Source organism: Kogia breviceps, chromosome 14 (genome assembly GCF_026419965.1).
Source record: "Kogia breviceps isolate mKogBre1 chromosome 14, mKogBre1 haplotype 1, whole genome shotgun sequence".
Lineage (NCBI taxonomy): Eukaryota > Metazoa > Chordata > Mammalia > Artiodactyla > Physeteridae > Kogia > Kogia breviceps.
In genome coordinates, this window is record NC_081323.1 from 23,398,734 (window position 1) to 23,520,833 (window position 122,100).

Genomic DNA, 122,100 nt, shown 5'->3' on the forward strand with positions numbered 1-122,100 from the left:
CACCCCCCAACAACAAATCAGGTCCCAGACTAGACACAAAGGTTGCTTTAAAAATACCCCAAGGACTTAACTGAAAAGCCCCTCTCCTCATGCTTCTGGGGCTTAAGATCCTTGAGTTCATTCCTCAGCATCTCTCCTCAGGATGGTGGGGTGGGCTGCCCCGTGATGTGGAGGTAAAGATCCGTGAGTCTGCTCCGTGGGACTAAGAGGCACCCCCCCCCCGAAGCCTAGAAGCCCCCCTCGGGGCTGTGTGCCAAGAGCCCCCATGAGCCATGGCCTCAGAGGGCAGCGGTGATTTTTTTCACATAAATATATCGCACTTAAATGAGTTTAGACAGCATGACATCAGAGAGTAATTAAATTGGTTTGGGTTGGAATTCCGTTTCCAATTCCTGAGTTCAGGTTTGTAAAAGATTTTTCTGAGCACCTGCAGGCATGTGTGTGTGTGTGTGTGTGTGTGTGTGTGTGTGTGTGTGTGTGTGTAAGTATTTTCACTGGAAAGGATTCAAAACTTAAAAAAAAAAAAAAAAAAAAAGAACTGGAGCACACAGGCAGCATTACGCCATTCTTCCTTCTTGGAAAAATCCCTCAGCCTTATACAAGCCTCCTTCAAGCCCTCAGTCAGTTGTGCAGGAGAAAGGGGGCGGTCGGCTTTCTCCTTTCAAGAACGAGTTATTTTCAGCTGCTGACTGGAGACGGTGCACGTCTGGATACGAGAGCATTTCCACTATGGGACTGGATACAGACACACGCCCGGCAGACTTCAAGAGCCTCAGACTGAGGAGGAAGCCTTTCCTTCTGCTGCTGCCGCTGCTTTTGAGGGTCCACTCTTTTCATGGTTCTTCCTGCCAAACCAGAGGCACCTCCGCTGCTGCCACTGTTCTCTTTGGTGTCATTCAGCGGCTGGCCAGAGGATGAGACTCCCCAAAGTCCTCATTTTCTTGCTTTGGCACCTGGCTTGGCTGGACCTGGAATTCATCTGCACTGTGTTGGGTGCCCCTGACTTGGGCCAGAGACCCCAGGGGCCCAGGCCAGGATTGGCCAAAGCAGAAGCCAAGGAGAGGGCCCCTCTGGCCCAGAACATCTTCAGGCCGGGGGGTCACAGCTACGGTGGGGGGGCCACCAATGCCAGGGCAAAGGGGGGCACCGGGCAGACAGGAGCCCCGACACAGCCCAAGAAGGATGAACCCAAAAAGCTGCCCCCCAGATCGGGTGGTCCTGAACCCAAGCCAGGACACCCTCCCCAGACAAGGCAGGCTGCAACGCGGACTGTGACCCCAAAAGGACAGCTTCCTGGGGGTAAGGCACCACCAAAGGCAGGATCTGTCCCCAGCCCCTTCCTGCCGAAGAAGGCCAGGGAGCCTGGGTCCCCTCGAGAGCCCAAGGAGCCATTCCGCCCGCCCCCCATCACGCCCCACGAATACATGCTCTCGCTGTACAGGACGCTGTCCGAGGCTGACAGAAAGGGAGGCAACAGCAGCGTGAAGTTGGAGGCTGGCCTGGCCAACACCATCACCAGCTTTATTGACAAAGGGCAAGGTGAGGGGGCGGGGGGGGGCAGGGGCACGGCTCAGAGGGAGGGGCATCTGCATGCATGGAGGGGGCTCTCAGAGCCCCGCCACTACACTGGTGGGAGACGGTGTGTGCATCTGGCCTGGGTGGTATCTGGGACTTACCTCATACACTCCAGGTCCCAGGCTGCTGGCATGTCAGAGCTGGAGGGCACCTGGGGATCACCAAGTGCCATTCCTGCAAGGTGCAGAGGGGGTTACTGAAGCCTGGGAAGGAGACAAGACCTGCCTGTTGGTGGCAGAACTGGGGACCAGCCTCTAAGACTCTTGATTACCAGGCCATGCTCTATGCTTATGTGAATTGGCCAGACTTTCCAGGCTGCAGGGGGTTGTAGGCTTTCTCACATGGCAGAGAGACAAATTAATCTCAGATAGCCATGGTTCTCCCACTTTGCCTTTGGGCTGGGGGGCAGAGGGGACAGGATTGGTGATGACAGTACATGAGGCGTACTGGAGTTCTGGAACAACCTCTAGATATACGAGGTGGGGCAGGGTGGACAGCAGACCTAGGGTCTAACTCACCGTGTGACCTTTGGAAAGCCCCTTCTCCCTTTGGGGTCTCAGTTTCCCCATCAGTACAATCCTATGGAGGTTGGATTGGGTGATTTTTGAGAGCCCTTCAAATATGAAAACTTAAAAAAATTTTTTTTTTTTTTTGCGGTACGCAGGCCTCTCACTGTTGTGGCCTCTCCCCTTGTGGAGCACAGGCTGCGGACGCGCAGGCTCAGCGGCCATGGCTCACGGGCCCAGCCCCTCCGCGGCATGTGGGGTCTTCCCACACCGGGGCATGAACCCGTGTCCCCTGCCTCGGCAGGCAGACTCTCAACCACTGCGCCACCAGGGAAGCCCTGAAAACTTTTTGTCCTGTCCTAAACACACATCATTTTTATCATGAACCCAGGAGACGATCTGCTCCCCTCACTTCTCTCTCTGCCCACCCCACATCACTGTCTTGGCTTTTCCTCTCAACTTGCTGTGTGATCTCAGCAAGTGATCCCTTCCCCTCTTAGGGCCTCAGTTTCTCCGTAAGTGTGAAGAGGGAGGTGGACCTGATTGCTAGAGTTGCTGGCAGCTCATATGTTCTGGTTCTGGGAGTCTTGGGACTTTGGCTAGCAGGGTGGGGGAAGGGTCAGAGAGAGGAAGAGGCTCCTCATTAGAGCTGGCCAGTGGGGGGATGACAGAGGGTGGGGGAGGCACAGAGGCAGCAGGTCTGGCTGAGGTTGGGGGAGGTGGCCTGGCTGCCTGCCCAGCCAGAGCAAGCTGTGACCCCTTGGGGAATCATAAAATAAGTCCTTGTGCCCCCCAGCTCTAAGGGAGCTTGGAGGGGGGAGATGGGGAGTTTAAAGTCCTAATTAGTCACCTTCTAGAGCAATATTATGAATGTTTCCCAATGGCAAATTGGTATTTAGGAAGGAGGGCGTGCTGATTCGGACATACTACCTACCGAGCTTCTTATACACACACAGCCTTATATTTATACGTACATGCTGAATCACACACACACATACACATGTGCACACACACCTTACATATATACAAGGAATCTTCTTACATATATACAGACACATATACATACCTACCCTTCAAATATTCACACAAGCCCAATCATACATGCATATAACATGTCACTCACATATGCATTACTTTTCATACTCACATGTGAACTGAACCATGCATACACACACACACCAACTGTCATTCACACACACACACACACATTCACCTACCCAGCAGGGTAAGAAACATACACAACAGAATCATTAGACTGGGAAGCCAGGAAAATTGGCTTATAGACTGGCTTTTTTGTTAACTTGCTGTGTAACTTTAGGCAAGTCACTCCCCCTCTCTGTCCCTCATCCGTCAAACAAGAACATAAGATCTTCTTTAAGGCATGGTATAGTAGAAGCAGCTCAGGATTGGTTGTAAAAAGTTCTAGGCTGCAGTTCCAGCTCTGCTTTTTCCCAGATGGGTGACCGTGAGCAAGTTACTAACTTCTCTGAGCCTCAGGTTCCTCCCCTGGAAAAACAGGGTCATTATAATGCCCATTTCACCTGTCTTACCAAAGAGAAACCATATTGGATAACAGATGGGAGAGGGGCAGGTAGAAGGCAGTTCTAAGGCTGATGGACCTCTGCTATGCATCTCATTGACACAAACACCTAGAATCACTCAAATCAGCTACAGCCACATCTACAGATCAACAACCCTACTTGGTTGACTGTGTAGGAAGCTCCCTTATTTTGAAAAAGGCTCCCAGTGATTTGGGTCTTGCCCTCTGTCAGAGTGGGGAAGAGGTTAAAGAACGTTCTCTCGAGGGGAGAAGAGCTGTGGTCCTCCCCTGAGGCCTTGAGGTGACCAGCTCCCTTCGTGAGGTTGCAGGGAATGACTTATGGGTGTTCTCTCTAGATGACCGAAGTCCTGCGGTCAGGAAGCAAAGGTACGTGTTTGACATTAGCGCCCTGGAGAAGGATGGGCTACTAGGGGCCGAGCTGCGGATCTTGCGGAAGAAGTCCTCGGACACAGCTAAGCCAGTGGCCCCCGGCAGTGGGCGAGCTGCCCAGCTGAAGCTGTCCAGCTGCCCCAGCGGCCGACAGCCGGCAGCCTTGCTGGATGTGCGTTCCATGCCAGGCCTGGATGGATCTGGCTGGGAGGTGTTCGACATCTGGAAGCTCTTCCGAAACTTTAAGAACTCGGCCCAGCTGTGCCTGGAGCTGGAGGCCTGGGAACGGGGCCGGGCCGTGGACCTCCGTGGCCTGGGCTTTGACCGGGCTGCCCGGCAGGTCCATGAGAAGGCCCTGTTCCTGGTGTTTGGCCGCACCAAGAAACGGGACCTGTTCTTTAATGAGATTAAGGCCCGCTCTGGCCAAGATGATAAGACCGTCTACGAGTACCTGTTCAGCCAGCGACGAAAGCGGCGGGCCCCACTGGCCACGCGTCAGGGCAAGCGGCCCAGCAAGAACCCCAAGGCCCGCTGCAGTCGGAAGGCGCTGCATGTCAACTTCAAGGACATGGGCTGGGATGACTGGATTATCGCGCCCCTGGAGTACGAGGCCTTCCACTGCGAGGGGCTATGCGAGTTCCCCCTGCGCTCCCACCTGGAGCCCACGAACCATGCAGTCATCCAGACCCTGATGAACTCCATGGACCCCGAGTCCACGCCACCCACCTGCTGTGTGCCCACGCGGCTGAGTCCCATCAGCATCCTCTTCATTGATTCCGCCAACAATGTGGTCTATAAGCAGTATGAGGACATGGTCGTGGAGTCTTGCGGCTGCAGGTAGCAGCACTGGCCTCTGTCTTCCTGGGTGGTACATCCCAGGATGCTGGTCACAAGAGCCCCTCCACGCATTCCCGGCATCACAGAGGGGTTGGGAAGCTACAGCCAGGAGCATCTACACAGCCTGCGTGAAAGGGGATTTCAACAGCCGTGTTCACTCTCAGAGTGGGAATTGGGCTGAAGGTCTCTTTCTATCCACAAGTCCCCCTGTCTGAGGATGTCTGCCCTTCTGTTGCTCTGACTGGCAGGGACAGGCCCAGGGAGACAGACTCTGAATGGAACTGAGACCCAGGAGGCCTTGTTTTCCAATGAGACTCAGCCCACCACCTCTCCTTACCTGGACCTTCTTGACCTCTGGACTCTCCAGGGAGGGCTCTCCTTGGGAGAGGCACAGGTGCCACCTCCTCCTTGAATTACCATTGTGCTTGGTGACTTTCTGCCCCTGGTGCAGATGGATGCTGATTGGGCAGGGGTGGGAAAGAGGGGGAGCGGGTTTGGCAGGGGTGAGGAGTGTGAGGCTCTTAGACTGTTAGATTAAAATGTACATTGATGAGATAAAAAACAAAACCATGCCTAAAACCGTGGCAGATTTCTTATTTACCCCAGGGGACCCAGTGACCCTTCAAAGAATGACTGACCCAGAGAGGGGAGGCGGGCTGCCCGAAGCAGAATGCGACAGAGAGCACAGGCTGAGCAGGGCCAGTGCTACCTCTAACCCCATTCCTGGTTTTCTTCCAGAGCTCCATCTATTCCACTGAGGCATAGCAACAGAGTTAGGTTTCCTTTCTGACATTCCTTAGTCAAGTTTGTTGTCTCCAAAATAGATCCCTTAAATGGGAGGGAAATTGGGGATTTCATTTCCTCTAAAGTCATCGCCATTTGATTCACCAGTGTCTGCTCTGTCCCCTCTCATCCTCATATCATACTCACAGAATCAACTGGTCACCATTTAAAGGGCCCTCCACCTCTCACTGGGGAACGTGGGCTGCCATGATCTCCTCTTTCCCTATTGGGGCATCTCTGTTCTGTCACTGACCACTGTTCCTCACATGATCTTACCTGTGATCTTATCTTACCTGCTAGCCTCCAGTCTGGCACACATTCCACCCCTTCACCGCAGCTCTAGAAACAACTGGAGCGCCTCCCCTTTATATTATACCGTATATAAATACATAATTATACATTAGTAACCTCCCCACTGACCTTACTGACCTTAGACGGACCAATGCCAGACACATTCCTGCTTGGGGCTTGGCCCAGACTAAATGCCCACTTCCCTTTTCCACTAGAACCTATGGGGAAGAGAGAGGCATGAACTCTTGGGAGGGGAATACAGCCTTCTGGTAAGGAAATTTGGGCACCTGAGTCCTTGTTCCAAGGGCTCAGGACCAGGTTCTGCCTGGCTGAAGAAAGGGAGGGCCAGCAGAAGAGAGCCTAGGCCTCAGCTTCCTACCCAGGGGGCCTCAAAATTTTCCCCATCTCTCTCCAGCTGGGTCTTCGATTCCCAGGGCTCCTAGCCAAAGCTGTTTCAACAGTAATGATTCTTGCCCAGCTCTGGGCAGATCCTGTGTTTCTTCCCTCTAGGCCCGAAACCTGGGTTGTCAGGACCTGAAGCAAGAGCCCAGGGTGGGGGGCAGCATACCTTCGAGCTACCTCCCTGGCTTGGAGACCATTCCCTCTCCCTGAGGGGCGAGCCTGAGCCTGGAGCCTAGCCCTCCCTGGCCGAGTTTCGTTGTGTTTGGCTGGGGGCAGGCCCACAAGCTCTGGAAGTAAACAAAGGAGCTGCACGGCAGACAGAGTTCTGGTGTATGTGAGAGGAGAGTGAGCCTGGAAGGGAGGTGCCCGGGGAGGCCAAGCAGTGGGCTGTGGACACAGGGAGAGCAGTGTAGAAGCAGGGTGGCTGGAGACCCAAGGGCAGAGAGGCAGGGGAACAAGGGGTCACAGGTGGGGCGGGCTCCTACATGCACTGATTTCCTGGGCTGTACGTCCCTAGTTTCTTGGAAAGTCTGATAGATTGGAGCTCTCCCTGCCTTATCCCTATCACAGAGCTTCAAGGACTCTCAGCCACGGTGCTCTTCCTGCTGAGGCCCAGGCATTGAATTGAATGTTGTGGCTCCAGCTTGATACCCAAGGAGCTTCCTCTCCCACCTCCACCTGTCCTAGAACACCCTTTCGCGAGAGAACCACTCAGACTCCGTACCTGACCCCCTTTCCCACCCAGGCTGTGGGGAGCCAATCAGATCGTTGTGGGTGGGAACAGCCCTTCCATCCTAACCATCTGATCTGTTCAGCTGCCTCCTTGGAAAATTATCCCCACCAGGCACCCACCTCCAGTCCCAATCATAACAGGCTGCATACTTGTACAGGGCATTCTTGCGCCAAAGGGTTCAAGGCTTATATCGTTCTTTAGAGTTCACAAACACTCTCTCAGCTGTGGTTTCACAGCTCTGCTGGGCTCAAAAGGCAGCCCAGTTTCAAATTTCAAGATTTGTCACTTAAAGTTAGAGGCCTTGGGCAAGTCGCCTAATTCCATGAACCTTGATTTCCTCATTTGTGAAAAAAAAAAGGAGGGGGGGAAGGGTAAATGATGTACCTATTTCATAAGGCTAACTGTGAGGATACGAAAGACACTCAGCACAGTAGCTGGCACAGAGGTGGCACTCAACAAATGCTAGCTGTTATCATTATTGTGCCTCAAACAGTCTTGTGAAGCAGGCAGGGCAAGGAATATTACCCTCTGCTCCCCTATTTTTACAGATGAGAAGCTAACAATCCAGAGAGGTAACTGCAGGTCTCCTGCAGGTCTCTGTATTCTTTGTACTATTCTTGCCACTTTTCTGGAACCCCAATTCCACTGACCCCAGTCTTGGCAAGTAGTAGAATTATCTTCCCGGGTCTTGGCGCCCTGGTCTTAAAGTATCTCCTTGGGGACACAGAATATTGTTAGTTCCTAGGGAGAAACAGCTAAGCATATAGTTTAGGGCAGGGAAAATGGGAGGTCCACAGGAGAGGAAAGAAGTGAGGCCCTCAAAGCTCTGATGCCATCTCTTGGCCTCTTCCACATCCCTGTGTCCCAGGGCCACAAGCTGGAGAATCAGCTGTTCTAGGGCTTGGAACACACACCCTTGGGAAGCCTCTGACTTCACTATTAGTTCTTTTGATCTGAATATAATGTGAGGAAGCAGAGTCAAGCAGAATAGTCATATATGCTTAGGAGTCAAGCAGATCTGGGTTCCAGTTCTAGTTCCACGACTTTCCAGCTGAGTGACTGAGCAAGTTACTTAACCTTTCTAGTTTCTCTAACTGTAAAAGAGGGATAATAATATCAAATTTAATGGACCTGGGATGCAGGAAAGGGGATATTCATTCATTCCATCCATCTTTGATCCATCTATTCATTTATTAACCAGTAAATATTTATTGAGGGTCTTCTATGGCCCAATACTGTTTTGAATGTTGGGGTAATAATAAAAACTACAGTGTTTATTGAGGGCTTATTATGTGCCAGGTACTGTGCTTAGCACTTTACATGAAGTCTCTTATCTTGCAATGATCATGCCTTCAAGTTACATGCATGAATGAAAGAGAAAATAAAGATCCCAAAGGATACCAAGATGGTAAGATAATAGACTGAATCAAAGGAAATGAAATAAAACAGGGGGGAAAGTCATCAGAATGCATGAAACCAACCATACAAGTACAAGATATGAAGTGTGATTTCACAACTTCAGATGGGAAAGAGATAGTGTTGTCAGCAGCTGCGAACTCAGTAGAATCAACTGAATATAATGTGGGTGCCTAAGTGCAAATACAAGTGTGGGCTTTATTAATAGACATATACTGTACAAACCCAAAGAAACTGTGGTTCTGCTCTCTTAGCAGGACTTGGGGAGTGTTGGGATGGAGAGAATAAGGGAGAAGTAGAGTCAAGGGTGAATCCTGTGGCTTTTTTGCTTGAGCAACTGTGTGGACGGTGTGCCATTCAACAACAATGAAAAGAGAGAACACAGAAGGAGGACAGATTTTGAGAGGAAGATGATGATGTCAGTTTTGGACATGTCAAGTTTAAAGAACTCTTACAAGATTAGTTTTAACTAAGAAAAACGGCAATTCTTCCATTGAAATGATATAAAGAAGAAAGGATACATGCATGCTATACAAGCAGGTTTGTTAGTTTGGTGGTGGGAAGTTGAGTTTCCTTCTGATGGCTTCTAATTTCTTTTTTCTCTGTGAAGCAGGAGGTGAGGCTATCTGTTCAGAGACAGTAAGAAGGGGTCAGAGTCAAGGAATGTGGAACAGGTTCCTGTTATGGGTTGAATTGTGTTCCTCAAAAGAATATGTTAAAGTCCAACCCCCCTGCCCCTAACCTATAAATATAACCTTATCTGGAAAAAGGATCTTCACAGATGTAATCAAGTTAAGATAAGGTCGTCAGGGTGGGCCCTAATCCAGTATGAGTGGAGTCTTTATAAGATGAGAAGAGACACAGAGACAGGCACAAAAGGAGAAGTCCATGTGATGACAGAGGCAGAGACTGGAGTTTAAAAAATCAAGAAACAGCAAGGATTCCTGGCAATGACCAGAAGCTAGGAAGAGACAAGGAAAGATCCTCCTCCCCTAGAGCCTTCAGATAGAGCCTGATCCTTGTCAACACCTTGATTTTGGACTTCTTATCTCCAGAACTGTGAGACAATACATTTCCATTGTTTTACGCCACCTGGCTTTTTTGTTGTTGTTGTTGTTATGGAAGTCCTAGGAATCTAATACAGTTATAAACAGTAGTTTTGGAGAAGGGGGGCAGAGTTGAGCGTAATAAAGGTTGGTATCCATATTTGATGGTACCAATATGTTCCTTGCATGATTTTCTCCAATAGTACTCAATAACCTAGATGCAGGCATGGTGTCTCTCTAGGTGGGGGGGCGGGGATAGAAAGACATTTGAGCAAGGGAGTTATATTGCAAGAGATAAGCAATTAAAGTGACAGACTGTATGATCTGAGCTAGATAGGAGAGAGATGAGAAGGTTGACAGACTACTGTGTAAAGAGAAGAGATAAAAAGCCTGGAGGTCTCAATGGGGTAGCAATGACAAGAGTACTAGGAATGAATGGACACTTAAAGAGTAGGATGGTGAGGGAATTCCCTGGCTGTCCAGTGGTTAGGGCTCCGTGCTTCCACCGCATGGGGCACAGGTTCGATCCTTGGTCGGGGAACTAAGATCCTGCAAGCCGCATGGGTGTGGCAAAAAAAAAAAAAAAAAAGGACGGTGAGAGCCCAGAATGGCATAAATTAAAATTTTCATAATTAAAACAATTCTGGTGATGAGGTTCAGGAATTGGCCATGGGAATGGGCAGCTGGACACTTCATAGAAATGGAATCATACTCATAGTGTATGTAGCCTTTTGCGATTGACTTCTTTCACTTAGCATAATGTTTTCAAGGGTCAGCCATATTGTAGTGTATCAGTAGTTCATTCCTTGTTATTACTGAGAAATAATCTGTTTTCTGGATATATCATTTTATTTATCCATTTCATCAGTTGAAGGATATTTAGGTTGTTTTTGTCTATTATGAATAATGTTGTGATGAACAACCATATACAATTTTTTGTGTGGGCATGTTTTAATTTCTTTTAAATATATACCTAGGAATGGAGTCACTGGGCCATATGGTAACATATGGTAATTATCATTTTTAGGAACAATGAGATTGTTTTCCAAACATCATACATACATCAGTGTATGAGGGATCCAGTTTTTCCACATCCTTGTCAGCACTTTGTATTACATGTCTGCTTGATTATAGCCATCTAGTGGGCATGTGAAGTGGTATCTCATTGTGTGTGTGTATGTGTGAGTGTGTGAGTGTGTGTGTGTGTGTGTGTGTGTGTGTGTGTGTCTTTCCCTAATGACTAATAATGTTGATCATCTTTTCATTAGCTTCTTGACCATTTGTATATCTTCTTTGGAGAGACGTCTATTCAAATCCTTTGCCCACTTTTTTTTTTGTGTGTGTGGTATGCGGGCCTCTCACTGTTGTGGCCTCTCTCGCTGTGCTCCGGACGCGCAGGCTCAGCGGCCATGGCTCACGGGCCCAGCCTCTCCGCGGCATGTGGGGTCTTCCCGGACCGGAGCACAAACCCGTGTCCCCTGCATCGGCAGGCAGACTCTCAACCACTGCGCCACCAGGGAAGCCCCTTTGCCCATTTTTGACCGGGTGTTTATTTTTTAATTACTGAGTTGTAGACTTCTTTGGATACAAGTCCCTTATCAGATATGTGATTTACAAATATTTTCTCCCATTCTAAACCTTTTCACTTTCTTGATGGTATCTTTTGCAACATAAAAGTTTAAATTTTTATGTAGTCCAATTTATCTATTTTTTTCTTTTGTTATTTGTACTTTCAATGTTTTATCTAAGAAGACTTTGCCTAAAACAAGGTCACAAAGATTTACTCTTATGTTTTCTTCTAAGAGCTTTATAGTTTAGCTCTTATATTCAGATCTATGATCCATTTTGAGTTAATTGTCCGTATGGTGCGAAATAGGAGTCCAACTTCATTCTTTTGCATTGTCTTTTAAAATTTTTGTGAATATGTATTATACCTCCACAACTGTAATATGCCTGAGGGCAAGGACCAAGTTCTACTTCTTTGTATTTTCCATAAAACCAATGAGTAAATTTTTTTTTCAGAATAAGGTTTTGAGAGTGATATGGATATTTTTCTTTCAATTTTATTTTATTTTATTATTATTATTTTTTCAGCTGCACTGCACTGCTTGCAAGATCTTAGTTCACTGACCAGGGATCAAACCCGGGCCCCTGGCAGTGGAAGCTCAGAGTCCTAACCATTGGACTACCAGGGAATTCCCTTTTCTTTCAATTTTAAAGGTAATTATATAGATACAGTACAAACTCCAAACAACGCAAAAGGATATACAGTGAAAAAAAATGTCTCCTTTCTAGACCTAACCTCCTAGTCTCCCAGCCCTCTTCTTCAGAATCAACCGCCATAACCACAATTACCAGTTTCTTGTGTTTCCTTTCAGTGATTTTCTACAGCTACACTAGCATGTACTTAGAATAGGATCCAAAGTCTTTACCATGGCCAACAAGCTCCTCCATGATCTGGCCTCTAGTGCCACCTTGTCAACATCATCTCTTACCATACTCTTCCTTATTCATTTGGCTCCAGGCCTTGATAACCTCATTTCTCTTCCTTGGAAACACCAAGCATTCTCTCATGTTGGGATCTTTACACTTGTGTTCTCTCTGCCCAGCATGCTCTTTTCCAAGATATTTACATGGGTCACTCTCATTTCCTTCACTCTTTTTTTTTTTTTTTTTTTGGCTGCACCACACGGCTTGCAGGATCTTAGTTCCCAAACCAGGGATTGAACCCAGACCCCCGGCAGTGAAAGCACCAAGTCCTAACCACTGGACTGCCAGGGAATGCCTTTGAACCTTTTTCTTGACAATATCATCACCCTCTTTGCACTGATGACATCTATTCCATGGCCTGGAAAAACAATCCTTTATTGACTCCCGCTATCAACTCTCTCCTCTGCTAATCCCAAGCTAGCTAATGATTTTGAAGAAAAATCACACAGAAATAGATTGATGCCATTAAAATTTTTGCTCTTAAGTGTATAAGAATATTCATGGAAACACTGGTCATAAGAACAACAAAAAGAAACAAACTATATGCCATATATATCATATGATAGAACAGCTGTTAAAAGGAAATGAACTGGATCTATATAGAGCAACATATATAGAATTTTAAAAAGAAACTAGTAAAAAGAAAGAAGCAGCAAACTAAAACAAACTATGCTGTCGGGCTTCCCTGATGGCCCAGTGGTTAAGAATCCGCCTGCCGAGGCAGGGGACATGGGTTCGTGCCCCGGTCCTGGAGGATCCCACATGCCACGGAGCGGCTGGGCCCGTGAGCCATGGCCGCTGGGCCTGTGCGTCCAGAACCTGTGCTCCGCAACAGGAGAGGCCGCGGCAGTGAGAGGGCTGCGTACCGCAAAAAAACCCAAAAACCAACAAACAAAAAAACACAAAAAAAACTATGCTGTCAATTAAGTTAAAAAAAAAAAAAAGGAAAAAAAAGAAAACCCACACCAACCAGAAAGACATATATTCTAAGGGAACATGTATATGTATGTAAAAGCATTAAAAAAGATCTGAAAGGAAATTCAATTTTAGAGAGGGTGGAAGGTTGGGATTCAAGGTGGTAGTAAAAAGGGACTTTAGCTTTATCTGTAACATGCTAATTTTTAGAAAATACAGTGTAATCATAAATCATTTTAATTTAAAATTAATTAATAAATTAAAATTTATAAAGTGGAGAGTTACCAGCTTCAACTAGATTCTCCATATTTCACTGGCCCCTTTTTCTTTCATTCTCTGTTAAACTTTAAACTTTCTCCTTCTTCTAAACTATAATCTCATACCATCTGCCTTCCTCTGAGTAGAAAAACTTCCCTGCCAAGTTAACAGAGAGAATAGAAGCCACCAGAAAGGAAATTAAATATCAATCTTTTCTCTTGTCCCCAACATCTTAGTTCATCATCTCTTGTGTGAATTACTTACTTGGTCTTAAATTTGCAGTTTTTGTATCACATTTGCTTCTTGAATCTGATTAACAAGAATATTGCTCTTACACCCCCCCGCCCCCCCCCCTTTTTTTTTTGTCAGTACGCGGGCCTCTCACTGTTGTGGCCTCTCCCGTTGTGGAGCACAGGCATCGGACGCGCAGGCTCAGCGGCCGTGGCTCACGGGACTAGCCGCTCCGTGGCATGTGGGATCTTCCCGGACCGGGGCACGAACCCGTATCCCCTGTATCGGCAGGTGGACAATCAACCACTGCGCTACCAGGGAAGCCGTCCCCCTCTTTTTTTATAGATAGGTAGTTAAAAAAAATTATTTATTTATTTTTGGCTGCATTGGGTGTTCATTGCTGCCCGTGGGCTTTCTCCAGTTGTGGTGAGCAGGGGCTACTTTTGGTTGTGGTGCGTGGCCTTCTTGTTGTGGTGGCTTCTCTTGTTGCGGAGCACGGGCTCTGGGCGCACAGGCTTTAGTAGTTGCCGCACGCAGGCTCAGTAGTTGTGGCTCGCGGGCTCTAGAGCACAGGCTCAGTAGCTGTAGGAAGGGAAGTGCCCCCCCCCTTTTTAAAAAAATAAATTTATTTATTTATTTATTTTTGGCTACATTGGGTCTTTGTTGCTGTGCGCGGGCGTTCTCTAGTTGCGGCGAGCGGGGACTACTCTTCGTTGCGGTGCACGGGCTTCTCATTGCAGTGGCTTCTCTTGTTGCAGAGCATGGTCTCTAGGTGTGCAGGCTTCAGTAGTTGCATCTATTTTATTTATTTATTTATTTATTTTTGTGTGGTTCGCGGGCCTCTCACTGTTGTGGCCTCTCCCGTTGCGGAGCACAGGCTCCGGACGCGCAGGCTCAGCGGCCATGGCTCACGGGCCCAGCCGCTCCGTGGCATGTGGGATCTTCCCGGACTGGGGCACGAACCCGTGTCCCCTGCATCGGCAGGCGGATTCTCAACCACTGCGCCACCAGGGAAGTCCCAGTAGTTGCATCTAAAGGGTAGTTTCTAAAGGGTAGTTTCCTTCCCATGTTATTATTATTGTTATTTTTAATTTGGTTGTGCTGGGTCTTAGTTGCTGCAGGCAGGCTCCTTAGTTGTGGCATGTGAACTCTTAGTTGCGGCATGCATGTAGGATCTAGTTCCCTGACCAGGGATCGAACCAGGGCCCCCTGCATTGGGAGGGCAGGGTCCTATCCACTGTGCCACCAGGGAAGTCCCCGCATGTTATTCTCTAGTTTAGTTCTTTGTTCTCTTCATAGCACTTACCACAATTTTTAATTATTTTATTTTATTCATCGGCTTACTAGACTTTTGTGACACAGCACCTCCAGCCTCTCCCCCCCACCCCCAGGTCTATGAGCTCCAGGAAGCCAGTATCCACACCTGTCTTGTGTCCAGCACATAGTGACCATTCAGTGGGTCTATGTTGACTGAATGAAAGGGAAGGGAGTCCTTCAGCACCCTGCCCTTCTGCTCCCCATCACCCCAGGAGCACTGACACCTTCTCTCCTCTACTGTTTTCGGGATACAATGAATGCAAGAGGTCTTCTAGCCAAGGCCATTCTCTCCCAACCTCCTGTGGAAACTCTTTGCGTCCTTGATTCTTTCTTCTGTATCTTCATCTTTATAATAATTTCCTATCAATACTCAAAGATGCTCCCAATCACAACCAACCAACCAGAAACCCCTAAAGTTTCTTCAGCATGTGACCACCCTCTTCCCCTGAATTTCAGGACTCAGACATGCCCTGTGTTGCTACTCCTACTCTTTCTCAGGCTCCTTTTAGAGAGTCCTTTTTTTGTCAGTAATTGGCTGGGTTAGGTCTTCATTGCTGCGCGCGGGCCTTCTCTAGTTGTGGCGAGCAGGGGCTGCTCTTCATTGCGGTGCATGGGCTTCGCATTGCAGTGGCTTCTCTTGTTGCGGAGCACGGGCTCTAGGTGCGTGGGCTCAGTAGTTATGGCTTGCAGGCTCAGTAGTTGTGGCGCACGGGCTTAGTTGTTCCGTGGCATGTGGGATCTTCCGGGACCAGGGCTCGAATTTGCGTCCCCTGCATTGGCAGGCGGGTTCTTAACCACTGCCCCACCAGGGAAGTCCCTTAGGGAGTCCTGAAGTGCTAGGATTCTCCCAGGATTCTGTTCTTTTCAACCATCGGTAAAAAGGGGGGAATCTTTGTGGGGACAGAGTCTGGGAAAGAGGGACTCCGACAAGGTGGTGCTGAAGAGTGAGGGTGGGTGAGGTGGGTTAATGAAAGAGCTATGAAAAGCCCGAGGCAGAGGTCAAAAAGGACAAGTGTTGCGAGGACTTGAGCCTCTGTGACGTGTCTGGCGGAGACTAAGGAGAGCGGGAGGCGCGCGCGCGTCCCGACCGTCCGGCCGCGTCCCAGACCCTGCCTCCTCGCGCACAGCGGCGAAAGCGCGCGCTCGTGTGCGCAGCGACCTCTGTGCGCCTGCGCCGCCGTTGCCGGGCATCCGCCGCTGAAAACACGACCTAGTGGAGGGGTAGTAGCAGCGGGACTCCGGAAGCCCACCTTTCACCCGGAAATGGTTGTTGAAAAACATGGCGTTGCTGGTGCGAGTCCTTGTGAGTGAAGGAGTACTTTTGTGCCGTCGCCCACCGGGCCTGCGGGTTGGAGTCGGAGAGGGCGGGGCGGGAGCAACTGGTCGGAAGTGCAGGAGCGGAGCCTGTGCGGTAGCGAGACTGCGCGGCCGCATCTCTGCGGGGAACTGAGGCAGCTTCCCACCTCCCCCGACCCTCGGTTTGACCGTGGCTTCCCCCTTTGGAGAAGGCGTCAGACTGACGTCAGATATAAATTTGACGAAGCTTGCTTTTCCTTGGTCACCACCTGTGACTCCTTCCCCTCAGGGAGAGAGGCAGCGCGTGGGGTACTGATTGTAGTTTCAGGAGACCCGGGTTCTAGTTCCTGTTCCGTCACTAATGCTCAGGGTGACCTTGGGCAAGTCACTTTTGGACTTCAGAGTCCCCATGGGCAAAGCGAGGACGTAAATCTGCAAGTCTTTGGGATTCTGAGGTTCTTTGGGTTTGTTTTAGAGATAGTAGATCAATTATTAACTCTGTAGTTAAGTGGAATACTCTTATAGGCTATTAGAGTGAAAGCTGTACGAGAACTGGGGTCATATCTGTCGTTTTCACTCTGCCTAGCACAGCGTCTGGCACATCATAGGTGTTCAATAAAGATTTGTTGAAGGAATGAAATAAGTGACGAAGAACCACTCTACTAATTAACACCCATACAGGAAGCTGCTGCACCTCTTGTGATTCAGTCCTGAACTTCTAGCTGACTCTGGCTTATATAAATTAAAGAGAACAAGAGTTAGGAGGATACAGAGCTTGGGTCCTAATCATGGAGGGATAGTAGAGTTTATAATTTTATCAAGTCTTTCAAAAACTGGGTCAAGGAGATTGTTTTTCATAGCAGACACTGTATTCCTGCCTCTAGCTTTCTTTTCAGTTCTGATATTAGAAATGTTTGTGTCTAATCTTTTTATACGTGGCACACACGGGCTGTGATTTTACTTCTTGTATTCCTTGTCAGCCTAGCAAAGGGCAGTGCCCTCTATTGTTGCGTAGTAAAAGTTTTTTTGAAGAGTAGCTCCTGTAACCTACAGAAAGTCACTTGGTGAAGTAATTGTTGATGCCAGGGCAGGAACTGATTCAGATCTGAGGACTGCTGAGGAAATGGCAACTAGGATGTCCTAAGTGGTTTTTTTTTGGCCATGGTGCACGGCTTGTGGGATCTTAGTTCCCTGACCAGGAATCGAACCCAGGCCCCTGGCAGTGAAAGCGCAGAGTCCTAACCACTGGACCAGCAGGGAATTCCCTCCTAAGTGTTTTGTTTTTTAAAAAATATTTATTTATTTTTATTATTTTTTTGGCTGTGTTGGGTCTTAGTTGTGGTGCTGCACAGGCGTCTCTCTAGCTGTGGCTTGCATACTCAGTAGCCGTGGTGCATGGGCTTAGTTGCCCTGCTGCGTGTGGGATCTTAGTTCCTTGACTAGGAATTGAACCTGTGTCCCCTGCGTTGGAAGGTGGATTCTTAACCACTGGACCACCAGGGAAGTCCCCGTCCTAGGTGTATTTTTTTTTTTTTTAATTAATTAATTTATTTTTGGCTGTGTTGGGTCTTTGTTGCTGCATGCGGGCTTTCTCTAGTTGTGAGCGGGAGCTACTCTTCGTTGTGATGCACAGGCTTATCACTACAGTGGCTTCTCTTGTTGCTGAGCACAGGCTCTAGGCGCTCGCGCTTCAGTAGTTGTGGCACGTGGGCTCAGTAGTTGTGGCTCGTGGGCTCTAGAGCACAGGCTCTGTGGTTGTGGTGCGCAGGCTTAGTTGCTCTGTGGCATGTGGGATCTTCCCAGACCAGGGATCGAACCCATGTCCCCTGCATTGGCAGGCAGATTCGTAACCACTGTACTACCAGGGAAGTCCCATCCTAGGTGTTTTTAAGATAGATATTTTTGGGGGGAAAGATGAGAATTTTATTGGGCTGTAGATCTGAAATGAATACCTTGACTTGACTTGGCAGTTAGTGTCTGCCCCAGCTGAGCATGCCGCTGAGCATGTGGATGGTTACAGGATCATTTCTTCTTAGTTGGTAGCATCCAGTGAAACCACCTTTCTAACTGCCTTCTATTAGTTGAATCTTTTTCTACCCCCCATTTATCGCTTTCTATTCATCTTTTTAGGTAAAAAGCAAGATTAGGTAAGGAAAGTCACTTTCACTTTATACTGTATACTGTAATTCTTTGAAGTCTTCTTATCATATGTTGTAATGTGTGACAAAGCAACAGAAATTCCCTTAGGACTAGAGAGTTAGAGTAAACATGAAAGTAGCAGATATTTATTGACCACCTATGCTGAAGAGGCATTAGGGTTAGGCACTGTGAGGAATTCACAAATACAGGAAAATGCACCTGTCTAGGAGTCGGAAGAGCCTTGTTTGAAAGCTTGGCCCCATTACTTACTATGGGTATAGCCTTGAGCAAATCACCTAACTTCTCTGAGCCTCAGATTTTCTTAAGGATAAGTTTGATAGGGTTGATCATAGAATCAGTTGATACAAGTGACATTTTAAATGCTTTTTTTCCCTTTTAATTCGGCGACTATTTTGAGTGTTTACTGCATTCTAGGAACTCTCCAAGGGACCGAGGATGAAAAACATAGAACTTATTTTCATGTTTATAATCTAATAGCAGAGACAGAAAAGAAAACTACTGATAACAATTCTTGAAATGCTGTGATAGAAGTCTTAACTAGGTGCTATGGTAGCAGAGTAGAAAGGCACCTAACCCAGCCTGAGGACAAGCATTGGGAGCATTAGATGGAAATGGAGGAGAAGCATTAGCTTATGCTACTATGCTAGACAACAAAGGCGCTCTAAGTAAATCTCTCTGGCTGGACTCAGGGGCACTTGTGGGGAAATGGCAGTAGAGGAGACGTTGCCTTGCATGTCATAGTTAGGGGTTGGAGATTTATTTTGAGGCAGAGGGCAGCCTTTGAAGTATTTTAAATGAAGGGAAGATTTATTTTTAAAGGTTTTTTTGATGCATTTACTCTTGTTTTCTTATTTAAATTTTTAAAATTGAGGAATAATTGATGTACAGTAACTCACACTTATTTAATTGTATAATTTGATAAGTTTTGTTTTTTTATTTTTTATTTTTTTGCGGTACGCGGGCCTCTCACTCCTGTGGTCTCTCCCGTTGCGGAGCACAGGCTCTGGACGCGCAGGCTCCGCGGCATGTGGGATCTTCCCGGACCGGGACACGAACCCGTGTCCCCTGCATCGGCAGGCGGATTCTCAACCACTGCGCCACCAGGGAAGCCCAAATTTGATAAGTTTTGACACAGGTATACACCCGAAAAATAAAAATAAGGAACATATCCGTCACTCCCTAAAATTTCTTTGCGCCCTTTTGCAATTCTTGTATTGCTCTCCCTGCTTCCAGCCACCATTGATCAGGTAACACTTTGTTCCTTCTCTCATTTTTAAATTGAAATTAAAAATTTTTAATTTGAAAGTATGAAAAAGTAAAAAAAAAGTCAACATAGTAAACAAAAAAACATAGATTTTTGTTTTAATAGATCCCTGTAACAGGGGTGGATGTAACAGATGGATCAGTCAGAGAGGGCTGAGATTAGAGTCCCCAGGGCCAGTCAGAAACTAAAGTAATCCTGGAAGAAGTGATGAAGGCCTGTACTAAGTGGGAGACGGACAGTGTGGTTAAAGAAGAAGGGATGGTTGCAAGAGGTATTGAGGAAATAGTCTACAGAGCTTGATGAGAGATTAGATGTTAAGGATGAGGAAGAGGGAAGAGTCTAACAGCTTGTCCCAGGTCAGCCTAGGATGACTGAGTTAATAGCAGTGTTCTTCACTGAGAAAATCTAGCCAGAGTTTTTGGAGTTTTTTTGTTTGGTGTTTTTTTTTTTGTTGTTGTTGTTTTTTGCAGCTGGATATTTGGTGTTCAGGAGAGAAAGCTGAAATATAAGTTGTAGTTGAAACAAAAATGTTGAGATTTCTCAAGCAATAATATTGATAGGTAACATTTATAGGGCACTTACCATGTGGTAAGCACTCTTAAATACTTTATGTGTGTGAACTTGTGTCCTTACGACAGCCCTTTGAAAAGGTAGGCACTATTATTCCCCCATTTTGCAGACAAGAAAATTGAACCACCGAGAAGTAGTATTCTTGAAACATTGTCATTAGTCTCCCCTTACTTTTTCCTCTTTCTGTCTTTTTGACCAGTTTTTACCCTTCTCCAAGGATGGGTTTGGGAAGGAGGAGTAAACTGAAACACTGCTATTGCTGAGTAGATCTAGCAGAGGAACCGGCCATTTGAGCAGTGCTCTGGGACTTTTTAATGGTTTTATGAGTTATTTTGACATTGGTAATAATTTTTACTTCTCTTTGATAGTAGTATAAGTTGCAGAAAGCCACACTGGAGTTTAAAAAAAATTGTAGTAGAATACGCATAACATAATTTACCATTTCAACCAATTTTAAGTGTACAGTTCAGTGGTATTAAGTACATTCACATTGTTGTGCTGCCATCACCACCATCATCCAAAGAACGCTTTTCATCTTCAAAAATTGAAACTCTGTACCTATTAAAAGATAAATCCCTATGCCCCACTCTACCCAGCCCTGGGCAACCACCATTCTTTCTGTCTTTATGATTTTGACTACTCTATGTACTCATATAAGTGGAATCATACAGTGATTGTTCTTTTGTGACTGGTTTATTTCACTTCACATAATGTCCTCAAAGTTCATCCATGTTGTAGCATGACAGAATTTCCTTTTTTTAAGGCTGAATAATATTCTGTTGTATGCATATACTACATTTCATTTATCCATTCATCTGTTGATGGGCACTTTGGTTGCTTCCACCTTTTGGCTATTGCCAGATAGTGCAGCCATGAACATGCGTGTACAAATATTTGTTCTAGTCCCTGTTGTTACTTCTTTTGAGTATGTGCTCAGAATTAGAATTGTTGGATCATATTGTAATTCTATGTTTAATTTTTTGAGCAATCGCCATTCTGTTTTCCATAGCAGCTGCACCATTTTACATTTCTGCCAGCAAAGAACAAGGATTTCAATTTCTCCACATCTTCTCCAACACTTATTTTCTTTTATTTTTTAATAGTGGCCATCTTTTTTTGTTTTTGTTTTTTTTTTGGTACGCGGGCCTCTCACTGTTGTGGCCTCTCCCGTTGTGGAGCACAGGCTCCGGACGCGCAGGCTCAGCGGCCATGGCTCACGGGCCTAGCCGCTCCGCGGCATGTGGGATCTTCCCGGACCAGGACACAAACCCGTGTCCCCTGCATTGGCAGGTGGACTCCCAACCACTGCTCCACCAGGGAAGCCCAATAGTGGCCATCTTAATGGGTGTGAGAGGATAATCTCATTGTAGTTTTTATTTTTAAAGATTTTTTTTTGATGTGGACCATTTAAAAAGTCTTTTTAAAAAATTAATGTATTTATTTTTGGCTGCATTGGGTCTATGTTGCTGCGCACAGGCTTTTCTCTAGTTGCAGCAAGCAGGGGCTACTCTTTGTTGTGGTGTGCGGGCTTCTCATTGTGGTGGTTTCTCGTTGCAGAGCATGGGCTCTAGGCATGTGGGCTTCAGTAGTTGTGGCATACAGGCTCAATAGTTGTGGTGCATGGGCTTAGTTGCTCTGTGGCATGTGGAGTGTGGGATCTTCCCAGACCAGGGATCGAAACCGTGTCCCCTGCATTGGCAGGTGGATTCTTAACCACTGCACCCCCAGGGAAGTCCCATCTGCAAGTATTTTTTCACATATTTTTTCTGTTTCTTATTTCTCTCCTTTCCGTCTGAAGCTCCTATTATACATATGTTGGTATGTTTGATGGTGTAGATACTGGTTTGCTGGTAGGTCTCTGAGACTCCATTAAATTTTCTTCATTTTTTTTTTTTCTTTCTGTTCATTGGGCTGGATAATCTCAATTGATCTATCTTCAAGGTCACTGATTCTTTCTTTTGCTCAAATCTGCTGTTAAACTTCTCTAGTGAAATGTTAATTTTATTTATTGTTCTTTTTTTAAACATTTTTAAAAAAAATATTTATTTATTTATTTGCTTCCACCGGGTCTTAGTTGTGGCAGATGGGCTCCTTAGTTGCAGCTCACAGGCTCTTTAGTTGCGGCTTGCTGGCTCCTTAGTTGAGACCTGTGGGCTCCTCAGTTGTGGCATGTGTACTCTTACTTGCAGCATGCATGTGGGATCTAGTTCTCAGACCAAGGATCAAACCCAGGCCCCCTGCATTGAGAGTGCAAAGTCCTATCCACTGCACCACCAGGGAAGTCCCTTATTGTTCTTTTCAACTCCAGAATTTTTGTTTGGCTTTTTGTAAAATTTCTTTCTTTATTGATATTATTTATTTGGTGAGATACCATTCTCATACTTTACTTTAGTTCTTTAATCATGGTTTCCTTTAGATCTTAAAATTTTTAAATAGCTGGTTCAAAGTCTTTCGTCTGTCTAATGTCTGGGCTTCCTCAGGGACAGTTTCTATTGATTTTTAAATTTTCCCTTGTATTGACCATGCTTTTTTTGTTTTTTTACATGTTTCATAAGTTTTTGTTGAAAACTAAACATTTTAAATAATATAATGTGGCACCTCTGGAAATCAGGACTTTCTTTTCCCAGAGTTCATTGTTATTTTTCTGTTTAGTGACTATTCTGAATTAATTCTGTAAAGTCTGTATTCTTTGTCGTGTGGTCTCTGCCCAGTTACCTTAGTGGTCAAGTAATGATTGGATGGAGATTTCCTTAAATGCCTGGAACCAATGAATCTCTTAGTATTTGTTGAGGGGCTCTGTGTGCATTTTGGAGCATGCCTTCATCCTTCTACCAGTCATTTGACAGTTCTGCCTTAACCTTCACTTCCTACTTGCGAAGCATCTCACGGTCAACCAGAGATGAGAGCTTAGAGCACTCTCAGGTCTTTCCTGTTTTGGGTATGTTCACACACCTGTGCATCTGCATGGCCTTTAAATTCACAGGAATATGTCATAGCTTTTCAAGGTCCCTATGCATATCTCATTCCTCTGATTTTCCTTTTAAACTTTTTGGTTAGCCTATTGTTTTCCCCAAGTATTATCTGCTGCCTCAGGCAGCCACAAAGTTAAACAATTGCCTCTATTTGTTTTTCACAAACGCTCCTGGGGAGCTCCTGGGGAAAATGGTTTTCATACTGGAGGAGTTCCAAGACGGATGGAGTCTTCCAAGGACTGCTAGACAGATCAAATAATTCCAGACCTTTGTGAATAAGGTTTGAGGAGCTTCAACCCCATTCAGGGGTCAACTTTTCTCCAGAGAAGACTAGTTCCTTTCAGTGAATACTACTATTTAGAAACCAAGTTTGGATGCTACATGTTGTCATTGCAACTGGGGTGTCATTGCTTCCAGGCCCTATCAGTACAGGAGTAGGAAGTATATGTATGTGTATACATATACATAAACACACATATGTTGATTTCTCTATTTATCTCTGTATATTAAAAACTTATACCAGTTACTCTAAATCCATCCCAATAGCACAGGGTTTATTCTATCCTTTTGCCTTTTCATATTTGTTAACTCCTTTCTCTGAGAGAAACCTCATCCCTCATCCTTAATATATTTACTGATTTGCTCAAATCCTTCTTGTATTTGTGAATTCACATACTTGCTAAAATTTATTTGTAACCTGAATCAATACTCGTGGTGCTTTTGCAGTAATTTGTGGACATGTGCAGAGGGGTGAAAAATTTGAACTGCAACATGCATATTTCTGGCTGAGGTGATACTCTGACTTCTTGTTTCAGCTATTATGCTGTAAACAAGTATCCTTCTCATGGTCTCTTTAGTGTCATGTTTTTTGCATTTTTGTGCTTTTTTTGGTGATTTCCCTGTTTAAAATGGCCCCCAGGTGTAATGCTGAAGTGCTGTCTAGCGCTGCTAAGTGCAAAAAGGCTGTGATGTTTCTTGTGGAGAAAATTTGTGTGTTACATAAGTTTTGTTCAGGAGCGAGTTAGTGCTATTGGCTGTGAGTTCAGTATTAATGAATCAACAACATATTAAACAGAAACACACAAAACACGGTCATGTATTGTTTGGTTGATGAAAATGTTGTGACCAGAGGCTTGCAGGAACCTAACCCTTTATTTTTCCCCTAGGAGCAATGGTTCAGTGTTTGCTAACTTAGTGTTTGTAGTCACTTTGTAAAACATAACTATGGGGAATAGGAGAATTGACTACCTGTAAAGCCTTTTCCAGCTCATGGGTGAGCAAAGGAAAATACTATGTATCTTAAAAACCACATGAAGAAAGAGTCTGGTCAGTGGACTGATTACAGTGTAGTCACAAAAAGAGCTGATCTGTGAGAATATTTTGAAATACGATGTAAAATCACCTGCAAATCACAATATGCACAGGAAATACAAACATAAAACTTATCTTTAAAATTTTGGTTGAAGTGTTGATGAGGCAAAAGGACGATTGAAAAACCAGTTCCCACTGAGTAATGGTGTTTATACTATCCTAAGTTAAAGCAATGATTTTAACCACTGGAATTTTTCTCTGAACTTGGGAGAACTGAGGTTTGCTAATTGTTATAGACCTAATGTATTAGTACCTATAAGAGGATGATAAGTACTTCCACAGATTTATTGATATATATTTATAAATGAAGTGTTGGGAGAGGTGGAAAGGAAAAAGGACTTAGTAGAATCAGTAGAACCAGAACCTGGAGTCTAGGTTGAAGCAAATGAGCTCATGCTTTGGGTAGGAGAGAAGAAGAGAGTCCCAGAGGAACTCCAAGGGGATTAGCTTGTGTGGAGAGGAGCAGTAATTCTCAAACCAGAGAGTATGAGTCAGGTTTTGGAACTGCTGAGTGGAGAATGCAAGGCAGAGTATGTAAGTATATTGATGGGTCGGAGTCCAGTTGGTAAAGATCAGGTGTTTAAGTTTGATTACAGAGACACTTGGAGGCACTGCAAGCTTTTGAGAAAGGGAATTCCAGGTTCAAAGCAATATTTTAAGAAAATGGTTCTTCCTGCTCTGACAGTTTGCTGGGGAAAGAGGAGTTTACTTACATAATTCAGTAACAGTTGTTAATAGCAATAGTGAAGCCTTTGTGTGTGTGTTTTACTGTTATTGAAGTGCTTTCACAGGTGGTCCTTGGGATGCTCCTGTGAGGTAGCTTTTATTATTCCCACTTTTAGGTAAGGGAAAATGGAGGTCCAGAGTTTTGAGTAACTAGTTCAGGGTCACACAGCTATTTAATGGTAGGCTTGCGATTCAGATACCCTTTCTGCTACACCTCAGTTTCAATTCAGGATTTCGACAAAGAATTGTTGTTGTAGGATTGGAGAAGGAAAGAAAACAGCAGCTTATTACTACTTTCTTCTAATAAGAAGTGATTTAAAGTATTGGCATGAGACCAAGTAGAGTCAGATGTTACAGAGAAAATTTTTATTGACATTGGAAAAAATATGATGAAATTCTTCAGAAAATCTTCCGAAAGTTTGCATTGTTCCTACTTGTAATTTCCTCTTACCTCCCCCCACCCCCAGCTTTGGGCCTGAATCTGCTGCAGTTTCATCTTAGCACGTATTTACATTTTTAGGAAAGGAACATCTGACATGGAATGATTCTGGTAAATGTGTCAGCTGTTAGTAAACAAGAAGCCAGTAATTGTATCTCATTTGAAAACAATCCCAACAGGTCAAACCTCAGCTGAAATAAAATCCTATTTTTAAGCTTTACTTTTAATTTGAAATATAAGTTGCTGTGAGTAGCCTATTAGAAATGGTTACACAACTTTAGAAAGCATCTCTAGGTTTAAAATTCTAATACCTTTCTCCCCCTTACCTCTGGCCCTTCCTGCCTAGTCATGAGGAAATGGAGATTCAGATTCAACTTAATATTTACTGAGTTGGACATACTGCAAAAGACATTTTTTTCCTTAAAATCCTGAGAGGTAGGGATTTTTATTTATTTTATGGAAGAGGCAACAAAGGCTCATAGCTCACTGACAGGGGAGCCAAGAGTCAAATCAGTGCTTTCTGATTCCAAGTACAGGACTCTTCCCATAGTATTATGCTGTATTTTAATTGGTTCAAGACTAGGTCATAGAGTGGTAGAGCTAGAAGGGACTTTGGGGATATTTCCTCTACCCTTTCATCCCATAAATGAGCATGGATCCAGGAGTTGGGCTTTCTGGATTCAAATCTTAACCCCGCCATTTATTAGCCATGTGACCTTGGGAAGTTACTTATCTTATCCATATTTCCATTTCTTTATCCATATACATGGGATACTAACAATATACCTAAGTCATTGGGTGGTGATTATGAGGTTTAAATGAGTTCATATATGTAAAGTACCTGAAAAATACCTGGCACATAGTAAGTGCTTATATTTGTTAAGAGGAAACTGAGTATCATAAAGGTGTAATTACTTCTAAAGATCATATTAAAGTAGCTGAGTTTAAACTAGGATATGGATCTTTTACTCCTACTATTGTAGTTGATGCTTGGCAAAGTGTTTTCAAACAGTTTGGTATATCCAGTCCTCATTATGGCCCTATAAGGTCTACAGGCCAAGTGAAAGAAACCCTTTGATCTCCCAGAGTTGGTTTCTAGAATAGAGATTTCCAGTGCAGTGTATGTGGATGCCATATTTATACAGTGGGTTGTATTTCAGGTTCATAAAGTAAAGCAGGCTTCTCATTTAGCAAGGTAGAGCTCCTCCTTTTTCTAGCCGAACCTTTCACTTTAGTCCAGAGACCTTTTTGAGGTCAATTAATGCCAGAGGGAAAAATTGGGCCTCAGTCATAGCTCTAACACCCACTTAATCTCCCTTTGTCTTGGAAATCAAATTGCCCAAGTGTGTTTTCCCACCCTAAAAATTTCAGCCCTAGTTTCTTCATCCTTTTGGGGATAATGGTAATCCTGGCACTGTTTACTGTAAAGGGATTTTATGAAGAGCTTATAAATCAGTGTTTATGAAGAGGAATTGTAAACTCTGATTTAAATGATAAGCTAACTGTAAAATTCCTGAAGTAGGTTTATTTTGTTACTTTCTGAGAGGGAGCTCATGTCCTCCGGTTTGGGTCAGCTATTACCAGAATTCATCTAGTCCGTGGTAGGCAGGGGTACATTTTATCCTAGGAGAGATGAGCATAGGGAGGCTTGGTCCTAGTCCTGTTTTGGAAATTATCCTTTCATGTGCCCTGTTCTGGCAGGATTTCTAGATTTAGGTACACTCTTTGCCTTCTACACATGGAGTCTGATAGAGATTCCTGACAGACTACTTTTTCTTTCTCTAGAGGAACCGGATTAGCATCTCCCAGTGGGTTCCAGTATGCAGCCGATTGCTACTTGTGTCTCATACACAGGGACAGTACGGCAGGGCTCTGTCTGGTACTTCCCAGGTAAGATTTGTTATTCCTTTGCTTGGTATGAAAAAACCTTAGTGTTTATGTGCAAATGTCATGTATTTATAGATTAGCCAACCAAATTGTGTGATGGAAAAACCTCATGAGACCACTTCTGGGTCTCTGTGGTGCCAGCTCAGGACTGATTCCTACTGTATGGTGTCTAGGGCGTTGCTTCTAAATACCCCAGCAGTGGAACTTAGCCTAGGATACCATGATACAGTCTGATGATTTTTACTGTTGGGAGTGTTTCCAGATATTCATCTCAGAGTTAACTTTTCTTCAATTTTTTCTTTGTAGCCACTTTGTGCCACTTTTATTTGGGGTAAAAAATGTTTCTTTATTTTTTTCCTTTTTATGAACATAAAAATCCAAGGAACAATTATTTCAGGCCTTAGTTTACCACTGATCACATGATTCTTTTTTTTTTTTTTTTTTGCGGTACGGGGGCCTCTCACTGCTGTGGCCCCTCCCGTTGCGGAGCACAGGCTCCGGACGCGCGGGCTCAGCGTCCATGGCTCACGGGCCCAGCTGCTCCGCGGCATGTGGGATCTTCCTGGACCAGGGCACGAACCCATGTCCCCTGCATCGGCAGGCGGACTCTCAAGCACTGTGCCACCAGGGAAGCCTCCACATGATTCTTTATAATGTAGTTTACTTTGGACCCTCCTTGAGAGTTTTTTCTCCTGATTTTTGTTAATTGTACAAATAATTTAGTAATAAAGGAAATAAAAATCACCCATGACTTCAAACCTGAAAACATCTGCTGGTTCTTTTCCAATCCTTAAGTATGTATGTGTGTACTAATTTTTTCCCTAGGTACCTTAACAAATATCCACAGAATTTTATGTTCTGGTGCTTTTTCACTTATTAGAGCAGACATTATTCACGTTGTTAGATCGATTTCATAATTAATTTGTTAAGTGGCTACATGTTATTTATTTAGCCTTTGTTTATATTAAAATTATTTACAGATTTTTTGGTAGACTTTAATGTGGTTACCATTTTATTGTTATATAGTATTTCTTATTTTTAATTATTTATTAAATATAAATTTCTAGTAGGGTGTATCCTAGGTCAAAGGGTATAAGCAGTTTTCCTCTCCAAAAAGTTCTTTTAATTTATACTGCCACCAGCAAGTTTATATAACTAGTTTTTCATCATTACCTCCCCTAAATTGGATGTTTTAAAAAAATTTAAACTAATTGGGTAGAAAATGTTACCTTGTTTTGCTTTGCATTTCTTGATCAGGGTTAAACATTTTTCTGTTTATCAGTTATATTCTGGTTTGTAAAAATTATATACTTACATCATTTCTCTGTTTATCTACTGGGAATTTATTTTCATTACCAATTTATATAAATTCCTTTTGTAGCCATTCACTTCCTTTTTCATATTTAATGCAATGAAAAATTATTTTTGATGTATATAATTATATATTATATAATTTAAATAAATAAATAAAATATATTAAAATACTTAAAATATAGAGTAATTCCCTCCAGCTAGTGTATAAGCCTTGCCCTTCTGAGGACATGTCTTATTTTTACCTGTATTTCCTGGGCTTCTCACTAAGTCTGGCACAGAGAAGGCACTAAATGTATGTTGAATGAATGAAGAATATGCTTGTGCAGAAGAGGCATCTACTTTGGGTAGTCATGTAGCTATTTCTTTTCAGAGTTGGACTAGGTTCTATTTTTATTTTTATTTTCGTGCACTGGAAAATTTTAGTAGAATTTTTCCTATAAGTTCTAAATCATTTGTAAATAATGTGTGCAGAGATGGTGGAAGGAGGAGCTCATTACATCAATTTCAAAAGGCTAGGGACATTGGACTCTAATCTGTCTTTTCTAAGTAACCTCTTAAAGTTCTGTCATACTTTGATGAGTCTACTTAAAAAGTTTTTTTTAACTTCTGAAATAATTTAAACTTACAGAAAAGTTATAAAAATGGTAGTGTTCCCTATACCCTTCATCTAGCTTCCTCTAATGTTATCATCTTATATGACCATAGTGCAGTTATTGAAACCAGGAAGTGAACATTGATGTGATACTTAACTAATCTATACACCTTATTCCAGTTTTACTTTTTTTCCCCATTAATGTCTTTTTTGGGGTCTCTCAATTGGGGTTCGTCTAATATTTTCTTAAAATTAGATTGAGGCTATGCATTTTTGGCAAAAGTGATATTGTTTCCTTCTCAGTGGGTCATATCATGTGATACATGATGCCAGTTATTACTGGTGATGTTGACTTTGATGACTTGGTTATTAAATTGGTGTCTGTCAGCTTCCTCTACTATAAAACACTATTTTCCCCTTTGTAATTAGTAGGTGTCTTGTGAGAAGATACTTTGAGATTATGTAAATATCCTGTTTCTCATCATACTTTCTTTTTTTGAAGTTTTAAAAATAATTTTTATTGAAATATAGCTGATTTACAATGTTGTGGGGGTTTTTTTGGTTTTTTTTGGCTGCATTGGGTCTTTGTGGTGCACGGGCTTCTCACTGTGGTGGCTTCTCTTGTTGTGGAGCACGGGATCTAGGCACAGGCTTCAGTAGTTGTGGCATGTGGGCTCAGTAGTTGTGGCTCACAAGCTCTAGAGCCCAGGCTCAGTAGTTGAGGCTCACAGGCTTAGTTGCTCCGCAGCATGTGGGATCTTCCTGGACCAGGGATCGAACCTGTGTCCCCTGCATTGGCAGGCGGATTCTTAACCACTGTGCCACTAGGGAAGCCCCAGGAGGTAGAGTTTTGATAAAAACTTTTATTTCAACTATTTTGTTCCTTTTTTTGCATAAATATAAAAACGTCCCCAAACTTCCAAGATCTTAGAAGATAGTGACTGAAAGGATCAATCAGTGATGTCCATTTTAAAGGATTAAGAAAAGGTCCAAGAACTACAAAAGATGAAGCAGCCTAAGCTGAATAATTTATTACAACAACTTGTAAATGTTTGTATAAAATGTCTTATAAGGGCTTATTGTTGGGTCCGTGGGCACCCAGGGGTGAGGGGTGGGAGCAGGATTTCTTTCTTTTTAAAGGCTGTATAATATTCCATTTTATCTATCTATCTATATCTATATATCTATATCTATATATATGCCACAGTTTCTTTATCCATTCTGTCAGTGGGCATTTGGGTTACTGCCATATCTTGGCTATTGTGAATAATGCTGCAGTGAACATAAGTGTGCAAGCATCTCTCCAAAATCCTGCTTTGAATTTTTTTGGATATATACCCAGAAGTGGGATTGTGGTATCATGTGGTAATTCTGTTTATGGTTCTTGACTGCAACAGTCATTACTATGGTGTTTGCTTGATGGTCATTTTCTTTTTTAAAAAATTTATTTATTTGTTTTTTTTTGGCTGCACTGCGTCTTCGTGGCTGTGCGTGGGCTTTTTCTAGTTGCGGCGAGCAGGGACTACTCTTGGCTGCAGTGCGTGGGCTTCTCATTGTGGTGGCTTCTCTTGTTGCGGAGCATGGGCTTTAGGCATGCGGGCTTCAGTAGTTGTGGCGTGCGGGCTTCAGTAGTTGTGGCACGTGGGCTCTAGAGCACAGGCTCAGTAGTTGGGGCGCAAGGGCTTAGTTGCTCCGCAGCATGTGGAATCCTCCCGGACCAGGGCTCAAACCTGTGTCTCCTGCATTGGCAGGCGGATTCTTAACCTCTGCACCACCAGGGAAGCCCTATGGTCATTTTCTAATTCCGTCATTGCCTACTACATTTCTTGATTGGAATTCTACTGTAAGGAAGAGCTGTCACTTCCTCTCCATTTATTTATTTATTCAATTATTTTGTTTGTATCAGTATGAGCTAATGCATATTTATTCTGTGAGTTATAATGCGTTATTCTCATTATTTTGTTGATCAAATTGTTCCATGTTTGGCTGTTGAGAACTCCTTCAAGTTCCTTCTACGTGCCTTCATTTTTTGAACACTTCCTTGTTTCTTGGCACCACAAGATGTTTCAGGTTCATGTTGTATTTTCTTTGCTCTAGCCCTAGAGTTAACAGTTTCCTCCCAGGAGCCCTGGATTCTTTTATTGGAGAATGATATTTGGAATATTTAGAAATTAAGATCTGGGTGCTAAGTGTACATGAGCCAGTGTTGTTGAACTCTATGCAGGTTTTTGAAATCAGTTAGATACAGGGGAAAGAAGATAGCTCTGAATACATGTTTTTACCCCTTAATGAACTTTACTTCTTTGAGCCTTAGTGTTCTTATTTCTAAAATGGGAAAAAATAGTATCAACTTTTCAAGGTTGTTGTGAGATAACATAAGTAAAACAGCAAGCATACAGGTGCTGGGCATATGGGAGATCTTCAGTAAATTGTAACTGCTATTTTTGTTGTATTTATGTTCATGCTACTTGGGTAAATTTTCTCCTCACCTTGTAAATTGAAACTTAAAAATTTTTTTTTTAATCCTAAAACTACCTTAAGCAAGTTGCAACCTCTGTGTCTTAGTTTCCTCATCTGTGAAAGGAAAAGGTTGGACTTAGAAGATCTCAGAGATTCCTTCCAGCTCAAGTGTTGTTATTCTAAGTTACTCCTTAGTTCTTCAGTTGCTTTTTCTCCAAGCTAAACAGCTTCAATTTATTTTAACCTTTCCACTAGGACCTTTGATTCATCTCTTTGATCATTCCTGTGGTTCTTTTCTGGACCTTTTCCAGATTGTCCTTCTATTTGGAAAAAAAAAGAAAACCCCACCTAGTTTTTATTGAGTGCCTACTCCATGCCCAGAATGGTGTTGAGCAATGGGACAGAAAATAAAAGAAGTATAAGATAGACTGTCTCCTGGTGGAGCTTATAGCTTTGCTAAAAGGACCAGATACATATAGTGTTGAAGAATTGCTTGAGTCCTGCCCTCCTTTTTCCTTTCCTTTCCTTTCTCTTTTCCTTTCCCCTTTTCCCTTTCTTTCTTTCTTTCTTTCTTTCTTTCTTTCTTTCTTTCTTTCTTTCTTTCTTTCTTTCTTTCTTTCTTTCTTTCTCTTTTCTTTCCTTCCTTCCTTCTCTCTCTCTCTCGTTCTTTCTTTCTCTCTCTGTCTCTCTCTCTCTCCCCCTCTCTCCCTCTCTCTATCAGGGAGGTCTTTTCATTTTTAGAACCTTTTAGGAAGCAAAAAATAAAAGCAAAATCTTAATATGTCTTTTTTTAAAAAATAATTTTATTTATTTATTTTTGGCTGTGTTGGGTCTTCATTGCTGCACACGGGCTTTTCTCTAGTTGTGGCAAGCGGGGGCTACTCTTCGTTGCAGCATGCGGGCTTCTCATTGCAGTGGCTTCTCTTGTTGCAGAGCATGGGCTCTAGGAGCACAGGCTTCAGTAGTTGTGGCATGTGGGCTCAGTGGTTGTGGCTTGTGGACTCTAGAGTGCAGGCTTACTAGTTGTGGCACATGGGCTTAGTTGCTCCGTGGCATTCGGATCTTCCCGGACCAGGGCTTGAACCCGTGTCACCTGCATTGGCAGGCGGATTCTTAACCACTGCGCCACCAGGGAAACCCAAGGGAACCTTCTTGTACTGTTGGTGGGAATGTAAATTGATACAGCCACTATGGAGAAAGTTTGGAGGTTCCTTAAAAAACTAAAAATAGAACTACTGTATGACCCAGCAATCCCACTACTGGGCATATACCCAGAGAAAACCATAATTCAAGAAAACATATGTACCCCAATGTTCATTGCAGCACTCTTTACAATAGCCAGGGCATGGTAGCAACCTAAATGTCCATCAGCAGAGGAATGGATAAAGAAGATGTGGTATATATATATACAACAGAATATTAGTCATAAAAAGGAACTAATTTGGGTCATTTGTAGAGACGTGGGTGAACCTAGAGACTGTCATACAGAGTGAAGTAAGAAAGAGAAAAGCAAATATCATATATTAAGGCATGTATGTGGAATCTAGAAAAATGGTGTAGATGATCTTATTTGCAAAACAAATAGAGACACAGACGTAGAGAACAAACGTATGGACACCAAGGGGGAAGGCGGGTGGGGTGAATTGGGAGATTAGGACTGGCATATATACACTATTGATACTATGTATAAAATAGGTAACTAATGAAAACCTACTGTATAGCTCAGGGAACTCTACTCAGTGCTCTTTAGTTACCTAAATGGGAAGGAAATCTCAAAATGAGGGGATATATGTACATGTATAGCTGATTCACTTTGCCATACAGTAGAAACTAACATGACATTGTAAAGCAACTATATGCCAATAAGAATTAATTTTTTAGAAAAGAAAGAAGTATACAGTATTTAAACGGTTAGTACTCATCTTCATTATCATCATTATATAGTATTTATGAAACTATACAAGTTGAAAGACAACTTTCTAAAAGACTTTTTGTAAGACATTCACTCTAGTGTTCCAAGCTTTTAGAACAGTGCTTTGACATACAGTAGGCATTTAATAAATATCTGTGGCTTGATAGAATGAATAAACCAGTCAGTCAACTATGTGCAATTTTATAGTGCTATGTATTAGTTAGAACATAATTAAATAAATTTTGCTTTTGAGTTTTTTTTGTTTTTGTTTCCATTCTTTTTTTTAAACAACAGAGATGAATTTATAATTTCATACATAAATGCAGATTACATACTATACATCATTTATTCACTTAACAAATGTAACTTGGAAGTAGTTTAATATCTGTACATCTAAAACTCATTTAAGAAATGCTACATCATATTCCATTGCATGGACACATCATACATATTGAAACAGATCTCAATAAATGAACATTTAAGTGGTTTCTAATAATTTGCTGTTATAAACAATGCACTTTTCACATATGTATGATTATACCTGTAAGACTGAGGGTCTAGAAGTGAATACGGTTGCTGGGTTAATGGATATATGAATTTAAAATTTAAAAAAAAATTTTATTTTATATTGGAGTATAGCTGGTTAACAATGTTATGTTAGTTTCAAGTATATAGCAAAGTGATTCAGTTATACATATACATGTATCTGTTCTTTTTCAAGTTTTTTTCCCATTCAGGTTATTACAGAATATTAAGCAGAGTACCCTGTACTATACAGTAGATCTTTGTTGGTTATCTGTTTTAAATACAGCAGTGTGTATAGGTCAATCCAAACCTCTCAGTCTATTCCTCCCCCCTCCTGCCCACTTCTTAAGACTTATCCGTGATCTTTTTTCTGATGACTCCAGATCTTTTCTCACTAAATTTCTAGTGTTTATTGAAGTATAATAAAAATATAAAAAAAGATATGTCGTTAAGTGTATGGCTCAATGAATTATCTCAAAGTGAATATAACCAGCACCCAGAACAAGAAATAGAACCCCAGAAGCTCCTTGGTCCCCTTTTAGTCACTATCCCTAGCCAAGGTTAAAACCACAGTCTTCACTTCGAACATCAGAGAGTATTTGCCTTTTAAACATATGGCATGTATTCTCTTGTGTTTGTCTGCTTTCATTCAACTTTGTTTTAGAAATTCACCTGTTACTCTTTGTAGTAATAGTTTATTCATTCTCATTGTTGTATAGTATTTTATTATATGACTGTACCACAATTCATTCATCCATTTATTTATTTAAATTTATTTTAATAAAAGTTATTTATTTAACTTTTATTGGAGTGTAGTTGCTTTACAATGTTGTGTTAGTTTCTACTGTACGGCAAAGTGAATCAGCTATACATATACATCTATCCCCTCCTTTTTGGATTTCCTTCCTATTTAGGTCACCACAGAGCACTGAGTAGAGTTCCCTGGCTATACAGTAGGTTCTCATTAGTTATCTATTTTATACACAGTATCAGTAGTGTATGTGTATGTGTCAGTCTCAATCTCCCAATTCATCCCCCCCGCCTTAGTGTCCATACGTTTGTTCTCTACATCTGTCTCTATTTCTGTTTTGCAAATAAGATCGTCTATACCATTTTTCTGGATTCTACATATATACATTAATATATGATATTTGTTTTTCTCTTTATGACCTACTTCACTCTATATGACATTTATTTATTGATGGATATTTAGATTGCTTCCAGTTGGGCTTTTATTGATAGTGCTTTTATGAACATTCTTATACATGTTTTTTTGTGAATGTATGTACACATTTCTGTTGGGATATATACTTAGGAATGAATTTGTTGAATCTTACAGAATGTGTATACATTCAGCTTCATAGATACTGCCAAATAATTTTCCAAAGTGATTGTACCATTTTACACTCCCATCAGCAGAGTATGAGAGTTCTAGTTGCTCTGTATCCTTTCTAGTGCTTTGTGTGTGTGTGTGTGTGTGTGTGTGTGTGTGTGTGTGTGTGTGTGTGTGTGTGGTCTTTAAACATATTTTTTTTTTTTTTTTTTTGGTGGTACGCGGGCCTCTCACTGTTGTGGCCTCTCCCGTTGTGGAGCATAGGCTCCGGACGTGCAGGCTCAGCGGCCATGGCTCACGGGCCCAGCCGCTCCGCGGCATGTGGGATCTTCCCAGACCGGGGCACAAACCCATGTCCCCTGCATCGGCAGGCAGACTCTCAATCACTGTGCCAGCAGGGAAGCCCCTTTAAACATTTTTAAATGTGATATTCGGTTCTCTTTCTTGTGTAGTGAGTTTTCTTTCTCTTCACCACAACATTATGAGCTCCATAGGATAGTAATTGTTTTATCTTAAAAACTGGCACAAGGGGTGGCATATTGTGGGTATTTAATAAAGGTTCGATAAATGAAACATGTATGCATGGCATATGTGTAGATAAGAACAAGAAGGATATAATAAGAAATAACCATACAGGTGGTTGGGTTTGTTCATTCAACAAATGTTTGAGGGTTTCCTGTGTATAATACGCTGTACTTGATTTTGGTACTACACCTAGTTCCTACCCTCATGGATATTTTTGGTGGTGGTGATAGAAAATAAGTGTGTGTAATAAATGTATAATTGTACATTGTAATGAGTACTATGAGTAAAGTGAACAGGGTACTGCTGTGATAGGGAATAATGGGATGATAAGAAACTATTTTAGTTAAAGTGATCAGAAAAGGCCTCTTTGAAAAAGTGACATTTGAGTATTTTGAGGTATTTTTTCTCTTTCACAGAAAGTTACTTTATACCTTTTTGGTTTAAACAGAGGAAAAATTAATGTTTTTAAAGGTCAAGGGAATCTTTTGGGGGGGCAAGGGCAAGAGTGGGTAATACAAAAAAGTATATGTGTGTATTTACAGATATGTTTAGGTATGGGGAAACTAGATGTTGTCCTTGGTGCTAGATGCCTAGGTACTTTGGTTGTTCAATATCATGTTCAGTGTTACCCATAAATAGTGAAAGGACAGCAGTTGGTGAGACAGTCACAGAAGGAATCCATTGGTTACTCCTGGAGCTATAGGGGAAGAAAAAGATCATGACATACACCTTGCCCCAAAGCACAGCTTGTTGAAGCTGCTGTTAGTTGTGTTCTTTGAACCTGTTTAAGTGCTTCTTGTTCTAGTGGACCATTACACTGATATATGTGATGTAATGGGAGGTGTTCTTTGTTTAGTTTCTGTGTTACAAAGCCTGCTTGATACCTGTGAATTAAAGCATAAGTGTTCTTGGGACTGACCAGAAGAATCCTGACTAATCTTTTAATATCCTTGTTTGGAAAGAAAAGTAAACAGTAACTCTCCACATTTAGAAATTCTATTTTTTTCCTTCATTAGGATTAAAGAAAAAATCATTTTCATTTCATGTGTCCCATCTCTTGGAAGAAGCCAGAATTGAACCCTCCTGCTGTTCCTTCCCCACCCCTTTATATTGTAAAGGAAATATAACTACTGAGAGTTTGGAAACTAGATTCTTAAACTCTTCCATAATTCTACCAGCATAGCAAAATAACTCTTTCATTTCTGTGTGTTCCTTTTTAGACTTGTCTCTATGCATTCATGTGTTTACCTATAATTTTATACATATTATGTGTATTTTCATGTTGCTAAAAATAATAATCTCTAATGTAAACTGTGGACTTTAGGTGATAATGTGTCAGTGTAGGTTCATCCATTGTAACAAATGTACCACTCTGTTGGGGGATGTTGATAGTGGAGGATGTTGTGGATGTGTGGGATGGGGTATATGGGAGCAGTCTGTACTTTCTGCTCATTTTTGGTGTGAACCTAAAACTGCTTTTAAAAATAAAGCCTATTAAAAATCTGATTATCTGATTTCCCATTGAGTGACTGTACCTTAATTTAATTAACCACCTCCTTTCTTATTGGACTTATTCCCCAGTTTTCACTCTTGTGAACAATGCTACAATGAGGATCTCTTGCATATTGTTTTTTTCCTTAGGAATTTATTTTCAAAACTATGTTTACACGTCTTGATTATAATAATACCAACCTGGTAGGATTGTGGTGAGGATTAGATAAGGTAATATATGTAAGGCAAATACATAGTGCCTGGCATATAATTTTAACTAATGACTATTGTATTGCCAAAGTGCTTTCAAATGCAGTGTGAACATTGGAGGAAGACAGTTCTGATCTGAACAACAATGATTGATAACAATGGTGATGATGAAAACTTCTACTGTTTATTGAGTACCTATGTTGTGAAAGGTACTTTACGTTCTTTTACTTATTCAGATATTCAACAGATGTTTATTGAGCATGTAGTAGACAACATTAGGAATTGAGTTAAGCAAGGCTAGAAAGATTCTGTATTTTTTTACTTTGAAGCAGCTGTGATCACATTAACCCTCTGAAGTGGATGCTCAGTGTTGCTTACCTCTGTTTTTTTGTTTTTTTTAAATCCCCCAGTGGCCCCAGATGAGCCAGGCCCTCGCATGTGGTGGATCAGTAGTAGACATTCAGCTAAGTAGGAAGTATCATACCACAAATAAGGTGAGACTTACAAGTTCTTTCTATGTCTATAGCGTGCTTTCATACAAGTGTTCTTACTTGAAATTCAGCAAAATTGTTAGCTAGATGAGGCAAGAAATTTTATCAAATGCAGAAGGTGAGGCTCAGGGAAGTGAAGTGACTTGCCCAAGGTCACAAGGATGGGAAGAGACAGACCAACTGAATGTTGGAAGCTAAGGTGTCTGATCCCATGTCCTATATTTCTAACATTGTACTCTCTTGCTTGGAAAACACTTTAGAGAAAAAGTGTTGTAGATTTTTTTATATGTTAAAAATAAAGTAATATTTAACTTATGGAGAATTTCTTATTGGATATATAGCCTGCCTTCATTTAGAGAGGCTTAGCATTAGAATAGGTTTTCCTTTGAATTTATTTGCAAACTACAAAACTTATATCTCCTATAGTCATTAATAAAAAATACAAGAGTTTAAAAACATTTATTCAGTGCATGCTTTGATTGATTATGACTTTGAATGACTTTTGACTGCTTTCAGACAGTATTTTTCTTTCCTTTTCCCATAATGTCAATAAACATAGAACACATTTCTCAGAATTGTTCTTTGGGAGGTGGGGGTCAAGATTTCTTTTTTACAGTACTCTTTTCTATAGAACTTTTATTCTGATACCTCAAATCTATCATTTCCTAGACATGGGTTCATAGACATATGATCAGTGAGGTGGGTATGTCTGCTCTGGAATTTAGAGGACACCTATTAGGGTTCCATATGTGTTTGTACTGAGTGATAAGGTACCCAGAAAAATGAGAATTTAAAATTCTAGGTTAAAAAAAAAATCTAAGCAATAAAAAATGCCCTTAGACCCTAGTGAGAAATAAAAGCATTCTTTTAAAAAAACTTTTTTGCAACTAATTTTGGTTTCCTTCTTTTTGAATAAATAGCTTTCTTCTACCAAGGATTCCCCACAGCCTGTTGAGGAGAAGGTTGGTGCCTTCACAAAGATAATAGAAGCCATGGGATTCACAGGACCTTTGAAATACAGTAAATGGGTAAAGTCTTTTTAAGTTTTTTTTCATTTTTCTTCTTGAGCTTTGTGCTTTCTGCTCTTCACAGAAGAATTTTTTAAAGCTTCTGCTTTGCTTTTTGTGAAATGCTTATATTATTTTGAGAGCTTCAAAATATGTTGTTGTCCCCTTGTCCCCCATTCCAAGTCAGTTCTCTACAGCATGTGGGGCTGAAATAGTCCCTCTACTCCCTTAACCTGATTCCTTAGAAGTATCTCAGTAGCAGGCAATCCAATAACACTGGTCTTTCCAGGTCTTTGCTACATGTTATGCCATATAGATGAGTTCTAAGCAGTTAGATGGGCCAAATGTTCTGATGGGCACTGCTCTTAAGGAAACACTCTCTGTGATTCGTAAGTGATTTTCCCTAGGTCATTGTAGTGACTTAAAAATTTTACTAATAAGCATTTTTAAAATTAATCAATTCTATGATTTATTGTAATTCATATTATGAGGGCTGTTTGCTAACTGTGTCATTCCTAATCAGGTCTTGGCCTAGCATGTTATCTGTTTTATGGTACTTGCTATAAATGAATGAATGTCCTCTCTACATCAGGTGCTACTGCCCCTGGACTTTCATAGCAACGCCTCTAACCAATTAAAATAATAAAACACAAGTCATTGGGTTTTTCTCAGCCCAGTTATCTCCTAGTACTACTGTTTCTCTCTGCAGTTATGGCAAAAGTACCCTTTAATACTTTTCAAGGTTGCTAGAATGTTGGATAAGCCTAATCAGTCGTAAGTTATACATTAAAACAAACCAACACAAAGCAGTAGGGAAGACTTTTCTAGAAAACATCATAACTTTGCCCCAAATGACTAAATTATTCCAGTTACACCATTTTAACAAGTTGGAGTAAAATTAGAATTTAAATTTTATTGTGGACTTTACTTTTAGTTTCTTCTTATAATATCTGGCTCTCTTCCTAACAATTCTCACTGTAGCAAATATAGGCTTCTCTCTATAATCTCCATTTTACATAAATTGAATGGTGATTCCACAAGCATTTTGTTTGTAAGGGGCTTTGAAAAGTATAGAAGATAGCCCACACATTACTAGGTTATAATGATGTCCTCGAGACCCTAAGGTTATGAAGTGTCTTCTTAATCATTAATGAAATATTAGCTATGCTCATTAAAGTTATCTTTTTTTTACATCATAATTCTTTGACAAATGATAATCACTGGTATATTTGGTAATATTATTAACCAGGATCTTTTCCTTTATTAAAAAAATATTTGCGATAATACATTTGGATTGAAAAACTTAAAATGTGTGTTTTGTTTGAAAGTAAGAAATTAAAAGAAAAGGGAAATGAGAACAGAAAGAAAGAAAAGAGAAAAAATTTACTGTTTTATTCATTTCTTGACGGTTGAGTTCCACTTGGTTGCTTCCATATGCTTTGTCTCGTCCGTATTTTTATGATTCCAGGGGGAAATTTGGCTACCATTTGGAGGATTACTAAATCATCAGGAAAATTTCTTCACTGTTTAAGTTAGTGTTAGTCTCTGATTTTTCTTGGTTCCCTTGTGATCTCAACTAAGTTCCTAATATTTGCATTTAAAAACTCTTTTGTGATGTGGCAGTGTCTACTTCCTGTAACCTTCATTTTTAAAATTTATAACATCAAAACATTAAAGTATGACATTCTAGTATATTTTGGGTGGGAAGATGTAGGTATAATTTTCCATATTGAAAGATTGAGAGCCCTTTTCAGCAAATGTTGACTCAGAAATCTATGGCAGACACATGTATTGGGTTGCACTGGCGAGAATCTTTGAATTTTGTGTTTTCTCATGTCTTTCATTAGAGAGTAAAATGTCTGCTTTTCTCTGCAATCAGCAGTATCAGCCAGCTTTCCTCCATCTTTTTATGTAATGTTTTCATGTGTAGTTCCATTTTTCTTCTAGATCCATATTTAGGAATTTAAATGAGGCTTTTCCTTACCTATTTGATTATCCTGAAATAACCATTCTTTTTCATTATCTTTATGGAGCAATATCAGATAAGATAAGGATAACATTTAACTGATTGAGCCACATGTCATTGAATAGGCAGTTTTCAGATTAGCATTAAGCCAAAAAGTTATTCCTGTTCTGAAGGACACTGACAAACTGGAATGCATTCAGAAGTGGGAAGTGAGCCTTGTGAAGTCTTCAGAAACTGTTGAATGCAGAGTGGTTGAAGGAAATAGGGATACTTTGCCTGGAAAAGAGAAGACATAATGGTCCTTCTCAGGTGTTTGAGGGGCAAACGTAAAAAAAATGGAGACTTAATCTGAGGTATTCCAGTGTGAAGATAATGTTTACTGAATGTTACATGAAGTAGATTTATGTTCAATATAACAAAACTTTAGCACGAATTGTCCTCCAATGGGATAGGTAGCCTCACAAGGTCATTGGACTTGTTTGAACAGGGGCCCAGATAGTTGACCGTGAATCAAGAATGCTGTAGAAGGAATTCCAGTACAGAATAGAAAGTTCAAATGACTTCAAAGCCCCTTCCAACTCTCACACAGTTGTTTTAGTGTAAGCCTTTTACTAGATTCTTTTTTTATCTTGTAGGATGGTACAAAATGCATCAGTTAGTGGGAGAGCTGATTTTCATTTCCTAAACCTGTTTTAGCTGCTTGTGTTTTAGTCAAGTAGACTGATGAAGTCTTCCAAAGTTAGAATGAAGTCATCTGAGGACCAGAACAATATGTATTGACTGGATGGAAATTTAGTCCAACTACTTCTTTAACTTATATTAATGCATGAATCTTGAAGCGGTTCTTTCCCCGAGTTGTTATTTCCAGTCCCTGTGTGATGGTCTTAAGGGACTTGCTTTAGAGATTTGTCCAGGAAAATGGCTCACCCAGGTATAAAGGTTTGGCCTCGCTGCAGGAAAAGTGAGGAACTATAAAATGCTCCTGATTGCTAGAGTATGAGCACTGTATAAATACACTGGCCAATCTGGTGAGGTCTTCATTATTTGTAATGAATGCTTGCTTCATGAACATGTTGTGGGAAAAACCTCTTTCTTGTGGAATGATTTGGGCCTTGGAGGCAAGTGTGCCTTTCCTTAGGCAGAGTGATTAATTATGAACCAGAAGACTATATATGAGAAACAGAAGGAAACTGCTGAGTTAAAAAAAAAAAATCAAGACATAGGCCATTAGGAATTATACTTAAAATTATAAATATATTGATAGTTGAACTAGGCTTTAAGTTCCATGAAAAGAGTTTTTAACTGCTTTGTTTACTGCTGTATTCCTAGTGTCCAAATCAGTTTTAGGCACTGAGTTAGGTGCTCAATAAATTATTTGTTGACTGAAACAAAAGCTTATAGATGTCCTAAACTCTCTGTTTCAAGGATAGGAATAGGCCTGTCAAGGCCAAAGCATTAGGATAACGATATCATTAGGATATCATTAGTTTGGTGATGGTACAAACCAGTGCTTCCAAAAATGTGTTCTATGTCAAATACTTCCCAGAACCTCAGGTGTTAAAAAGTTACATGCTTCTTTTCTAGACTGCTGATATGGTGAATTATACTTATTGATTTGTGAATGTTGAATCAACTTGGCATTCCTGGGATAAATCCCAGTTGATCATGATATGATCTCCTTTTAAAATATTGATGTTAGTATTTTGTTAAGGAGTTTTGGATCTATGCTTATGAAGGCTATGGTTTTGTAGTTTTGTTTTCTTCTGATGACTTTGGTTTTGACACCAGGGTAATGTTGGCTCATAGAATGAGCTGGGAAGTGTTCTTTCCTCTTTTTTTCTGGAAGAGTTTGTGTAGATTTGGTATCATTTCTTTAGATATTCGATAGAATTCTCTAGTGATGCCATCAAGCCTGGAGTTTTCTTTGGGGAAAGGTTTTTAGCCACAAATCCAATTTTAAAAATAGAGATAGGACTATTCATGTTATTTATTTATTCTAGTGAGCTTTGGTAGTTTGTATCTTTCAATGAATTTGTCCATTTCGTCTGAGTAATCACATTTATTGGCCTAAAATTGTTCAAAATATTCTCTTATTATCCTATTAATATCTTTAGGATATGTAGTGATGTTCCTCTCCTCTCTGATTCCTGATGTTGGTAATTTGTATCTTCTCTATTTTTCCTTCTTTTCCCCCCTAGATCAGTTCTATTAAATTTTTGTCAATTTTATTGATATTTTCAGAGAACCAGCTTTGGCCTCTTTTGATTTTCTGTGTTATTTTTCTGTCTTCAATTTCATTGCTTTCTGCTCTTATCTTTATATATCATTCTTTCTGCTTGCTTTTAGGTTTAATTTGCTCTTTTATTTTTAGTGTCTCACCATGTGTTTAAATGTGGACTTCCAATGCTGACTTACTGCCCATATAAGTATATCTGATTTCCATTTGTTATATGTTCTGTTCACTTTTCCCCCATATGAACTTATGACTAAAATCATTGAAAACTTAACATTAGCAAATGAAAAAATCTTAAGTGCAATCAAAGGCATAATACTTGAATTTATTATAGGTATTTCTGCCCATCCAAAACTGAAATATGAGTATTATATAGTATTGGATATAGTATATCCTTGGTGACTTTGAACCTTAATAACAAAACAGCTCTGCTAAAATTCTAGATTGGTTTTTCTTCAGTTGCCATTCTCTCTGCATATACATAATTTTTAGTTTGTGAATATTTGAGTAATTTTCTCTGTCATTTTAAGGAAAAATAAGCTTCTACGAGCCATTTGTTGATGGACTAATTTAATTGTATCCTTAAGGAAATATTTTGAAAGCCCTTAGAAATTCTTCTTCTTTTAGCACTGAGTTGGTCTTCAGACCTACAGTTCAACCCTTATAAGAATTTATTTTTCATTTTTAGGTTTTTGTGAAGGCATAATGTACATACAATAAAATATACAAATCTTAAGTATATAGCTCAGTGAATAAATTAAAACCACCACCCAGATCAAGATTCTAAGAGAATTCTTAATGCTTTGGGGAATAGTAAAAGGTTGATCCTTTTACTGTATTTTACATTCATTAGAAACTCTTATTTATAAACATAGTATTCTGTTAATCAGCAAACTATAAAACTAGGGAAAACATTTTAAAAAATGACCCCCTCCCTTCAGGGAAAAAAAAGACTTACAGAATAGTTAATAGGGCTTCTGAGGAAAGATCAAAGGATGGAGGGTTTTGTTTGTTTGTTTTTGGTCAGGAGAATGGGTAATTTTTTTAATATAAAGGGTTTCAGATTATAAAGAATTAATGTGGATGGTTCTGAATGATGGCTTAGAGGCTGAAACATGGTGAAATGGGTTTGAATTAAAGGAGAGAGTTCGTCTAAATATTGGAAAAACCTTTTTGACATTTTGATGCCAAAATCGTAAAATTGTGTGAAGTCTGTGAATGGCTAGAGACAGGTTTGGACCCATCCTTCTAGTTGAAAAAAATATAAGATTCTGTGACCTATATCTAATGGCACTAGAACATTCACTTGGTCATGTCTTGAGTTTGGTTTTATTTTCTTTGTCTAGAAGATTAAGATTGCAGCCCTGCGCATGTATACTAGCTGTGTGGAGAAAACTGACTTCGAGGAATTCTTTCTAAGTAAGTTACTATTTTCGATAGTTGTGAAAAGGAAAATGAATCTACTTTTCATTTTTATGATTGTGTCTTGGTAGGATCGGTTTTTTTTTAAGTTACTAGTAAAACAGTTTGTCCTGAACAAAATGTATAATAAAAGCTGCTTATTTTTCTCTTTTAATAGAATAAACAAAGGCCAAAAGAACCCTATAAATAAGACATTTTAACAAGTTTGAAAAAAGACCTAAAAATTTGTCCAGTACTTTGACATCATCATTCCCCCTTGTCTACACATGCATCTTTTTACATAAGAGTGTTCAGAGTAAACACATCCTGTTTTACGTTCTGGATGTTTTACTCAGTATTTTTGACATGAACTTCTGGCCAATCATTCCTCTTTTATTCCTAGTTTATAATTGTTTTAGTTAACCTGGAATATGCCTCATGATTTTTCTTCTTTCTGTAGGGCTGCTGAGTCAAAAGGCACATATAATTTTATTTTTATCCCATTGATAAATTGCTTTCCAAAAGTGTTTTACTGGTTTAGATCATCATCACTAGCAGTTGATTATATCAATACAGTATTCATTTTGTTAATGTAAACTGTTGTAGTTATAAACAAGTCATTTAAAGCAGATACTTATAAAGTCATTGGGAAAGTTTAAGCTGTTTCCAGTTCCACAGATTTTGGAAGGAAATGTGTTCTGTGCACATCTGTGGTAATAGTCATTATCCTCAAAGCAACAAACACTTAACTAAATATACTTGATATTTTTCATGGACAGCCAATAATTATATATAATTATGTTAACAACAAGAAAGAGATGAAGTTTTGATTATTTAATAACTGGTTTTTAAAAATTAAATGCAAGTTTTGTCGATTTTACTATTTCAGCAGATTGATACAATATTTCATTGGAAACTTAAAATACTGTGCTGAGTTGTAATCCTAATTAGTATCCACCTTCCATTTCTTATTTACTCATAGTCAGGAAAGAAAACTTTCCTCCTTTTTTTGTGGTACGCGGGCCTCTCACTGCTGTGGCCTCTCCTGCTGCGGAGCACAGGCTCCGGATGCGCAGGCAAAGTGGCCATGGTTCACGGGCCCAGCCGCTCCGCGGCATGTGGGATCTTCCCGGACTGAGGCACAAACCCGTGTCCCCTGCATCGGCAGGCGGACTCTCAACCACTGCACCACCAGGGAAGCCCTAGGATGAGGTTTTAAAAAGATCTGATGAAAAATACTTGAGCACATGAATTCAAGAAACCACTTAAGAAAAATCCAGTTTCTAATATTAATAGTCTCTTCATCAGGTAGAGAAAGAAAATTTTCTCTTTTCAGACTAATTTCTCCTAAAGTAAGAAATTGTTAGAGATTTACAAACAAGGAGGGGCTTCCCTGGTGGCGCAGTGGTTGAGAGTCCGCCTGCCGATGCAGGGGACATGGGTTTGTGCCCCGGTCCAGGAAGATCCCACATGCCACAGAGTGGCTGGGACCGTGAGCCATAGCCACGGAGCCTGTGCGTCTGGAGCTTGTGCTCCACAACGGGAGAGGCCACAACAGTGAGAGGCCCGCGTACCACACACACACAAAACACCTCATCCTACACATCTATTTAATATTAAATAACTCATAAACTTATTATAATTATTTTGAAAGGATGTTTACTAGCTATCTTTGTTTAGTTAATCCTCATTATTGAAGATTCTTGAATAATGAGACTTATTACATATTTAAGTTAATATATCATTCTTCAATTTATAATCTGTTATAAACTACTTATAAAAATAAAAATTTATTAAAATTATTAACTATTATATTTTAATAATTCACACTTACATGGTATGCTTTTACTTTTGTCTCATTTAGGAATTACAAAACGTTGTGAGACCGGAAGGGCTTGTATTCTTATTTTCATTTTTCTTTTGTTTTCAGAAACAATTGAAACTTATAAAAAGGCTAAGTGATTTGCCCAGGGTTGCTTAGTCAAGCCCTGATCCTGTGTCATCTGGCTTAAAATCCAGGAGTTTTTCTACTGTAACATATTGCCTGTGAATGAAAATAACTGCAAAATAGAAATTGTAATCCATTTTAATATTTTTGTGTTTTATAATTTTTTGTATTTTATAGTTTTTTTTAACTTTTTACTTTTTAAAGTTTTTATTTATTATTTATTTTTATTTTTGGCTGCGTTGGGTCTTCGTTGCTGCGCACGGGCTTTCTCTACCTGCGGCGAGTGGGGGCTAATCTTCATTGCGGTGCGCGGGCTTCTCATTGCGGTGGCTTCTCTTGTTGTGGAGCACGGGCTCTAGGTATGCGGGCTTCGGTAGTTGTGGCACGCAGGCTCAGTAGTTGTGGCACACGAGCTCTAGAGCGCAGGCTCAGTAGTTGTGGCGCATGGGCTTAGTTGCTCCGCGGCATGTGGGATCTTCCCGGACCAGGCCTCGAACCTGTGTCCCCTGCATTGGCAGGTGGATTCTTAACCACTGCGCCACTGGGGAAGCCCTATTTTATAGTTTTAAAATGAGAACTACCTCTGTGAGATGTTCTGTTAGTATTGTGAACTGATGTTTTTGTATATTAGAGTGTGTACATCTCAGTGAGCTTTGTCCTAGCCTTGCCCTTTGAAGTAGTTATCTGATGTCACATTTTTCAGTGACACCACTCTTACTTCAGGTTTTCTAAGACTCACTTTGAGAATTACCTTTTAGACCTATATCATGTTCCTTTGTATTATGCTCCCTTGTGGTCCATCTTTGTCATTTGTGGTTAGATTAAATTTCAGAATCAAACCAAAGTGGTTCCAAACTGTGGCCAGTGAATAAAAAAGGGAGCAAATCTGAAAAGTACCACTTAGAGGCAGATTAAAGAATATCTATAAAATAATGAGACTGACTTTCTTGCATCTTGGATTCTAAAGAGTAGGCCAGACAGGTTTGGGGTAAAAGAAGAGAATGTGTATAGATATATTGCTTTCTAAGATTACATCTTTAAAGTGGCTATTGCTCCCTTGGATTTTTGGTATTTTAGGGCTTGACTTTTAGAGTCCTGAGAATTCAGTAGCTTTTTAAAAGGATAGAGAGTCCCAGGTAGCTGGTCAGTGTCATTCTCACTCTTCCAACAAAAGTGAGACCAGTTACGTTTCATGAAGATTGAGTTCTTTACTCAGTAAACAATATGCCTATTAGCCTCTTGGACAGGCCCTCACAAAATGTCAAAGTTATAGATACTCTGTCATGTCAGAGCCAAAGTGTTCAGACGCCTTGATCCAGAGACCTAGATATTGGGGATTCTGACTGGTGAGATACCTTAAGAGCCAGCTCTTGTTTCCAAGATGTTCTGATGATGTCATTGTGGCATAAATGAGCGTACCCTCTGTGAGCGGGCGGTGTTTGCTAACTGGGCTTTTGGAGATCATTTCTATTATAAAGAGCACTTAGGGGCAGAGTCGTCCAGCCAATGAATAAAGCTTGTGTTTAATACCACACTGTTGTCTGCAGACTGCTTTGTTTTTAGCCCTTAAGAGTTCATACCTTGGAGAGGAGGCTCCTTAGTGAATAAATTTTGAGTTAATAAAATTGAGGTTCTACCTTTCTCTCTTTCTGCTACTAATACTCAGCTATCAAATATATCAATTTTGTGTAAGTGTATGATAAATATATTTTTTAAAACTTGAAAAAAAAAGATTGAAGTTCATCATTTTATTGATGCAGTCTTAAATAGTGAGTTTTTTCAAAGATAATTTAAACCCTAGTGTTTAAACAATTCACTAAAAAACAACAATAGTGAATATTTATTGAGTACCTATTAAATACTAACTACCTTGTTAAACGTTCTACAGGCCTTATCTCGTTTAATCCTCACAAGAATCCTGTAAGGTAGGTTCTCTTGTTTTCCCATTTTTACAGAGAAGAAAACTGAGGCACTGGGAGGTAAAGTAACTTTACCCAGAGTCACATACCAAGAAAGAGGTAGAGTTAAGGTTTTGAATCAGGATATCTGACCCTGGTGTCTGCGTTAAACAAACAACTATGTTAATACTGCTGCCTCATAATAGTAATGAATTATTTAATTTTATCCAACTTGATGTTGAGCAGGAAAGTACCTAGCCTCAGAAAATAGTGCACTGAGTGTGTACTGGAGCAAGAGTGTGCTCATGGCAAGACCCTATAGCAGGTTTTAACTTTGAAGTGTTTAAAGACATTTCATGAAGCTAAAGAGTCTGCTATGTTGTTGAGTTGCTCACAGTCAAACTTTCAGTGGTCTTGTTTTTTAGGGCTTTACCCCGTGGGTTTCTGTTCTGACCCCAGTGGGTACAGGGAGTCAGTCATATGCCAGCTCCTTTCCCATCCTCAGCCCTGAGCTGACCCCCAGCGGGAAAATTGTGACCCAAGTCCAGTTGCTGGCCTGTCTGTGTGTCTGTGCTTTCCAGCCGAAGAACTGATTCCCTCTTTGAGAAAATTGGAAAGGCTCCTGGAGGCTGCTGAGAAGCTTTGATGTAGAGGTAGCAACTGAACAGATTGTCCTTTAGAAGCAGCCAAATTTCATTTTCCAGATTGAAAGACAGACTTCCAAGAAAACTTTTCTTTTTAATGTTTTGTTCGAGCATCCAAAAAAGACCCAACTTTAGATCTGGGCTTGCGAGCTTCTCGTGGCTGTTCCTGTTCTAGGTGGAGGGTGGTTGGCCCACTCTCAGATGGCATGTGTCTTAATAGCTGAATGGCTAGCCAGGCCAGCCTTCACCTCCCTCCTGCTGGGCTCCAAGAGGAAGTCCACTTGACAGCTGCTGGGCACCTCCCAGTAAGCTCACCAGAGTATTTTGGTGTCAGTTTGTGACAGACCTGGACTGAAATCCCAGCCCAGCCACTAGCTTTTTAATATTGTGGCTGCCCGCAAGTTACTTAGCCTTTTCGAGCCCGTTTCCTTATCTCTAGAATGAGGCTTATAATGCCTTCCTTCAGGGTTAAAGTGAGGATTAAGTGAGATAATGTATTGACATAACTAACGGTGGACCTGACAGGAAGTATGGACCCTTAGTGAATGTTAGTTTCTGATACTAGTATTAGAGAGGCAGTTAGCGATTAAGCCAACAGTGTATGGAATCAAGCAGATCTGAATTTGATCCCAGATGTCTCATTTCATAGCTGTGTGACCTTGGGCAATTGTCATGATCTCTCTAAGTCAGTTTTCTCACCTGTCAAATGCGGATAATATCAATACCCACCTCTTAGGAATGTTAGGAGGCGTCATTGAACTAATGCCTGTAAGGTACCCATTATTTTTGACACATAGTAAGCACACAATGAATTATAGCTCTTTATTATTATTGGCGTTGTTAGTGTACCTCACAGGGGTCCTGCTCTGTGTTTTCTATCTTAGTGGCCCTTATTTGTTATCATGTAGTACATTGTATACTTTGGTTGCTGAAGAGCAGAAGATACTACTTCCTTCTTGAGTCATTACTCCAAAGGAGAGATTCTACTCTAAGGGCCCAAGTTTCCCACTGATTCTCTTATTTATTTATTTATTTATATAAATTTATTTGTTTTATTTATTTATTTTTGGCCGTGTTGGGTTTTCATTGCTGCCCGCGGGCTTTCCCTAGTTGCAGTGAGCGGGGGATACTCTTCATTGTGGTGCTCGGGCTTCTCATTGAGGTGGCTTCTCTTGTTGTGGAGCACGGGCTCTAGGCTCGCAGGCTTCAGTAGTTGTGGCACGCGGACTCTAGAGCGCAGGCTCAGTAGTTGTGGTGCCCGGGCTTAGTTGCTCCGCGGCATGTGAGATCTTCCCGGACCAGGGCTCGAACCTGTGTCCCCTGCATTGGCAGGCGGATTCCTAACCACTGCACTACCAGGGAAGCCCTCTCTTTTTTCTTTATCCTCTTGCTCCAGCTTTTCTCCCTGCTGTGTAATAAGGAGGGCATATTCTGTGGGGGACCCCTTATCCAGCCAGAGGCATTTCTTAGAGATCTGAGAATTGAGAGGCTTGGATGTCTAAGCTCTGAGCTGATTGTTGGTTTCTTAAATCAAGGAGAAGCCCTACCAGGTTTGTCATTCCTGGGGGTGATGAACAACCTTTCATTAGATATTATCTGCTTTCTTATTCAACTGTAGCTCCCTAGAGTCCTGCTTCTTCTGATCATTTATTTTGGTTGAGTCATTTAACATACCCATTGGGTCACCTTAGAGAAAGAAAACAGGAAAGGGAGATGGACAAGAAGAACTTACATTTCTCAGCAGGGCTCAAGTGAAAAAAAGCCTCTAGTTAAGTGGGGTAGGTAAGGTGGTGTCTGCCTAGCTTTCCAGAAGAATTGGAGACCAGGAGGGGAAAATAACATTGAATCACAGTTGGAAGGAATTATAAAGATCGTTCAGGCCTCATTATACAAAGTGAGAAAACTGAGGCTCAGAGAAGAGAAGTGACTTTCCCAAGTCCACACAGCAAGGTGGTAACAGGGCTGGAACTAGCAGCCTGTTTCTCTGACTGCATTCAATGCTCTATCAACGCCTGGGCTTGTCTTGTGGTTCCATTGGCCTTCTCTATGATAGCAGAATCAGAGAGCACTGTGACTACCATATATTTTAGTTGAACAAATTCCTACTGATATTTCAAATATAGTCCATATTCCTCTTCTAAACCTTCACATATTTATACTTTATTGTTATTTTCTAGGGTGTCAGATGCCTGATACATTCAATTCATGGTTTCTTATAACTCTACTTCATGTCTGGTAAGTGAGCAATTTAAGTGAAGTCACCAAATGTATTTTTTTTAAAAAAAACACTGTTGACTTGTTAAGGTATAGCCTTCAACAGGGCTGATTATATGAAATCGCAGTTGTTCAGGCATTAAAAGCTGTTCCTTTCATTTTAATAACTGGTGTCTTGTAGCACATTTTTTTATTAAAGGTCAAAGCATAGTCCCAGAAAGAAACTAATATTTGTAGGATTTTCTCAAAGAACACCTAACCCAGTGAACAATGCTATCAGTATCTGTAAGAGACCCTATGAGCTTGGGTGGAAAGTTCTTTCCCTTCGCTGTTTTAGGAAAGTTCACATTTACGTAAAAGTGGTTTGAATTGTGAGCATCCGTGGTCATTTTCATTGCTGGTCATCAGAAACCTATAACAAATTATAGCACTGACATTTACGCCTGTACCTCTAAAATGTGCATACAGGTTAGATTCATGCCAGGTTTGTTGCATGTAAAAATATTTAACACCTTAAACAGTATATTTTTTCTTCAACTGCAAATTAAGTAGCCAAAAAAATCAATTTTTCATCTAATGTTACACAGTATTAAAGGTCAGAAGGATATAGGAGAGACGTTGAAGTGGGGGCTGGGGACTATTTATTGAACTGCCAGATCTTGGGAAAGTAAATTCTGGAGAACTAAGTTTACTACTTTGACCGTAGTGAGTATCTGAGGAACGTGGGGAATGGTTGCCCTGTCAAAAGGACCCTTGTTTGAGACTGCCTTCAGCTGAGGTTTGCATCACAGGACTGACTACTATATAAAGACTTTTTGGTTTTGATCACCTCTGAAATATTTCTTCTGAACTCACATAGTCAGTGAGATTGGCTAAAGGGCCTAAGGTGGCAGTTCATGTTGTTTTTTCCTAAGCCGGTAGTTTGTTGAGTGTACACTGTGTCCTGGGCAGTCAGTAAGCTATGTCAGGAAGCTCACAGTCTAGTGAGGGAGATAAGACATATATAATAGCCAGTTATAAATTGGACTGGCTAAGTTTTGTAATAAATCTGAGTAAGTAGTGCCTGTAGGATCACAGAGGAAGCTGCAACTATCAAAACCCTTGAAATGTGCCATGTCTTTTAGTCAGGCAGCTAAGAAGGCCAACCACCTTCTGTCTGAATGGTGAAGGTTAGAAAAAGGTTCAGGGCGGACAGCTGGATGTACTGAGAGGAAAACTACTTTTTCAAGAGGAGAGGACTGCAGAGGTGGCCCTGTGGAATTACTCACTGGAAAGGTGGGAGGGTTGAGAGGAGGCTAGGCTGTTCCCAGAGGAGCTCAAAGATAATATTCAGAGTCAGAATGAAAGACTCTTTATTGCCCAATAGCCAGAGGTATCAGAGTGTTAGAGGGAGTGGATGGCAAAATAAAAAATATAATCCTTGTGACCACATCCCAAGGTCAATACCTGACTACTAGCAGCTGAGAGAACCTTGAAACTACTTGTAGTTCTTTCCATTTAGCCACCATTTCCAAATGTGCCTGCTGAGCCTTCCTTGCTGAGGTTGGTTTAATTTCTCAGAGGAGTGGGGAGTACCACCACCAGTTAAGTAGGGGGAGGGAGGCCTGTCTATGCTTGGTGTCCCCTCCATCCTTCCTCCTTGGTTCTCATGATCTGCGGGCTTCAGTGGGATGAATCAGCAAACTCTTATTGTGTTAAGGACTGGGGGGCACTGGAGAGTAGGATATGACATGGTGTGCACCTTCAAGAAACTTAGTCCAGTGGAAATCAGGCACAGTACAATTGCCTGTAATGGATGACAAGGAAAGCAGTGCTGTGCCCAAGGCATAAGCAGACACTATGGAAGGACAAGGAGGTGTGACTAAATCCAAATTTGGTGGATGAGGGAGTATGGATAAAGAGTTGCTCTGTGGTAGAGGTGACATTTGAGATGTACCATGAAGGGTGAGTAGAATTTCTGTCAGAGAAAAGGAGGGCATTTGAGTTGAGGGAATTATTAGGAGCAAGACATAGGACATGTACAAGAACATGCAGTATTTGAGGGCAGCCAAGTTGTCTGAAGCACTCAGGGCTGGTTTGTGGAGGAATGTAGTGGAAAGGGTCACCAGAAAGTTACTTTAGTGTCCAACTGTGCTGTGATCCTCCAAGAAGAATTGGGGAAACTCTCTTCTAGGGGATAGGATTCTTAGAGGGAATAAGAGATCCAGCCCAAGTCTGCAGAAAAGCTATGCTCTTCTAAGTCCTGTTTTCTTAGCCCGAAGCTCCAGGAGGGTAAGTGAGGGATCACCAAATCCAGTATTACAAGGCTCAGTGGACTTGCTAGGGATGTGCAGGGTTGAAATACCTCCTGTGGGTGGTAGTGTGAGGAAGAGGTGGGGAGGCTTAGAAAGCAGTCATAAAAATAGAATCCCCCCGCCCCGCCCCGTGGAAAAAAAAACCCCCACAAAACTAGAATACCCTGGCAGTGGACTTTACAGAAAGCTTGCTTAGGTTCCCAAGGGTGATGACTCCCTGTTGGCTCTCAGAATAGAGAGAGGATTTCTCATATCCTGTTAGTTCCCTGGAAGAGGTGTTGATGTTTCCCTTATCCTGTCTGCTTTCTCTGGTTCCCAAGTTTTTATGTGTATTGGGATTTAGGACTGGGACTCCTCCAGTTCCTAGAAGGCCCTTATGAATTGTATATTCTTGTGAGCTTGCAGCTTCGGTGACTATGTGTCCTTTGTCTTTGCTGAACAAGATTAGTATTCACCATGGCTACTGAAAAAATGCTGAGAGAGGTTGCTGTGTGGGGTTTCCAGCATTCCCATGTGGACTTGATAAAAGTCAGCCTCCTACTTTGTTCCCTATCTGGGACAGTGGCATTGTGATCCATTCAGGTACCCATACCAGAAACCTGGGAAGCCTTCTTGACTTTTCCCTCACTCGCTTCATCTGGTCAGGCACCAGTTTCACCATCTGAAACTTTTTTGACCATGACCCATAGTAACAAATGCATTTTACCTTGCAGTCTAGAACACACACATGTATCTGACACAAAAGTTTTATAAAACTTATCCTTACAATGTCAGATAATGTCTGATATTTTCTACTCCATTTGAATTCATTTAAAACAAATTCAAGATGTCACCCACTAAATTTATTTCACTGGGTTACAAGTAACAGTACCTGAAAACTGGTGTTTGGCCTCCATTTCCCTCTTCCTGTGCCATTGGTCTTCTCAATACAAATTGGATTAGTATACACACACACACACTCTCTCTCCTTAATATTCTCCATTGTTCTCAGGATAAAGTATGTTTCCTAGCATGGCATTCATATCCCACCAAATATGCCACCTTTACCACTCTCGTCTGGTGCCGTTCTAGGTACCACTACCACCATCACTCCCTCCCCTGCAAGAAAAAATTAAACTATGTAATAGAAATTTCAGGTCTTCTGCACAAAGCTTTCTTCTGCCTAGAAAGTCCTTCTCCTTCCTCTCTACCTGACAAACTCCTATTTTTTGTTCAATATCCAACTCAGATATCTCTGCTTTGAAGCCTTCCCTTCCCTCTGAAGGCAGAGTTAGTTCCTCTTCTGAGTTCCTTGAATATTTTGGATACCTCTCTTATAGCACTCATCACATAACATTTTTATATTTTATCGTATATGTATCAATCTTCCTTGTGGATGGTGAATTTATTGAGGCCAAGAATTATATTTATTTTCCTTTTGGAGAGATATGAAAATGAGGTATTTCTTCGGCTCGATAAATGTTGATTAAATAATCTATGGCCTCAGATCTGACTTGGCTCCTATGGCAATTGGAAGGGTTGGGGCCACTGCCTGTTAGTGGCAAAAGCTCTGCACCTACTTAAGTTTCCCTGGGGGGTGAGATGTATGTAGGTAGAATTTATGTTGGTGTTCTAAGTATTAATAGATTTGCAGAGACCCCCATTTTAAAATTTGTCATGGAACACTAGTATGTGATAGATGCAGAAATTAATTTTAGAAAATGGAATGGAACAAATAAAATTAGAATATGCCCGGGTTTCCCTGGTGGCACAGTGGTTGAGAATCTGCCTGCCAATGCAGGGGACACGGGTTTGAGCCCTGGTCTGGGAAGATCCCACATGCCGTGGAGCAGCTGGGCCCGTGAGCCACAATTACTGAGCCTGTGCGTCTGGAGCCTGTGCTCCGCAACAAGAGAGGCCACGATAGTGAGAGGCCTGCACACCGCGATGAAGAGTGGCCCCCGCTTGCCACAACTAGAGAAAGCCCTCGCATAGAAACGAAGACCCAGCACAGCCATGAATAAAATAAATAAAATAAATTAGAGTGCATTTCGTTTAAAAAAAAAAATTAGAATATGCCTATGATGGAGGTAGAGTGGAGAGGAAAATGCAGTTTGTATTTTTAAAAATTATTTTAAAGTCAGGTATATCATAAATATAATAACTACTAGGTCCTTTACAGTACTATATTAAAAATTATTTACTTATATTATCTCACACATTCTTATAACTGCTTTATTCCTGTTTACATGAGAGATCAAAGACTGAGAGCACTCAGACAGCTTGGCCACAGAACTAGTTAGTACATGGTAGAGAGGAAATTCAAGTATGGGTCTGGCTAACTTTGAGTTGCTTTAAGTTGCTTTCCTCATTGGTAACTAAAACTACTGAAGTATCTAATTAAATAATTATTAATACGAATAATATTTAATATTAGTAATACTATTTATTACTTAGTTAAGTACCTGCTTATTCTTAAACATAAATCCATAAAATTACAGCATTTGTTTTCTAATTGAACCTACGGTATGCAGCAAATTTGTTCCCTGCCCTCATAGGGCTGAGGTTGTGGGAGAGAAACCTGAAAGAAATCATTAATAAAATACAACTGGGGGCTTCCCTGGTGGTGCAGTGGTTAAGAATCTGCCTGCTAATGCAGGGGACACAGGTTCGAGCCCTGGTCCGGGAAGATCCCACATGCCACAGAACAGCTAAGCCTGTGCACCACAACTACTGAGCCTGTGCTCTAGAGCCCACGAGCCACAACTACTGAGCCCACACGCCTAGAGCCCATGCTCCGCATCAAGAGAAGCCACCACAATGAGAAGCCCGTGCACTGCAACAAAGAGTACCCCCTGCTCACCACAACTAGAGAAAGCCCACGCACAGCAACAAAGACCCAACTCAGCCAAAAATAAATAAATGAATAAATAAATAAATTTATTTTAAAAAATACAACTGGGATGAGTGCTGTGAGAGTAAGTGACAGGGCTCTGTGGGGGAAGAGGGTTACGTAACTTAGTTGAGGGGGTGTGGCTCACTCAGGGAGGGCTTCACTGAAGAGATGACATTTAAACTGACCCCTGAATAATGAGTAGAAGTTAGCAAGTCAAAGAGTGGATGAAAAAGCATTGCAGGCAGTGTGACCTCATGGGTTTCCATCTATTAACCAGCAGAGCCCTTTTTACAGATGAGCTTTTATGCTCAGCCACAGTGTATGAATAGATAAAAGGATTGCTAGTTGGGTTGAAGAAGTGGGAATGACCTCACTTCAGGTCTTCCCAACACGCCCACTGGTAAGGAACCCTTACGTAGCTCCCTGGAAACTCAGAGCACAGTTTAAAAACCGCAGATCTAGTCCAGTTCCCTCATTTTACAAATGGGGAGATGATCTTGGCAATTTTAAAGGATTTTTCACAGGCCTCTTTATCAGTAATGGAGGATCCGAGGCTCAAATCCAAAACTGACTCTGTGAACTGCTCCTTCTGCAACACTTTGCTTCCTGCGTGTGTGTCCCCTTTCGGTGGTTGTGGGATGGGAGTCCGTGGCCCTGAATTTGAACTGCATACCACCGACCAGGAACTGTATGAAACTGTGTTTCTTAGCACTCACTGTCTGTGTCCTGGGAGAGGCAACAAGTAAACCTGAAAATAGTACAGGGTGCCAAGGGCCGTGTTTGATAAGCAGACATACAGATCTAATGGAGCACAGGGAAGGGAGGCAGCCTGGGGATAGTCAAAGAAAGCAGTTGCATTGGCCCTCTGGGGTCTAGAACTAGAGGACATGGGGTCTTGAGGAGTTATTAGGAGAGGAAGAATTAATTGTAAACTACTTTTTAAGATGTCCCAAGTGAGAAAGAAAGATGAGAGGATGATCACTAGAGGGAGAAACAGGATGGAGGGGGGAAGCATATCGTTATTTGTTTTAAGATGGGGAAACACTGGAACATTTTTATAAGCCTAAGGGAAGAAGCCTCTGGGAACGAAGAGAAAGAAGTAAAGTGTGGAGGTAGAAGGGGTTGGAAAACAGACTGGGTCCAGTCTCAGTCCAGCCAGAGAACTGCCCTGGCAGACACTCCTGGCCTTTTCAAGAGGGCTCTTTAACACCACCACAGCAGTTCTGATGTAGCTGTAGGGCTTTCGAGCTCATGCTGGATTCCAGCAGCTCCAGACCTGCTATATATGGTGAGCCCAGGCCATGTGCACATCCTCTCTCTGCCTCCCCCAGCCAGAGTCGCTCTGTTTAAACACACACACACGCACGCACGCACGCACGCACGCATGCGCGCGCGTAGCTTTTTTCCCAAACCAAAGGCCTACGCAGCATCATTTTACCAACATTGCACAACCTAGGAGCATTGGTACCTGCTCCCTAGGAGCTTGCTCGTTATATTGGATCTGACAGGCAGGCCACAGGCCAGGTGTAGCTCTTGGAGGAGGCTCTCTGTCAGGTGAGATGGCTTAAGGAAGTGCCTTGCCCCACTTGTCTGCTTGCCCACAGACTGTCCTGTGGCCCTCATGCTCCCCACATAAAGGGTTGGCTTGGTGGGGAGGGAGTTTAGGAAACCAAGTGGAGATAGCCATGCACACAGCCCCAGGAAAGGGTCAGCGTGCCAGCTCACAAATAAATAAACTCATTCATTAGCAAACTGCTGAGACTTGAGTGTGGCCATGTCAGCTCTGCTTTCTTGGCCCCAGCCGGTGGCGGAGTAAGGGAAACAAGCTACGTGAAAGTCCCTTTGGGATTCCTTCATAGCAGCCAGAGTGACAGACCTGCCCAAGTGCCCACTAGTCTTCATTGAATACAAAGTCAGATCCTCTCTGAGCGGCTTATAAACTACCATGAGGGAGAAACAAGGCCAAAACGCAACTGGCATTGTCAGAAGGCCCAAGCAGAGCAAGTGAGACAGGATGCTGAGAGCTGCCAGGACATGGCAGGAGGTCAGAGTCAGGAATAACAAGAATTCTTCCCTCCCAGATTTAGGCAGAGAGGAGGAAAGCGTGGCTAGGAAACTCTCCTTCCTTTGAACTCTGCAGGCAGTGTTGTTGTCTTCCTCCAAGTCTGACCTAGCAGGAAGAGGCCCTTGGAGCTGTGCTGTCACGGGATGGGGGAGCAGTCAATACTGACACTGCCCTGGGAGGCACTGTGGCTTGAGGGAGAGAGGGAGAGCCCAGGCTTCACTCCAGCTCCCCTGTCCTTCACTGAGCAACCTTTAGGTACTTAACCTCCTCAGAGTGTCAGTTTTCTTTCCTGTGAAATGGGGACAGTTATACTTAGATGGTGATGTACATTGAAAGAGATGGTGAATGAAAATGCATCTTACAGTGACAAGTCTCATATTGGAGGTCTTAATAAATGGTAATAATCATTATTACTATTTGCCATAAGGCAAAATTTAAATCTTAGCCCTTTATATTTTGAGACTCCTAGTGAATGAGTCTTTCTTCCCTTTCCCCCTGTCTTTTAGATATTAGAGAACCATCAGACTAGGGTTTGAACACTCCTTTTTTTCCTTTACTTTGCTAACTGGGTTATTTGCTTTCCTTATATGTAAAAGAGATCAGTATTATTTATGGGGCACTGGAATCACTGAGAGACAAGGATAGTACTGTGAAGCTCAAAACCTCAATAATAAATTGTGGGTTAAGAACATCATCAAACTCGGGAGGGGCGACTGGAATTGCTCCTAAACAGAGAGTAGTTTATGCATAGATTAAGTCTTACTCGGAGTAGGTACTAAGTAGATACTTGTTAAATGAATGATTAAATTAATTATTTAATACAAGAATTTAAAAATTACTAGATTGTCTCTTTCTAAAAAGACTAAAAAATAGACTTTATTTTTTAGAGCAGTTTTAGGTTTGAGTGGAATATTGTCTCTTTTTAAAGTTTCTTTTGCATTCTTAAGGGCAATTTTTATTATGTTTTAACATTGAAGTCTCCCCTCTCCCCCTTCCTCTTCTCCCCCAGAACAGCTCTGAAATTATGAAGTTTAATCAGTGGCAAAATGTAATTTGACCTCTCAACATTTAATTTAAGCATTTATTATGACGAATGCATCCATGATGTAAGTTGAAGTAAAGCCGCAACATTTAATTTAAGCATTTGTTATGAGGAATGCATCCATGATGTAAATTGAAGTAAAGCTGTCCTGATCTTTTATTTAAACCTAGTATTCTCAATTGTGGAATAGTTTACTTAATGACTCAAACATTATTGTATTATGGTCAGAGCCTGTGACACGTGTTGGCTTTGTTTTGTAGTGGGTACCAGGACCATCAAATCTTTTTTGTTTACCATTTTGAACTTGTTTTACTCATTTTCTTTTCACCTTCCAACATACTTTAACCTATTCTGGATCATTCAGGAGGTCCTGGTAACTCTTTTTCTAAAAAAAAAAAAAAAAAAAAAAAAAAAAAAAAAAAAAAAAAAAAAAAAATTATTTATTTATTTGGCTGTGCTGGGTCTTAGTTGCTGCATGCCAGATCTAGTTCCCTGACCAGGGATCGAACCCGGGCCCCATGCATTCGGAGCGTGGAGTCTTAACCACTGGATCACCAGGGAAGTCCCGGTTCTGATAACTCTCAACTGTATTTTGTCAGGCTGCCTTCTTTGAGTTGTACTCGTAGCTATAGCCTCCATGATGAACTGCTGGTGTGTTTGTTTTAAATACATTTTTAGGTTCTTTCCTTTTAGTCTGCCAGCAGTTACTTTTTGCTGTTGTAGGTGTGTTTGCCTCAGGTTAGCCAGTCTTTTCCCTTCTGATATTTTATTTCTAATATGATGCTAGTTTTGAAACTTAAATTATTGCCCTTGTGAGGATTAAATGAAAAACAAAGTAAATGGATTCTGGAAGGTTCGTTCTAGTCATTAAAGAGGCAGAAAAACAGTCTAATTCTGGGATCAGATTATCAGGGTTCAGATCTCAGCTTTGACACTTAACAAGTTTTGTAACTCTGGGCAAGTTACTTCTGTAAGACTCAGTTTCCTCAACTATAAAGTGGGGACAGTAAGAATACCAGCCTCCTGTAGTTGTTGTAAGGATTAAATGAAATAATGTATCTGAATCACTTAGCACAGTGCCTGCCACATAGTTGTGTTAGCTATTCATTACAGCACTTGTCCATTTTTGCTATTAAAGGTTTTTTTTTTTTTCTTTCTTCCTATTTCTTAGTCTTATTAGAATAGGAAAAAATTGCCAGATAAGCTGAATTCAGCCTGGATCAGATGTTACCCTAACAACTGCCAAATAAATTACTACGACTCTATTATCCTAAAAAGGGTTTCACTGGGGTGACTGTAGTATCTGTGGATGAAACACAGAGTTGAAGTTGAGATTTCTTCACCACCATCCTTCTGTAACAGATTGTTTTTTCAACATAAGAAAAGTGTGTGTAGAATGCTACCATTGTGGAAAATGGGGAGAAAAGGGAAGCTACTATTTATGTAAAAAGAGTACATATACACTAAGTTGGTATATATATAGATTACATGTGGAAGGTTTCCTAAGAAGCTGCTAACTGTGGTTGCCTTAGGGAGAGGAACCTGGTGATTGGGAGATGTGGGTAGGAAGGGGACTTAACTTTTTTTTAACATGTGCATGTATTATCTATTCAAAACATTTACTAAACAAAGAAAGGAGTAGACTGAACTTGTAGGCTTCAAGGTTAGGTACCCAAAGAATTGACCTTCAGCTTGATCTGGAAATTCCAGGCAGCTGACTGTCTAAGATGTGGGCCCCAGCCTTCAGCTATGCTTTTTCCTTGAAGAGGACAAACACAAAAGTTCTTCACAACAAGACGACTTTTCTGTCCTTAACTACCTAGAGAATTTGATTCACAAATTCAGGACGAAAATAAGTTGAGCCTTTAGTTAGCTGAGTTTGGTGATGGTGGATGAACAGACAGCCCTGTGGATCAGAATCTTATTTTCCCAGTAGAACTCATGGTTATCTTCAGTACACTTCCTGTTGATGAGAAGACTGATTGTTTTGATTTTATAACTTTAACATGTGAGATGAAATTTACTGTAGAACTTTATATTTGATAGTGTTTTCAAATTGTCATCAATTGTCTACTGAACTAATTAGGTATGGTGTTTTAGGAATAATTAGAATTTGCCCTTCTTTCATTTATCAGGCTTGAATCTATATTTTTTAAACTCTTAGTATCAGCAAAATTAGGTGCAGGTTGCAGCAAACTTTGCTGTTGCATTTCTCTCAAAAGGTAGATGCACACTTAATTTAAATTTCTGGATCAGACAATTGTGAATACCATAGTTCTACTGAAGTAAATATTCACCAAATTTGTCATTTTTCAGCCTTGGAAAGAAAGGGTTTCCAGCTGGGAAGAAAGAAAGGGTTAACTTCTGAGAGACTTATCTGTTCTTAAAGCCAAGGTCTTATTACACCCCTAATCTTATTACACCCCTTCTTCCTGAAAAACATTCAGTGGCTCTCCTTTGTCTACTGAGTGAAGTCCAGACTTTTTAGCATGACATTTAAAAGCCCTTCATGACCTTTCTGGCGTATTTTTTGTTTCCTATACTTCCCTTCCACAAAATCTAGGTATTGTCCCTGTCCATGTGCTGAGCTTTCCGTGGCCCTGTCTTTGCTCATAATGTTCCACCTGCTGGAAATTCTCTTTATCTTTTATTTGTCCAACTGCAGCTCACCTTTCCAAGCCCCAGGTACAATGTTTCATTTTCCATGAAGCTTTCCCTGATCCCACTCAGCCAAGAGTAATCCTCTCAAACTCCATTGCACTTTGTGTTCCTCTCAGGACACTTACTGCATTCTCTCTTAGGGCTCTTGTCTCCCCTAAGGAGACTAACTGCTCCTTGGAAGCTGGGCTCTTGTTAAACATCACTCTGGTCTCCGCACAGTAGGAACTCAGTTTATGTCCATTGAGTGAATTAAGTGTCAGTCAGCATCTTGAAAGTATCTTCAATTTGCTTTACCTTTTCAACCCAGATAACCATTTGACTGTAAGGGCTATAAAACAAACTGCTCTGAAACAAAAAACACTTCACTCCATGTTGATACAGTTAGTAAGTTTATGGTCTGAGAAAATCTGTGCCTTTTAAACCTCAGAGGGCAGGTGTATTAACAAACTACAGAATTTTCATATAAATGAAGAATTCCATTACCTCACTATTGCTGTTGATGAATTGGCCTCTGACGACACTTAAGCATCAAAACACACAGCATCTTTTCAGGTGGAGAGGCTAACTTTGGTTAACTTAAAGAAAAATGTTATGAAAAAGGACTGTTGAACTTTCTCCAGTTTGTTTCTGCCTTGGAATATGCTCTGTATCATATAAAGTGGCCAAGTCTTCTTCCATGACCTGTTTTTATTGTCACAAAGTGTTATTTCTTCGGCACTAACTGGGTTCAGAGGTTACAAATTTAGAATCACAGCATCAGCAAATCCCAAGGTTGGAAGGGACTTTAGAGATCGTGTAGTCGGCCTTCTGGACGGGTACTATCCGACAGAAATATAATGCAAGTTACACATTTAAAAGTTGCTAGTAGCTCCATTTAAAAAAGTGAAAAGAAAAAAAGAAACTAATTTTAATAATAGGTTTTCTTTAACTCAGTATACCTGATAATATTTCAACATGTAAGCAGTGTAAGAAATTTGAGATATTTATATTCTTTTTTCCTGAACTAGATCTTTGACATCTTAAACTTATGCCACATCTCAGTTTGAACTAGCCATATTTAAGGTGTTCAATAGCCACATGTAGCTAGTGGCATCCATAAAAGACAGCTCAGTACTATACCCACCTTTATAGACTGCTCTGTGGTGTTGGGCAAATCATTTTCCTTCTTTAGAACTCCTGTTTTCATCAGTAAAATGAAGGATTCAGACTTAATCTTTAAACAACTAAAAGTGGTCCCTTTCATGTATGAGGGAGCCTTCTGAGGTGCTCTAAATAATCTATGTCTTGATGTGAGTGGTACTTATGTGGGTGTATATTATATGTAAAAATTCATCAAGCTGTACACTTAAGATTTATGTACTTTTCAGTATCTATGTTATAGCTCAATAAAAGATTTTTTAAAATCACTTCTAGTTTTTTGATTCTGTGCCCTTTGCTAAAATCACTCAGATGAGCTGACCTTCAGTGGAAATGAGTGATGTGAAAAATGCAAACAGCCAGTGACTCTTTATGTCTTCTTCCCACCCAGGATGTGTCTAGTCCGAATGAAGCAGGAAGGCCGGAGTGGGAAATACATGTGTCGTATCATAGTTCATTTTATGTGGGAGGATGTTGAGCAGCGTGGCAGAATCATGGGGGTAAGTGAGCGCTATCAGATTCTGGTCCTGGAAAACTCCAATGAGGGATTGCCTGACATGAGTGGAAGTTTTATCTGTTCTAGAATGGCCTGATGTCAAGTGATAATTCACCTAGAGTCACTTCTGCCTCTGTGAAGACTGGCATGCTACAGACACTTTATTTATGTATTTGCACACATTATCATGGTTTGTCAGTGTGAGTACATCGTATGTATGGAGATGGGATTATTAAGTCCAAATCATGGTGATAGGAGGGATGGATTTGGTGAACAGATAAAATCAAATAATAATAATCCAGTTTTAGGACACTTTGCCTTTGATACCAGTTCAGTGTGTCAGTTCACAATTAGTTTGAATGGAAAGACCCTGGCGTGGGGCCTGCACTGTCCTCAGGAACTTAAAAACAAGCTTCTTGATCACTGACAACCTAGAATACTTTGGCAAGTTATCTACTGAAAAGGTACATTAGTATATTTAATAACCTGAGAAAGGAGAATATGTAGTATGTATATAACAGAATATGATGACAATAGAAAACCAAAGCATTAGGATACAATTGGTTATATAAATAGTAATCTCTTCCTTTGTGTGTATTATATATTTTGTGTATCTAGACCGTGTTTTATTAGATTGTAGTTCCTTGTTTTTTCCCATATCATTGCCTCCTAGCTTGGGGGCATCTAAAGCCAAACCATCAGACAGGGTCACAAAATGGGTTAATTTGGTTTTTTCATTACAGCGCAAAGTTCTGTGGTTTTGCATGTATATATTTTATTATATATGATATCATCCTCTATGCACTTAAACGCAACTTTTTTTTTTACTCAACAATATATCTTGGAGATCTTTCCATGCTGCGTGGGAATTAAGTGGGAGATCTCCCATGTCTTACTTTTATCTACTATAATTATTTTCACACACTTCCTATGTTATTGTCTGATGGTATCATGTGCTCACTCTATGTGTGAAATTATAGTCTTTGAGACTAAATCATGGAAATGATGGTTGCCTACTGAGAATCTGGATTGAGGGTATTTTCAGATTCTCATGACTTCGGAGGAAATGTGTGTACAGAAAGCACAGTAGACATGGGTTCATCTTTAGATAGCTTCACTGACATTTACATGCCTTTCTCTGGGACAGCAGACCATTAGTATTTCTGTTCATTCTAAGAAGATGATAGCATATTTCAAAGTTTTAGCTGCTGTCATCATCATCTTCGTCATCATAATCATTATAATCATCTGTTTTGGAGTCAGTATTCACCTGTCTTTGTAATTACGCTCTTTGCTTCCTTCTTCATTTTTTTCACTGTCATACCTTACTGCTGTTTAGCTGCCCAGAGTGGGATCAGCAGTCTTTAAGCTATTCATCCAGCTGAGTGTTCCACATGCTCTCAAGTACTTACTACCCAACTCTGTGGCAGCTCACAGTGGATATACAGTAGTGCTGGCAGTCTCAAATCATCCCATTTAATGATGACCAGTGATACCCCCTGGCCAGCCAAAGCCTCGGCTGTCTGCCATGCAGTTACACAGTAGTTCTTCTATGAGTTAGTCTGTTTTCTTATCACTGTTGATTAAACTCTGCTGGAAGTGGGACCACTAGAGCCATGTGGACCACAGCTGTCCCCAACCTGAATAGCTTAATGAGTCATAGGTTGCCAATTCCTGGACCACAGGAACCTTTTACTCTACCCCACCTCCACCCCCAAATGAATTTCCTTTGGGACCTACATATATATATCTCCATCACAAGGTTCAGCAATTTGAACCTTCTCCCATGTTACTTTATAATGTCCCTTCTACTTGACGGTATGCTTTATAAAGGCAGGAAACCTGTCTTATCCAGTTTTTTGTTTACACAGTAAACATTGGATAAATAAATACTTGTTGAGTGAATGAATAAATTGAACTTCAGCCTCTGAGATTCTGTTTTAAAGCCAACTTATTTGTCAGATAGATCATACTCGGTTTATTAGTCTCTGGTCCAGGTGTACGTCAATGCAGTCCTGCAGGAATTAGCCTTTCTTTTTTTTTCCTCCCATTTTATCCAACCATTTTTTTCTATCTCAATTGTTCTACATATGATGCTGTCCTATAGAGAAGTGTGTTAGACCAGCATTTCTCAAACTTTAATGAGCCTACAGTTCACCTGGGGATCTTGTTAAAATACAAATTCTGATTCAGTAGGTTTTTGGTGAGGCCAGAGAGTCTACATTTCTAAAAAGCTTTGGGTGATGCCAATTCCACTGGTGGGGCTGGGTGGGGGAGGGGCAACCACATGTTGAATAGCAGGGTTTCAGATGATCCATAATGCTCCCCAAGTATAGACTCTTAAATTTGTCTTCATGAACAGAAATGCCAAGCTCAAGTTTAGTTACAAAGACTATAAATAAAAGATGATTTAAAAATAATAGAGGGACTTCCCTGGTGGCGCAGTGGTTAAGAATCTGCCTGCCAATGCAGGGGACACGGGTTCGATCCGTGATCTGGGAAGATCCCACATGCCGTGGAGCAACTAAGCTGGTGCGCCACAACTTCTGAGCCCGCGCGCCTAGAGCCCGTGTTCCGCGAGCAACAAGAGAAGCCCCCACAGTGAGAAGCCCGCGCACCACAATGAAGAGTAGCCTCCGCTCGCCGCAACTAGAGAAACCACGCACACAGCAATGAAGACCCAACACAGCCAATAAATAAATAAATGAATAAATTTATAAAAAATAATAGAGATTTGAAAGAGTTGGGGAATTAATATTATTACATTTCTGTTATAACTGATTTGCTCCTCCCTTTCCAACCTCATGCTATAAACGGACACCCTTTCTACAGGCAAGAAAATTATATATTAGCTACTTCTAAGTTGTGAGTGTGACTGTGTGTGTGTAGAGGGGACCTCAGTCTTTGGCGTTTGTACAACCTAAAGAAATGAGAAGGTTAGGCTGGAGAAGAATGGCATGTGGCTGGAGAAAAGTAGCAGCCAGAGGGAGCCAGTCTGGCCTGGTTCTGACCCTGGCTGGCAAGTCTTTTCTCTTCCCCTTGCTTCAGTTTCTTGGTTAAAAAAAAAAAAAAAAAAAACTTGGGGGGTGGGTGGCTACATTATTTCCAAGTTTCTTTTCAGCTTTGAAAACCTATGATGTGAAGGTGGTAATTTGCAAATCTATTTCTGTGTTATTTGGCATCTTTACGAAAACTCATATAAAAAGTAGAATTTATAAGACTGATCAATGTAGTGGTGATTTTTCTTATGCCAAAGAATTCCTAGAGGCCATTACTTTACTTGAGTGGGTTTGTGTGGGGAAGATTGAGAATGGGAATTAATGACACTTTAGAAATTTGGATCGAGAAATCCTTTGAAATCCAGTCTCATTTGGTGAGAAAATTTTCAGTTTCCAAAAATTTGCTTTTTACCAGCTTTTTAGGAGCCCAACTATTGTGAAAAATATGGCAGCCTCATATATCATCAGTGAAGCTGGTATAAAAACTAAGTGTTAAATTTGAGGTTACAAAAATCACATCAGTAATTTAGAGTGTTCTGACTTTTAAAAAAACATTATTTGGGATTTAAACATATAAATTAGCTGTGGAAATAAAGTTCATTATATCACCTCATCTGGTCTTGTTTTATTTCATTAACTGGTTCTTAAAAACCTTTGTGAGCTGAGTTGCAGCTGAAGAGGTTGGAGACCATTTTTCCTTGGGCCCTTGCCTCACTCCTGAGTGTTGCTAAGAGTAGAGAACTAAGACTTGACACAGCTGTAAAAACAGACAGCGCCTTTGGCCTCAGCACTTTCTCCTGGTGCAGGCAGATTTCAGATGTAAATTTCACTTTCTACCTCTCCTACTAATGAAGTAAGTTTTCTTTTGCTGGGTTTGCAGCCAGGTGTGTCCAGTCTTGTGGCTAACTGGAGCGCTTTACTTAATTTTTCCATTTGTGACATTTCAACCAAACTTAAAAAACAAACATAAAAATTAGCTCAAGGCAGTGGCTCAAAGTGTTAATGGTAACCTTAGGCTGGCTAAATGACTTCCTTTCAGTTCTGTCCTGCCAGACATCTCCACCTTGTGGCTTACAATAAGCAGGTTTAAGCTTTCCAAACTGTGGAGACAAGGTAGGAGTGGGTGGGGATGGGCTTAGTTAAGCAAGTTTATCTCTGTCAGTGGTCCCTGGCATGACAGTTGGCTTCAGCAGGATGTCAGGTGATTTCTTGCTCGCTGCTTTTCTGAGTAAGGATGAACCTCCTGTCAGCTCATGGTCTCCTGCTCTCTCTGTAGCAGAGCTGCTTGATGGAATGGTGCAGAGGGCCTCAAAAGAGGTGGAGGAGCTGTGGGCTAAATTGGACTCCTTTGTAAAATTCTACTTTGCTTTTCAGAACTAGCATTTTGCTTTGTAAAGTCCTCTGATCATACTCCAGACTACCTTTCCAAACTCATTTCCCCAACTTTTCTTGAACCTTAAATATGAGAAACCTCTACACGTGTGTCTGGTACGTAGGAAGCACTCGGTGAACATCACATTCCATCTTTGCCTCATATACTTTTCACTGCAGCCAAGCTGAATATCTTGCTCTTCCTGTCTTGTGTCTTGTTTTGTTTTGTTTTTTGTTTTTGTGGTATGCGGGCCTCTCACTGTTGTGGCCTCTCCCGTTGCGGAGCACAGGCTCCAGACGTGCAGGCTCAGCGGCCATGGCTCACGGGCCCAGCCGCTCCGCGGCACGCGGGATCCTCCCAGACCGGGGCACAAACCCGCGTCCCCTGCATCGGCAAGCGGACTCCCAACCACTGCGCCACCAGGGAAGCCCCTGTCTTGTGTCTTTTCTCGTGTGGTACATATACCTAGATTGCCCTAACATGCCAGCCCCAATTCCTTCGTGTCCCTCCACTTCAAATTGGAAGCCAATCCCAGTTTCCCCTAGCTGTTAGTACCTTAATAATTTATCTTTACCCTTCTTCTGGCTTTTACTGTTTCTGTTTTGCATCAGTGTCATTCATGTATTGACTGCCTTCTGGGTGAATTCCTGGAGAGCGGGATCACATGCATCCCTCTTTTTGTGTGTTTGTTTTTTTGCAGTACGCAGGCCTCTCACTGTTGTGGCCTCTCCCGTTGCGGAGCGCAGGCTCAGTGGCCATGGCTCACCGGCCTAGCCGCTCAGCAGCATGTGGGATCTTCCCGGACCGGGGCGCAAACCCGTGTCCCCTGCATCGGCAGGCGGACTCTCAACCACTGCGCCACCAGGGAAGCCCACACGCATCCCTCTTTGTATTCTCCAAAGTGCCAGTCATTGCTCCTTGGTTGAATGTGTGCCCGGCAAATATCTGATGAAAGGAGATGGTTCTGGAAGCCCACTATAAGTGTTGGAAAAAGTAGGGTGAGGAGGTATCCTTTTTATTCTGAGGACATTTGTTTTCTCATTAGTCTTAAATATTGGAAGAAAAAGAAATGAGAAATTGTCTCCACTCTCAATTTTTCTTTTTCTTTGTCCATGATTTCTCATCTTCTAGTGGAATTATTTGATTAAAAAGAAACAATTTGTAAATAAGGTACTTTATGTTTCTAAACCAGAAAAGCTTTAAATCTATAAAAGGTAGTAGAAAAAAGAATTACATGTACTTTAGTTTTTCTGGAAATTTCCTTCCAAACCTCTGTAATTAACCATTCCCATCTCTTCCTTCCCCCCACAAAAATCTTCAATCAAACTCCTTTGTTTTACCATGAGGTAAAAATTTTGCTATATTTTGCATCTCTAGGTCAGAATTAAAACTCACTGCCAGGGCTTCCCTGGTGGCGCAGTGGTTGGGAGTCCGCCTGCCGATGCAGCGGACACGGGTTCGTACCCCGATCTGGGAGGATCCCACATGCCGCGGAGCGGCTGGGCCCGTGAGCCATGGCCGCTGAGCCTGCGCGTCTGGAGCCTGTGCTCCGCAACGGGAGAGGCCGCAGCAGTGAGAGGCCCGCATACCGCAAAAAAAAAAAAAAAACCTCACTGCCAAAGGTATTGTTTTAAAAGGCAAGGACCACTTTAAGGGTATAGTTTTTGTGGCCAGTAATATGAATGGTGGAGTGTAAATACAGAGCAATCCCATGGGCTCGAAGCTTGTAAAGTAAGAATACATGTTTGTTTTCCAATATCAATTGTTCTTTTGAACATTTTTTAAATGTCCTAAGCTGTTGGAGTGGATACTTATTTATTAGGGGAGAGAAGACTAAATTCTTAGAAGGCAGAGCAATTCCATTTTGGAATTGGCCCATGAATTTGAGCCAGCTGAAGATGTACCTCTAATAGATACATTCCTTTCTCTACACAAGTTTCTTATCCTCAGGCCTTAAGAGGTAGCAAGAGTGCATGGAGTGTATGCTTTAGGTGGTTTTCTAACTGACTGGATGCCTGGGTGCATACAACCAGGATGCCAGTCTGTTGGCTCAGGTCATGTGACCTTCTGAGTGGCGTACTGGATTCACTCCACTTCAGGGAGTGTCCCTAAAAGAGAAGTTATAAACGTTTCTGTATTTGAAATTAAATAAAGCGTGAAACTGCTGTCTATGCACATGGTCATTTATCTCTCTCGTGGCCATTTTTACGTTCCATTATAGATTGTGAGTTTCCTGAGGTCTAATTCTTACTTGTTTGTCTTTGTGTTCCTACGGTGCCTCAGTGGAGCTTTGTGTTTAGTAGGCATTCAGTAAATGTTTCTTGACTGAATAAATAAGTGAATTTCATCCACTTTTTAATCTTCAGTTTACCTCCTGGAATTTCTGTAGGAGAAACAGTGACCTAATTCCATTTTACAAAGCCCTGGCTGACTCAGTGCATGACACAGTCCTGCCTTCCCCTAGTACCTTCTTAAGTACTCCTCATGCTAAGTACTCCCAGTTCAGCTCATCACTGCAGAACTGTTTACCTCTCCAATGCATCACATTTCTTTTGCCTCCAGTCTCTCTGGGTGCCCTGTTCCATTTGGTATCTTTTGTACCATAGTTAGAATACTGCTTAGAGCTGGGTGCATCGGGCACAGCTAAAGCCATTTTCCACACCTCTCTTTCAGGGGTCACTAGTGCTACACCTAAATAAATCTCACTCAGGAGATGAGATAAAGAGCTCCACGAACCTGTTCTTCCTGTGTTTCCTGTCTCACATCTAAGGTCATCACCACCAGTCTAGCCCCCCAAGCTAGAATTCTTATAGTGTCCTCAACTCCTGCCTCATCCTCTGCATCCAGTTGTCTTGTCACTTTTCTGCCCAAAATATCTCTGGATTTTATCCTCTCCTCTGTTCCATTGCTTCATGTCAGTTCCTCATCATCTGTCCTTTATTGGACATGGCCTCCTAACTAGTTCCTGGACTTACCCCCTCTAGTGAACCTGCCACCATATACGCTGCCAGAGGTATTCTTTCTAAATCCCACATCTGATCATATCCCTCCTCTGTCTAGAAATTTCTGAGGGACAAAATTCAAACCTCTTAGCAATGGCATAAAGAACCCTTTGCAGTTATATCAGAGAACCTTCTTGGTTGTAATACAACAACCTTTTGTTGTATTACTCTTACACCTTAAAAAAAAAATAAGTTTTAAGCTTTTCAAAGTGAAAAATTGGGGGAGAGGCCTTCACATTCTGGCCCCAGCCCACCTTTCTACTCTAATTTCCAGCAAACTTCTCCTACATGCAGATGTTCATGCTTGAGCGTGTGCACACACACACTCTAACACATGTTCCACTCATGCCTCGTTTTCACTGGTGCTATAATATTCCATGTTCCTTTATGCTTCTGAGCCTTCGTTCATGCAGTTCCCTCTGTCTGAAGTGGTCTTAACCCTGTCTCCTCTGCTCATGGCACTGTAAGACACAGCTGGATAGTACCTCTTCCAAGGAGCTTTTCCAAGCACCCCCCAGTAATATTAGTATATTTGGCCACTCCCTTGTCTGTATTCCTCCAGCACTTTGCACAAACTTCTGAGATAGGACTTACCATGCTGTACTGTAATTATGGGTTTGTGTAGGTCACGTCCATTAGATGGGATAAGGATCCTAGGATCCCTAGTGCCTAACACAGAATACCTAATGTAGTCGCCCCTCAGATACTTGTTGGGTGTATGTATGTGCTTCTATTATTAATGTCTGCCCAGCACTATCTCCCAAATACTGACTTAATGATCTCTTATGGCACCTGGATTCAATTTCTCTGACCCATCCCCCCACCCCCCCAGAAAAGTGTCATTTTTCTCTCCCTGACCTGCCTCATGGATTCCCTGGCTCTCTCATCATTTATACTTTTAATCCACTTTATAGGATAGATGAACCTTAGAACATTAGACTGGGAGCCTCAGAGATTCTCTGGGTCTGAAGGTGCTCAGGTGTGTGTATTTTGAAAAACTTCCCCAGATTTCTGATGCCCATCTCAGGTTAAGGACTATAGATTTGTTCCCACCCTCTCACTTCTGTGGTGAGGAAATGGAGTCCCAGAGAAGTTAATTGATTTGCCCAAGGTCGTGCAGCTAGAAAACAGCAAAATGAGGACAAAAAACTAGGTATGCTGATTCCCAGTCCAGTGTCTGCTTTACTGTATGATGATACCTCTAGGGGTGAGGGGGAAGTGGAAATCAACTTCATGGCAGGTGCCTTCCCCCCTGTCTTGTTACCAAAGACTTCCAAAGACCAAGAGGACAGCTTTTCTTGAATCTAGAGGTGTTCCATTTCTTCAGCGCAGTCCCAAGCCTGAGGCCCCTTTATTCAGAATTTCTAACCCAATACGGCAGAGGTTTCCTACTCAACAGGACAGATAAGAGATTAAGGGGGGAAAAAAAGATAGACGAGAATGCTAACAATGTTCTGAATTTGTTTCTTTTCCCAGTATTTAGAGTCTGACTATCTCCACATCGTCTGAATTCGCCTTAGTTGATTTTACAATTATTTTTCAGAGACTCCTTGGTTATGTTTTTTCTAGGAGTAGAGGAACACCGAGACTGAACACTGTGCTTGGAGAGGCTGGGCTGGGAGACTAACAAAGGTGGTATTATACTGTGCAAAGCCAATAAATGTATTCAGGAGACACCTAGATGTGTTTCTAGAGGAGGGCATTAGGGGGAGGGGTCTGGTGAAAAGGCAGAATGGTGGGATTAAGGTAAATTAAAATGGGGCCAGCACGTTGGATGAGGGGACAGCTTCTTCCTGTTCCCACCATTGCTTAAGACTTTTCATTCTTCTTCGTTCAAAAGTTAAAAGCAGTCTTTACCATATAACCTCATACCCTCCTGTCCCCCACGGGGAAAAGAACTTAGTTTAAAGACTATTTCAGCCTGATACAGCTGTGTTTATTACTGCAGTGCTACATCTATGGGATGATCCTGGAGAATCTCAGACTTAAAACTGGAAAAGAACCTTGAAATAATCTAATCCAGAGATTCTCAAAGTGGTCCCCACGCCAGCAGCTTCAACATCACTTAGGAACTTGCTGAATGAGAAACTCTGGAGGTGAGGCCCAGCAATCTGTATTTGAACAAACCCTCCAGTTTGAGGGCCACTGCTCTAGTCTGATCCTGTCATTTAAGTGATGGAGAAACTGGCTCTGGGAGAGCTGAGTAAGCTTACATTAGAAACCAACCAAAGAACAGAACTCAGATTTCCTGATGGCCAGCTCTTACTGCTCTCCCTGCTAAGAGGAGCAGGGTCTGGCATGGACTAGTGACATGTGAAAGTTGAGGATTTCAGCATAATACAGAAACAGAGGTCAGCAATAGTAATAGCTAACAATTACTGAGCACTTTCTCTTTGCTGTGCACTTTATAAGCACCATTTCAGTTTTACGTTTTACAACAATCTTACCTATGAAATCCTATCCTCATTTTACAGATGGAGAAACTAAGGATCAGAGAAGTTAGTATATTTAGTTTCCTATAGCTGCTGTAACAACTTACCACAAACTTGGTGACTTAAAACAATAGAACTTTATTCTCATACTTCTGGAGGCTAGAAATCATTTTCACTAGGCTGAAATCAAGATGTTAACAAGGCCATGCTCTAGGGAAGAATCTGTTCTTTGCCCCTTTCTAGCTTTAGGTGGCTGCTGGCATTCCTTGGCTTGTGGCCACATCACTCCAATCTCTGCCTCTGTGGGCACATTGCATTCTCCTCTTCTATCTGGGTCTAAGCACCCTCTTCCTCCCTCTTATAAGGGTGCATGTGATTACAGTTAGGGCCCACCCGGAAATCCAGGATAATCTTCCCATCTGAAGATCCTTAATCTATAGTCCTTTTTTGCTGCATAAGGTAACATTCACAGGTTCCAGGAATTAGGATGTAGCTATCTTTTGGGAGACCGTTATTTAGCTTACCAGTTAGGCAACTGAACAAGACTTAAACAGTAAATATGAGAGCCTGGATTGGAACCCAGACTCCCCAGACTCTAGAGCCCATGCTCTTAATCACTACTCTGTACTGCCTGAAAAGGTCATTGCTAAAAACTGTGGTTCTAGCATTAGCATTAAGATTTTAAAAGTGTTTACTTCTTCCCCAAACTTGCATTGTATTACTGTCATATAACTCAGAACCTGTGAGTCCTTAAGCATCTCTGGTTCTGGCTCCTTCAGTTAAATTACTAGAAGGAAGAGATTGTATTTTTTTTTCCATTAAAAAAAATGGTGATATTATTCATATACCATAAAATTTTGAATGTGCTTTTTTAGTAAATTCACAATGTTATGCAACCATCTCCACTGTCTAAATCCAGGACATTTTCATCACCTCGGAAAGAAAGCCCATGGCCGTTAGCAGTCATTCCCCATTCCCCTTTCCCCCAGCCCTTGTTAACCACTACTCTACTTTCTGTCTCTATGGATTTACTTATTCTGGGCATTCCATATAAATGGAATCCTATAAATATGTGGTCTTTTGTGTCTGGTTTCTTTTACTTAACGTAATGTTTTCAAGGTTCATCCATGTTGTAACATGTTTCAGTACTTCATTACTTTTTATGGATAATCTATTGTATGGATATACCCCATTTTATTATCCATTCATCAGCTGATTGACATTTGGGCTGTTTCCATTTTTGGCTTTTTTGAATAATGCTGCTGTGAACATTCATGTACAAGTTTTTATCTGAACATATGTTTTCAGTTCTCTTGGGTGTATACCTAAGAGTGGAATTGCTGGGTCATATGGTATGCTATGTTTAGCTTTTTGAGCAACTCAGATATTGTATTTTATGTAAAGTTATTTGAATTCCTAGTGTGACATCCATTGTTCATTTGTTTATAATGAAATAACATTCTCATAATTTGTAGTCTTAATCATATTTCTCATCTTATTGCCAAATAAATATTTATACCTGCAATTTTTGACAGTAAAGGGAAAGGATGGTGTGGTATAATGGAAGGAGTTCTGGCCAGCCCGGCCACTCTCTGGGTGAGCTTGAGTAAGTCAAATCACCTCACCTCTCTGGGGAGGAGAGCTTGATGATTTCTAAATTCTCTTCCAGACTTAACATTTGCAACTCTGTGAAAGTCTGAAAAGCTAGCCTTGTGTTAAATCCCAGAGCTTGTGTTCTATTTTTTTAGCAGTTAATCATTCTCTGTCTGATTTCTGTTCCCAGACACAAACAAGGTTTTACCCATCTATCCAACCATTTTATTGTGGTCTGCTAGCTTCCAGGTACTCTGCTAGGCACTGGAGATACAAAGATGACAAAGATATTGTCCCTGACTCCCCAGTCTAGTAGGAGGGGACAAACACATAAACAGGTAATTATAATATTCAGAGATTATGATATTTAAAAATTGCACTGCCCAGAGGAGAAAAGCTTGGGGTAGGTGACATTTGGTTTGTATCTTTTCGGATGAGTGTTTGCTAGACAGGAACATTCTGGGCAGAGGAATGGTGTGGGTAAAGGCAGTGTTCTGTGAGAGGACAAGAGCATGTTTGCCTTTGTTTGGTGGCTTTTTTCCTCTTTCTCCTGCAGTGGTCCAGACTAGACTCTCCAGACCAGCTCCATTTTGAGGTCCTTCTGTGTGTCCAGTATCCACAGACTCATTGACTCAAAGGTCTGCTAAATAACACATTTTGTCAAAGTCCTGGCCACCTATAGGTCTTCTTCCCTGTTTTTTAAGGGCACTTCAGACTCAGTTTCTGAGTCAGGAGATTTACTGAATGGCTAAGGAGCCTTGATCAAGATTTGGGTTTTCTCCATAGTAGCAGCTTAGTTTGGACTCTTGAAAATGCCCTTTTGTCCCCCTAAGGATTTTAGTTACATAAAAATACTAGGAACATGAAATTTTACAATATGATCAGCACAGCACAAACTAAATTTCTAACCTTTGACTAGAAACATATATGGAAGGCTTTGTGTTTTAAACTGCCCCCTTCCCAGCCTCCTAGGCTTCATGAGAGGTCATTGTACAGCTCTTTCCATGGTCCCTGTTCTCTTCCTTTTTACTGGAGGGCAAAACTAGGGCAGAGAAATAATTTTTATTCACTTCTGAAAGGTTACAGTAATAAAGAAACTCTTGTTAACATCAGAGAACGTTGCAGCCAAGAGTTTTCACAGTCTGGCATTGTTTATTTTACATGTAATTTGGAACCTTCTGCACTCTTAAAATATTGGCACAAAAATGTTTTAACTGTTAAAGTGCTTCATTGCATGCAGTGGTAGTGTGGTGTGAGAGAGGCAGCAGGGCTCTGGAGAGCGGCTTGCCCTGTTCCTTGGAAAGAGAAGTGGGGTAAGCGTATGTGTATGTGTGCAGATACACATTCGCTTGTGTATATATGAGTCTCTCTGCACTGAGAATTAAGAACTTTCTCTGCCCTGATGAACTTCTGTGCTTCCCTTGATTTAACAATGAGAATGATGTAACAATCCTGCTTTCCTATTGCCATGCCTGCCAGAAAGTATAGAGCGTCCCTTATGTGGGTATTTTGATATAATTATTCATTATCCCCTTTCTCTCACACACACTTTATTAACACTTTTCTTTTACTTTTATCCATCAAAGGATTTTGGTTGTTGTCTTGTTAGGTCGAAATTAAGATTTGAAAACAATTGCAGAAGGATCACACGTGTTAAATGGGAAGACTGCTAGGCTGGCGACTGGGCTTCCTTAGTTCCAGGCCCAACTTTCCTTCCAGGGTTTGGAGGACCTTCTCCTTCCGCCATCTCTTTCTTGTCCTGGAGCCTTAATATAGAGCTATATATTAACCTGACTCTTGCTAAGACCCAGGGATTCCCTAGGGCTGACTATGCACTCTAGCCTGTCTGGTCTGGGGACAGTAGCCTGTTGCCCCATAAGCTCTTCTTCCTCCAAATCTGGCACTTTGTTCCTTAGCCTCCAAAATGGAGCCTTAGCAAACGAGGCAGAGGTTACCCCCACCAGGTGAGCTCTGCAGAGGTATCTCCAGGCCAGGCCCTTCTCTACGGACCTCCAGCCGGGGGCTCCTTCCCTTGCAGGAGTTCCACTCCAGCTCTGAGAAAAGGATGCTCTGCTGGTATGTATACCATGACCACCATGCCCTGCTCCCACAGGCTGTAGACTTTCTGTCACAGCCAGCCAGGGGATCCCACACCCTCTGACCTGGATCCACTTTCAGTGCCCACCAACAGATGATGAAGTACTCAGGACCTTGCAGTCTTTCTTTGCTCAGAGAGATCTGTGTTCCCTTTTGGAAGACCCTTGACTTTGGCTTCTTGATCCACAAGAGCAGTCCCTGTGGTGGAGGATCCGGATGAGTAAATGCATATGCAATTTGGGGCTGAGGAGACAGGCCTTTCCCCAACAACCTAGTGAGGGCCCATGTGTCCTGCTCTTCACCTCTAAGGTATGGGTACTTTGTGCTAAACTCTCCAAAGACTGTTTTCCCAAGCAGTTACCTCCCGTCACATGGGCTTTGGAGCCAGACAGACCTGGGTGCTAATCCCTGCTTTGCCATAGTGCGCCCTTGAGACCCTGGGCAAGTCTCTTTACCTCGCATTTCTTTCTCTATAAGCCACACATAGTCTGACTTAAACAATATGATAGTAGTGAAGACTTAGCACAGTACTTGGCACATTTTAATGCCACTTGGTAAAGTAAGACTGTATTTGGACCTTTTCTACAGTACCTAGCATAGGCTGCCTTATTTCAAAAGGATTTGTGTACACATCTGTCATGCCCCACTGGATTCTGACTCGCTGGAGGATGGAGATCATACCTTTCGTCTTTGTATCACCCGTTTCCCTGGCATGGGTCATGTGCATAGCAGGCCCTCAGTTGATGTTAGCTGAACCTGTTAGGATGACTTGGACAGATAGGGCAGGCATGAATGTTTTAGTTTCTCCATATGAACCTGGGGAAATAGTAGCCCCTTATTTTGGAGCCTTTGAGGACAATTTAAAACGATATGTGTGAAGTGTTTGGAGTCCTTTGAAAGGAAGGTACTGGGGAAATTAATGGTGTTTTTGCTCTTCTTAGGAAAGCCTTTGTGGTTCCCAGCGAATAAATTACTTGTAGTGAGTTTTCTAACACCTCCTACTCTGCTCTGTTCACTGAGGCTTTAAAAAAAAAATAAATAACTGCTGTAATGCTTCTTTGCTCTGACTTATAAAGAGATATACTTTTGGTTTTGGACTTTTGACCCCTTTCTGCTCCCAGGAGAGAAATTTCTATCAGAATAATAAAAGGTGTAAACTGTGTGTGTTGCCCCTTTTCTGGGCCTTGGGTAGTTCAGCTGCTGGGGTTAAGAATCAACAGGCTTGTGGTTTGTACCTGGTTATGGGGCAAGTAGGAGACGATTCCCATTAAGCACTCCATGGCATTCTCAGTGTCTCCCACACTACTTCTTTTCATCCCTGTCCTATGCCCTTTTGCTAAAATTCTTCAAATTTCACATGAACTCTATTTTCTTTGGTATTTTGAGCATACTTGTTTATGGCTATACCTCTGCTCTTTCAAAGACAGAAGATGTTTATCATCTGCTGTGCTTTAGGTCCCCAGCTGAGTTGCCTGGCAAAGAGGATCCTCCCTCTAGAGGAAACAGGATGGGAAAGTTGAAAAACCACTCACTAGTCTTAGAGCTGGAAGGGCAGGGAATTAAAACTTGGTCCTACCATTTAATCAGCAGGTTCAGATGAAGAACCAGGACCTGGTTATTTCTAAGGGCCCCTTCCAGCTCAGACAAAAATCTGTGAGATAAGAATTTTCCAACCCTGGGGAGAATTTACAAGAGTGAACAGTAGTTTGCCACACTTCCCACTTGTTCTCCAAGCCTCTCTTGCCCTGTAGCCCTGGATGACTGGCCCTGTCCCTAATATCCTCAGCTCAAAGGCCCAAGAGAGACTAGAGTGGTTTGGGGACAGATGTGGGTTCAAACATTAGCTAGAGTAGTCTGGTTTGAAGCAGTGGGTAGATGTGGATGTCAGAAGAATCCCACTTGGTGACGACCCCCAGGGACTGTGTAAAGGAAGTCCAGACTGCTCTGGCTGGTGGCGGGAAGCCCCAGTCAGGGCTAGCCCTAGCTGATCAGATTTGCAAAGCAGTCAGTGTTTATATTTTGTGCCACTTCAGTGGCTGGCAATCTCCTAGAAGCTTGACAGCCACAAGAATAATCCTAATTCAGCCTTTTCCAATTGAGGACACTAAATCCTGGCAAGGAAAGTGGCTTGTTCAGTGTCACATATTAGTAGCAGGGCAGAGAGAAAACTCACCTGCTGGTTCACTTTGTTGCTCTTTTCATTACATCATCCTATCACCTTTGCCATCATCCTGCCACCTTTGCCATTCCCTAGAGCTACCACATACAGCTTCCATTTTGTCTTCCTGTCTTACAGACCTCTTTTGGTCCTTTTAAGGTCAGTGTTCCTGTCTCTAGTGCAGTGCTTTGTACATAGTAGGCCTTTCTCAGATGTTAGTGAACGAGTGAGTGAACTCACAGAGTCTTTTCCTAACTCATTAGAGTCAGCTCCCTATTGCTACCTTTCCTGATAAACTGACACTAGATTGTTGATGGATGTTAACAGGATAACGTTTTAATGGTCCCTGATAACATTTGCATTTGAGTGGGGGGCTTCTTGTAACTAGTGTCTTTGGAAGGAGGAGTGATTGCAGTAGCACTGGGGAGCCCTTGGGGTCAGGGAGGATTGATGATGCCCCCCACTCCATGTCCTACCACAGAGTAGGCAGCTGTCTGCTCTTTTCTCCTGTGGGTTTAACCTGGCACTGGGCACTACCAGAGGGCGATGGTTCTCCTAAGATTGGGATACCTATGTGAAAAAAAGTTCTGGAAGCCAAGATGTCAGACCCAGGATACATTAGAGCTATACATTGATTGCAGCTGCCCTGGATGTGCTGTGAGTATTTCTGGATCGATTGGTGAGACAGCTGCAGCACTCCTTTTCCCGATCATTTTCCTAAATGCTGGCTGAACGATGCTGTGGGGTTGGTTAGAGCTGAAAGGGCCTAGCTGGAAAGCAAGCACTTCTTTTTCCATGTGGATTGCCATCTATTTAGCTGATCTTTTCCGAGTGTCAGCCATATGTGCCGTGAACGTGACATCTCTGATGTTCAGAGGAGCAGGAAGAGCTGCAAGGAGCCCTTCGTTAAAACAACCACTATCAGGACTTCAGTTGTCTTACACTCAGAACAGGTCCTGACCTCTCACCTGAACTCACTGTAGGCTACTTCACTGGTCCCCCTGCCTCTTGACTCTTCATCTCAGTTCCATCCTGCAAATCATGTAACAGCCTGGCTCATCTTCCTGAACACTACTCATGTCAAATACTCATCACACAGAAACCCACAACGGCTCCCTGGTGCCTGCTAGATGTGTGCCATACCCCTTAACCTGTCCTCAAGGCTCCTTGTGGTTCACCGTCATTTTCTTTTCTGCCTACCCCGCTTTTCTTCCAGTCTCTGCCTGTCCATAGTCTACCGTCTCCTCTTGAAATCTTCCCTAACTCATCCAGATTTACGTTTGTGTGTTATTCTACCAGTGTGATTATAAATTTCTCTAGTGCAAGAATCATGGGGCGTCCTTGAGTTGACCTCCTTAGGGCCCAGCACAGAGCAAGGCACATTGTAAGTGCGCAGGAAATGCTTCTTGATGTGATTTAAGAAGTAATTTTGTTGCATTGCAAGGGACTCCAAGGGGAATGGAGCCCTTGAAGTAAATGAAGTAAAGATAATCCTTTCAAAAATTGACACAGGTATCGAGACATCTGTGCTGGGTAAAGTATATTCTGAATGATATTTTTTCTTGATTAATTTTCCTCAACTGTTGCCTTGACCCTTTCTCATCTGGCATGGCGGTGCAGAGCAGAGTGATACATATGGAGGCATGGGGCTTCCCATTTTCCCTTCCTGCAGTCCCCAGATGCCCTGCACCTTCATGAAGTGTTCACTCAGTGCCTGCTATGTGCTGGGGACACAGATGGGACCATGTGGCCTTGTCCTTCAGGAATTTGTAGTAAAGCTTCCATCAAACATCCCTGGTTCTGTCCTTGAGTCATTTCCCTACCTTCACGTCGGTGCTTGCCAAGTATTAGTAGCAGCAGGCTCCCACCCTATCCCCGCATCTGTACACCAGACACAGGCCCTTCCAATCTTAGGGACCTTGAATGACAGGGTTAGGGTAATAACACTAAATTACTATCTAGCATCCTATATATTTTATTTTGCTTATTGTGACCCTCCCTTCCTCCCTAGAATGTAAGCTCTAGGAGTTCAGGAATTATCTCTCATTTATTGCTGTAGCCTCAACTCCCCGAGCAGTGCTTGGTGCATGGTTAGCACGCATATACATTTGTTGAATGATGAAGGCTTTACTGAATTCTTTTTTTCCTCGAGGTCCAGCAGCATTATTAATTTGTGTGGCGCTATTAAGGATTGTTTTCACTCATTTATTTATTCAAGGAACATTTTGGTCTCTCACCACGTGCTAATCCCTAAATGCTGCTGGTAGAGCGTATGCCATAGAGAAATGATCTTACAGGGTTTACACTCTAGTCTTTGCCAAGAAGAGAAATGAAATTGAATCTTTAATAGATTAAGTTCCAAACTAAATAGATGAACAAGTAAGATAGAGTTCACCTGGTTTTTGTTTCATTTTGTTTTGTTTTAGCTGCAGACATCCTAGAGAAGCTGGCCCAGGGCAGGGTTGAGAGTGGTGGCAGGATGGCACAGGGAACTCGGCAGCCCCCAGGTGCTGAAGGGAGGGACGGAGACTGCCAGGCCCTCGTCTCAGGTGAAGGAGTGGGTCAGGTTTCTCACCTCCCTTCCAAGGCAGTGTCACGGTGTTTGAGAGCACGTGGGCACTGAAGCCAGCCTGTTTGGGCTCAGGTCCCACCCCAGCTGGGTGACCCTGGGCAAAGTCTTAATCTCTATGCCTCAGTTTTCTGTCTGTAAAATAGGGATAGCTGTGTTACCTACCTCACCTTACAGCTTTGTGGAGAATAAATGAGCTATCATATGTGAGACTCTCTGAATAGTACCTGGGAACGAGATAGGTGTTTGCTGTATAAACTTTACTACTTATTGTTAAGCATTTTTATCTCATGTGATAATGTAAAAAGAAAAAAGAAAGGCAATTTTGCATAGTTTGAATGGAAAAACTGAGACTCAGAGATTTGTCTTCTGGAGTCACACGGTGGGGAAATGGAGCTGCTTGGGCCCAGAATTTGCTTAGATTTCAGAGTATTTCTTAGGCTGGAGTGGGACTTGAATACAGACCACTAGAGAGAGCATCTCTTTAACAGATACAGCATTCCAGCAGCAGTTTTCTTTTTCCTTTATAAAATGCTTACCCTTTGGGCTTCCCTGGTGGTGCAGTGGTTAAGAATCCGCCTGCCAAAGCAAGGGACATGGGTTTGAGCTGTGATGCGAGAAGAACCCACATGCCACGGAGCAACTAAGCCTGTGTGCCACAACTACTGAGCCTGCACTCTAGAGCCCACGAGCCACAACTACTGAATCCTGTGTGCCTAGAGCCCATGCTCTGCAACAAGAGAAGCCACCGCAGTGAGAAGCCCGTGCACTGCAATGAAGAGTAGCCCCCACTCGCTGCAACTAGAGAAAGCCTGTGTGCAGCAGTGAAGAACCCAACACAGCCAAAAATAAATTTATGTTTTTTGAAAAATGCTTACCCTTTTAAGAACATTGTACAGAAAAAAGAGGACCAAAAAGGATTACCCTATAGAGATGGGGTCACTCTCAGAGCTCATAAGGCCAAGTGTCCACTCCGTTTTCAGGGGGTATTCGGACGTTACTCCTTGCCTCACCTTTGGCTTCCTCATTATTTGAGCAGGAGTGATCATATCACTCCTACCCAGAATCCAGCCTCATCCATTCCCAGGATACTTCTACAAGATTCTATAAGCTATCAGCTGAATGGCAATTCTGTTTGAGTCGTAAAAGAATGTTGGACTAGGAGTCAGAATACCTTGTTTCTGTAAACATCTAGAGCATTTATGAGCTGAGTGATAATTAGGCGAGTCATCTGACCTTTCTGAGCCTTTGTTTCCTCATCTCTACAGCAGGGAACAGCTTCTTTCTCAGATTACCACAGGGTCAGTATTTTGGAAACTGTATGGTGCTGAACAGTAAGCAGTAAGGAAACAACAGTAAAAGACAAGCATTCTGTGATCCATACAGAACAATGGAAATATCCACTTTATTGTTCGGGGCTATGGATTTTTGTCTGACCTCCTCTGCCCAGCTGGAGTCACCCGTTAACATGTGTGATTCAGTTAATTAGGGTTTCCCATCTCTTTTGCTCCCCATTACTGCAGAGAAGGAGAATTCAGGTCTGTTTGATAAAAGGACTCCCAATCTCAAGATCCGGAAGGGGCTAGATTTTGGATCGTCTGAGAAAATGTTGCTGTCCAGGTAACATGATGTCTGTCTTAAAATCGCTGAGTGGGAAAGGACTCTGGCTGGAGCCTGTGAGCTCAGTGTTGCCTCTAGATCCTCTAGGTTGTTTAGATCCTCAGCACCCAGGACAAGTGACAGTGCCCAGGCTCCATTCACAAAGAACTCTCATTGTTAATTATCCATTTTCAGCTGTTTGGTTACATGTCTGTGCATCTGAGATGGCCAGCATTGCTGGGGAGCAAGCATCCTCTAGTTCTCCGCTGTCTGCAGTCTGCCTAAATGTAATAGAAAATCATTAAAAGAGCAAAGTTGTGCCTGCAGCTTTTCTGCACTTATAAATACAGTCATGAGGTCCAGGGTGCAATTGGGAGCGTGCAAGTGCCTCTGGAAACCTACGTGTGTCAGCATCTTCTTGCTGACAGAAATCAGACCTCATGGCTGCAGGTAGAATGCAGAGGACCCAGAGGAATGACAGCCACTGACACGTGGTGAACAGATTACTAGGAAAGGGGCTCAGGCTCCCCCTAGGCCCTGGTGTGCTATACTGCTGCTCTGCTGGAGACGCCTGCGGGCTCAAGCTAAATACACATCTTGCTCATATTACATCTTGTCCAAGTAAGATTTTCCATTACCACAACATAGGAGACATTGAGGGCACCGTGATTGCTAAAACCCTACAAGACTGGTTGTCTACGCTTAGCGCTGCCAGGGTCAGAAAGTCATCAGCTTACGATTGCGTATAACTGTTGCATTCTTTTTTTCAGCTGGCATTCAGTGAAGTCTGATTAGGTGTGAGTCATGGCCTCACCTTCTGCTCCACATTCACTTCATGATCAAATCCTGTTGATCTTGCTGGACTTTTCCTCTTTATTCCTTTCACCACTTACCTTAATTCCAGTTTCTTACCAACTCTCACCTGAGCCATTGCAGCAGCCTCCTCTGGGATTCCTGCCTCCAATCCTTCCCCCAGATTTATGGTTTGTACTTGACGGGTTACTTTTCTTTTCTTTCCTGTTTTTTAAATTTTATTTATTTATTTATTTTTATTTATTTATTTGCTTCACTGGGTCTTCATTGCTGCGCTTGGGCTTTCTCTAGTTGTGGCAAGCAGGGACTACTCTTCGTTGCGGTGCACAGGCTTCTCATCGTGGTGGCTTCACTTGTTGTGGAGCACGGGCTCTAGGCGCGCGGGCTTCAGTAGTTGCAGCACGAGGGCTCAGTAGTTGCAGTGCATGGGCTCTAGAGCACGCGGGCTTTAGTAGTTGCAGTGCGTGGGCTCAGTAGTTGTGGCTCGCAGGCTCCAGAGCACAGGCTCAGTAGTTGTGGTGCACGGGCTTAGTTGCTCCGCGGCATGTGGGATACTCCTGGACCAGGAATTGAACCTGTGTCCCCTGCATTGGCAGGCAGATTCTTAACCACTGGACCACCAGGGAAGTCCCGGGTTACTTTTCTTTTTTTTTTTTTTTTTTAAGACATAATTTTTATTAATTCCTATCTTGTTCTTACACATTTATTTATTTTATTTTATTTTTTTTTTTGCGGTACGTGGGCCTCTCACTGTTGTGGCCTCTCCCATTGCAGAGCACAGGATCCGGACGCGCAGGCTCAGCGGCCATGGCTCACGGGCCTAGCCACTCCGCGGCATGTGGGATCTTCCCGGACCAGGGCACGAACCCGTGTCCCCTTCATTGGCAGGTGGACTCTCAACCACTGTGCCACCAGGGAAGCCCCCGGGTTACTTTTCAAAAACAAATCTATCCAATAGCACAGGGAACTGTATTCAATATCTTGTAATAATATATAATGGAAAATAATCTGAAAAAGAATATATATATTGTTAATTATCCATATATATATTCAGTAATATATATATTACTGAATCACTTTTGCTGTACACCTGAAACTAACACAGCTTCGTAAATCAACTATACTTCAGTGAAGTAACAGTAACAACAAATCTATCCGTGCAGCTTCCCTGTGCTAAGAACTCTTCTTTGTCTTTCCTTCATGTGGCATTCAGGGCCATTTACAGTCAAACGTAAACTGCCTTTCCAGCTCTACCTTCTGCTTCGTCCCATCATGAGCTCTTTGTTACAGATTTTCCTCTGAGGATGCTGTAGTTGTTCCCCTCTCTGTGGCTTTACATGTACTATTTTTTCTGTCTAAAAAGTACAAATCTGTGTCATCCTTTAATACCCAATATAATAAATGTTACCTCATCTCTGAAGCCTTTGAGCCCCCAGACTCACCACTGCCTTTTTTTTTTTTTTTTTTGTGGTACGCAGGCCTCTCACTGTTGTGGCCTCTCCCGTTGCGGAGCGCAGGCTCCGGACGCGCAGGCTCAGCAGCCATGGCTCATGGGCCCCTCCGCGGCATGTGGGATCTTCCCGGACCGGGGCCCGAACCCGTGTCCCCTGCATTGGCAGGCAGACTCTCAACCACTGCACCACCAGGGAAGCCCACCACTGCCATTTTTTACATACAGTATGTTGTTACAGTCATTTGTATGTCATTTCATATGAGATTACAAACTTCTTGAGAACAGGTTCTGTGTTTTATTCATCTTTTAGGCCCAGCATGTACCACAATGCCTAGAATATGGTAGGCACTCAATATATACTTATCAAATGTGTGCAAGGCAATGTAGAATTCTGCACCCAGACAGCTATGGTCTAGCAAGGAACATAAATTGCTTCATGACACTACTGCTCAAAATCGAGAAGTATCATGAGAGGCTTTAATATATGACATACACAATGGTTAAGTCGCAGACTGAAATACTTGTGTGGGAAGAACCATTTGTAATTGGAATTATCTTTTACTGTGGTGAAATATATATAACATTTATCATTTTAGCCATTTTAAGTATACAATTCAGTGGCATTAGATACAGTCACGATGTTGTGTAACCGTCACCACTGTCTATCATAGGATTTTTTTTTTTTTTTTTTGCCTCACCCCCTGGCATTTGGGATCTTAGTTCCCCAACCAGGGATCGAACCTGCACCCCCTGCATTGGAAGTGTGGAGTTTTAACCACTGGACCACCAGGGAAGTGCCACCACTGTCTATCTATCTCCCAAATTTCTTCATCATTCCCAGTAAAAACTTTATACCCATTAAATAACTCCCCCATTTCCACTCCCCCCAGACCCTGGTAACCTCTATTCTACTTTCTTTCTCTATGAATTTGCCTATCTTAGGTACCTACTGTAGGAGAAATCGTACAATATTTGTCCTTCTGTGTCTGACTTATTTCATTAGGCATAATGTTTTCAAGGTTCATCCATGTTGTAGCATATATCAAAATTTCATTCCTTTTTATGGCTGAATAATATTCCGTTGTATGTATATACCACATTTTGTTTATCCATTCATCTGTTGATAAACACTTTGTTTCCATCTTTTGGCTACTGTAAATAATGCTGATAGGAACATTTAAATGTCTGTTCCAGTCTCAGCTTTCAGTTCTTTTGGATATATACTTAGGAGTGGAATTCCTGGGTCATAGGGTAGTTCTATGTTTAACCTTTTGAGAAATCACCAAACTGTTTTCCCTAGCAGCTGTACCATTTTACATTCCCACCAGCAGTGCATGAAGGTTCCAATTTTTCTACATCCTCATCAGTGCTTGTTATTTTTCTTTTTTCTTCTTTTTAAAATTGTAGCCATCCTAGTAGATGTGAATGGAATTATCCTTTGCTTATGCTTCAGATAATTGTCTTGCTAATTGGTTCTAATTTGCTTATTGGCCATTGGTGACCATTAATAAGTTAGACTGTTTTCACTTTCCAAATCTTGTATTTAACGACAGAAAACCAAATCCTGATCAAAACTTTTATGCATTGGCACTTGTTTGCAGGGCATAAGTCCTTTCTTAAACTTGGAAATATAAGCAGAAAAGCACTTCTTAGTTTCCTAATTATTCTTCCATAGTACTTGTTATAGAGCAGGCAGGGATCAAAGGTCTGTTAATGTTTGATCTGTTCACATCAGAGAGTTAGTTGGCTATTATCTTGTTAGAGTGACTAATGAGAGAGGAAAACTCAGTTGCCCACTTTGTGTTTTCTTACCCTGGCAATCATGAAGTTCCTTCTCTTTTCAGTCATAAAGTCTCCTTTTTACTTGAAACTGCTTGTGCATGTATTTTGGGTTCTTTGTTTGTTTGTTTTTTAATTTTTATTTTTTTTGGCTGCACCATGCGGCTTGTGGGATCTTAGTTCCCTGACCAGGGATTGAACCTAGGCCCTCCGCAGTGAGAGCGTGGAGTCCTAACCACTAGACCACCAGGGAATTCCCTTGTGTATGTATTTTGCCTCCAAATCTAGAACTCTATTAGATGGTAGTAGTGGAACTAGAAGTGGTCTTGAAACTTTTTTCAGTGGAAGAGATTGCTTTGAGAGAGGTGTGGAGTTTCAGAGGCCATGTGAAAACAGACTGAAAGGACAGGCGTTGAACCTCTTCTGGCTAGAGCAGAGTTGTATTTGAAAACCATGAAAACAGTAGCAGCATGTATACAAAGTTGCTCAAGCCCTTCCCAAATCCTTGTATTCAGGGAGCTTTCTTAAAATTTGTAAAAAGTATGTGGGCATCAATAATACAAGAGGTAATTATGACAGGAAATATTATATCGATTCATTCTACAGACATGTGCTGAGCAGTGTGCCATGTTTGCCCTCAAGGAGCTCACGCTCTAATACAGTGGGGGGGGGCAACCTGTAAACAGATTATTAAAATAATACAGTGCATCTTCCTGGTGGAAATATTAAAAACCATGTAAAGGAAAAAGCAGTAAGCTTTGGGGAGCTTGAAAGACTTCACAGAAAACGGAGTGATTCCTTTTCTATAAAGTGACAGTAACACCCCCTTTTTAGGATTATTGTGAAAATTAAAGAGATAACCCATATAAAGTTTTTAATATAGTTTCTGGCACATGGTAGGCATTCAACAAATGTTAATTGTTAGTTAATGTTATTATTATGGAGAGGTTTTATTGAGTTGGTGAATGACAGTATATCCATTGATTGCAAGCAACAGAGACTGCAGCTAATTTAAGCAAACAAAAGAGTTCATTGGGGGCTCACTAAAGCTCACAGAATGGAAAGGAGAGTTTAACAGCAGGCCTCAGGAAGGAAAGATACAAGGAAGCTCAGGGATCCTAGTATTAGTAATAGGAATTTAGTAATCTCTTTGGGATGATCCAATTTTAGCTGTCATTTATCTTTGGATGTTTCTACTCAGAAACAAGTCTCATTAGATTAGCTTGGACTCTGGGCCCCTCTCTGTGATGAGGGGACATGGTTCTAGGATCAGCAGCCTACTAACTCATATGGAGTTGGAGAGGAGTAGGAAGGCTCTAAGGAAGGGATGCTGAGAGAGTGAGTGGTTTTCACCTTAGACAGTATCAGAATACTTCCAAGATCTACTGATCCATTGAGGCTGATGATGTAAGCAACCAGGCCAACCCATGGAACGGCCTCTGGGTGTTTCTGTTGGCCATAGAATCGACTGTCCTGGCTTGTGACCAGTGCCAACCCAATGTGATCATTCTAATCTGACATTCTTCATTGAAATTCCTCTGGTTTCTTCATGTTTATTCTTAAGTACTGTAGCTAAAACAAAGACTCTTGACTATTACAATAATAGAGGAAGGAAAACTTTCTGAGCTTTGTATATTGCATTTCTTTTGATGTATTCAATTATGATTACCTTTTCACATTTCTCATTTATCAGCTCATGATCAGGGATTTGCTCTAGGTCTTAATTATGACCACATAGTCAGACCCTTCCTTCATCCTGTTACTTATTTATTTATTTTGGCCTAGGCATGCTACTGTGCATCTGACCTTGTTGAATCTCATCTCAGTTTCTAGGATGATTTTTGAACACTTCAGGGTCATTTCCATTTTACTTTTGTTTTCCAGCGTACTGAAATTAGCAATTTTTGCTTATGTGATTCTCCATTTCTGATATGACTCATCAGAAGCAGAAAGGTGTGACAGTGTAGAGAAGACACTAGATTTAGGTACCAGCTGTCTCTAGCACACAAGCAGCGTGTGACTTTGGGACAAGTTACTCAGCATTTTCGAGCTTCTGTTTCCTTGTTTATAGAATAGGGACAATAGCGCATCTTGTCCTGTGGGATACAATCAAAAACTTTGGAAATCAGAGTAGATTAGAGCTATCTGCCTCTTAACTGTATGTCTTGGCATGGAAGAAAATGAACTTGGCGTGATAGTTTGATCTTCCCAGGACCTTAATGTACACCTCATCAGCTTCTTTTCAAGGTGATTACAGGCTTACTGGTATGTTTTTGTTTGTTTGTTTGTTTTTTCCGGTACACGGGCCTCTCACTGTTGTGGCCTCTCCCGTTGCGGAGCACAGGCTCCGGATGCACAGGCTCAGCGGCTATGGCTCACGGGCCCAGCCGCTCTGCAGCATGTGGGATCTTCCCAGACCAGGGCACGAACCTGTGTCTCCTGCATCGGCAGGCGGACTCTCAACCACTGCGCCACCAGGGAAGCCCCTACTGGTATGTTTGAATGCCTTGTTAAGAGGGTAAATGACTATAATTTCCAAGGACAGCCATCTCTTGCTTTGCTATTTTCCAAGCCTGAGGAAAAGGCTCCTGTGCTTTGTAACCATTTAGAAATTAAGGTTGAGAAAGTAACAACCATGTACCTTGTTTTTCAGGACCTTATCAAGGTATGCACATCTTGAATATTCAGGTCCCAAGCAATAAAACTGGGACTTTCAAAACACATAAATAAATAAATAATACGGAAGAGTAGTTTTAAAGGCATTTCAGTGTAGCAAGCCTCTCTGGTGCATTAAAAGTTTGAAGTGATTTATTAAAATGAGATGTGAGGATTATCTCATGCCTTGTTTAGGTTGGCTTTTCATCACAGCTGGAACATGCTATACTCATATGTTCACATCATTTTCTAAAAAAAGGAAAAGAAATTGTCCATCTTTTCATATTTTATTATTTTTCCTTTTCTTTCTTTCTTTTTGGTATTAACAGTTTTCTCTGAACCTACCAAATGCACACGCATGCACACAGAGAGTTTTATTTGTTGTATTTTGTGATCATTGCTGAAAGATCCTCAGTAGATCTTTTAGTCATAATGCGAGTGAGTTACATGCACACATGTGTATTTGGTCTCTCCGTGTGCCCTTCTCTCTTACTGTCTACTTTCACCCGTTTCTGTGTATTTCATATAATATTGCACAGTGAGCTCATTTCTAACATTAAATTTAAATAGACTGGCTGATGTTCAATGCACACTAGTTTATTGCCATGCAGTGACTGTAGCCCATGGTGTTGACATTGCAAAGTGTTGCTGATGTCATTACTAACCCTTAGAAAGACAACTAAAACCTGACCTGCCATCTTTTGTGCTGCGTTTTAGCCTTATGGTGAGTTTGATATATTCCTTATGCTTCAGTCAGCAACTCTAGGCATGCTTTATCATTCACTCATTGCAACAAATCCTTATTAGCCTGCTACTGTTAGCAGCTTTGCCTTAGTATCCTTAAAGTTTATTCTTATCTCCATTGTCATCAGTTCTTGTGTTACCCATACCAACCTTCTTCCATTCTCCTCTCCTACACCATAATTATACTTTTTCCCCTCCAGTTTACCCAGGAGTGGGGCTTAGCTTATGCTAGAAATGTATGACATATTAGTAATTGGCCACTGATCACCCATCTCGTAGCCCATCTCTAGCTACCACTGTGATTGGGAATATCTGTGTTGTGTTTACCCAAGACCATAGTAGCATTTGCCCAGCCTCTACAGGTAACCTGAGGTATAGGGTATATGAAAGGGCAGCCACATTATTTATGGTGTTTGTTCCAACATAGATAAGCAATGGAATTGAACTACTCTGTATTCTGATCTTGACCCACTATTTCCTAGCTGTATAACCTTAACCTTCCCAAACACCAGTTTCCTCTTCTCTAAAATGGGGACAGTAATAGCACCTATCTCAGAGAGTCACTGGGAAGGATTAAGTGAGCTCATATGTATAAAGCTCTTAGCGTAGTTCTTGGCACATGGTAAACAGTGAATTATGGGAACTGTTTCTGAGACACTTTTGTAGACTGGGGAGAGAGGAGGCTTTTCAGAAGATATAATTTTTAAGTTATGTCTTAGAGGATAAGAAGGAGTTAGCATCCCAGTGGATAAAGAAGGGAGAGGGGTTCCTGGCAGCAGTGTGCTTGAGAGCTATAAGAGACCATGACATGTTTGTGGAAATTGCACATAGTTTACTCTGACTGAGGGTGAGATAAAAGTGGGGAGGTGGGAGGAGGTGAGGCAGGAAAGACGACCAAGAACAGATCACGAAAAACCTTACAGAGCTCACAGAGGAGTTTAAACTTGATCCTCTGTCAGACCCTCCGTCCACATAGTCTGGTTCCTCTGTTAAGCAGTCACATAAATGTCTTTAAGAGCAGCAACAGGGAAAAGGGGAAAGAGGGCAGCGAATTGGCCTCAAATGAACTGGCATCTCTTTAAAGCAAATATTCCTCCTTGAGAATACTACATTAGTTAAACATGTGCCTTGCAAGATTCATTATTGCTTTACTTGTGTTCCCCGTTGGTTGTCTCATTCATTAATCTGCTGATTAGTAACCCTGAACTCTTGTATGCCCCCCTCCCTGACCATTTTTGCATTCCCTTTTTAATAGACTGTGCTGTTCCCCCTGGGATGTAAACTCCAGGACCTGTCCCTGGCCTGCTTATGTTTGTTTTCTTTGCCCCTTGTGCCTGCCTCTGCTATAACATCTGTAGTATGTGTTAAGTAATCCTTAAGGTAACATTTTTACTATGTCATAAAAAGTGCATGGCAAATATATTATAACTTGTGGACTTTGTTTAAAAATGAACGGATAATTTATTGAGTGTGCCACATGAGCCTTGCTCCCCTCCCCATTTCGGCCGAGACTTGCTGCTCGTTTAGCCTCGCCTCCTATTGAGTGCTCCCACCCTGTGACATGCTAGGAAAGCAGACCCGTGGTTGGCTAGAAATGACATCATAGTTTATGTACTCAATAAAAATTTAATTAAGTCATTACAGGAATTGCAGTCATCATTTAACCCTCTGATTTCTTCTGTTTAGTTTATTATTAAACATTCAGTAATACCAGTCACTAAATCCTGATGGCTTTTAAATATCTGCATGAATTTTAGTAGCTTAAATAAATGGGAAAATATGAGTAACTGATATAAAAGGAACCTTTTCCTTGTGGTGGTGCTGTATGTGTGGGTTTTGTTTTGTTTTTAATAGATTTTTTAAATTAATTGATTGATTGATTGATGGCTGCGTTGGGTCTTTGTTGCTGTGCGTGGGCTTTCTCTAGTTGCAGCAAGCAGGGGCTACTCTTTGTTGCAGTGCGAGGACTTCTCATTGTGATGGCTTCTTTTGTTGCAGAGCACAGGCTCTAGGCACGCAGGCTTCAGTAGTTGTGGCACACGGGCTCAGTAGTTGTGGCTTGCAGGCTCTAGAGCACAGGCTCAGTAGTTGTGGCGCACAGGCTTAGTTGCTCTGCGGCATGTGGGATCTTCCCGGACCAGGGCTCGAACCCGTGTCCCCTGCATTGGCAGGCAGACTCTTAACCACTGCGCCACCAGGGAAGCCCCTTATGTATGGGTTTTTAATAAAAAGCAAAGCATTATGGAAAGGATAAGAGTTTAATAAGAGAACAACCCAATGCTAACTGGGGAGAGTTTCTCATCCAGTTTTTCCATCTATGTATTCATGGGCAGGGTGCTCCATATGGAATTACCTGGCAGTGAGGACACGGGACCTGTGCACCAGCAAACAAAAGCTTAATTGAGGGAATAAGATCCCAACAGAGGTTCGCCAGAGGGAATATCCAGCTCCCCTTGGCTGCTGGGCTGGCTAGAAGGGCCCTTCAGGGTGAGTCCAGTAGTTCAGGAAGCTGTTCTCACTTACCCTCACCTGTTGCCTGCAGATCATGTGTCTGCACTGATGGAGCTTCCACCCTCTTCCAGGAAGGGCCCTTTTCATGATCTAATCCAGCCTGGGTGATGATATCTGAAAACCATTTCTAGCTGTGGCAGCTTGCCATCTCTCAGCTAGAGGTGATGGGGAGAGGCAGCTTATAGGTCACTGGAGTTAGAATACAGGACCAGGAGGCAGAGGATCCTTGCTAATAAGGAATTCTGCTCCTGCTCTCCATTCCTTCTGGGCAATAGTCAGCCAGAATGCAGGTGCATCCCAAGAGGAGAAAGTATGTTTGTATGTAAATGAGCCTTGTTGGAAAGCTGGAGTTGAAATTTGCAGATTAATGTGTTGGTGATCTCTGGAAATGCCCTGCAGATGGTGAAATAGGGAAAGCATTCGTCCAGAAACCAGGTTCTTGTGACCTGCAGAACAAGTCCCTTCCCCTTTTGGGTCTCAGTTTACCATTTCCTCAAAGGGATGAGCTAGGTGATATCTGAGGGCCCTTCCAGCTCTAAAGCTTACTGGCTTGATGCAACACATAAGCCAGCTCTGCTGAGCAGGTTCAGTGAATACTTACCTCTGAGAGATGCTGCCTTTGTGCTTGACTTCTCTGACCTTGTCCTTTTGTGGCTCTGGTTCTTCTTGTTGTACAGTTAGGAGAACGACTAGTACGGGAGTAGGGAGAGCCCCAAGATAGGCATCAACAGATCTGGGTTGTAATCCCACCCTCTCATCACAGAAGGAGTTAACTCGAGCTCTGGCTTGTTCCTTGACTCTTCTTTTACCTTAGCCCATTCTGAAAGATGGTGCAGTAAGAAGTTTGGCAGTTCTGAAATTTCAGAAACATGGAAGGTACTCAGCAGTAAAAAAAGGAAACAAACAAAAGGATATTATTGGATAGAACACACTATGTGTGGTACTTAGGCCTTGTGAGGATTCTGTCATCAGCATGCCAGTCTTAAACCCTGCTCTGACCAGGCCTTGGCCTAGGTGTCAGGGGTGCTGAGATTCATCAGACAGAGTTTCTTATGACCTTTGAGCAGCTCACAGACTAGTGGGAGAGACAGGTACAAAAGCAACTCTAAACTGTGTTGTGCCCCCAGGAGACGTGTAGATAGAAAGCTCTGGGAACACAGAGGATGGATGGCTGTTTTGGCCTAGGGTGAAGGTGGGGTGGGAAAGGTCATGGATTTCATAAACAGCTGCATCCAATCTCACATTTTCCAGTCTTGAGCTTCACAATTCTCTTTCCCTTTTTGAAAATTGTCCATGACTATAAAGTATTGGAGCTGGCTTTAGTTTTATATAAACAAACCAGAAGGTATTACTCATAATTCCGTGCATTTGCAGAGCACTTTGCAGCTTACCAAGGCTTTCAGTGTACATTGTGGAGTGAATGAATGAATGAAGTACATGCTAATTCATTTGCTCTACAAACCAGCTCTCTGTATAGGGCATTTAAAAGACAAGGACATAGACTCAGAGTGGTTACTTGACTTTCCCAAGATCACGTCCTATGTATACAGCAGAATTATGACTTGAACCCAGTTTTCTGACTAAATCCAGATCCTTTCACTACTCCTTTCTGCCCTCCTTCAGAGACCAGTTATGAACCACAGGATGAAATCATTCAGTATTTGATTTATGATCCAAAGTAAAATTATCTTCCCGCAGGCAGGAACCTGATGGAATGTCAGGCACATGGACTTTGGATTCAGACTGACCTGGAGGATTTAGCACTAATTTGCTGTGGGATCTAGAGCTAGTCACTTCACCTGTCTGAGTCTCAGTTTTCTGTGTCTATAAAAGCACGACTCTAGCATATCTGCCTCTCTGAGCCCCGGTGGCAGTTAGAGGAAATGATGTCCACAAAGCATCTGGCCCATAACAGGTGCTCTCAGTAAATGGAGGAGATGATGGCGGGCAATGGTCATGGTTGTTAAGCACAAACCTTATTCTCCATGTAAAGTTCCAGGTGGCTTCGGGCTGTTTCTAAAACTTGTCAGTTTAAATAGTCAATGAGTCCTTTCTATGTATTACACATTACACCAGGTTTTCTGCTGGGATCCCAGAGAGGAATGAAATATGGTACCCTTTCCTTTCGCATATTCCCGGGGGGTCAAAGTTTTATCCTCCTGAAGAGATTCCGTGAACTACACTCTAGGTTCTGAAGGCTCATCTGTTCTCTGAGAGAAGTTCTACCTGGGTCTCCACGGTCTCACTGGCATTGCATTTCTAAAACAGTCCATTCACATTAACAGTCTTACTTCTTCAGCCCGTCTATTCTACCCTCCTGTCCACAGCCTCTGGGGCCCACCTTTCTCCTCAGCATCTCACTCACAGCCCTGCCTCTCTTCCTCCTCTTCCCACCTCTGACCACTTCCTTCTTTTGTCCTTTCACTACAACAAGCTCTTTTGAGTAACCCTTAAGACATTTCCTAACCTGGTCCCAACCTACCTTTCCAGTGTTCCTGCCCATTCACCCTCCCTGGTCCTCCCCATTTTCTTTCCTGCCCCTGCACTTTTTTTTTTTTTTTTTTTTTTTTTTGCGGTATGCGGGCCTCTCACTGTTGTGGCCTCTCCTGTTGTGGAGCACAGGCTCCGGACGCACAGGCCTAGCGGCCATGGCTCACGGGCTTAGTTGCTCCGCAGCATGTGGGATCTTCCCGGACCAGGGCACGAACCCGTGTCTCCTGCATCGGCAGGCGGATTCTCAACCACTGCGCCACCAGGGAAGCCCCTGCCCCTGCACTTTGTACAGCTTATTCCCTGTGTCTAGAATGTCCTCTTTCCTCCCCCCCAACCCTCTCTTGTCAGATTCCTCCTTCTCTGGGGTCCATTTAAACATTACCTCCTAGAGAATTCTTCCCAGCCCCACCAAGTGGAGACCATTGTACTAAAATGTATTTATCACTCACCACCTTTGGGATAGAATTTGAGGCAGTACATTGCAGTGTGATTATTTTCTACATGTCTGGGGTTTTTTTGTGTGTTTTTTTTTTTTTTTTTGCGGTACACGGGCCTCTCACTGTTGTGGCCTCTCCCATAGCGGAGCACAGGCTCCAGACGCGCAGGCTCAGCGGCCATGGCTCACGGGCCCAGCCGCTCCGCGGCACGTGGGATCTTCCCGGACCAGGGCATGAACCCGCGTCCCCTGCATCGGCAGGTGGACTCTCAACCACTGCGCCACCAGGGGAGCCCTACATGTCTGTTTTTACTAGACTGTGTGCTCCTCCAGTCAAGAAACGTTTCTTTCAATTTGTGTTCATAGTATCTAGCACAAAGCCCAATGCGTAGCTGGGGCTCAGTTCATAAAACTGAGTTACTGTTTTGTATAATTTGGGACCAGCATCTAAAAGAACCTGTCAAATTGGGGAGAATCCTGACAGATCAGGGAAATGAGGATGGACTGGCAGTTTGACCTGTTAGGGGCCCTCTTTCTCTGTTCTGCTAAGTTAAGAGCCAAAAATCATACTTTTTGTTTTTTTCCTTTATTTTATACTTTTGTTTTTGCCATTTTGTTTCTGTAGGTTAATTCCTATATCCTGAAGAAGAACATGATGCTTATGACAAATAATTTCTATGTGGCAGTCTTGGGATATGATGAGGTAAGCTTATTTACCAAGCCTTAGGCAGAACAATGGCCTCCCCCAACGAAGGCATTTGATGAGAGCCTCTGAGAGAAGCTTCAGGGGCCACCATCACTGCCTGCCATTATGGCTTAGTATTTTACTGTTTCCTCACCTTCACTGACTCAGCAACTAGAATAAGTGTGCGCAGCAGTTTGCCTAGCACTTGAGAAAGAAAGCACTATGTAATGTGGTCAGATCATTCAACTAGTCGGCATTTATTGAGTGCCTGTGGAGTGCTGGATGGAGGGACAAAGGCAAATCAGTCACAGTCTCAGCCCCAGATGCGTTCAGAGAGAGGAAGACGTGCACACATCAACATCACGGTCAAATCACACACTTTTTGGGGGGTTTAATTATAAAAGCAATACATACTCATTTTAAAAATTCATAAAACTGTGCATAAATGGTTGAAATAAAAAATAAAAGGGCCCTTTCCTCTCCTGCCCAATTCTCTGTCCCAGAGGAAAATTTACAAGTGTTACCTGTGCATACACAAGCACCTATGTATTTATTTTCTTCATGCAAATGTAAGTTACACTGCATATACTACTATTCTGCAACTTGCTTTTTTCACTGAGCAATATATCTTGGGTATCCTTCTACGTGAGAACATTTAGATCTCATTTTTTATTGTAAAATTTACATAACATAAAATTTACCATTTTTAAATGTACATTTTAGTGGCATTAAGTACATTCACATTGTTGAGCAGCCATCACCACCATCCATCTCCAGGACTTTTCCTGATCTTCCCAAATTGAAACTCTGTACCCGTTAAACACTATTCTCCTATTCTCTCCCCCCACCAGCCCTTGCGAACCACTATTCTGCCTTATGGCTCTATGGTTTTGACTACTCTAAGTACCTCATATAAGTGGAGTCGTACAGGTTTTGTTCTTTTCTGATCGGCTTATTTCACTTAGCATAATGTCTTCAAGATTCATCCATGTTGTAGCATCTCTCTCATCTTTTTCTCCTCAACTGTTACAGAAATTTCAGATACATGGAAAAGGCAAAAGAATGGTATAATGAACCTGTATGCATACCACCAGGATTCATCATACCTCATCTTTTTAACAAACCATGTGCTTTTATATTCATTTTGTGGTTACCTTCAGGTTTAATGCAAGCATCACCCCTTCTGGGACACAGGCCCAAGAATTTCCCCAGGCTCAATGCCTTCTGCCCTTCCTGGGCTCCACAGCACTTGCTGCATTAGCATTAACTGTCACCCCACTGGGTGAGGATTTCTCATGTGTAGTTGCAGTGTCTACTCTGTATTTCTGTTGCCTGGCATGGTGCTTGGCACATGGCAGGTGAAGAGTGAAGAAGGGATGGAATGCATAAAGGATGAAAGTAAGAAACTAGCGTTCAGGCTGGAGGAAATGTTATCAGCCTGAAGATAATAATTAAAGCCAGGACCTGAGTGTACAAAGAAATTAAGTTAAATGATTTGCTTAGGGTCATAGGACTGGTTAAAATTGAGGTTTCCCCATTCCCAGTCTACTAAATATCCTCAGTTATAAGAGAGCAATTAAGACTGCATACTGCATACATCATTAATTCAATATGAGCTTTGTGGGGTGGGAATTAAGAAACACTGCTTAAATCTGTGCATCAGTTGTTAAATTAGATACATTCTGATTTCAGAAACCTTACAGTATATAAAAGAATGAGGCCCTTTCTCTTAGCATTTGTTTGTGGTCTTTATTGCAGCTGGCTCAGTTGTTTCCTTTCACCCACATTAATAAAGATGTTCTGTCCCCCCATCCCAAATCCATCTTGGCAGAGCCATCTCAGAAACATGCTTGAGTGCAAGAGTCACCTGGGGTGCTTTTAAAATCTAATTATTGAGACCTGCACTAAATATTCCAATTCAATGGGAGTGGGGCCTGGTGTTTCAACAAGCACACCAGGTGACTTTTCAGAGTGGGAAAGTTTGGGAAATAGACTAATTACCTGGGACACTTAAGAAATACCATTATTTGGGCCCTGTCCCTCAGAAGTTCTGGATTTAACTGTAGGTGGGCATCTGTAGTTGTAAAAGTTCCCCAAGTAATTTAAAGGTGTAATTCTGGAACAGTTTTTCATATATTTTAGTGTGCATGCAGATCATCTGGAGTCCTAGGTAAAATTCAGATTCTGACCCAGCAGGTCTGAGGTGAGGCCTGCGATTCTGTGTGGCCCACGAGCTGTAGGGGATGTGCAGCCATTCTGCAGGCCACACCGGGAGTCACAAGGCTCTAGAGCTGTGCTTTCCAGTACTAGCCACATGTGGCTGTTTTGATTTAAATTCATTAAAATTGAAAATGCAGTTCTTAAGTCACACTAGTTACATTTCAGGTGCTCAGTACTTGTGTGTGGCTAGTAGTGGCTACTGAGTTGGGCAGTGCAGCTGGAGATTGTTTCCATCATCACAGAAAGTTCGATTGGACAGTGCTGTTCTGCAGCACCCTTTTCCTAGAACTTTGCTTGCATTGTGCCCCAGCCCTGAACACTTTGTGAACCTTCCTGTTTTCTACTACATTAGGTCCAAATTCCTCCATGGAACTTCCAGGCCTTCTGTGAACTGTCCCCATTTGTGACATGTCCTGTCCGCCTTTATCTCCCATGGCCCTCCAGCGTGTAGCCTTCTTTCTGAGTGAGACCATTTGCCTCACTGCTCCACAGATATGCCATGTCTGATTGAGGCTATCCTGGACAACCAGGTGTGGGGGGCAGTAGCTGAGGCTGTCAGCTTTGAACCTGAGGATTTCAGGGTCTTGCACTTTATAGGCATTCTCTCTGTAAATGTTCAGTGAACTAATATTATTCTCTCTTGCTTAGAATGTCCTGTAGCTCTACAAATAGTCTCCATTCTTAAGGCCCCCTTCTCCACAGAGCTTTCCCTGACCTCTCTAGGTCTGTGTTTTTTTACCCTGAATTTCAATATCCATCCATCCATTTAACAGGTATTTATTAAGTGCCTACCATGTGTGATGCACTGGGGATATGCTGGTAAATAAAACAAACATGGTCTGATTCTTTCCTACCAGAGCTTGTCTCTTAATGGAGAGACAGGCAGTAAATAAGTAAACAAGCAAATAAATATCTAATTACAAATAGAGCACAGTGATAGAGAATAACGGGGTGGGTGTACTTAGTGTGGACTGGGAAGGTCTCTGAGGAGTTTTCATAGAAGCTAAGACTGAAGATTGAGGAACCAACCATGTCTTGACTATTCCTTAGAGTCTCCTGTACAGATTAGCATTTGTTCATTCTCCAGGATTTAATTCTGTGCTGCTGTTTGATGTGCTCTAGCTTTGTCCCTTCAACTAGATTGCAAGCTGCTTGTGAGCTGTGACCGTATCCCTGTGACTCTATGTTCTTACCATCATGCTAAGCGTGTAGTGGTGTCAGATCAGCCCTCACTGAGTGAGGCTCCACCACTTTAAACTCTTAACTATAACCAGGGTCCTCCAGGGCCAGGACAGTCCCTTTGGCTGCCTCTCGATTACTCTAGACCTAGGTGTCTCAATTTCCTGAAGGATGCTTTTTTTGTATCGTGAGGGAAAACACGTAGGCATCCTAGTAGATTGTGGGAAAATTGCTATGCAAACTAATTTTTGCTTCCTAGGCACCCCTTTTTCTTTCCCGCTTCCTCTCTCAGACCAGTTTGTTTTCACTGACTTACTAGAAGTGTGGTGGAAAGAAGGCAGAAGTTGGGTTCGTTGATTTATTCAGCCATTTGTGTTGCACTCCCAACTCTGTGCCAGGTACCGCATCCTGACTAGAGCCAGTCAGCATCATCCCTTGACCTCACCAGTGCATTCTGGTTCCAAATCTGCCACCAATTAGCTAGAGAAGCTCTAAGCCTCAGTGTACTTACCTTTCCAACGAAGGTAATAGCATCGGTTCTTCCTGGCATACCTCGCCATCGGAGCCAGGTGTGTGAAGGAGCTCTGACAGTCTGGAACAGTCAGGTTGCTATCATTGTTAATCTGAGTTCTGAGTCATCCTTTTCCTTCTGACTGATTACGGACTTGGCCCTTCCCAGCCATCTCACCCATCGCCAAGGCTGCCGGTTTACGGCAGGCAGGCCGTGTCTCCCGGGCCTTTTGCTGTCCTCTGCTCTGGGCTCATTTTCTAAGTCCTTATAACACTCGCTCCCACTCCTGTTCCCTCTCGTGTAGCGTATGTGAGTCGCTGCCAGCAGCACTCCGGCATGTGCCCAGGGCACTTCTGACACAAGCAGGCTGTTGTGTTAGCAAATATCTTGGAGAATAGTGATGTGCCTGAGCTTGTCCTTGGCTCCTGTCCCCATCTGTCGGAAGAAGCTGGTTTTCCCGACTCAGCCATTGTGCCAGGACAGTCTCTTGGAATTGTAGGGGTGTTTAGCAGGGGGCATTTGGGACAGGTGGATGGTTTTCCCACCAAACTGTCAGTACCCCATACTGGACATGGCCCTTCCTGGCAGCAGGCCTAAAGCCAGACCTCACGTACTGCAGTGCCTCGGGGGCCAGACCACAGCATGACATCGAATAAGTGATCCTGGCTCTTCGTGTAATGATTTATCACTTACAGAGCCTTTCATGGCCATTGTCTCTTAATTCTCACAACTCTGTGGGATAGGTTTTATTTTGCTTGTTTAGGTTGTGAGATACTGAGGCTCAGGAAGGGCTAGTGGCTTTCCAAAGGCCACATAGCTATCAAGTGACAGAGCTGCCATTTGAACTCAAGTGCTCCAATCCCCAGATCTCACTGTTGTTCCAACTGTATTCACAGCTGCATGCCCAAACAAGCTCCTAATCTTTGTACCTAACATATTACACTTAACAAAACACCTTTACGTTATCTCTTATTATTCAAAGGTGCTGTAAGTAGGGCAGGCATTTTAGTCTCTGCTTAATAGATGAGAAGGTCAAGATTCAGCTTTATTAAATTGCCCACCATCTCTGAGCTTGGTACTGGCAAGGCCAGGACTTGATCCCGTCTTCTAATTGACTTCCAAGCCCCGGTCAGCACTTTGTCTAGTTCCGTACACTACCTTGGCACCTGGACAGAGCAACTTCTCAGGGCCTTTCCCTTTAGTCACCCTTGCCCAGGAAGCAAGACCCTCCTCTCTCCCTCCTCAGAGCTCCAAGTTAGAAAATGGCCCTAGTCCAGGATGAAGGCCTCTGTGATATTTGGGCTTCCCAACAGAGCTCTCTCTCCTCTGTGCCAGGACAGCCGATGTTAGGCACACACAGGCTCTGAGCACTCCCCTGTGGCCCATGGCAATCCTGCCGAACAGCCTGTTCCTCTGCTTAGGGAGAGGCTGGGCCAGCCACAGCCAGCCCAGAGCTGGGTGACAGCGAGGCCAAGGTACCTGGCTCTCATCGCTAAAGAGCTAGCTACCTTGCAGATGTGTGTCCTTGGACCAGGGGAGAAGGTGCAACCTACACTCACCTCTGTTCTTGGGAAGAAATATATACTCACAGTACTCCAAGCCCATCCCTTGTGGACGGCAGTGGAACCACTGCTGCTCCCATCTCTCTTCTCTGCTTCTCAGGTGTTGCCTGGGCCTGGGCGGGCTGTAGAGGGAGTTGTGGCCTAGGAGGGTCCATCAGACATATGCCCCATCTCTGTATCAACCTTATTAGCCAGTCACTTGGCCCCTCTGGGTCCCATGTTCTTCCCCTGTATAAAATGAAGGGGTCCGACCAGATGCTCTCTGAAGACCCCTTCCAAGCTCTACCAAGTACCTGCCCCATTTCTCTCTCATGGTATCTGTAAGGTCCCTCTGAGCTGATTTTGTGTTGCTAGCGTGTTCACAGTATCCCCAGCTTTTGTATCCTGGCTCTGCCATATGTCCCAGAAGAACAGTTGTGCTGTGTATTCTAGGGGGTCCTTTCAGATGATCGTGGGCTGGCTGCTGCCCTCTGGAGAACCTTCTTCAACCAGAAATGTGAAGACCCTCGACAACTTGAATTGTTGGTGGAGTATGTGAGGAAGCAGGTGAGCAGTCCTTCCCCTCCCCTCCAGAGCCTTCTGGACAACAGGTCCTTCCTGAGGTCTGTGGATGCTGACTTTCAGAGGATCATGAGAGGTTGAGTTCCCAGGATCCAGTCTGAGGGAATTCTGACCGGATCATGTCAGCAGTGGGCACCGATCAAGGACACCTTCTGTGGATTCAGCCATGAGCCAGGTCAGGGGTCAGGGAGTAGGAATAGAAGAATAAAGGGAACCAAGAAGTCTGTTGCTTTTATAAACCTGTTGTCTTTCATTTACTGCACATTCGACTGTCTGCTGTGTGCGTAGTGCTGTACTGATCCTGGGCACACACAGTCCTCCTGTAAGATAGCAGCACACGGTGCAGTGAAGCTCCCCTTAGGTACCCACTTTGAGCCCCAGGATTCATGTTTCCAGCTCCTGGCTTCCAACAGGATTGGGCTCCAGGCAGCATTCCATAACATCCTGTAAGCCTCTTCCCACTGGGTGCTGTCTGTCGTCAAGCAGAGTCCCCCCGCTTCGTTCCTCACCCCTCTGGCTGCCCAGGGCTCCCTGACACCAAAGCTTCTAAGAGAAAGCTCCAGGGTGAGAACTGCTTAACTACATAGTTTTCCTCGAGCCCAGGAAGAATTCACTCCTGTTCTCTCTGCCCCCGGATCCTGTATTGATGGGAAATCCATACATTATAGATGAGGGAGCTGAGTGTCAGGGAAGAGGCACATGTAGGCTTTCCCAGGGTCTCCCAGTGAGTCAGGCTGTGCAGCTGATCTAGAGCCCCCAGCTGGGTGATTCATGCAGCCACTGGAGGCCTCAGCTGCTCCAGACCGCTCATCAGCTCAGGCTGTCCCATGAGTCACACCTTTGCTTCACGGGCCTGGCCCCTGGAGCCAAAGGGGCCTCACCTCACAGTTATTCTCTTATTCACCTGTGTCCACGGCCTTCAAGCCTCCAACAGCCAGGAGAGGGAAGGCCAGGCTCTGGCTCCAAGGAGAAGACAGGGCCAGGAGGCCCAGCTGGTTGATTACTGGAAAACTACATACTAAGGCTCTTCAGAGGGTAGAGAACCCCAGAAGCCAGGACTGCTGTTTGACCGTTCTTCAAATCTGCCAAAGCCGGGAAGAAGGCACTGTGGCCAGAGGACCCCACCCACAGAGAATTCTGAGACTCACACTGTTGACTGGACTTGCCCTCGGACAGGAGTAGCAACTGGCAAAGCAAATGCTATGTTTTCTGAGAGACCAGCCCAACTTTTCCATCTACCGCGGTGGGCTTGTGCCAGGGGCCACAACAAGGGCACAGCTGGGACCTCTCCGAGGGCCCTGAAGGAAGGGGCTGCCACACCAATAAGAAGGCCCAGATTGCCCCAGTGAGAGGCAGGCACTAGGAAAACAGTGATGGAGCTCTTAGGGAAGCAGCGAGCTCTGATGGGGACCCAGTTCTGTCAGCAAACCTGTTGAGCACCTATTCTACCAGCCTCTCTGTTGAGAAAGCAGAAATTAGTAAGACCCAGTCCTGCCCTCAAGGATCCAGCTCATGATTTGGCAAGGAAGCCAGTCAGGCACAAGGCTAACCCTGGAATAAGTCAGTCTGCAATGTATACAGGCAGGAGCAGAGTCTATGAAAGGCTAAAGAAAGGAGGGACTAAGTCTGACGGAGTGGATCGGGGAAGGCCAGGAGGCTAGTCCTGGGCCATGATGCCAGTTGGTCTGGTAGATGGCCTGAGACCCAGTCAGAAATCATGCTGAAATTTTCAACCCAGGAGATGGGCATAGTGGTGGCATTAGGGACAGAAATGGAGTAATTGGAAAGAGGAGTGGCTTTTAGGTGAGATAACAGGTCAGTTGATCTCCTTGCACTGGAGACATGTGGAAATCCAGACCTGAGGTGTGTGTGTGAGACTGGGGATGAGTGCGAGGGTCTGCAGCCTAAAAACAAAGCAGTGGGAGTGAAGGAATTCTTGGAAGAGGGAGTCGATGCAAGGCCTAAGATGAGGCCTTTGGACTCCTGCCACCTCTCCTTTCACCCCAGTTGCCTTCTCACCCTCAAATGGCACCTCATCTTTCTGAATCCAGTGCTGACTCCTGCTCTGATCCAGCTCTCGCCCTAGAGTTTGCCTGTGCACTTGAAAGCACTTGTCCTTATTCATATCCTTACTAGCAGGAGCCTGGGAATCCTCCCAGAGGCGGCCTTTATCGCCAAGACTTGCCACTCGTTAGAGCACCTGCCTCTTGCAAAACTGCCCGACCACGCCTCCCTGCAGCTGCGCCTGTTCTCCATCACAGGTGTCCCCTCTCCGCATTGTCCAGGGGGATAAACTCCCTCAGTCATCCTAGAGGGGTGAAGCTGGGGCCCACTAACCATGGGGTCAGGGCCCACTAGAGGACAGTAGAAGCATACACATTTTTTTTTTTTTTAAGTTCCAGTGACTAGCAGTGTCCTTCGTCCTGTGGGGTACACATTACTATGATGGGCCCCTTTCTCAGACAAGGGAACTTAAATCTCAGAGAAGGGAATTGGCTCACCTTGGGTAACATCGCTACCCTGAATGGACAAGCAGACACACAGTTCTTCTGGTCCACAAAGTCAGGGCTTGTGTGTCAGACATTTGTCCATTCAGAGGCACAATGGGGAATTCCCTAAAGCCTCCCTTAGTGACTTGTTTCTTCGAACCCCCTTAAATGAAATAATCCGGGAGATGAGAGACCACTAACCGCCCCCCCACCCCCAGCCCCAGGCTTGGGAGCTGGGATGGTCAGAAGCCCCTCATGCCCCCGCCCCATTCTTTCCTTTGGGAGGCTGGTTCCTTATGCCATCTCACGTCTGTCCTGCCCTTGTCCCTTTCCTGTTTCCTGTTGTCCTGATTGCAGATACAGTACCTGGACTCCATGAACGGTGAGGATCTGCTTCTGACAGGGGAGGTGAGCTGGCGCCCTCTAGTGGAGAAGAATCCTCAGAGCATCCTGAAGCCCCATTCCCCAACTTACAACGACGAGGGTCTTTAATGGGCTGGTCCCTCCGAACAGCTGGCCAACTAGCTCGGAGGAACTGCCAGAAGAGAGGTGGCTGTTTGGCCCAGGATCCTGCAGGAAGTGGCCTGAACTGACCTTTGAATAGCATCTGTCAAATACCTGGCCCCATTTGTGTTGATTTTCCTCTTAGGACGCCCAGGAGTCTGACTGGGTGGGGTACGGTGCTGGGAGAACCCTTATCCCTTCTAAGGTGTCCTCTCCCTCAAGAGAAGCCCTGAGCAAGAGCTCCCCTGCACACACTCCCCAGGTCCCTTCTAGGAAACATGCGATTGACAGCTTTTCCCAAAGGCCACAGAAGGGAATGGGGTAGGTTAGAAAGGGGACACCCCTTACCCCCCCAAGGGCCCACTGTGGCCTGGGAGCAGTTTGTAATGCTGCTGAGTCAAGACGGGTAACCACGCTCTGTCCTCCGGCGTCGAGCCGTGGGGTTGAGTTGGCCATTAAAAGAAACAGAGACTTCTCTCTGCCATGGCTCTGTATTCCTGGGTCTTTTAGAAATTACCTGGGATGGTGGATGCCACGAGCTGAGGAGCACTGCCCAGCTCAGTTAGAGGCGGGGAGGGGGAGAGGCTCAGGGGGGGTCTCTGCTGCTGCTTCTGCCTCCAGTTTGTAGAGATGTCACTGTTCTGGCCAAGGTACAGCCTTCCAGGCCATGACCTTGGGGACCCAGGAGGCCTCTATGACCAGGGGGCTTTGTCACATCCTGAGTCATTTGAAAAGAGGCCTCAAGGGAAAGGTCCCTTTGTCATACACACTCCCATTGAACTGGGTGAGGAACATGCTGCCTTTTCCTCTCTTGGCTCCCCCTTACACGAGGTACTGGGGAGCAGGGGAGAGGAGGAGAACACACTCTTCCTGGCTTCGTTGCTCCGCCCCAGGACGCAGCCCCGTGCCCAGCCTTCCACCCCCTTCCCAACTCCAGGAGCATGTGCTGCAGAGCCACCTTGGTCTGAGCACTTGAGGACCAGTCCCCTCCTCCGAGTGTGGGTCATCTCTAGGGGAATTTTCTTTAAATTGAAGAAAGGGAGCGGAGAACCATATTGCCCCTCCCCCCAACAAACGTCCTTCATTTAACTTGCTATAAAATGAGTCATATAAAGAAACTCTATAAGGGTGAGGTATATCTCACTTCTGTGAAAACATTACAAATCAAACCGCCTTCTCTGAGTTTATTTAAGATGCTTTTGTTGCACACGGAGCTCTAGAGTGAAGCCTCCTGTGTGTGTGAGATAATAACACCTTGTAACTCATTATAGCTGGGCACTATTTACATAAACCAGAGCTGGGCCAGGCAGGAATTTGCTGATTAATTTATTTTTAATGGAGTGAGGTATACCATGCACCAAAATAAACTTTACAGTGTGTACCTAACTGCTCCTGGAATGGATGGAAAAATTAATGGAACAGATTTGGCTCTCAACTCTACACATTAATTTATATATAAAAGTTATTTGAGCCTTAACCCATTTGCTGCCCAGGGAAGCTCCCCAACCACAGATCCCAGCCTGCAGCACCAGTTCAGCTACCGGGCTTGCTTTAGAATCATGGCATCTCAGATTGGAAGGACCGTTAGCGGTCATTTAGTCCAGCCCTGGTCCGGAACTTGACGCCCCTTCTCAACATCCCAGTTGCCTATGTTCATACAGGCCCCATATGAATACCTCCAGCAGCAGACGGCCCCCACCTGCAGAGCCAAGTCCTGTCTCCATAAGAAGAGTAATCACCAAACACTGCAACTTATGCATGACATGCAGCCATGTTTCAAAGAGCCAGTCGATCTATCATGTCTGTGATGTCCCGAAGCCCTCACTTCCTGCCCGTAGGCATCGTTCACTGACTACACCTGCCCCCCGCAAAATAAAATCCAGGCTCCTTGGAAGCTGCAAGGCTCCTCTTAGTTTGATCCTTGTTTGTCTCTTTGAGTCTCTAACCCATTTCTTTTCTGAGCAACTGAACCACTGGGGTTACCTGAGGAGACTACCCTGTATGTTGTCTCTGCCTGGAATGCTGTCCGCTCTTCTGACTAAAGAAATTCCACATGTCCCCTAATACCACCCTCTCCTGTTCACCCCAGGCAGTATTCTCCAGAGGAACGATTTTTTTACATACCCGCCCTCCATCCTGCACTGTGAGTACCTTCAGAGTGGGCATTGGTGTTTGGATCAGTCGCCTTTGTTTTTCCAGCGTCCAGCAGCGTGGCTGCACCTTAGTAGGCATCAGTGTAAGCTTTGATAAATGAAAGAAGGAATGAGTGACTAAATTACCAATCATTATCTATACAAGCCCAACAAAAAGCCCCTTTCTGGACCATTCTGTCAGTTGGTACTACAGTTCAGCTTATTTTAATAATTCAGTACGAAGTACCTCCTTTGGCCTTCTAATAGGAACAAGAGCCAGATGTTCTTTCTATAGCTAAACGTTTTTCTATTGCAAATTGTTATTATACAGAACAAGTAAAAGACATGTTTTCTTTGCTCTCAGGGAGATTGCTCTCTAGGAATAATTTTGTCCTGTATTTGTACTATGAATACTTCCAGAAAGGATCACAGCAAATTAAGAGACACAGGTGTAAAAACTGCAAAACGATTGAAACAAAGTTTAAGAGATAAGATGCAAGTATTGGTAGGTTAGAAAACCTAGCCCGCTAATAACCGACTTTCACGTGACTTCAGCAATTTATAAAGTGTGATCTCACGTGTGCATTGTCTCGCAGCAGTCCTGTAAAATAGGTATTGTTCTCCTGATTCTCATCCCCTTTACGCAAGAGACAAGACGCGACTACAACTCAGAGAGACCTGGAAGATGAACCAGAGTAAGAAGGGGCCTAGAGTGCCCAGCCCGCATCTTCAGCCCTTGGGGCTCTTGCTCTCTCCCCACCCTGCAACTGCTTCCTGCAGGTCAGTGAGGAAATCTGCAATTGAATATAAAACCTTGCTCTGAGCTCCCTGGAAGTAAAAGGCAGAAATGAGACAGGCTGAAGGTTATGTACTTCCCTTTGTCACATGAAAGGAGTTATACTTATTCATCAGAAGAAAGAAATGTTTTCCTTACTCTTCCCAGAATATATTATAGGGTCTTAAAATGAGAAACACTGAACAGTGTTGCGAATAGTACCCCTAAGATTTCAGATTTGCCTAAAATTTTAAAAATTGCAAGTATTGCTTTCTTACATCAAGCTGAGATTAAAGCCCAGGCTACACTTCAGGCAGTGTTTTTTGTGTTTCTGTTCTGCGCCAGACGCTGCTTGGTGTTTTCAGTTAGTAACTCATTTAATCCTCAGTGACAGTTCTGTGAGGTAAGTGTTATTTATAAGTTCATGTTACTGCTGAGGGAGACTGAAGCTCAGGGAAGCCCAGATTCACCTTGCATGCAGACTGAGGCGGTTCTGACACCCAAGTCGAATGCTTTTAGTTCTAGAAAAGGAGTACTAGGTGGGGAAAGGGTCAGTTGTGCTACCTTAAAAAGTAAAAGGAAAACTAAAGCAGTATTCCAGCCACGTGGGCTTCTGTGGGCACATACACATACTAACAGGAAAAGTCAGAACAAGGGAGTTCAGGTTTAAGGTTCAGAAAAGCCTTCGAGGAGTTGGAACATAAAGGATGGGCAAGGTTTAGGTAGGTGGAAAGAAAAACAGGAAGTGTGGCTCCGCGGCACGGAGCAGGAAACTTCAGACTCAAGTGGAGCAGCTGAGTCGGTTGCCAGGGAAGAAAGGGTTGCCGAGATCCAGATGGGGCCACTGCTCAGGGAAGCCTGGGTAACGCTGCATCTGGCAGGGACTGTGACCTGATGGGAGTGCAGGTGCACAGCGGCGTGCAGGGTGGATGGGCGCAGTCAGGAAGGATTCTAGCCATCTAGGCTTGAAGGCCTGGGGGCAATTGTAGAAATAACAGAGGATGGCACTGCAGGGAATAAAATCGTCAGGACTTGATGCCTCACTGAACATGAAACCTGAAGAAAGCTGTTCAGGGTTCTCCTGGGAACAGGGAGATGCTGATGTTTAGCAGAAGACGGGAGCGTGAAAAGAAGAATCTTTGCATTGCGGTTTTTTTCGGGTGCTAATTACATTATCCTATGAGATAGGGCAGGGCAGGGGTTATTGTCCCCATGATGCACCAGGGAAGCAGGTCCACTGAGGAGAAACCACTTACCGGTGCAAGAAACCACTTACAGAGCGAAGCTGACCAGTCTCACGTCTTCAAGCCCCACCCCACTGCTTTGGTGCATGTTGGTTGTGTCTGTATGGGGAGCTGGTCTGACGGAAGATGCATCAGCGGGGGCAAGGCCATAGGGCAGGCCTGGACCTTGGGGGATGATGAGGACCTCGGGGCCAAGGACTTTGGCCCTGCCTTGGGTATAGAAGGGACACCTGAAGTCATGAAACTGGATGAGTTCCCAGAGACGAAATGCGGCGGGTAGAAAAGGGAGTGGGGTGGGCGTGGGAGAAAGCATCCACCGGGGGTGGGTGGGGACGGGGGTAGGAAGATATTAGGAACCAGCGTAGGAGGCGGAATCAGGAGTAAAAGCCAGGCGTGGGCGGTGTCGGTGGAGCCTTCCCGGAGGAGGCTCTTAAGGCCGTTGTGCTGCAGAGCGTAGGGCCGGAGTAAGTGGGCGGAGCTTAAGGGCTTTAGACTTCCAGGAACAAGACTTGAGAGCATGTTATGGCAACAGTTGTGGTATCTTGGGAGACGCCTAGATGAGAAAGAACGGAGAAAAATCGGGCGGGAGATAGGAGAGCAGGTGTTTTCAGCACAGGAAAGAACTGAAGATGTGCATGGGGGTGTCTGATTAAGTGTAAAGCAATGAGTGGAGTAGGAAGCGTCCCTCAAACGTGAGGAATTAGGGTTAGATCCCTCTGGAAGTGGAAGTCTGGTCTGGAGAACAAGGGCCTGGCTTTGGAGGGAAGGAGGGAAGCCTTTCCTGAGACCAGAGATTGGAGGACAGGTGGGGGGCAAGTGATTTCTGAGGTGAGGGCCCAGAGGGAAGGGAGCTCACACTGGTCTCCATGCCTGGGGAACCTAGAGCTTATCAGCGCTTGGGGTGAGGTGGGGAGGGAAGGGGAGTGGTCCGAGAACACGACAGTCCCAAAGTGAACTCTTCCCTTGGGAGCAGCCCTTTACTTGCTACCCTGGTTCTGCCCCCTTCAGCCTTCTCCCACTGCATCCCACTGTGCCCTGACCACTGACACCATGGACTCGGCCTTAGGGAGGACAGGCCAGACCTCAGGCCCCTGGCCATGATCTTCTTCTACCCCCTCACTCCACCCTGGTGATAACCACCCCTCACAAGTTTTCTGTGGCTTCCAGGGGACTTCTCTCAAGCCATGCTGCTGAGCCCAGGGCCCAGACCCTGCCCAGGACAAGGGCCTCCATCCCTCTGATGAGGCAAGAAAAGGTCCTGGAGATCCTGGCCAGGGATTTCCGGGAAGGGAATCTTCAAGCACTGAACCGTTAAGTCAAAAAGTGATAGAACACAAGGTGAGCACTAGAAGGGACTTGGAGACCTCCAGCCTCTTGCTCTACAGATGGGAGGCTGAGGCCTTGAGGGGCTCACTCAAGTTTTCTCAGTCGGGAACCAGAATCACTGACCTGTGCTGGCTTGCTTCTTCCCTCTTTTTCTCTCTCCCTGTGGCCAGAAACAGTTCCTTCACCTCCCAGTCACCATCTGAGAAAGAGCCTACAACAGGGCTGTACTCTAGTTGGCGGTGGAGGGTGGAACATGGTTCCTCTAAGCTTCCAGAATGGCTTATGAGCTCTAAACCCCAAGCAACTGGTTTATACCTCGGCTTATTCTGTGGCTTATGATTATTTCTCAGCCTGCCTTCCCCACTAAACTGAGTTCCTCCAGGGCACAGACCTAGTCTTACTCATCTTTGGGACTACAGTGCTGGCCTACAGTAAGCATTAAATATACGTTGGGTGGACCGAATGGGCACAGGGAGAGGGGATGGGGAGGGAGATGTGGCTGGATCAGTAATGTTGGGGGCTTAAGAGATCAATGGCTAATATATCTTCTTCCCCTCCCAAGTCCAGAATGAATTGAAAAATAAGAGACAGACACATGGACATCAAAATAGGGGCTTTACCAGTATTTCTGATAAAGCTGATTGGAGAATGTAGCTTTTGCTTTTGGGCCAAATGGACTTAATAATATCCTCCCCCCAATAAACATGCACCCCCCGACCCCCCCAAAAGGGGCAGACCTCTCTCCCTGGCAGGGACAGAACCTCCTGTGGAATTTTATGGTGTAGATCAGCGGAGAATATGCTACTTCTGCCTACAGCAGAACCAAGAGTGAGAGAGAGAGAGAGAGAAACCCAGAAATATTTGAGCTCAGCTCCTTCCCTAAGCCACCAATCAGCCAAGCCATTCCCCTTCTCTGGGGAGGATGAAGCCTGTGAGGATTTAGGGAGTGGTCCTCTCACCCTTCCCCTCCAGGAGAGTGGAGTGGGAATTCTCTCCCTTTATGGAAACATGGGGAGTGGGGACAGGTCTCCCACTGTGGGATGGGATACGGTGGACGGATGGGTAGAGGGGGTGGAGGGAAGGACGTGGAGAAAGGGTGAGACCCCATCGTCACAGTGTTACAGTGTGGACCCAGACACAGTCACCTTTCCAAAGCAGAATGCCCAAATCCTTATTCCTTGTGATCGTACTTGCCCAGTGCTCATCTGTGTACGCACAGTGGAGAGAGGACCTGGACTCCTGTGAGCTGGGATGAGAGGCCAAATCTCAGAGCCACACTCCGCTGACACGGCCCAGGGCCATGTTCACCTTCAGGGCTGACCTTTGGTCTGGAAGGGGCCGGAGACGGACCCGAAGGAGCTTCCGTGGTGCTGCTTCGTTTGCCGTCAGGCCTTCACTGAGCCCCTGCCCCTTCATGGCTGGAAAAGCTCTAAATTCAGCACGTACTGAGCTCCTCGTCCTCTCAGTCAGGCACCTGACACAGAGTAGTCCACTTATTCCTCACAACAACCTGGTGAAGGAGATGGTGTTGGTCCCATTTTACAGATTACGCCACTGTGACTCAGAGTTGTGATTGTTTGGCTCGCCCATTAAGTGCCAGAGCCAGTGTGGCCTCCTGAAGGCCTGTGTGGTGCTCAAGAACAGCAAACCACACCATCTGGGTTGCTTCTGGGACTCCTGCTTTGGGCCACTCTGCCCCTGGGGGCCTGCTTCCTAAGTTATCCTAAAATACGGCTCGATGGATCTTGCCAACCTCTGGGCCTCTGCAAGGCCCTCTTCAGGGTGTGGCTCCAGATGGCCTTTCCGGCAGCCCTTTCCCTGCACCCCTGCTCCCAGTACCTTCAGTAGGCAGGCCCCCGCCCCTCTAGTCCTGCAGCCTGGAACACCCAGCCCTCCACCCTGCACGTCTCAAAATCTTTCTCATCCTTTAATACCCAGCTCCAGCCAGTCTCTGGGAATTCTCACAACTTGTCCCTGTGTCAGGCTCTTAGGTCACTTTGCCTTGATTCAAGGGATTTAGGCACACTGTGGCACCCCTACTAGCCCTGGCTGCTCCTCCCAGGAATCTTTTTTTTTTTTTTTTTTTTGAGGTAGGTGGGCCTCTCACTGTTGTGGCCTCTCCCGTTGTGGAGCACAGGCTCCGGGCGCACAGGCTCAGTGGCCATGGCTCACGGGCCCAGCCGCTTCGCGGCATGTGGGATCCTCCCGGACCGGGGCACGAACCCGCGTCCCCTGCATCAGCAGGCGGACTCTCAACCACTGTGCCACCAGGGAAGCCCCTCCCAGGAATCTCGTCTCCCCTGACCCAGAGGTGCCACAGTAAAGGTGTGTGGCAGTGTTGGCGTCAGAGCAGCCTGCAACTGAAGGGCTGCAGCCCAGCTTCTGCTCCCACCAGCCCCACACGACATTCACCTGCCCAGGTGCCACTCAGCTTCTAAGAGAGAACAGACAAGGCTAAATGGCCCCTAGGATAGCAGAATGATGCCAGGCAGGCACCTGACACACCCCCTGGACAGGAAAATACTTTTCGTCCTCTTAATAACAGTTACTAAGGGGCCTGTGCCCGACCCACTGCATCCAGGGTCTGGGCTTAGCTATCTGCATGGCTCTCGTCACCCTGGGTCCCCAGCCCTAGGCTCAGCCCCAAGGCTAGGATATACTTGTCTGCCCTCCCATTGCCCTTAACCCACTCAGCCCATAGGATGGGTGGACAGTCCTGCAGCCCTGGGGGATTTCGTTTGATTTATATGCTTTTATTATCTGGGTATCTGGGATCCCTTGGAGCCCTTTTCAACTCAGTCTTCCCATCCTTGCCCCTCTCAGTGGAGCTCCCTTGTACAGACACTTAGTACCACAGTCCAATGTTAGGGTCAAAGACCACCCCTCCGCCCAGACATTCATGCACACAGATATGCACCCAGACATGTACACGAGAACATACACAGATGCACATGCAGGTAAATATACACTGATGCGCAGCTAGATACTTAAAGACAGCCAAGCAGACACACAGATCACAGATAGACAAACATCACAGATAGACATACGTAATGTACACACATGCCCAGGTATATAGTTATGCATAGGTATAGTGTACAGGCATACCTTATTTTATTGTACTTCACTGTATAGGGCTTTGCAGATACTGCATTTTTTTTTTTTTTTAACCAACTGAAGGTTTGTAGCAACCCTGAGTTCTCAGATGATGGTTAGCATTTTTTAGCAATAAAGTTTTTTTGTTTGTTTGTTTGTTTGTTTTGTGGTATGTGGGCCTCTCACTGTTGTGGCCTCTCCCGTTGCGGAGCACAGGCTCCGGACGCGCAGGCTCAGCGGCCATGGCTCACGGGCCCAGCCGCTCCGCGGCACGTGGGATCTTCCCGGACCGGGGCACGAACCCGTGTCCCCTGCATCGGCAGGCGGACTCTCCACCACTGCGCCACCAGGGAAGCCCAAGTATTTTAAAATTATGGTATGTACATTGTTTTTTTAGACATAATTCTATTGCACACTTAATAGACCGTAGTATAGTGTAAACATAACTTCTGTATGCATTGGGAAAACAAAAAAATTGTGTGATTCACTTCATTGAGATATCAGTATTTGCCTTACTGCGGTGGTCTGGAACTGAACCCATAATATCGCTGAGGTGTTCCTGTATATGTTGAGTTGAGCCATGTGAAATTGCCAATATTCAGTGGTTTTTTTACTTAAAAAAATGGAATCTAATACAAATGTGAGCATGGAGGGAAATATTAAAAAATACAGAGCCAAATTTGTACACCCATGTTCAAGCAGTATTATTCTCAATAGCCAAAAGGTGGAAACAATCCAAGTGTCTATCAGTGGGTGAATGGATAAACAATGTGGTATATACACACAATGGAATATTATTCAGCCTTAACAAGGAAGGAGATCCTGTCACATGCTTCAACATGAGTGAACCTTCATGCTAGGTGAAATATGCCAGTCACAAAAGGACAAAGACTGTATGATTCCACTTACATGAGGTGCCCGGAGTAGTCAAATTCACACTCAGAAAGTACAGTGGTGGCTTCCAGAGGTGAGCAGGGTACTTAGCCTTTCATAGGTAGAGTTTCAGTTGGGGAAGATGAAAATGTTCTGGAGATGGATGGTGGTGACGGTTGCACAGCAATATGAGTGTACTTAATACCACTGAACTGCACACTTAAAAATGGCTAAGATGGTAAACTTTATGTTAATTAAAAATAATTTTTTAAAAAATCCAAAAATATGTACCGTCAGGTAGACAGATACACACTGAGGGATAAACACAGGATCTCAGCAACACAGAAACATGACTCCTCCCCTCCCAGGAGTGCTTCTCTGACCCAGATACGGCCCCTGTTCTCCCCCTAAACAAATCCAGAGATAAGGCCCTGCCACCTCGGCTACCTGCATGGCTTGTTACCCTCCCACAGTCTGGCTCTGTTTACTCCTCCCCCTGCCCCCACGCAGCCTCCCCACGCCCAGGGAAGGGCCTCCTTAGTGTACCCGGGGCTCTGATCTCTGCCCCTGCCCCTCCTGGGCCCCTCTAGGATCCTCAAAGACAAAGCCCCATTCGTCTTTAGTCCCGGGGCCCAGCTTGACGCAGGGAGCCCCTAAATCCCCTTGCCAGCACCCACCCCGCTGTGCATGCATTTGCGCACCAAGTGAAGCTTTGTGGACGTAGAGGAACCTGTGTCTGGATCTGGACATGATCACAGGTCAGTTAAAGCAAGTGCAGCCAGTACTAAATGGGGTCATTGAGACATGGCATTAGGTCTCCTGCTGTCCCGGCCACCCTCATGGGACCTCGTCCCTCCACAGAAAGGTGAGGCTGGCACCGTTGTGACCACTTCTGCCTGGCCTGCGTCTCCAAGTAGCTGCCATCTGCTGAGCCCCGTTCTCCAGCACAAAGCCTCACCCTGCTCCTGAGGACTCTGGGACTAAGGCCCTTGATGGGGGCAGAGAACAGAAACTTGCCTGCTATTTGCCTCTGGACCATGCAGTGTGTCCCACAATCCTCTCAACCAACTTTCTCACTAACCATTGAATACTCAGCCCCTGAGGAGGGGAGAAAGGCTGGGGTCTGGCACCACCAGGTCAAGAGCTTCCCCAGAGTTGAGGGTGGTGGAAACGCAGACATCGGGAACAGAATTTTTCAGGGGCGGGACAGCATTTTTCACTGGGACTCTGGAAGGGCAGGGTTTGGAGGAAACTTGCTGGGAGCCTGGTGGGGATGCAGCAGGGGACGCTGGGGCAGCGGAGGGAGTGTATACTGAGTAAGGACCTGCCCTTTCCCCGGGCGGCAGTCGGGCGAGTCCCAACAGCAGGCGGACAGGTGAGGCTGACCCAACAGGTTCCCGAGGCCGGGGGCAACGGGGTAGAGCGTGGCTCTGACAAAGGGGCAGGCTGGCGGGAGGCAGTTTCTGCTGGTATCTTCTTCCAGCTGCGGCCAGCCCGGGCTGCAGGCCATGGAGACTGCTGGAGGGTGAGGGTAGCCGGTGGGCAGGCGTGTTTGGAGGCCCTGGGAGCTCAGGGCATGGCAGGGCCCCTGCGGTGCCGGGTGGAGGAGCTGAAGCGGCAGCGGTGGCGGGAGAGCTCACCGTGGGTGCTCCAGCACAGCGAGGCAGCCCGGCTGGCGGCCGATGCCCTCCTGGAGTGGGGTGAGGCTGCCTCCCTGTGGGTCCTCTCCGAGGAGCGGGAGCTGCCCTTCCTGAGCCCTCTGGATGTGGACTACATGACCAGCCATGCACGCGGGGGCTCTGAGCTAGGCGAGGCCCTGGGGCCAGGGGCTGCCGGGCCTGACCCCCTCAGCCTGCTCTCCGAAGTCACCTCCGCCACTTACTTCCCCCTGGCCTCCGACATAGACCCCCCCGTACCTGGACCTGGGCTGGCCCGAGGTGCCACGGGCCATGGGCTCCAGGCCCACACAGGCTATGATCCACTTCCAGCGGGACAAAGCCAAGAGCATCAAGGACCTTCTGCATTTCCTCTTCAGCCAGGCCCGCACGGTAAGGGCCTTGTCTCTTCAGACATTCATTTCACAGATGTGGAAACTGAGGCCTAGGGAGGGAAAGTGTGGCCACACGGCAGCTTGGGGACAGCACTGGGACGAGAACCCCTGCCCCCTATCACATCACAAGTTCCTAGAGTGTGGGCGTGTTTTATTTACCTTGGTAACCTCTTGGCACTCGAGGACATTATGAACAAGCTTAGAACAGGGGATGGGCCTCAGGGACTCCACAAACACCCTGAAAACGTGTGCAAAGTGATGCTCATTGCAGAGGGGGATCCTCTCTCTTTTGGGGGAGAGGGCCTATGGCCTTCATCAGATTCTCAAAAAGGTCTGTGATCCCCAAACTAAGAACCCCAACCTTGGTGAGTATCTGAGCCACCCTCCTTGAGTTACAGAGGAGGAAACTGAGGCCAGAAAGGGACTAGGACTTACTCAGGAGGTCCAGTCAGTTGGTGAGATGAAACCCGGGGCTCAGGGAGAGGGAAAGGGGTCTAGACTCAGGCCCCGGGCCCCAGGCACAGCCCTGCCTCCTGACAAATGGTCCCAACCGCACCTCGCTTTGTGCATTGTATCTCCACTGGCCCGAAGCAGGGGAAGGGGCACTGGTGCCTGGGCCTCAGCATGGCCTTGAGGGCTGGGCTTTTAGCTCTGCACTCAAAGGAAAGAGGAGTGGAAGCTGCTGGGCTCAAGGATGGGGAGCAGGGCTCAGGAGAAAGGGAAGCGGCAGAACAGGTGGGGTGTTGGTACCTGGGAAGCCTTCAGCTACAGACTAGCACAGCCTCACTCCTGGAGCCCTGACCCCTGACCCAGGAGGCAGGGAGAGGGATCAGATGACCCTAGGCAGGGTTTGGGGTGGCTTAGACTCAGTGCCCTTGCTAGGGGAGCAGCCCTGAGGGTACCTGCTGCAGATGTTAGGAGCCAGGATGCTGGGATCCTGCTGGTACCTCCAGAGCCTCCCTGGCAAGTCTACCTGCGTCCCAGGCAGGGGAGGGCCAGACCTGATTGGCACAGGGAATGGGGCTATTAGTGAGATGGCTGCTGGCATCACCCCTGCCCCTTTGATCTTTCTTGCTTGTCCTGTTCCCCTCACCCGTGGCCAGGCCTGTGCCATGGATGAGGGCATCCCTCAATGCTTTGGTTCCTCATCCTCCCGTCTAGACCCTCCACCTCTGGTCCAGGAGCCAAGCTTCCACTCTGGGCTGTCACTGACTCTCAGAGTGATCTTGGGAAGTGCTTCCTCCCCCTGTGGCCCAATGGCTTTGTTTGTTAAGGAGGCAGCAGGAGAGGAACATTTATTGAGCTTCTGTGGTGTGTTGAGTATTTTCACATTAAATTCCCCATAAATCTTGAGAGGTAGCTATCATTATCCCCATTTAGCAGATGAGGAAGTTGAGGCTCCCAGGGGTGAAGGAATTCGCCTAAGATCATAGCACTAGGAAGTAGCAGAGTGCAGGTTCGAACCCAGTTCTCTCTGGCTCCACAGCTGGAGTGCTTTGCTCCGCACCTCCTGCCTCTCAGCCTGGACTGGGAGAGGAAGTTCTCACGGCAGATATTGCAAGCCCCGCCTCTCCACCGAGCAGAAAACGTGGTCCCAGTTGTAAGAGGTCACAGCAGATCTCTGCAGCTTCTCAGGGAAACAGGTGGGTCTAGCAAAGGGCACTGAAGACCCCAGTAATTGGCCTGCAGCTCTGATCCGTGAGAAGGGAGCCTCAGACAGACAGCCAGAGCTACAGCTTGAGCTAGTGGGGGGAGTGTGAGGTGCTAGCCTGGGAAGTGGGGTCTGGGTTTTGCTTCTGACTCTTTCCCCCTCTGGGCCTCAGTCTTCCCATCTGTAGAGTAGACCTTTAGACTGGTACAGCTGATCCACAGACCTCTTTGAGAATCAAATGACAGATAAACAAACCGTCCTTAGAAAAATGCACACAAAAACTTTCAAACAGCCTTCTGGGCTTCAAGACAGTGAAACCCCCCAGCTTCCAAGTCAGGAACCCACAGGCTGGGTCACCACTAAAAGCCCTCCCAGTTCAGGTGTTCTCACGGGCTCTGGCCTTCTGCTTTTCAGTCCAGCGCTGTTTCCAGGGATCTAGACTCTCCCCCTGGCAGGGGAGTCACCTCTGCTTGCTCACCCTCGCCCCCTCCTCTCCTTTCCCCGGGGGTGTCTCAGCTCTGTCCCGGCTCCCAGAGAATGGGGTCACAGGAAGCCAGGAGCCTAGCCCCCCACGAGGCCGCTGGGTACCCGGCACAGCCCTGGTGGCAGCGGAGGAGAATAAGGTGTCTCTGAGTCAGAGCCATGGCCAGCTGGATCTCCTCGTCCCCTTCCCCAGGGCACGAGAAGCAGGAGGCCCTGGTTCTGGGGTGACCCCCAACTCAGGCTCCCTATGGCCTAGTGAGCAGGCCCCAGTGGACAGGAGGTTGGCCTCAAATCAGAGATACAACCAGCTGGGCTTCCCTGGTGGCGCAGTGGTTGAGAATCCACCTGCCGATGCAGGGGACACAGGCTTGTGCCCCGGTCTGGGAAGATCCCACATGCCGCGGAGCGGCTGGGCCCGTGAGCCATGGCCACTGAGCTTGTGCGTCCGGAGCCTGTGCTCCGCAACGGGAGAGGCCACAACAGTGAGAGGCCCGCGTACCACAAAAAAAAAAAAAAAAAAAGAGAGAGATACAACCAGCTGGATCTCCTGCCCCAGGCCCAGGGTGCCAGGGGTTCCCCTGAGTCAGGTTCTCCCAGGCCTGGCAATCGGACCCCAGAGGACAAGAGGCTGTCCCCAAACCACAGCCATGGCCAACTGGACCTCCAGGTACAGTTCCCCAAGGTTGGGGGCTCCAGAGTGCCCCCTGAAGGCAACTCCTTGGCCAGGCCTGGCAAGCAGGGTCCAGATGAACAACGGCAGACCCTGGGACACAGCCAGCTGGACCTCATCATGAAGTTTGGCCCATTCCGGGGTGAGGGGCCTGGGTCCAATGATCTCCCCAGACTGAGCCTGCTAGAAAGCCTGGAGTGGACTCCGGGGATGAGAAGCGGCTGACTCTGGGCCACAGCCAGCTGGACCTCATCACCATGTATCATCAGTTACAGGGCACCAGACGGGGACCTGAGCCTGGCCTCCCCGGGGGCCCCACAGGTGGCCAGCGCAATGGCAGTAGCAGTGGCCTGTCTGGGGATGAGAAACGGCTGACCCTGGGCCACAGCAAACTGGACCTCATTACTCAGTACAATAAGTCCAAGTCCAAGCTGCTCCCAGAAAGGACATGTCCGTCCTCCATCCACTGTGACGCTAGATTGGCTCAGGTCCCAGTCTCTGGGGTGGGAGCTCGAGCAGGAGCCTTATGGGGAGGAGAGGGAGTCTAGAGGCCCAGGTTAGACATTCCTTGGGCTTGGGATTCTTGCTCACACACGTACATGCACACACATGGGGAAATGGAACCCAACAGTTACTGGGCACCTGTTGTTTGTCACTGTGCTGAGCCCTTCTCACCAGTTACTTCTCATCCTTCATCCTTACAATACCCTACGAGACAGAGCTGTAGTAGGTGTACAGTTCTAGGATCATAGATATTATCTTCCCTATAATATAAATTTAGAAGCTGGGACCCAGCGAGTTTGATGACTTGCTTGAAATCCGGTCCGAGTAAGTGACGGGGCTCAAATCTGTGTCTCTGACTCTTAATTTCTTAAGATTGTGTTTTTGCACAGACAGGACACACAATATCAACAGTTCCCATGTCCTCATGTGCACAAAATCCACATATAACAGAGATGCTCCAAATGCCTGCACAATATACACTGCACACTGACAGCGTTCACACCCACAAACTACACCCACAGATGCAGTCCATGTGATAAACCAAAACACTCAGGATTCTAGTTATAGGTACTCAAAGTCATTTGGCTAAATGAATGGCTACATTCCGTGCACACTGTAGACCCCTTAGGATCTACAGACCATAAATATGCAGATAACCACACACACACACACGCACGCATACACACACACACACACAGGCATGCATGCACCAACCACTATCTTTTTGTCCCTAA

The 122,100-nt window shown here is 43.8% G+C and overlaps 3 protein-coding genes across 3 annotated transcripts; all 3 read left to right on the forward strand.

The window, feature by feature from the left end:
- Positions 1 to 914: 914 nt before the first annotated feature.
- Positions 915 to 4,852, forward strand: GDF5 (growth differentiation factor 5). Its single transcript, XM_059038068.1, has 2 exons — positions 915 to 1,539; positions 3,978 to 4,852. The coding sequence occupies exons 1-2, from the start codon at positions 915 to 917 to the stop codon at positions 4,850 to 4,852; spliced, it is 1,500 nt and encodes a 499-aa protein (XP_058894051.1).
- Positions 4,853 to 15,855: 11,003 nt separating this feature from the next.
- UQCC1 (ubiquinol-cytochrome c reductase complex assembly factor 1) lies at positions 15,856 to 108,466 on the forward strand. Its single transcript, XM_059038094.2, has 10 exons — positions 15,856 to 16,033; positions 27,314 to 27,418; positions 38,188 to 38,271; positions 39,189 to 39,296; positions 44,821 to 44,893; positions 51,543 to 51,600; positions 64,045 to 64,153; positions 97,480 to 97,557; positions 103,444 to 103,557; positions 106,419 to 108,466. The coding sequence occupies exons 1-10, from the start codon at positions 16,010 to 16,012 to the stop codon at positions 106,551 to 106,553; spliced, it is 888 nt and encodes a 295-aa protein (XP_058894077.1). The 5' UTR covers positions 15,856 to 16,009; the 3' UTR covers positions 106,554 to 108,466.
- Positions 108,467 to 117,572: 9,106 nt separating this feature from the next.
- Positions 117,573 to 121,410, forward strand: FAM83C (family with sequence similarity 83 member C). The gene is given in 7 exon segments (XM_067013011.1): positions 117,573 to 117,914; positions 117,916 to 118,221; positions 120,149 to 120,214; positions 120,216 to 120,472; positions 120,559 to 120,570; positions 120,715 to 121,031; positions 121,034 to 121,410. Coding segments are annotated over 7 exon segments (1,665 nt in total). The 5' UTR covers positions 117,573 to 117,584.
- The last annotated feature ends 690 nt before the right edge of the window (positions 121,411 to 122,100 follow it).

Excerpts from the sequence above, each read along its gene's own strand:
- UQCC1 (XM_059038094.2), top strand. The coding sequence starts at position 16,010 with ATGGCGTTGCTGGTGCGAGTCCTT. Across the intron at positions 16,034-27,313 it reads CGTTGCTGGTGCGAGTCCTT|AGGAACCGGATTAGCATCTC; the intron begins GTGAGTGAAGGA and ends TTCTTTCTCTAG. Across the intron at positions 27,419-38,187 it reads CTCTGTCTGGTACTTCCCAG|TGGCCCCAGATGAGCCAGGC; the intron begins GTAAGATTTGTT and ends TAAATCCCCCAG.
- GDF5 (XM_059038068.1), top strand. The coding sequence starts at position 915 with ATGAGACTCCCCAAAGTCCTCATTTTCTTGCTTTGGCACCTGGCTTGG. Across the intron at positions 1,540-3,977 it reads CTTTATTGACAAAGGGCAAG|ATGACCGAAGTCCTGCGGTC; the intron begins GTGAGGGGGCGG and ends TGTTCTCTCTAG.